The sequence below is a fragment of the Macaca nemestrina genome, chromosome 10, assembly GCF_043159975.1.
Source record: "Macaca nemestrina isolate mMacNem1 chromosome 10, mMacNem.hap1, whole genome shotgun sequence".
In the NCBI taxonomy this organism is placed as follows: Eukaryota; Metazoa; Chordata; class Mammalia; order Primates; family Cercopithecidae; genus Macaca; species Macaca nemestrina.
In genome coordinates, this window is record NC_092134.1 from 97,763,463 (window position 1) to 97,907,641 (window position 144,179).

Below are 144,179 nucleotides of genomic sequence, written 5' to 3' on the forward strand. Positions count from 1 at the left end.
TGTAACTCTGTGAGATGATTTCACAGAACACAAAGAAGTTTCTCAGAAAGCTTCTTTCTCTTTGTTATCGGAGGATATTTCCTTTGGCCCTAGAGTCTTCAAAGGGATCCGAAATATCTGTTCTCAGATTCCGCAGAAATAAGGCTAGCATAGTGATCTACGAAACACAGATGTAACTCTGTGAGATGAATTCACAGAACACTAAGCAGTTTCTCAGAAATCTTCTTTCCAGATTTCATCTGAGGATATTTCTTTTTTTACCATAGCCCTCTGTGGGCTTCCAAATATCACCTTGCCAATTTCACAAGAACTATCTTAGCGAAAGGCTTCTTGAGGGGAAAGCTGTAACTCAGTGAGATGATTTCACAGAACACAAAGAAGTTTTTCAGAAAGCTTCTTTCTTTTTGTTATCGGAGGATAATTCCTTTGGCCCTATAATCTTCAAAGGGATCCGAAATATCTGTTCTCATATTCCACAGAAATAAGGCTAGCAAAGAGATCTACGAAACACAGATGTACCTCTGTGAGATGAATTCACAGAACACTAAGCAGTTTCTCAGAAAGCTTCTTTCCAGATTTCATCTGAGGATATTTCCTTTTTCACCATAGCCCTCTATGGGCTTCCAAATATCACTTTGCAAATTTCACAAGAACTGTCTTAGAGAAAGGCTTGTTCAGGGGAAAGCTGTAACTCTGTGAGATGATTTCACAGAACACAAAGAAGTTTCTCAGAAAGCTTTCTTCTCTTTGTTATCGGAGGATATTTCCTTTGGCCCTATAGTCTTCAAAGGGATCCGAAATATCTGTTCTCAGATTCCACAGAAAGAAGGCTAGCAAAGAGATCCACGAAATACAGATATAACTCTGTGAGATGAATTAACAGAACACTAAGCAGTTTCTCAGAAAGCTTCTTTCCAGATTTCATCTGAGGATATTTCCTTTTTCACCATAGCCCTCTATGGGCTTCCAAATATCACTTTGCCAATTCCACAAGAACTGTCTTAGCGAAAGGCTTCTTGAGGGGAAAGCTGTAACTCAGTGAGATGATTTCACAGAACACAAAGAAGTTTTTCAGAAAGCTTCTTTCTTTTTGTTATCGGAGGATAATTCCTTTGGCCCTATAATCTTCAAAGGGATCCGAAATATCTGTTCTCATATTCCACAGAAATAAGGCTAGCAAAGAGATCTACGAAACACAGATGTACCTCTGTGAGATGAATTCACAGAACACTAAGCAGTTTCTCAGAAAGCTTCTTTCCAGATTTCATCTGAGGATATTTCCTTTTTCACCATAGCCCTCTATGGGCTTCCAAATATCACTTTGCCATTTCCACAAGACCTGTCTCAGCGAAAGGATTCTTGAGGGGAAAGCTGTAACTCTGTGAGATGATTTCACAGAACACAAAGAAGTTTCTCAGAAAGCTTCTTTCTCTTTGTTATCGGAGGATATTTCCTTTGGCCCTATGGTCTTCAAAGGGATCCGAAATATCTGTTCTCAGATTCCACAGAAAGAAGGCTAGCAAAGAGATCCTCGAAATACAGATAAAACACTGTGAGATGAATTCACAGAACACTAAGCAGTTTCTCAGAAAGCTTCTTTCCAGATTTCATCTGAGGATATTTGCTTTTTCACCATAGCCCTCTATGGGCTTCCAAATATCACTTTGCCAATTCCACAAGAACTGTCTTAGCGAAAGGCTTCTTGAGGGGAAAGCTGTAACTCTGTGAGATGATTTCACAGAACACAAAGAAGTTTCTCAGAAAGCTTCTTTCTCTTTGTTATCGGAGGATATTTCCTTTGGCCCTATGGTCTTCAAAGGGATCCGAAATATCTGTTCTCAGATTCCACAGAAAGAAGGCTAGCAAAGAGATCCTCGAAATACAGATAAAACACTGTGAGATGAATTCACAGAACACTAAGCAGTTTCTCAGAAAGCTTCTTTCCAGATTTCATCTGAGGATATTTGCTTTTTCACCATAGCCCTCTATGTGCTTCCAAATATCACTTTGCCAATTCCACAAGAACTGTCTTAGCGAAAGGCTTCTTGAGGGGAAAGCTGTAACTCTGTGAGATGATTTCACAGAACACAAAGAAGTTTCTCAGAAAGCTTCTTTCTCTTTGTTATCGGAGGATATTTCCTTTGGCCCTATGGTCTTCAAAGGGATCCGAAATATCTGTTCTCAGATTCCACAGAAAGAAGGCTAGCAAAGAGATCCTCGAAATACAGATATAACACTGTGAGATGAATTCACAGAACACTAAGCAGTTTCTCAGAAAGCTTCTTTCCAGATTTCATCTGAGGATATTTGCCTTTTCACCACAGCCCTCTATGGGCTTCCAAATACCACTTTGCAAATTCCACAAGAACTGTCTTAGCGAAAGGCTTCTTGAGGGGAAAGCTGTAACTCTCTGAGATGATTGCACAGAACACAAAGAAGTTTCTCAGAAAGCTTCTTTCTCTTTGTTATCGGAGGATATTTCCTTTGGCCCTATAGTCTTCAAAGGGATCCGAAATATCTGTTCTCAGATTCCACAGAAAGAAGGCTAGCAAAGAGATCCACGAAATACAGATGTAACTCTGTGAGATGAATTCACAGAACACTAAGCATTTTCTCAGAAAACTTCTTTCCAGATTTCATCTGTGGATATTTCCTTTTTCACCATAGCCCTCTATGGGCTTCCAAATATCACTTTGCCAATTCCACAAGAACTGTCTTAGCGAAAGGCTTCTTGAGGGGAAAGCTGTAACTCTGTGAGATGATTTCACAGAACACAAACAAGTTTCTCAGAAAGCTTCTTTCTCTTTGTTATCGGAGGATATTTCCTTTGGCCCTATGGTCTTCAAAGGGATCCGAAGTATCTGTTCTCAGATTCCACAGAAAGAAGGCTAGCAAAGAGATCCTCGAAATACAGATATAACTCTGTGAGATGAATTCACAGAACACTAAGCAGTTTCTCAGAAAGCTTCTTTCCAGATTTCATCTGAGGATATTTGACTTTTCACCACAGCCCTCTATGGGCTTCCAAATATCACTTTGCCAATTCCACAAGAACTGTCTTAGCGAAAGGCTTCTTGAGGGGAAAGCTGTAACTCTCTGAGATGATTTCACAGAACACAAAGAAGTTTCTCAGAAAGCTTCTTTCTCTTTGTTATCGGAGGATATTTCCTTTGGCCCTATGGTCTTCAAAGGGATCCGAAATATCTGTTCTCAGATTCCACAGAAAGAAGACTAGCAAAGAGATACACGAAATACCGATGTAACTCTGTGAGATGAATTCACAGAACACTTGGCAGTTTCTCAGAAAGCTTCTTTCCAGATTTCATCTGAGGATATTTCCTTTTTCAGCATAGCCCTCTATGGGCTTCCAAATATCACTTTGCCAATTCCACAAGAACTGTCTTAGCGAAAGGCTTCTTGAGGGGAAAGCTGTAACTCTGTGAGATGATTTCACAGAACACAAAGAAGTTTCTCAGAAAGCTTCTTTCTCTTTGTTATCGGAGGATATTTCCTTTGGCCCTATGGTCTTCAAAGGGATCCGAAATATCTGTTCTCAGATTCCACAGAAAGAAGGCTAGCAAAGAGATCCTCGAAATACAGATATAACACTGTGAGATGAATTCACAGAACACTAAGCAGTTTCTCAGAAAGCTTCTTTCCAGATTTCATCTGAGGATATTTGCCTTTTCACCACAGCCCTCTATGGGCTTCCAAATACCACTTTGCCAATTCCACAAGAACTGTCTTAGCGAAAGGCTTCTTGAGGGGAAAGCTGTAACTCTCTGAGATGATTTCACAGAACACAAAGAAGTTTCTCAGAAAGCTTCTTTCTCTTTGTTATCGGAGGATATTTCCTTTGGTCCTATAATCTTCAAAGGGATCCGAAATATCTGTTCTCAGATTCCACAGAAATAAGGCTAGCAAAGAGATCTACGAAACACAGATGTACCTCTGTGAGATGAATTCACAGAACACTAAGCAGTTTCTCAGAAAGCTTCTTTCCAGATTTCATCTGAGGATATTTCCTTTTTCACCAGAGCCCTCTAAGGGCTTCCAAATATCACTTTGCCAATTCCACAAGAACGGTCTTAGCGAAAGGCTTCTTGAGGGGAAAGCTGTAACTCTGTGAGATGATTTCACAGAACACAAAGAAGTTTCTCAGAAAGCTTCTTTCTCTTTGTTATCGGAAAATATTTCCTTTGGCCCTATGGTCTTCAAAGGGATCCGAAATATCTGTTCTCAGATTCCACAGAAAGAAGGCTAGCAAAGAGATCCTCGAAGTACAGATGTAACACTGTGAGATGAATTCACAGAACACTAAGCAGTTTCTCAGAAAGCTTCTTTCCAGATTTCATCTGAGGATATTTTCCTTTTCACCACAGCCCTCTATGGGCTTCCAAATACCACTTTGCCAATTCCACAAGAACTGTCTTAGCGAAAGGCTTCTTGAGGGGAAAGCTGTAACTCTCTGAGATGATTTCACAGAACACAAAGAAGTTTCTCAGAAAGCTTCTTTCTCTTTGTTATCGGAGGATATTTCCTTTGGCCCTATAGTCTTCAAAGGGATCCGAAATATCTGTTCTCAGATTCCACAGAAAGAAGGCTAGCAAAGAGATCCACGAAATACAGATGTAACTCTGTGAGATGAATTCACAGAACACTAAGCATTTTCTCAGAAAACTTCTTTCCAGATTTCATCTGAGGATATTTCCTTTTTCACCATAGCCCTCTATGGGCTTCCAAATATCACTTTGCCAATTCCACAAGAACTGTCTTAGCGAAAGGCTTCTTGAGGGGAAAGCTGTAACTCTGTGAGATGATTTCACAGAACACAAACAAGTTTCTCAGAAAGCTTCTTTCTCTTTGTTATCGGAGGATATTTCCTTTGGCCCTATGGTCTTCAAAGGGATCCGAAATATCTGTTCTCAGATTCCACAGAAAGAAGACTAGCAAAGAGATACACGAAATACAGATATAACTCTGTGAGATGAATTAACAGAACACTAAGCAGTTTCTCAGAAAGCTTCTTTGCAGATTTCATCTGAGGATATTTCCTTTTTCACCATAGCCCTCTATGGGCTTCCAAATATCACTTTGCCAATTCCACAAGAACTGTCTTAGCGAAAGGCTTCTTGAGGGGAAAGCTGTAACTCTGTGAGATGATTTCACAGAACACAAAGAAGTTTCTCAGAAAGCTTCTTTCTCTTTGTTATCGGAGGATATTTCCTTTGGCCCTAGAGTCTTCAAAGGGATCCGAAATATCTGTTCTCAGATTCCGCAGAAATAAGGCTAGCATAGTGATCTACGAAACACAGATGTAACTCTGTGAGATGAATTCACAGAACACTAAGCAGTTTCTCAGAAAGCTTCTTTCCAGATTTCATCTGAGGATATTTCTTTTTTTACCATAGCCCTCTGTGGGCTTCCAAATATCACCTTGCCAATTTCACAAGAACTATCTTAGCGAAAGGCTTCTTGAGGGGAAAGCTGTAACTCAGTGAGATGATTTCACAGAACACAAAGAAGTTTTTCAGAAAGCTTCTTTCTTTTTGTTATCGGAGGATAATTCCTTTGGCCCTATAATCTTCAAAGGGATCCGAAATATCTGTTCTCATATTCCACAGAAATAAGGCTAGCAAAGAGATCTACGAAACACAGATGTACCTCTGTGAGATGAATTCACAGAACACTAAGCAGTTTCTCAGAAAGCTTCTTTCCAGATTTCATCTGAGGATATTTCCTTTTTCACCATAGCCCTCTATGGGCTTCCAAATATCACTTTGCAAATTTCACAAGAACTGTCTTAGAGAAAGGCTTGTTCAGGGGAAAGCTGTAACTCTGTGAGATGATTTCACAGAACACAAAGAAGTTTCTCAGAAAGCTTTCTTCTCTTTGTTTTCGGAGGATATTTCCTTTGGCCCTATAGTCTTCAAAGGGATCCGAAATATCTGTTCTCAGATTCCACAGAAAGAAGGCTAGCAAAGAGATCCACGAAATACAGATGTAACTCTGTGAGATGAATTCACAGAACACTAACAAGTTTCTCAGAAAGCTTCTTTCCAGATTTCATCTGAGGATATTTCCTTTTTCACCATAGCCCTCTATGTGCTTCCAAATATCACTTTGCCAATTCCACAAGAACTGTCTTAGCGAAAGGCTTCTTGAGGGGAAAGCTGTAACTCTGTGAGATGATTTCACAGAACACAAAGAAGTTTTTCAGAAAGCTTCCTTCTCTTTGTTATCGGAGGATATTTCCTTTGGCCCTATAGTCTTCAAAGGGATCCGAAATATCTGTTCTCAGATTCCACAGAAAGAAGGCTAGCAAAGAGATCCTCGAAGTACAGATGTAACACTGTGAGATGAATTCACAGAACACTAAGCAGTTTCTCAGAAAGCTTCTTTCCAGATTTCATCTGAGGATATTTGCCTTTTCACCACAGCCCTCTATGGGCTTCCAAATACCACTTTGCCAATTCCACAAGAACTGTCTTAGCGAAAGGCTTCTTGAGGGGAAAGCTGTAACTCTCTGAGATGATTTCACAGAACACAAAGAAGTTTCTCAGAAAGCTTCTTTCTCTTTGTTATCGGAGGATATTTCCTTTGGCCCTATAGTCTTCAAAGGGATCCGAAATATCTGTTCTCAGATTCCACAGAAAGAAGGCTAGCAAAGAGATCCACGAAATACAGATGTAACTCTGTGAGATGAATTCACAGAACACTAAGCATTTTCTCAGAAAACTTCTTTCCAGATTTCATCTGAGGATATTTCCTTTTTCACCATAGCCCTCTATGGGCTTCCAAATATCACTTTGCCAATTCCACAAGAACTGTCTTAGCGAAAGGCTTCTTGAGGGGAAAGCTGTAACTCTGTGAGATGATTTCACAGAACACAAACAAGTTTCTCAGAAAGCTTCTTTCTCTTTGTTATCGGAGGATATTTCCTTTGGCCCTATGGTCTTCAAAGGGATCCGAAATATCTGTTCTCAGATTCCACAGAAAGAAGACTAGCAAAGAGATACACGAAATACAGATATAACTCTGTGAGATGAATTAACAGAACACTAAGCAGTTTCTCAGAAAGCTTCTTTGCAGATTTCATCTGAGGATATTTCCTTTTTCACCATAGCCCTCTATGGGCTTCCAAATATCACTTTGCCAATTCCACAAGAACTGTCTTAGCAAAAGGCTTCTTGAGGGGAAAGCTGTAACTCTGTGAGATGATTTCACAGAACACAAAGAAGTTTCTCAGAAAGCTTCTTTCTCTTTGTTATCGGAGGATATTTCCTTTGGCCCTAGAGTCTTCAAAGGGATCCGAAATATCTGTTCTCAGATTCCGCAGAAATAAGGCTAGCATAGTGATCTACGAAACACAGATGCAACTCTGTGAGATGAATTCACAGAACACTAAGCAGTTTCTCAGAAATCTTCTTTCCAGATTTCATCTGAGGATATTTCTTTTTTTACCATAGCCCTCTGTGGGCTTCCAAATATCACCTTGCCAATTTCACAAGAACTATCTTAGCGAAAGGCTTCTTGAGGGGAAAGCTGTAACTCAGTGAGATGATTTCACAGAACACAAAGAAGTTTTTCAGAAAGCTTCTTTCTTTTTGTTATCGGAGGATAATTCCTTTGGCCCTATAATCTTCAAAGGGATCCGAAATATCTGTTCTCATATTCCACAGAAATAAGGCTAGCAAAGAGATCTACGAAACACAGATGTACCTCTGTGAGATGAATTCACAGAACACTAAGCAGTTTCTCAGAAAGCTTCTTTCCAGATTTCATCTGAGGATATTTCCTTTTTCACCATAGCCCTCTATGGGCTTCCAAATATCACTTTGCAAATTTCACAAGAACTGTCTTAGAGAAAGGCTTGTTCAGGGGAAAGCTGTAACTCTGTGAGATGATTTCACAGAACACAAAGAAGTTTCTCAGAAAGCTTCTTTCTCTTTGTTATCGGAGGATATTTCCTTTGGCCCTAGAGTCTTCAAAGGGATCCGAAATATCTGTTCTCAGATTCCGCAGAAATAAGGCTAGCATAGTGATCTACGAAACACAGATGCAACTCTGTGAGATGAATTCACAGAACACTAAGCAGTTTCTCAGAAATCTTCTTTCCAGATTTCATCTGAGGATATTTCTTTTTTTACCATAGCCCTCTGTGGGCTTCCAAATATCACCTTGCCAATTTCACAAGAACTATCTTAGCGAAAGGCTTCTTGAGGGGAAAGCTGTAACTCAGTGAGATGATTTCACAGAACACAAAGAAGTTTTTCAGAAAGCTTCTTTCTTTTTGTTATCGGAGGATAATTCCTTTGGCCCTATAATCTTCAAAGGGATCCGAAATATCTGTTCTCATATTCCACAGAAATAAGGCTAGCAAAGAGATCTACGAAACACAGATGTACCTCTGTGAGATGAATTCACAGAACACTAAGCAGTTTCTCAGAAAGCTTCTTTCCAGATTTCATCTGAGGATATTTCCTTTTTCACCATAGCCCTCTATGGGCTTCCAAATATCACTTTGCAAATTTCACAAGAACTGTCTTAGAGAAAGGCTTGTTCAGGGGAAAGCTGTAACTCTGTGAGATGATTTCACAGAACACAAAGAAGTTTCTCAGAAAGCTTTCTTCTCTTTGTTATCGGAGGATATTTCCTTTGGCCCTATAGTCTTCAAAGGGATCCGAAATATCTGTTCTCAGATTCCACAGAAAGAAGGCTAGCAAAGAGATCCACGAAATACAGATATAACTCTGTGAGATGAATTAACAGAACACTAAGCAGTTTCTCAGAAAGCTTCTTTCCAGATTTCATCTGAGGATATTTCCTTTTTCACCATAGCCCTCTATGGGCTTCCAAATATCACTTTGCCAATTCCACAAGAACTGTCTTAGCGAAAGGCTTCTTGAGGGGAAAGCTGTAACTCAGTGAGATGATTTCACAGAACACAAAGAAGTTTTTCAGAAAGCTTCTTTCTCTTTGTTATCGGAGGATAATTCCTTTGGCCCTATAATCTTCAAAGGGATCCGAAATATCTGTTCTCATATTCCACAGAAATAAGGCTAGCAAAGAGATCTACGAAACACAGATGTACCTCTGTGAGATGAATTCACAGAACACTAAGCAGTTTCTCAGAAAGCTTCTTTCCAGATTTCATCTGAGGATATTTCCTTTTTCACCATATCCCTCTATGGGCTTCCAAATATCACTTTGCCAATTCCACAAGAACTGTCTCAGCGAAAGGCTTCTTGAGGGGAAAGCTGTAACTCTGTGAGATGATTTCACAGAACACAAAGAAGTTTCTCAGAAAGCTTCTTTCTCTTTGTTATCGGAGGATATTTCCTTTGGCCCTATGGTCTTCAAAGGGATCCGAAATATCTGTTCTCAGATTCCACAGAAAGAAGACTAGCAAAGAGATCCTCGAAATACAGATATAACACTGTGAGATGAATTCACAGAACACTAAGCAGTTTCTCAGAAAACTTCTTTCCAGATTTCATCTGAGGATATTTCCTTTTTCACCATAGCCCTCTATGGGCGTCCAAATATCACTTTGCCAATTCCACAAGAACTGTCTTAGCCAAAGGCTTCTTGAGGGGAAAGCTGTAACTCTGTTAGATGACTTCACAGAACACAAACAAGTTTCTCAGAAAGCTTCTTTCTCTTTGTTATCGGAGGATATTTCCTTTGGCCCTATGGTCTTCAAAGGGATCCGAAATATCTGTTCTCAGATTCCACAGAAAGAAGGCTAGCAAAGAGATCCTCGAAATACAGATATAACACTGTGAGATGAATTCACAGAACACTAAGCAGTTTCTCAGAAAGCTTCTTTCCAGATTTCATCTGAGGATATTTGCCTTTTCACCACAGCCCTCTATGGGCTTCCAAATATCACTTTGCCAATTCCACAAGAACTGTCTTAGCGAAAGGCTTCTTGAGGGGAAAGCTGTAACTCTCTGAGATGATTTCACAGAACACAAAGAAGTTTCTCAGAAAGCTTCTTTCTCTTTGTTATCGGAGGATATTTCCTTTGGCCCTATAGTCTTCAAAGGGATCCGAAATATCTGTTCTCAGATTCCACAGAAAGAAGGCTAGCAAAGAGATCCACGAAATACAGATGTAACTCTGTGAGATGAATTCACAGAACACTAAGCATTTTCTCAGAAAACTTCTTTCCAGATTTCATCTGAGGATATTTCCTTTTTCACCATAGCCCTCTATGGGCTTCCAAATATCACTTTGCCAATTCCACAAGAACTGTCTTAGCGAAAGGCTTCTTGAGGGGAAAGCTGTAACTCTGTGAGATGATTTCACAGAACACAAACAAGTTTCTCAGAAAGCTTCTTTCTCTTTGTTATCGGAGGATATTTCCTTTGGCCCTATGGTCTTCAAAGGGATCCGAAATATCTGTTCTCAGATTCCACAGAAAGAAGACTAGCAAAGAGATACACGAAATACAGATATAACTCTGTGAGATGAATTAACAGAACACTAAGCAGTTTCTCAGAAAGCTTCTTTGCAGATTTCATCTGAGGATATTTCCTTTTTCACCATAGCCCTCTATGGGCTTCCAAATATCACTTTGCCAATTCCACAAGAACTGTCTTAGCAAAAGGCTTCTTGAGGGGAAAGCTGTAACTCTGTGAGATGATTTCACAGAACACAAAGAAGTTTCTCAGAAAGCTTCTTTCTCTTTGTTATCGGAGGATATTTCCTTTGGCCCTAGAGTCTTCAAAGGGATCCGAAATATCTGTTCTCAGATTCCGCAGAAATAAGGCTAGCATAGTGATCTACGAAACACAGATGCAACTCTGTGAGATGAATTCACAGAACACTAAGCAGTTTCTCAGAAATCTTCTTTCCAGATTTCATCTGAGGATATTTCTTTTTTTACCATAGCCCTCTGTGGGCTTCCAAATATCACCTTGCCAATTTCACAAGAACTATCTTAGCGAAAGGCTTCTTGAGGGGAAAGCTGTAACTCAGTGAGATGATTTCACAGAACACAAAGAAGTTTTTCAGAAAGCTTCTTTCTTTTTGTTATCGGAGGATAATTCCTTTGGCCCTATAATCTTCAAAGGGATCCGAAATATCTGTTCTCATATTCCACAGAAATAAGGCTAGCAAAGAGATCTACGAAACACAGATGTACCTCTGTGAGATGAATTCACAGAACACTAAGCAGTTTCTCAGAAAGCTTCTTTCCAGATTTCATCTGAGGATATTTCCTTTTTCACCATAGCCCTCTATGGGCTTCCAAATATCACTTTGCAAATTTCACAAGAACTGTCTTAGAGAAAGGCTTGTTCAGGGGAAAGCTGTAACTCTGTGAGATGATTTCACAGAACACAAAGAAGTTTCTCAGAAAGCTTTCTTCTCTTTGTTATCGGAGGATATTTCCTTTGGCCCTATAGTCTTCAAAGGGATCCGAAATATCTGTTCTCAGATTCCACAGAAAGAAGGCTAGCAAAGAGATCCACGAAATACAGATATAACTCTGTGAGATGAATTAACAGAACACTAAGCAGTTTCTCAGAAAGCTTCTTTCCAGATTTCATCTGAGGATATTTCCTTTTTCACCATAGCCCTCTATGGGCTTCCAAATATCACTTTGCCAATTCCACAAGAACTGTCTTAGCGAAAGGCTTCTTGAGGGGAAAGCTGTAACTCAGTGAGATGATTTCACAGAACACAAAGAAGTTTTTCAGAAAGCTTCTTTCTCTTTGTTATCGGAGGATAATTCCTTTGGCCCTATAATCTTCAAAGGGATCCGAAATATCTGTTCTCATATTCCACAGAAATAAGGCTAGCAAAGAGATCTACGAAACACAGATGTACCTCTGTGAGATGAATTCACAGAACACTAAGCAGTTTCTCAGAAAGCTTCTTTCCAGATTTCATCTGAGGATATTTCCTTTTTCACCATATCCCTCTATGGGCTTCCAAATATCACTTTGCCAATTCCACAAGAACTGTCTCAGCGAAAGGCTTCTTGAGGGGAAAGCTGTAACTCTGTGAGATGATTTCACAGAACACAAAGAAGTTTCTCAGAAAGCTTCTTTCTCTTTGTTATCGGAGGATATTTCCTTTGGCCCTATGGTCTTCAAAGGGATCCGAAATATCTGTTCTCAGATTCCACAGAAAGAAGACTAGCAAAGAGATCCTCGAAATACAGATATAACACTGTGAGATGAATTCACAGAACACTAAGCAGTTTCTCAGAAAACTTCTTTCCAGATTTCATCTGAGGATATTTCCTTTTTCACCATAGCCCTCTATGGGCGTCCAAATATCACTTTGCCAATTCCACAAGAACTGTCTTAGCCAAAGGCTTCTTGAGGGGAAAGCTGTAACTCTGTGAGATGACTTCACAGAACACAAACAAGTTTCTCAGAAAGCTTCTTTCTCTTTGTTATCGGAGGATATTTCCTTTGGCCCTATGGTCTTCAAAGGGATCCGAAATATCTGTTCTCAGATTCCACAGAAAGAAGGCTAGCAAAGAGATCCTCGAAATACAGATATAACACTGTGAGATGAATTCACAGAACACTAAGCAGTTTCTCAGAAAGCTTCTTTCCAGATTTCATCTGAGGATATTTGCCTTTTCACCACAGCCCTCTATGGGCTTCCAAATATCACTTTGCCAATTCCACAAGAACTGTCTTAGCGAAAGGCTTCTTGAGGAGAAAGCTGTAACTCTCTGAGATGATTTCACAGAACACAAAGAAGTTTCTCAGAAAGCTTCTTTCTCTTTGTTATCGGAGGATATTTCCTTTGGCCCTATGGTCTTCAAAGGGATCCGAAATATCTGTTCTCAGATTCCACAGAAAAAAGACTAGCAAAGAGATACACGAAATACCGATGTAACGCTGTGAGATGAATTCACAGAACACTTGGCAGTTTCTCAGAAAGCTTCTTTCCAGATTTCATCTGAGGATATTTCCTTTTTCACCATAGCCCTCTATGGGCTTCCAAATATCACTTTGCCAATTCCACAAGAACTGTCTTAGAGAAAGGCTTGTTCAGGGGAAAGCTGTAACTCTGTGAGATGATTTCACAGAACACAAAGAAGTTTTTCAGAAAGCTTCTTTCTCTTTGTTATCGGAGGATATTTCCTTTGGCCCTATAGTCTTCAAAGGGATCCGAAATATCTGTTCTCAGATTCCACAGAAAGAAGGCTAGCAAAGAGATCCACGAAATACAGATGTAACTCTGTGAGATGAATTCACAGAACACTAAGCATTTTCTCAGAAAACTTCTTTCCAGATTTCATCTGAGGATATTTCCTTTTTCACCATAGCCCTCTATGGGCTTCCAAATATCACTTTGCCAATTCCACAAGAACTGTCTTAGCGAAAGGCTTCTTGAGGGGATAGCTGTAACTCTGTGAGATGATTTCACAGAACACAAACAAGTTTCTCAGAAAGCTTCTTTCTCTTTGTTATCGGAGGATATTTCCTTTGGCCATATGGTCTTCAAAGGGATCCGAAATATCTGTTCTCAGATTCCACAGAAAGAAGACTAGCAAAGAGATACACGAAATACAGATATAACTCTGTGAGATGAATTAACAGAACACTAAGCAGTTTCTCAGAAAGCTTCTTTCCAGATTTCATCTGAGGATATTTCCTTTTTCACCATAGCCCTCTATGGGCTTCCAAATATCACTTTGCCAATTCCACAAGAACTGTCTTAGAGAGAGGCTTCTTGAGGGGAAAGCTGTAACTCTGTGAGATGATTTCACAGAACACAAAGAAGTTTCTCAGAAAGCTTCTTTCTCTTTGTTATCGGAGGATATTTCCTTTGGCCCTAGAGTCTTCAAATGGATCCGAATTATCTGTTCTCAGATTCCGCAGAAATAAGGCTAGCAAAGAGATCTACGAAACACAGATGTAACTCTGTGAGATGAATTCACAGAACACTAAGCAGTTTCTCAGAAAGCTTCTTTCCAGATTTCATCTGAGGATATTTCTTTTTTTACCATAGCCCTCTGTGGGCTTCCAAATATCACCTTGCCAATTTCACAAGAACTGTCTTAGCGAAAGGCTTCTTGAGGGGAAAGCTGTAACTCAGTGAGATGATTTCACAGAACACAAAGAAGTTTTTCAGAAAGCTTCTTTCTTTTTGTTATCGGAGGATAATTCCTTTGGCCCAATAATCTTCAAAGGGATCCGAAATATCTGTTCTCATATTCCACAGAAATAAGGCTAGCAAAGAGATCTACGAAACACAGATGTACCTCTGTGAGATGAATTCACAGAACACTAAGCAGTTTCTCAGAAAGCTTCTTTCCAGATTTCATCCGAGGATATTTCCTTTTTCACCATAGCCCTATATGGGCTTCCAAATATCACTTTGCCAATTCCACAAGACCTGTCTCAGCGAAAGGCTTCTTGAGGGGAAAGCTGTAACTCTGTGAGATGATTTCACAGAACACAAAGAAGTTTTTCAGAAAGCTTCTTTCTTTTTGTTATCGGAGGATAATTCCTTTGGCCCTATAATCTTCAAAGGGATCCGAAATATCTGTTCTCATATTCCACAGAAATAAGGCTAGCAAAGAGATCTACGAAACACAGATGTACCTCTGTGAGATGAATTCACAGAACACTAAGCAGTTTCTCAGAAAGCTTCTTTCCAGATTTCATCTGAGGATATTTCCTTTTTCACCATAGCCCTCTATGGGCTTCCAAATATCACTTTGCCAATTCCACAAGAACTGTCTCAGCGAAAGGCTTCTTGAGGGGAAAGCTGTAACTCTGTGAGATGATTTCACAGAACACAAAGAAGTTTCTCAGAAAGCTTCTTTCTCTTTGTTATCGGAGGATATTTCCTTTGGCCCTAGAGTCTTCAAAGGGATCCGAAATATCTGTTCTCAGATTCCGCAGAAATAAGGCTAGCATAGTGATCTACGAAACACAGATGCAACTCTGTGAGATGAATTCACAGAACACTAAGCAGTTTCTCAGAAATCTTCTTTCCAGATTTCATCTGAGGATATTTCTTTTTTTACCATAGCCCTCTGTGGGCTTCCAAATATCACCTTGCCAATTTCACAAGAACTATCTTAGCGAAAGGCTTCTTGAGGGGAAAGCTGTAACTCAGTGAGATGATTTCACAGAACACAAAGAAGTTTTTCAGAAAGCTTCTTTCTTTTTGTTATCGGAGGATAATTCCTTTGGCCCTATAATCTTCAAAGGGATCCGAAATATCTGTTCTCATATTCCACAGAAATAAGGCTAGCAAAGAGATCTACGAAACACAGATGTACCTCTGTGAGATGAATTCACAGAACACTAAGCAGTTTCTCAGAAAGCTTCTTTCCAGATTTCATCTGAGGATATTTCCTTTTTCACCATAGCCCTCTATGGGCTTCCAAATATCACTTTGCAAATTTCACAAGAACTGTCTTAGAGAAAGGCTTGTTCAGGGGAAAGCTGTAACTCTGTGAGATGATTTCACAGAACACAAAGAAGTTTCTCAGAAAGCTTTCTTCTCTTTGTTATCGGAGGATATTTCCTTTGGCCCTATAGTCTTCAAAGGGATCCGAAATATCTGTTCTCAGATTCCACAGAAAGAAGGCTAGCAAAGAGATCCACGAAATACAGATATAACTCTGTGAGATGAATTAACAGAACACTAAGCAGTTTCTCAGAAAGCTTCTTTCCAGATTTCATCTGAGGATATTTCCTTTTTCACCATAGCCCTCTATGGGCTTCCAAATATCACTTTGCCAATTCCACAAGAACTGTCTTAGCGAAAGGCTTCTTGAGGGGAAAGCTGTAACTCAGTGAGATGATTTCACAGAACACAAAGAAGTTTTTCAGAAAGCTTCTTTCTCTTTGTTATCGGAGGATAATTCCTTTGGCCCTATAATCTTCAAAGGGATCCGAAATATCTGTTCTCATATTCCACAGAAATAAGGCTAGCAAAGAGATCTACGAAACACAGATGTACCTCTGTGAGATGAATTCACAGAACACTAAGCAGTTTCTCAGAAAGCTTCTTTCCAGATTTCATCTGAGGATATTTCCTTTTTCACCATATCCCTCTATGGGCTTCCAAATATCACTTTGCCAATTCCACAAGAACTGTCTCAGCGAAAGGCTTCTTGAGGGGAAAGCTGTAACTCTGTGAGATGATTTCACAGAACACAAAGAAGTTTCTCAGAAAGCTTCTTTCTCTTTGTTATCGGAGGATATTTCCTTTGGCCCTATGGTCTTCAAAGGGATCCGAAATATCTGTTCTCAGATTCCACAGAAAGAAGACTAGCAAAGAGATCCTCGAAATACAGATATAACACTGTGAGATGAATTCACAGAACACTAAGCAGTTTCTCAGAAAACTTCTTTCCAGATTTCATCTGAGGATATTTCCTTTTTCACCATAGCCCTCTATGGGCGTCCAAATATCACTTTGCCAATTCCACAAGAACTGTCTTAGCCAAAGGCTTCTTGAGGGGAAAGCTGTAACTCTGTGAGATGACTTCACAGAACACAAACAAGTTTCTCAGAAAGCTTCTTTCTCTTTGTTATCGGAGGATATTTCCTTTGGCCCTATGGTCTTCAAAGGGATCCGAAATATCTGTTCTCAGATTCCACAGAAAGAAGGCTAGCAAAGAGATCCTCGAAATACAGATATAACACTGTGAGATGAATTCACAGAACACTAAGCAGTTTCTCAGAAAGCTTCTTTCCAGATTTCATCTGAGGATATTTGCCTTTTCACCACAGCCCTCTATGGGCTTCCAAATATCACTTTGCCAATTCCACAAGAACTGTCTTAGCGAAAGGCTTCTTGAGGAGAAAGCTGTAACTCTCTGAGATGATTTCACAGAACACAAAGAAGTTTCTCAGAAAGCTTCTTTCTCTTTGTTATCGGAGGATATTTCCTTTGGCCCTATGGTCTTCAAAGGGATCCGAAATATCTGTTCTCAGATTCCACAGAAAAAAGACTAGCAAAGAGATACACGAAATACCGATGTAACGCTGTGAGATGAATTCACAGAACACTTGGCAGTTTCTCAGAAAGCTTCTTTCCAGATTTCATCTGAGGATATTTCCTTTTTCACCATAGCCCTCTATGGGCTTCCAAATATCACTTTGCCAATTCCACAAGAACTGTCTTAGAGAAAGGCTTGTTCAGGGGAAAGCTGTAACTCTGTGAGATGATTTCACAGAACACAAAGAAGTTTTTCAGAAAGCTTCTTTCTCTTTGTTATCGGAGGATATTTCCTTTGGCCCTATAGTCTTCAAAGGGATCCGAAATATCTGTTCTCAGATTCCACAGAAAGAAGGCTAGCAAAGAGATCCACGAAATACAGATGTAACTCTGTGAGATGAATTCACAGAACACTAAGCATTTTCTCAGAAAACTTCTTTCCAGATTTCATCTGAGGATATTTCCTTTTTCACCATAGCCCTCTATGGGCTTCCAAATATCACTTTGCCAATTCCACAAGAACTGTCTTAGCGAAAGGCTTCTTGAGGGGATAGCTGTAACTCTGTGAGATGATTTCACAGAACACAAACAAGTTTCTCAGAAAGCTTCTTTCTCTTTGTTATCGGAGGATATTTCCTTTGGCCATATGGTCTTCAAAGGGATCCGAAATATCTGTTCTCAGATTCCACAGAAAGAAGACTAGCAAAGAGATACACGAAATACAGATATAACTCTGTGAGATGAATTAACAGAACACTAAGCAGTTTCTCAGAAAGCTTCTTTCCAGATTTCATCTGAGGATATTTCCTTTTTCACCATAGCCCTCTATGGGCTTCCAAATATCACTTTGCCAATTCCACAAGAACTGTCTTAGAGAGAGGCTTCTTGAGGGGAAAGCTGTAACTCTGTGAGATGATTTCACAGAACACAAAGAAGTTTCTCAGAAAGCTTCTTTCTCTTTGTTATCGGAGGATATTTCCTTTGGCCCTAGAGTCTTCAAATGGATCCGAATTATCTGTTCTCAGATTCCGCAGAAATAAGGCTAGCAAAGAGATCTACGAAACACAGATGTAACTCTGTGAGATGAATTCACAGAACACTAAGCAGTTTCTCAGAAAGCTTCTTTCCAGATTTCATCTGAGGATATTTCTTTTTTTACCATAGCCCTCTGTGGGCTTCCAAATATCACCTTGCCAATTTCACAAGAACTGTCTTAGCGAAAGGCTTCTTGAGGGGAAAGCTGTAACTCAGTGAGATGATTTCACAGAACACAAAGAAGTTTTTCAGAAAGCTTCTTTCTTTTTGTTATCGGAGGATAATTCCTTTGGCCCAATAATCTTCAAAGGGATCCGAAATATCTGTTCTCATATTCCACAGAAATAAGGCTAGCAAAGAGATCTACGAAACACAGATGTACCTCTGTGAGATGAATTCACAGAACACTAAGCAGTTTCTCAGAAAGCTTCTTTCCAGATTTCATCCGAGGATATTTCCTTTTTCACCATAGCCCTATATGGGCTTCCAAATATCACTTTGCCAATTCCACAAGACCTGTCTCAGCGAAAGGCTTCTTGAGGGGAAAGCTGTAACTCTGTGAGATGATTTCACAGAACACAAAGAAGTTTTTCAGAAAGCTTCTTTCTTTTTGTTATCGGAGGATAATTCCTTTGGCCCTATAATCTTCAAAGGGATCCGAAATATCTGTTCTCATATTCCACAGAAATAAGGCTAGCAAAGAGATCTACGAAACACAGATGTACCTCTGTGAGATGAATTCACAGAACACTAAGCAGTTTCTCAGAAAGCTTCTTTCCAGATTTCATCTGAGGATATTTCCTTTTTCACCATAGCCCTCTATGGGCTTCCAAATATCACTTTGCCAATTCCACAAGAACTGTCTCAGCGAAAGGCTTCTTGAGGGGAAAGCTGTAACTCTGTGAGATGATTTCACAGAACACAAAGAAGTTTCTCAGAAAGCTTCTTTCTCTTTGTTATCGGAGGATATTTCCTTTGGCCCTATGGTCTTCAAAGGGATCCGAAATATCTGTTCTCAGATTCCACAGAAAGAAGACTAGCAAGGAGATCCTCGAAATACAGATATAACACTGTGAGATGAATTCACAGAACACTAAGCAGTTTCTCAGAAAACTTCTTTCCAGATTTCATCTGAGGATATTTCCTTTTTCACCATAGCCCTCTATGGGCGTCCAAATATCACTTTGCCAATTCCACAAGAACTGTCTTAGCCAAAGGCTTCTTGAGGGGAAAGCTGTAACTCTGTGAGATGACTTCACAGAACACAAACAAGTTTCTCAGAAAGCTTCTTTCTCTTTGTTATCAGAGGATATTTCCTTTGGCCCTATGGTCTTCAAAGGGATCCGAAATATCTGTTCTCAGATTCCACAGAAAGAAGGCTAGCAAAGAGATCCTCGAAATACAGATATAACACTGTGAGATGAATTCACAGAACACTAAGCAGTTTCTCAGAAAGCTTCTTTCCAGATTTCATCTGAGGATATTTGCCTTTTCACCACAGCCCTCTATGGGCTTCCAAATATCACTTTGCCAATTCCACAAGAACTGTCTTAGCGAAAGGCTTCTTGAGGAGAAAGCTGTAACTCTCTGAGATGATTTCACAGAACACAAAGAAGTTTCTCAGAAAGCTTCTTTCTCTTTGTTATCGGAGGATATTTCCTTTGGCCCTATGGTCTTCAAAGGGATCCGAAATATCTGTTCTCAGATTCCACAGAAAAAAGACTAGCAAAGAGATACACGAAATACCGATGTAACGCTGTGAGATGAATTCACAGAACACTTGGCAGTTTCTCAGAAAGCTTCTTTCCAGATTTCATCTGAGGATATTTCCTTTTTCACCATAGCCCTCTATGGGCTTCCCAATATCACTTTGCCAATTCCACAAGAACTGTCTTAGAGAAAGGCTTGTTCAGGGGAAAGCTGTAACTCTGTGAGATGATTTCACAGAACACAAAGAAGTTTCTCAGAAAGCTTTCTTCTCTTTGTTATCGGAGGATATTTCCTTTGGCCCTATAGTCTTCAAAGGGATCCGAAATATCTGTTCTCAGATTCCACAGAAAGAAGGCTAGCAAAGAGATCCACGAAATACAGATGTAACTCTGTGAGATGAATTCACAGAACACTAACAAGTTTCTCAGAAAGCTTCTTTCCAGATTTCATCTGAGGATATTTCCTTTTTCACCATAGCCCTCTATGTGCTTCCAAATATCACTTTGCCAATTCCACAAGAACTGTCTTAGCGAAAGGCTTCTTGAGGGGAAAGCTGTAACTCTGTGAGATGATTTCACAGAACACAAAGAAGTTTTTCAGAAAGCTTCTTTCTCTTTGTTATCGGAGGATATTTCCTTTGGCCCTATAGTCTTCAAAGGGATCCGAAATATCTGTTCTCAGATTCCACAGAAAGAAGGCTAGCAAAGAGATCCACGAAATACAGATGTAACTCTGTGAGATGAATTCACAGAACACTAAGCATTTTCTCAGAAAAGTTCTTTCCAGATTTCATCTGAGGATATTTCCTTTTTCACCATAGCCCTCTATGGGCTTCCAAATATCACTTTGCCAATTCCACAAGAACTGTCTTAGCGAAAGGCTTCTTGAGGGGATAGCTGTAACTCTGTGAGATGATTTCACAGAACACAAACAAGTTTCTCAGAAAGCTTCTTTCTCTTTGTTATCGGAGGATATTTCCTTTGGCCATATGGTCTTCAAAGGGATCCGAAATATCTGTTCTCAGATTCCACAGAAAGAAGACTAGCAAAGAGATACACGAAATACAGATATAACTCTGTGAGATGAATTAACAGAACACTAAGCAGTTTCTCAGAAAGCTTCTTTCCAGATTTCATCTGAGGATATTTCCTTTTTCACCATAGCCCTCTATGGGCTTCCAAATATCACTTTGCCAATTCCACAAGAACTGTCTTAGAGAAAGGCTTCTTGAGGGGAAAGCTGTAACTCTGTGAGATGATTTCACAGAACACAAAGAAGTTTCTCAGAAAGCTTCTTTCTCTTTGTTATCGGAGGATATTTCCTTTGGCCCTAGAGTCTTCAAATGGATCCGAATTATCTGTTCTCAGATTCCGCAGAAATAAGGCTAGCAAAGTGATCTACGAAACACAGATGTAACTCTGTGAGATGAATTCACAGAACACTAAGCAGTTTCTCAGAAAGCTTCTTTCCAGATTTCATCTGAGGATATTTCTTTTTTTACCATAGCCCTCTGTGGGCTTCCAAATATCACCTTGCCAATTTCACAAGAACTGTCTTAGCGAAAGGCTTCTTGAGGGGAAAGCTGTAACTCAGTGAGATGATTTCACAGAACACAAAGAAGTTTTTCAGAAAGCTTCTTTCTTTTTGTTATCGGAGGATAATTCCTTTGGCCCTATAATCTTCAAAGGGATCCGAAATATCTGTTCTCATATTCCACAGAAATAAGGCTAGCAAAGAGATCTACGAAACACAGATGTACCTCTGTGAGATGAATTCACAGAACACTAAGCAGTTTCTCAGAAAGCTTCTTTCCAGATTTCATCTGAGGATATTTCCTTTTTCACCATAGCCCTATATGGGCTTCCAAATATCACTTTGCCAATTCCACAAGACCTGTCTCAGCGAAAGGCTTCTTGAGGGGAAAGCTGTAACTCTGTGAGATGATTTCACAGAACACAAAGAAGTTTCTCAGAAAGCTTCTTTCTCTTTGTTATCAGAGGATATTTGCTTTGGCCCTATGTTCTTCAAAGGGATCCGAAATATCTGTTCTCAGATTCCACAGAAAGAAGGCTAGCAAAGAGATCCTCGAAATACAGATATAACACTGTGAAATGAATTCACAGAACACTAAGCAGTTTCTCAGAAAACTTCTTTCCAGATTTCATCTGAGGACATTTGCTTTTTCACCATAGCCCTCTATGGGCTTCCAAATATCACTTTGCCAATTCCACAAGAACTGTCTTAGCGAAAGGCTTCTTGAGGGGAAAGCTGTAACTCTGTGAGATGATTTCACAGAACACAAAGAATTTTCTCAGAAAGCTTCTTTCTCTTTGTTATCGGAGGATATTTCCTTTGGCCCTATAGTCTTCAAAGGGATCCGAAATATCTGTTCTCAGATTCCACAGAAAGAAGGCTAGCAAAGAGATCCACGAAATACAGATGTAACTCTGTGAGATGAATTCACAGAACACTAAGCATTTTCTCAGAAAACTTCTTTCCAGATTTCATCTGAGGATATTTCCTTTTTCACCATAGCCCTCTATGGGCTTCCAAATATCACTTTGTCAATTCCACAAGAACTGTCTTAGCGAAAGGCTTCTTGAGGGGAAAGCTGTAACTCTGTGAGATGATTTCACAGAACACAAAGAAGTTTCTCAGAAAGCTTCTTTCTCTTTGTTATCGGAGGATATTTCCTTTGGCCCTATGGTCTTCAAAGGGATCCGAAATATCTGTTCTCAGATTCCACAGAAAGAAGGCTAGCAAAGAGATCCTCGAAATACAGATATAACACTGTGACATGAATTCACAGAACACTAAGCAGTTTCTCAGAAAGCTTCTTTCCAGATTTCATCTGAGGATATTTGACTTTTCACCACAGCCCTCTATGGGCTTCCAAATATCACTTTGCCAATTCCACAAGAACTGTCTTAGCGAAAGGCTTCTTAAGGGGAAAGCTGTAACTCTCTGAGATGATTTCACAGAACACAAAGAAGTTTCTCAGAAAGCTTCTTTCTCTTTGTTATCGGAGGATATTTCCTTTGGCCCTATGGTCTTCAAAGGGATCCGAAATATCTGTTCTCAGATTCCACAGAAAGAAGACTAGCAAAGAGATACACGAAATACCGATGTAACTCTGTGAGATGAATTCACAGAACACTTGGCAGTTTCTCAGAAAGCCTCTTTCCAGATTTCATCTGAGGATATTTCCTTTTTCACCATAGCCCTCTATGGGCTTCCAAATATCACTTTGCCAATTCCACAAGAACTGTCTTAGAGAAAGGCTTGTTCAGGGGAAAGCTGTAATTCTGTGAGATGATTTCACAGAACACAAAGAAGTTTCTCAGAAAGATTCTTTCTCTTTGTTATCGGAGGATATTTCCTTTGGCCCTATAGTCTTCAAAGGGATCCGAAATATCTGTTCTCAGATTCCACAGAAAGAAGGCTAGCAAAGAGATCCACGAAATACAGATGTAACTCTGTGAGATGAATTCACAGAACACTAACAAGTTTCTCAGAAAGCTTCTTTCCAGATTTCATCTGAGGATATTTCCTTTTTCAAAATAGCCCTCTATGTGCTTCCAAATATCACTTTGCCAATTCCACAAGAACTGTCTTAGCGAAAGGCTTCTTGAGGGGAAAGCTGTAACTCTGTGAGATGATTTCACAGAACACAAAGAAGTTTTTCAGAAAGCTTCTTTCTCTTTGTTATCGGAGGATATTTCCTTTGGCCCTATAGTCTTCAAAGGGATCCGAAATATCTGTTCTCAGATTCCACAGAAAGAAGGCTAGCAAAGAGATCCACGAAATACAGATATAACTCTGTGAGATGAATTAACAGAACACTAAGCAGTTTCTCAGAAAGCTTCTTTCCAGATTTCATCTGAGGATATTTCCTTTTTCACCATAGCCCTCTATGGGCTTCCAAATATCACTTTGCCAATTCCACAAGAACTGTCTTAGCGAAAGGCTTCTTGAGGGGAAAGCTGTAACTCTGTGAGATGATTTCACAGAACACAAAGAAGTTTCTCGGAAATCTTCTTTCTCTTTGTTATCGGAGGATATTTCCTTTGGCCCTATAGTCTTCAAAGGGATCCGAAATATCTGTTCTCAGATTCCGCAGAAATAAGGCTAGCAAAGTGATCTACGAAACACAGATGTAACTCTGTGAGATGAATTCACAGAACACTAAGCAGTTTCTCAGAAAGCTTCTTTCCAGATTTCATCTGAGGATATTTCTTTTTTTACCATAGCCCTCTGTGGGCTTCCAAATATCACCTTGCCAATTTCACAAGAACTGTCTTAGCGAAAGGCTTCTTGAGGGGAAAGCTGTAACTCAGTGAGATGATTTCACAGAACACAAAGAAGTTTTTCAGAAAGCTTCTTTCTTTTTGTTATCGGAGGATAATTCCTTTGGCCCTATAATCTTCAAAGGGATCCGAAATATCTGTTCTCATATTCCACAGAAATAAGGCTAGCAAAGAGATCTACGAAACACAGATGTACCTCTGTGAGATGAATTCAAAGAACACTAAGCAGTTTCTCAGAAAGCTTCTTTCCAGATTTCATCTGAGGATATTTCCTTTTTCACCATAGCCCTCTATGGGCTTCCAAATATCACTTTGCCATTTCCACAAGACCTGTCTCAGCGAAAGGCTTCTTGAGGGGAAAGCTGTAACTCTGTGAGATGATTTCACAGAACACAAAGAAGTTTCTCAGAAAGCTTCTTTCTCTTTGTTATCGGAGGATATTTCCTTTGGCCCTATGGTCTTCAAAGGGATCCGAAATATCTGTTCTCAGATTCCACAGAAAGAAGGCTAGCAAAGAGATCCTCGAAATACAGATAAAACACTGTGAGATGAATTCACAGAACACTAAGCAGTTTCTCAGAAAGCTTCTTTCCAGATTTCATCTGAGGATATTTGCTTTTTCACCATAGCCCTCTATGGGCTTCCAAATATCACTTTGCCAATTCCACAAGAACTGTCTTAGCGAAAGGCTTCTTGAGGGGAAAGCTGTAACTCTGTGAGATGATTTCACAGAACACAAAGAAGTTTCTCAGAAAGATTCTTTCTCTTTGTTATCGGAGGATATTTCCTTTGGCCCTATGGTCTTCAAAGGGATCCGAAATATCTGTTCTCAGATTCCACAGAAAGAAGGCTAGCAAAGAGATCCTCGAAATACAGATAAAACACTGTGAGATGAATTCACAGAACACTAAGCAGTTTCTCAGAAAGCTTCTTTCCAGATTTCATCTGAGGATATTTGCTTTTTCACCATAGCCCTCTATGTGCTTCCAAATATCACTTTGCCAATTCCACAAGAACTGTCTTAGCGAAAGGCTTCTTGAGGGGAAAGCTGTAACTCTGTGAGATGATTTCACAGAACACAAAGAAGTTTCTCAGAAAGCTTCTTTCTCTTTGTTATCGGAGGATATTTCCTTTGGCCCTATGGTCTTCAAAGGGATCCGAAATATCTGTTCTCAGATTCCACAGAAAGAAGGCTAGCAAAGAGATCCTCGAAATACAGATATAACACTGTGAGATGAATTCACAGAACACTAAGCAGTTTCTCAGAAAGCTTCTTTCCAGATTTCATCTGAGGATATTTGACTTTTCACCACAGCGCTCTATTGGCTTCCAAATACCACTTTGCCAATTCCACAAGAACTGTCTTAGCGAAAGGCTTCTTGAGGGGAAAGCTGTAACTCTCTGAGATGATTTCACAGAACACAAAGAAGTTTCTCAGAAAGCTTCTTTCTCTTTGTTATCGGAGGATATTTCCTTTGGCCCTATAGTCTTCAAAGGGATCCGAAATATCTGTTCTCAGATTCCACAGAAAGAAGGCTAGCAAAGAGATCTACGAAATACAGATGTAACTCTGTGAGATGAATTCACAGAACACTAAGCATTTTCTCAGAAAACTTCTTTCCAGATTTCATCTGTGGATATTTCCTTTTTCACCATAGCCCTCTATGGGCTTCCAAATATCACTTTGCCAATTCCACAAGAACTGTCTTAGCGAAAGGCTTCTTGAGGGGAAAGCTGTAACTCTGTGAGATGATTTCACAGAACACAAACAAGTTTCTCAGAAAGCTTCTTTCTCTTTGTTATCGGAGGATATTTCCTTTGGCCCTATGGTCTTCAAAGGGATCCGAAATATCTGTTCTCAGATTCCACAGAAAGAAGACTAGCAAAGAGATACACGAAATACAGATATAACTCTGTGAGATGAATTCACAGAACACTAAGCAGTTTCTCAGAAAGCTTCTTTCCAGATTTCATCTGAGGATATTTCCTTTTTCACCATAGCCCTCTATGGGCTTCCAAATATCACTTTGCCAATTCCACAAGAACTGTCTTAGCGAAAGGCTTCTTGAGGGGAAAGCTGTAACTCTGTGAGATGATTTCACAGAACACAAAGAAGTTTCTCAGAAAGCTTCTTTCTCTTTGTTATCGGAGGATATTTCCTTTGGCCCTATAGTCTTCAAAGGGATCCGAAATATCTGTTCTCAGATTCCACAGAAAGAAGGCTAGCAAAGAGATCCACGAAATTCAGATGTAACTCTGTGAGATGAATCCACAGAACACTAAGCAGTTTCTCAGAAAGCTTCTTTCCAGATTTCATCTGAGGATATTTCCTTTTTCACCATAGCCCTATATGTGCTTCCAAATATCACTTTGCCAATTCCACAAGAACTGTCTTAGCGAAAGGCTTCTTGAGGGGAAAGCTGTAACTGTGTGAGATGATTTCACAGAACACAAAGAAGTTTTTCAGAAAGCTTCTTTCTCTTTGTTATCGGAGGATATTTCCTTTGGCCCTATAGTCTTCAAAGGGATCCGAAATATCTGTTCTCAGATTCCACAGAAAGAAGGCTAGCAAAGAGATCCACGAAATACAGATATAACTCTGAGAGATGAATTAACAGAACACTAAGCAGTTTCTCAGAAAGCTTCTTTCCAGATTTCATCTGAGGATATTTCCTTTTTCACCATAGCCCTCTATGGGCTTCCAAATATCACTTTGCCAATTCCACAAGAACTGTCTTAGCGAAAGGCTTCTTGAGGGGAAAGCTGTAACTCTGTGAGATGATTTCACAGAACACAAAGAAGTTTCTCAGAAAGCTTCTTTCTCTTTGTTAACGGAGGATATTTCCTTTGGCCCTATAGTCTTCAAAAGGATCCGAAATATCTGTTCTCAGATTCCGCAGAAATAAGGCTAGCAAAGTGATCTACGAAACACAGATGTAACTCTGTGAGACGAATTCACAGAACACTAAGCAGTTTCTCAGAAAGCTTCTTTCCAGATTTCATCTGAGGTTATTTCTTTTTTTACCATAGCCCTCTGTGGGCTTCCAAATATCACCTTGCCAATTTCACAAGAACTGTCTTAGCGAAAGGCTTCTTGAGGGGAAAGCTGTAACTCAGTGAGATGATTTCACAGAACACAAAGAAGTTTCTAAGAAAGCTTCTTTCTTTTTGTTATCGGAGGATAATTCCTTTGGCCCTATAATCTTCAAAGGGATCCGAAATATCTGTTCTCATATTCCACAGAAATAAGGCTAGCAAAGAGATCTACGAAACGCAGATGTACCTCTGTGAGATGAATTCACAGAACACTAAGCAGTTTCTCAGAAAGCTTCTTTCCAGATTTCATCTGAGGATATTTCCTTTTTCACCATAGCCCTCTATGGGCTTCCAAATATCACTTTGCCAATTCCACAAGACCTGTCTCAGCGACAGACTTCTTGAGGGGAAAGCTGTAACTCTGTGAGATGATTTCACAGAACACAAAGAAGTTTTTCAGAAAGCTTCTTTCTCTTTGTTATCAGAGGATATTTCCTTTGGCCCTATGGTCTTCAAAGGGATCCGAAATATCTGTTCTCAGATTCCACAGAAAGAAGGCTAGCAAAGAGATCCACGAAATACAGATATAACTCTGTGAGATGAATTAACAGAACACTAAGCAGTTTCTCAGAAAGCTTCTTTCCAGATTTCATCTGAGGATATTTCCTTTTTCACCATAGCCCTCTATGGGCTTCCAAATATCACTTTGCCAATTCCACAAGAAATGTCTCTGAGAAAGGCTTCTTGAGGGGAAAGCTGTAACTCTGTGAGATGATTTCACAGAACACAAAGAAGTTTCTCAGAAAGCTTCTTTCTCTTTTTTATCGGAGGGTATTTCCTTTGGCCCTAGAGTCTTCAAAGGGATCCGAAATATCTGTTCTCAGATTCCGCAGAAATAAGGCTAGCAAAGTGATCTACGAAACACAGATGTAACTCTGTGAGATGAATTCACAGAACACTAAGCAGTTTCTCAGAAAGCTTCTTTCCAGATTTCATCTGAGGATATTTCTTTTTTTACCATAGCCCTCTGTGGGCTTCCAAATATCAGCTTGCCAATTTCACAAGAACTGTCTTAGCGAAAGGCTTCTTGAGGGGAAAGCTGTAACTCAGTGAGATGATTTCACAGAACACAAAGAAGTTTTTCAGAAAGCTTCTTTCTTTTTGTTATCGGAGGATAATTCCTTTGGCCCTATAATCTTCAAAGGGATCCGAAATATCTGTTCTCATATTCCACAGAAATAAGGCTAGCAAAGAGATCTACGAAACGCAGATGTACCTCTGTGAGATGAATTCACAGAAAACTAAGCAGTTTCTCAGAAAGCTTCTTTCCAGATTTCATCTGAGGATATTTCCTTTTTCACCATAGCCCTCTATGGGCTTCCAAATATCACTTTGCCAATTCCACAAGACCTGTCTCAGCGAAAGGCTTCTTGAGGGGAAAGCTGTAACTCTGTGAGATGATTTCACAGAACACAAAGAAGTTTCTCAGAAAGCTTCTTTCTCTTTGTTATCGGAGGATATTTACTTTGGCCCTATGGTCTTCAAAGGGATCCGAAATATCTGTTCTCAGATTCCACAGAAAGAAGGCTATCAAAGAGATACACGAAATACCGATGTAACTCTGTGAAATGAATTCACAGAACACTTGGCAGTTTCTCAGAAAGCTTCTTTCCAGATTTCATCTGAGGATATTTCCTTTTTCACCATAGCCCTCTATGGGCTTCCAAATATCACTTTGCCAATTCCACAAGAACTGTCTTAGCGAAAGGCTTCTTGAGGGGAAAGCTGTAACTCTGTGAAATGATTTCACAGAACACGAAGAAGTTTCTCAGAAAGCTTCTTTCTCTTTGTTATCGGAGGATATTTCCTTTGACCCTAGAGTCTTCAAAGGGATCCGAAATATCTGTTCTCAGATTCCGCAGAAATAAGGCTAGCAAAGTGATCTACGAAACACAGATGTAACTCTGTGAGATGAATTCACAGAACACTAAGCAGTTTCTCAGAAAGCTTCTTTCCAGATTTCATCTGAGGATATTTCTTTTTTCACCATAGCCCTCTGTGGGCTTCCAAATATCACCTTGCCAATTTCACAAGAACTGTCTTAGCGAAAGGCTTCTTGAGGGGAAAGCTGTAACTCTGTGAGATGATTTCACAGAACACAAAGAAGTTTCTCAGAAACTTCTTTCTCTTTGTTATCGGAGGATATTTCCTTTGGCCCTACAGTCTTCAAAGGGATCCGAAATATCTGTTCTCAGATTCCACAGAAAGAAGGCTAGCAAAGAGATCCACGAAATACAGATGTAACCATGTGAGATGAATTCACAGAACGCTAAGCAGTTTCTCAGAAAGCTTCTTTCCAGATTTCATCTGAGGATATTTCCTTTTTCACCATAGCCCTCTATGGGCTTCCAAATATCACTTTGCCAATTCCACAAGAACTGTCTTAGCGAAAGTCTTCTTGAGGGTAAAGCTGTAACTCTGTGAGATGATTTCACAGAACACAAAGAAGTTTCTCAGAAACTTCTTTCTCTTTGTTATCGGACGATATTTCCTTTGGCCCTACAGTCTTCAAAGGGATCCGAAATATCTGTTCTCAGATTCCACAGAAAGAAGGCTAGCAAAGAGATCCACGAAATACAGATGTAACTCTGTGAGATGAATTCACAGAACACTAAGCAGTTTCTCAGAAAGCTTCTTTCCAGATTTCATCTGAGGATATTTCCTTTTTCACCATAGCCCTCTATGGGCTTCCAAATATCACTTTCCCAATTGCACAAGAACTGTCTCAGCGAAAGGCTTCCTGAGGGGAAAGCTGTAACTCTGTGAGATGATTTCACAGAACACACAGAAGTTTCTCAGAAAGCTTCTTTCTCTTTGTTATCGGAGGATATTTCCTTTGGCCCTAGAGTCTTCAAAGGGATCCGAAATATCTCTTCTCCGATTCCACAGAAATAAGGCTAGCAAAGAGATCTACGAAACACAGATGTAACTCTGTGAGATGAATTCACAGAACACTAAGCAGTTTCTCAGAAAGCTTCTTTCCAGATTTCATCTGAGGATATTTCCTTTTTCACCGTAGCCCTCTATCTGTTTCAAAATATCACTTTGCCAATTCCACAAGAACTGTCTTAGCGAAAGGCTTCTTGAGGGGAAAGCTGTAACTCTGTGAGATGATTTCACAGAACACAAAGAAGTTTCTCAGAACGCTTCTTTCTCTTTGTTATCGGAGGATATTTCCTTTGGCCCTATGGTCTTCAAAGGGATCCGAAATATCTGTTCTCAGATTCCACAGAAAGAAGGCTAGCAAAGAGATCCACGAAATACAGATGTAACCATGTGAGATGAATTCACAGAACACTAAGCAGTTTCTCAGAAAGCTTCTTTCCAGATTTCATCTGAGGATATTTCCTTTTTCACCATAGCCCTCTATGGGCTTCCAAATATCACTTTGCCAATTCCACAAGAACTGTCTTAGCGAAAGTCTTCTTGAGGGGAAAGCTGTAACTCTGTGAGATGATTTCACAGAACACAAAGAAGTTTCTCAGAAAGCTTCTTTCTCTTTGTTATCGGAGGATATTTCCTTTGGCCCTATAGTCTTCAAAGGGATCCGAAATATCTGTTCTCATATTCCACAGAAATAAGGCTAGCAAAGAAATTTACGAAACACACATTAAACTATATGAGATGAATTCACAGAACACTAAGCAGTTTCTCAGAAAGCTTCTTTCCCGATTTTATCTGAGGATATTTCCTTTTTCACCATAGCCCTCTATGGGCTTCCAAATATCACTTTGCCAATTCCACAAGAACTGTCTTAGCGAAAGGCTTCTTGAGGGGAAAGCTGTAACTCTGTGAGATGATTTCACAGAACACAAAGAAGTTTCTCAGAAAGCTTCTTTCTCTTTGTTATCGGAGGATATTTCCTTTGGCCCTATAGTCTTCAAAGGGATCCGAAATATCTGTTCTCAGATTCCACAGAAAGAAGGCTAGCAAAGAGATCTACGAAACAAAGATGTAACTCTGTGAGATGAATTCACAGAATACTAAGCATTTTCTCAGAAAGCTTCTTTCCAGATTTCATCTGAGGATATTTCCTTTTTCACCAGAGCCCTCTATGGGCTTCCAAATATCACTTTGCCAATTCCACAAGAACTGTCTTAGCGAAAGGCTTCTTGAGGGGAAAGCTGTAACTCTGTGAGATCATTTCACAGAACACAAAGAAGTTTCTCAGAAAGCTTCTTTCTCTTTGTTATCGGAGGATATTTCCTTTGGCCCTATAGTCTTCAAAGGGATCTGAAATATCTGTTCTCAGATTCCACAGAAATAAGGCTACCAAAGAGATCTACGAAACACACATATAACTCTGTGAGATGAATTCACAGAACACTAAGCAGTTTCTCAGAAAGCTTCTTTCCAGATTTCATCTGAGGATATTTCCTTTTTCACCATAGCCCTCTATGGGCTTCCAAATATCACTTTGCCAATTCCACAAGAACTGTCTTAGCGAAAGGCTTCTTGAGGGGAAAGCTGTAACTCTGTGAGATGATTTCACAGAACACAAAGAAGTTTCTCAGAAAGCTTCTTTCTCTTTGTTATGGGAGGATATTTCCTTTGGCCATATAGTCTTCAAAGGGATCTGAAATATCTGTTCTCAGATTCCACAGAAATAAGGCTACCAAAGAGATCTACGAAACACACATATAACTCTGTGAGATGAATTCACAGAACACTAAGCAGTTTCTCAGAAAGCTTCTTTCCAGATTTCATCTGAGGATATTTCCTTTTTCACCATAGCCCTCTATGGGCTTCCAAATATCACTTTGCCAATTCCACAAGAACTGTCTTAGCGAAAGGCTTCTTGAGGGGAAAGCTGTAACTCTGTGAGATGATTTCACAGAACACAAAGAAGTTTCTCAGAAAGCTTCTTTCTCTTTGTTATCGGAGGATATTTCCTTTCGCCCTATAGTCTTCAAAGGGATCCGAAATATCTGTTCTCAGATTCCACAGAAAGAAGGCTAGCAAAGACATCCACGAAATACAGATGTAACTCTGTGAGATAAATTCACAGAACACTAAGCAGTTTCTCAGAAAACTTCTTTCCAGATTTCATCTTAGGATATTTCCTTTTTCACCCTAGCCCTCTATGGGCTTCCAAATATCACTTTGCCAATTCCACAAGAACTGTCTTAGCGAAAGGCTTCTTCAGGGGAAAGCTGTAACTCTGTGAGATGATTTCACAGAACACAAACAAGTTTCTCAGAAAGCTTCTTTCTCTTTGTTATCGGAGGATATTTCCTTTGGCCCTATAGTCTTCAAAGGGATCCGAAATATCTGTTCTCAGATTCCACAGAAATAAGGCTAGCAAAGAGATCTACGAAACACAGATGTAACTCTGTGAGATGAATTAACAGAACACTAAGCAGTTTCTCAGAAAGCCTCTTTCCCGATTTCATCTGAGGATATTTCCTTTTTCACCATAGCCCTCTAAGGGCTTCCAAATATCACTTTGCCAATTCCACAAGAACTGTCGTAGAGAAAGGCTTCTTGAGGGGAAAGCTGTAACTCTGTGAGATGATTTCACAGAACACAAAGAAGTTTCTCAGAAAGCTTCTTTCTCTTTGTTATCGGAGGATATTTCCTTTGGCCCTCTGGTCTTCAAAGGGATCCGAAATATCTGTTCTCAGATTCCACAGAAAGAAGGCTATCAAAGAGATCTACGAAACAAAGATGTAACTCTGTGAGATGAATTCACAGAACACTAAGCAGTTTCTCAGAAAGCTTCTTTCCAGATTTCATCTGAGGATATTTCCTTTTTCACCATAGCCCTCTATGGGCTTCCAAATATCACTTTGCCAATTCCACAAGAACTGTCTTAGCGAAAGGCTTCTTGAGGGGAAAGCTGTAACTCTGTGAGATGATTTCACAGAACACAAAGAAGTTTCTCAGAAAGCTTCTTTCTCTTTGTTATCGGAGGATATTTCCTTTGGCCCTATAGTCTTCAAAGGGATCTGAAATATCTGTTCTCAGATTCCACAGAAATAAGGCTAGCAAAGAGATCTACGAAACACAGATGTACCTCTGTGAGATGAATTCACACAACACTAAGCAGTTTCTCAGAAAGCTTCTTTCCAGATTTCATCTGAGGATATTTCCTTTTTCACCAGAGCCCTCTAAGGGCTTCCAAATATCACTTTGCCAATTCCACAAGAAGGGTCTCAGCGAAAGGCTTCTTGAGGGGAAAGCTGTAACTCTGTCAGATGATTTCACAGAACACAAAGAAGTTTCGCAGAAAGCTTCTTTCTCTTTGTTATCGGAGGATATTTCCTTTGGCCCTATGGTCTTCAAAGGGATCCGAAATATCTGTTCTCAGATTCCACAGAAAGAAGGCAGCAAAGAGATCCTCGAACTACAGATGTAACACTGTGAGATGAATTCACAGAACACTAAGCAGTTTCTCAGAAAGCTTCTTTCCAGATTTCATCTGAGGTTATTTCCTTTTTCACCATAGCCCTCTATGGGCTTCCAAATATCACTTTGCCAATTACACAAGAACTGTCTTAGCGAAAGTCTTCTTGAGGGGAAAGCTGTAACTCTGTGAGATGATTTCACAGAACACAAAGAAGTTTCTCAGAAACTTCTTTCTCTTTGTTATCGGAGGATATTTCCTTTGGCCCTACAGTCTTCAAAGGGATCCGAAATATCTGTTCTCAGATTCCACAGAAAGAAGGCTAGCAAAGATATCCACGAAATACAGATGTAACCATGTGAGATGAATTCACAGAACGCTAAGCAGTTTCTCAGAAAGCTTCTTTCCAGATTTCATTTGAGGATATTTCCTTTTTCACCATAGCCCTCTATGGGCTTCCAAATATCACTTTGCCAATTCCACAAGAACTGTCTTAGCGAAAGTCTTCTTGAGGGTAAAGCTGTAACTCTGTGAGATGATTTCACAGAACACAAAGAAGTTTCTCAGAAACTTCTTTGTCTTTGTTATCGGACGATATTTCCTTTGGCCCTACAGTCTTCAAAGGGATCCGAAATATCTGTTCTCAGATTCCACAGAAAGAAGGCTAGCAAAGAGATCCACGAAATACAGATGTAACTCTGTGAGATGAATTCACAGAACACTAAGCAGTTTCTCAGAAAGCTTCTTTCAAGATTTCATCTGAGGATATTTCCTTTTTCACCATAGCCCTCTATGGGCTTCCAAATATCACTTTCCCAATTCCACAAGAACTGTCTCAGCGAAAGGCTTCCTGAGGGGAAAGCTGTAACTCTGTGAGATGATTTCACAGAACACAAAGAAGTTTCTCAGAAAGCTTCTTTCTCTTTGTTATCGGAGGATATTTCCTTTGGCCCTAGAGTCTTCAAAGGGATCCTAAATATCTCTTCTCCGATTCCACAGAAATAAGGCTAGCAAAGAGATCTACGAAACACAGATGTAACTCTGTGAGATGAATTCACAGAACACTAAGCAGTTTCTCAGAAAGCTTCTTTCCAGATTTCATCTGAGGATATTTCCTTTTTCACCGTAGCCCTCTATCTGTTTCAAAATATCACTTTGCCAATTCCACAAGAACTGTCTTAGCGAAAGGCTTCTTGAGGGGAAAGCTGTAACTCTGTGAGATGATTTCACAGAACACAAAGAAGTTTCTCAGAAAGCTTCTTTCTCTTTGTTATCGGAGGATATTTCCTTTGGCCCTATAGTCTTCAAAGGGATCCGAAATATCTGTTCTCAGATTCCACAGAAATAAGGCTAGCAAAGAAATTTACGAAACACACATATAACTATGTGAGATGAATTCACAGAACACTAAGCAGTTTCTCAGAAAGCTTCTTTCCAGATTTCATCTGAGGATATTTCCTTTTTCACCATAGCCCTCTATGGGCTTCCAAATATCACTTTGCCAATTCCACAAGAACTGTCTTAGCGAAAGGCTTCTTGAGGGGAAAGCTGTAACTCTGTGAGATGATTTCACAGAACACAAAGAAGTTTCTCAGAAAGCTTCTTTCTCTTTGTTATCGGAGGATATTTCCTTTGGCCCTATGGTCTTCAAAGGGATCCGAAATATCTGTTCTCAGATTCCACAGAAAGAAGGCTAGCAAAGAGATCCACGAAATACAGATGTAACCATGTGAGATGAATTAACAGAACACTAAGCAGTTTCTCAGAAAGCTTCTTTCCAGATTTCATCTGAGGATATTTGCTTTTTCACCATAGCCCTCTATGGGCTTCCAAATATCACTTTGCCAATTCCACAAGAACTGTCTTAGCGAAAGTCTTCTTGAGGGGAAAGCTGTAACTCTGTGAGATGATTTCACAGAACACAAAGAAGTTTCTCAGAAAGCTTCTTTCTCTTTGTTATCGGAGGATATTTCCTTTGGCCCTATAGTCTTCAAAGGGATCCGAAATATCTGTTCTCATATTCCACAGAAATAAGGCTAGCAAAGAAATTTACGAAACACACATATAACTATATGAGATGAATTCACAGAACACTAAGCAGTTTCTCAGAAAGCTTCTTTCCCGATTTTATCTGAGGATATTTCCTTTTTCACCATAGCCCTCTATGGGCTTCCAAATATCACTTTGCCAATTCCACAAGAACTGTCTTAGCGAAAGGCTTCTTGAGGGGAAAGCAGTAACTCTGTGAGATGATTTCACAGAACACAAAGAAGTTTCTCAGAAAGCTTCTTTCTCTTTGTTATCGGAGGATATTTCCTTTGGCCCTATGGTCTTCAAAGGGATCCGAAATATCTGTTCTCAGATTCCACAGAAAGAAGGCTAGCAAAGAGATCCACGAAATACAGATGTAACTCTGTGAGATGAATTCACAGAACACTAAGCATTTTCTCAGAAAACTTCTTTCCAGATTTCATCTGAGGATATTTCCTTTTTCACCATAGCCCTCTATGGGCTTCCAAATATCACTTTGCCAATTCCACAAGAACTGTCTTAGCGAAATCCTTCTTGAGGGGAAAGCTGTAACTCTGTGAGATGATTTCACAGAACACAAACAAGTTTCTCAGAAAGCTTCTTTCTCTTTGTTATCGGAGGATATTTCCTTTGGCCCTATGGTCTTCAAAGGGATCTGAAATATCTGTTCTCAGATTCCACAGAAAGAAGACTAGCAAAGAGATACACGAAATACCGATGTAACTCTGTGAGATGAATTCACAGAACACTTGGCAGTTTCTCAGAAAGCTTCTTTCCAGATTTCATCTGAGGATATTTCCTTTTTAACCATAGCCCTCTATGGGCTTCCAAATATCACTTTGCAAATTCCACAAGAACTGTCTTAGCGAGAGGCTTCTTGAGGGGAAAGCTGTAACTCTGTGAGATGATTTCACAGAACACAAAGAAGTTTCTCAGAAAGCTTCTTTCTCTTTGTTATGGGAGGATATTTCCTTTGGCCATATAGTCTTCAAAGGGATCTGAAATATCTGTTCTCAGATTCCACAGAAATAAGGCTAGCAAAGAGATCTACGAAACACACATATAACTCTGTGAGATGAATTCACAGAACACTAAGCAGTTTCTCAGAAAGCTTCTTTCCAGATTTCATCTGAGGATATTTCCTTTTTCACCATAGCCCTCTATGGGCTTCCAAATATCACTTTGCCAATTCCACAAGAACTGTCTTAGCGAAAGGCTTCTTGAGGGGAAAGCTGTAACTCTGTGAGATGATTTCACAGAACACAAAGAAGTTTCTCAGAAAGCTTCTTTCTCTTTGTTATCGGAGGATATTTCCTTTCGCCCTATAGTCTTCAAAGGGATCCGAAATATCTGTTCTCAGATTCCACAGAAAGAAGGCTAGCAAAGACATCCACGAAATACAGATGTAACTCTGTGAGATAAATTCACAGAACACTAAGCAGTTTCTCAGAAAACTTCTTTCCAGATTTCATCTTAGGATATTTCCTTTTTCACCCTAGCCCTCTATGGGCTTCCAAATATCACTTTGCCAATTCCACAAGAACTGTCTTAGCGAAAGTCTTCTTCAGGGGAAAGCTGTAACTCTGTGAGATGATTTCACAGAACACAAACAAGTTTCTCAGAAAGCTTCTTTCTCTTTGTTATCGGAGGATATTTCCTTTGGCCCTATAGTCTTCAAAGGGATCCGAAATATCTGTTCTCAGATTCCACAGAAATAAGGCTAGCAAAGAGATCTACGAAACACAGATGTAACTCTGTGAGATGAATTAACAGAACACTAAGCAGTTTCTCAGAAAGCCTCTTTCCCGATTTCATCTGAGGATATTTCCTTTTTCACCATAGCCCTCTAAGGGCTTCCAAATATCACTTTGCCAATTCCACAAGAACTGTCGTAGAGAAAGGCTTCTTGAGGGGAAAGCTGTAACTCTGTGAGATGATTTCACAGAACACAAAGAAGTTTCTCAGAAAGCTTCTTTCTCTTTGTTATCGGAGGATATTTCCTTTGGCCCTATGGTCTTCAAAGGGATCCGAAATATCTGTTCTCAGATTCCACAGAAAGAAGGCTATCAAAGAGATCTACGAAACAAAGATGTAACTCTGTGAGATGAATTCACAGAACACTAAGCAGTTTCTCAGAAAGCTTCTTTCCAGATTTCATCTGAGGATATTTCCTTTTTCACCATAGATCTCTATGGGCTTCCAAATATCACTTTGCCAATTCCACAAGAACTCTCTTAGCGAAAGGCTTCTTGAGGGGAAAGCTGTAACTCTGTGAGATGATTTCACAGAACACAAAGAAGTTTCTCAGAAAGCTTCTTTCTCTTTGTTATCGGAGGATATTTCCTTTGGCCCTATAGTCTTCAAAGGGATCTGAAATATCTGTTCTCAGATTCCACAGAAATAAGGCTACCAGAGAGATCTACGAAACACACATATAACTCTGTGAGATGAATTCACAGAACACTAAGCAGTTTCTCAGAAATCTTCTTTCCAGATATCATCTGAGGATATTTCCTTTTTCACCGTAGCCCTCTATGGGCTTCCAAATATCACTTTGCCAATTCCACAAGAACTGTCTTAGCGAAAGGCTTCTTGAGGGGAAAGATGTAACTCTGTGAGATGATGTCACAGAACACAAAGAAGTTTCTCAGAAAGCTTCTTTCTCTTTGTTATGGGAGGATATTTCCTTTGGCCCTATAGTCTTCAAAGGGATCTGAAATATCTGTTCTCAGATTCCACAGAAATAAGGCTACCAAAGAGATCTACGAAACACACATATAACTCGGTGAGATGAATTCACAGAACACTAAGCAGTTTCTCAGAAAGCTTCTTTCCAGATTTCATCTGAGGATATTTCCTTTTTCACCATAGCCCTCTATGGGCTTCCAAATATCACTTTGCCAATTCCACAAGAACTGTCTTAGCGAAAGGCTTCTTGAGGGGAAAGCTGTACCTCTGTGAGATGATTTCACAGAACACAAAGAAGTTTCTCAGAAAGCTTCTTTCTCTTTGTTATCGGAGGATATTTCCTTTGGCCCTATAGTCTTCAATGAGATCCGAAATATCTGTTCTCAGATTCCACAGAAAGAAGGCTAGCAAAGAGATCCACGAAATACAGATATAACTCTGTGAGATGAATTCACAGAACACTAAGCAGTTTCTCAGAAAGCTTCTTTCCAGATTTCATCTGAGGATATTTCCTTTTTCACCATAGCCCTCTATGGGCTTCCAAATATCACTTTGCCAATTCCACAAGAACTGTCTTAGCGAAAGGCTTCTTCAGGGGAAAGCTGTAACTCTGTGAGATGATTTCACAGAACACAAAGAAGTTTCTCAGAAAGCTTCTTTCTTTTTGTTATCGGAGGATATTTCCTTTGGTCCTATAATCTTCAAAGGGATCCGAAATATCTGTTCTCAGATTCCACAGAAATAAGGCTAGCAAAGAGATCTACGAAACACAGATGTACCTCTGTGAGATGAATTCACAGAACACTAAGCAGTTTCTCAGAAAGCTTCTTTCCAGATTTCATCTGAGGATATTTCCTTTTTCACCAGAGCCCTCTAAGGGCTTCCAAATATCACTTTGCCAATTCCACAAGAACGGTCTCAGCGAAAGGCTTCTTGAGGGGAAAGCTGTAACTCTGTGAGATGATTTCACAGAACACAAACAAGTTTCTCAGAAAGCTTCTTTCTCTTTGTTATCGGAGGATATTTCCTTTGGCCCTATAGTCTTCAAAGGGATCCGAAATATCTGTTCTCAGATTCCACAGAAAGAAGGCTAGCAAAGAGATCCACGAAATACAGATGTAACTCTGTGAGATGAATTAACAGAACACTAAGCAGTTTCTCAGAAAGCTTCTTTCCAGATTTCATCTGAGGATATTTCCTTTTTCACCATAGCCCTCTATGGGCTTCCAAATATCACTTTGCCAATTCCACAAGAACTGTCTTAGCGAAAGTCTTCTTGAGGGGAAAGCTGTAACTCTGTGAGATGATTTCACAAAACACAAAGAAGTTTCTCAGAAACTTCTTTCTCTTTGTTATCGGAGGATATTTCCTTTGGCCCTACAGTCTTCAAAGGGATCCGAAATATCTGTTCTCAGATTCCACAGAAAGAAGGCTAGCAAAGAGATCCACGAAATACAGATGTAACCATGTGAGATGAATTCACAGAACACTAAGCAGTTTCTCAGAAAGCTTCTTTCCAGATTTCATCTGAGGATATTTCCTTTTTCACCGTAGCCCTCTATGGGCTTCCAAATATCACTTTCCCAATTCCACAAAAACTGTCTCAGCGAAAGGCTTCCTGAGGGGAAAGCTGTAACTCTGTGAGATGATTTCACAGAACACAAAGAAGTTTCTCAGAAAGCTTCTTTCTCTTTGTTATCGGAGGATATTTCCTTTGGCCCTAGAGTCTTCAAAGGGATCCGAAATATCTCTTCTCCGATTCCACAGAAATAAGGCTAGCAAAGAGATCTACGAAACACAGATGTACCTCTGTGAGATGAATTCACAGAACACTAAGCAGTTTCTCAGAAAGCTTCTTTCCAGATTTCATCTGAGGATATTTCCTTTTTCACCAGAGCCCTCTAAGGGCTTCCAAATATCACATTGCCAATTCCACAAGAACGGTCTCAGCGAAAGGCTTCTTGAGGGGAAAGCTGTAACTCTGTGAGATGATTTCACAGAACACAAAGAAGTTTCTCAGGAAGCTTCTTTCTCTTTGTTATCGGAGGATATTTCCTTTGGCCCCATGGTCTTCAAAGGGATCCGAAATATCTGTTCTCAGATTCCACAGAAAGAAGGCTAGCAAAGAGATCCTCGAAATACAGATGTAACACTGTGAGATGAATTCACAGAACACTAAGCAGTTTCTCAGAAAGCTTCTTTCCAGATTTCATCTGAGGATATTTCCTTTTTCACCATAGCCCTCTATGGGCTTCCAAATATCACTTTGCCAATTCCACAAGAACTGTCTTAGCGAAAGGCTTCTTGAGGGGAAAGCTGTAACTCTGTGAGATGATTTCACAGAACACAAAGAAGTTTCTCAGAAAGCTTCTTTCTCTTTGTTATCGGAGGATATTTCCTTTGGCCCTACAGTCTTCAAAGGGATCCGAAATATCTGTTCTCAGATTCCACAGAAAGAAGGCTAGCAAAGAGATCCACGAAATACAGATGTAACCATGTGAGATGAATTCACAGAACACTAAGCAGTTTCTCAGAAAGCTTCTTTCCAGATTTCATCTGAGGATATTTCCTTTTTCACCATAGCCCTCTATGGGATTCCAAATATCACTTTGCCAATTCCACAAGAACTGTCTTAGCGAAAGGCTTCTTGAGGGGAAAGCTGTAACTCTGTGAGATGATTTCACAGAACACAAAGAAGTTTCTCAGAAAGCTTCTTTCTCTTTGTTATGGGAGGATATTTCCTTTGGCCCTATAGTCTTCAAAGGGATCTGAAATATCTGTTCTCAGATTCCACAGAAATAAGGCTACCAAAGAGATCTACGAAACACACATATAACTCTGTGAGATGAATTCACAGAACACTAAGCAGTTTCTCAGAAAGCTTCTTTCCAGATTTCATCTGAGGATATTTCCTTTTTCACCATAGCCCTCTATGGGCTTCCAAATATCACTTTGCCAATTCCACAAGAACTGTCTTAGCGAAAGGCTTCTTGAGGGGAAAGCTGTACCTCTGTGAGATGATTTCACAGAACACAAAGAAGTTTCTCAGAAAGCTTCTTTCTCTTTGTTATGGGAGGATATTTCCTTTGGCCCTATAGTCTTCAATGAGATCCGAAATATCTGTTCTCAGATTCCACAGAAAGAAGGCTAGCAAAGAGATCCACGAAATACAGATATAACTCTGTGAGATGAATTCACAGAACACTAAGCAGTTTCTCAGAAAGCTTCTTTCCAGATTTCATCTGAGGATATTTCCTTTTTCACCATAGCCCTCTATGGGCTTCCAAATATCACTTTGCCAATTCCACAAGAACTGTCTTAGCGAAAGGCTTCTTCAGGGGAAAGCTGTAACTCTGTGAGATGATTTCACAGAACACAAAGAAGTTTCTCAGAAAGCTTCTTTCTTTTTGTTATCGGAGGATATTTCCTTTGGTCCTATAATCTTCAAAGGGATCCGAAATATCTGTTCTCAGATTCCACAGAAATAAGGCTAGCAAAGAGATCTACGAAACACAGATGTACCTCTGTGAGATGAATTCACAGAACACTAAGCAGTTTCTCAGAAAGCTTCTTTCCAGATTTCATCTGAGGATATTTCCTTTTTCACCAGAGCCCTCTAAGGGCTTCCAAATATCACTTTGCCAATTCCACAAGAACGGTCTCAGCGAAAGGCTTCTTGAGGGGAAAGCTGTAACTCTGTGAGATGATGTCACAGAACACAAAGAAGTTTCTCAGAAAGCTTCTTTCTCTTTGTTATGGGAGGATATTTCCTTTGGCCCTATAGTCTTCAAAGGGATCTGAAATATCTGTTCTCAGATTCCACAGAAATAAGGCTACCAAAGAGATCTACGAAACACACATATAACTCTGTGAGATGAATTCACAGAACACTAAGCAGTTTCTCAGAAAGCTTCTTTCCAGATTTCATCTGAGGATATTTCCTTTTTCACCATAGCCCTCTATGGGCTTCCAAATATCACTTTGCCAATTCCACAAGAACTGTCTTAGCGAAAGGCTTCTTGAGGGGAAAGCTGTACCTCTGTGAGATGATTTCACAGAACACAAAGAAGTTTCTCAGAAAGCTTCTTTCTCTTTGTTATCGGAGGATATTTCCTTTGGCCCTATAGTCTTCAATGAGATCCGAAATATCTGTTCTCAGATTCCACAGAAAGAAGGCTAGCAAAGAGATCCACGAAATACAGATATAACTCTGTGAGATGAATTCACAGAACACTAAGCAGTTTCTCAGAAAGCTTCTTTCCAGATTTCATCTGAGGATATTTCCTTTTTCACCATAGCCCTCTATGGGCTTCCAAATATCACTTTGCCAATTCCACAAGAACTGTCTTAGCGAAAGGCTTCTTCAGGGGAAAGCTGTAACTCTGTGAGATGATTTCACAGAACACAAAGAAGTTTCTCAGAAAGCTTCTTTCTTTTTGTTATCGGAGGATATTTCCTTTGGTCCTATAATCTTCAAAGGGATCCGAAATATCTGTTCTCAGATTCCACAGAAATAAGGCTAGCAAAGAGATCTACGAAACACAGATGTACCTCTGTGAGATGAATTCACAGAACACTAAGCAGTTTCTCAGAAAGCTTCTTTCCAGATTTCATCTGAGGATATTTCCTTTTTCACCAGAGCCCTCTAAGGGCTTCCAAATATCACTTTGCCAATTCCACAAGAACGGTCTCAGCGAAAGGCTTCTTGAGGGGAAAGCTGTAACTCTGTGAGATGATTTCACAGAACACAAACAAGTTTCTCAGAAAGCTTCTTTCTCTTTGTTATCGGAGGATATTTCCTTTGGCCCTATAGTCTTCAAAGGGATCCGAAATATCTGTTCTCAGATTCCACAGAAAGAAGGCTAGCAAAGAGATCCACGAAATACAGATGTAACTCTGTGAGATGAATTAACAGAACACTAAGCAGTTTCTCAGAAAGCTTCTTTCCAGATTTCATCTGAGGATATTTCCTTTTTCACCATAGCCCTCTATGGGCTTCCAAATATCACTTTGCCAATTCCACAAGAACTGTCTTAGCGAAAGTCTTCTTGAGGGGAAAGCTGTAACTCTGTGAGATGATTTCACAAAACACAAAGAAGTTTCTCAGAAACTTCTTTCTCTTTGTTATCGGAGGATATTTCCTTTGGCCCTACAGTCTTCAAAGGGATCCGAAATATCTGTTCTCAGATTCCACAGAAAGAAGGCTAGCAAAGAGATCCACGAAATACAGATGTAACCATGTGAGATGAATTCACAGAACACTAAGCAGTTTCTCAGAAAGCTTCTTTCCAGATTTCATCTGAGGATATTTCCTTTTTCACCATAGCCCTCTATGGGCTTCCAAATATCACTTTGCCAATTCCACAAGAACTGTCTTAGCGAAAGTCTTCTTGAGGGTAAAGCTGTAACTCTGTGAGATGATTTCACACAACACAAAGAAGTTTCTCAGAAACTTCTTTCTCTTTGTTATCGGAGGATATTTCCTTTGGCCCTACAGTCTTCAAAGGGATCCGAAATATCTGATCTCAGATTCCACAGAAAGAAGGCTAGCAAAGAGATCCACGAAATACAGATGTAACTCTGTGAGATGAATTCACAGAACACTAAGCAGTTTCTCAGAAAGCTTCTTTCCAGATTTCATCTGAGCATATTTCCTTTTTCACCGTAGCCCTCTATGGGCTTCCAAATATCACTTTCCCAATTCCACAAAAACTGTCTCAGCGAAAGGCTTCCTGAGGGGAAAGCTGTAACTCTGTGAGATGATTTCACAGAACACAAAGAAGTTTCTCAGAAAGCTTCTTTCTCTTTGTTATCGGAGGATATTTCCTTTGGCCCTAGAGTCTTCAAAGGGATCCGAAATATCTCTTCTCCGATTCCACAGAAATAAGGCTAGCAAAGAGATCTACGAAACACAGATGTACCTCTGTGAGATGAATTCACAGAACACTAAGCAGTTTCTCAGAAAGCTTCTTTCCAGATTTCGTCTGAGGATATTTCCTTTTTCACCAGAGCCCTCTAAGGGCTTCCAAATATCACATTGCCAATTCCACAAGAACGGTCTCAGCGAAAGGCTTCTTGAGGGGAAAGCTGTAACTCTGTGAGATGATTTCACAGAACACAAAGAAGTTTCTCAGGAAGCTTCTTTCTCTTTGTTATCGGAGGATATTTCCTTTGGCCCTATAGTCTTCAATGAGATCCGAAATATCTGTTCTCAGATTCCACAGAAAGAAGGCTAGCAAAGAGATCCACGAAATACAGATATAACTCTGTGAGATGAATTCACAGAACACTAAGCAGTTTCTCAGAAAGCTTCTTTCCAGATTTCATCTGAGGATATTTCCTTTTTCACCATAGCCCTCTATGGGCTTCCAAATATCACTTTGCCAATTCCACAAGAACTGTCTTAGCGAAAGGCTTCTTCAGGGGAAAGCTGTAACTCTGTGAGATGATTTCACAGAACACAAAGAAGTTTCTCAGAAAGCTTCTTTCTTTTTGTTATCGGAGGATATTTCCTTTGGTCCTATAATCTTCAAAGGGATCCGAAATATCTGTTCTCAGATTCCACAGAAATAAGGCTAGCAAAGAGATCTACGAAACACAGATGTACCTCTGTGAGATGAATTCACAGAACACTAAGCAGTTTCTCAGAAAGCTTCTTTCCAGATTTCATCTGAGGATATTTCCTTTTTCACCAGAGCCCTCTAAGGGCTTCCAAATATCACTTTGCCAATTCCACAAGAACGGTCTCAGCGAAAGGCTTCTTGAGGGGAAAGCTGTAACTCTGTGAGATGATTTCACAGAACACAAACAAGTTTCTCAGAAAGCTTCTTTCTCTTTGTTATCGGAGGATATTTCCTTTGGCCCTATAGTCTTCAAAGGGATCCGAAATATCTGTTCTCAGATTCCACAGAAAGAAGGCTAGCAAAGAGATCCACGAAATACAGATGTAACTCTGTGAGATGAATTAACAGAACACTAAGCAGTTTCTCAGAAAGCTTCTTTCCAGATTTCATCTGAGGATATTTCCTTTTTCACCATAGCCCTCTATGGGCTTCCAAATATCACTTTGCCAATTCCACAAGAACTGTCTTAGCGAAAGTCTTCTTGAGGGGAAAGCTGTAACTCTGTGAGATGATTTCACAAAACACAAAGAAGTTTCTCAGAAACTTCTTTCTCTTTGTTATCGGAGGATATTTCCTTTGGCCCTACAGTCTTCAAAGGGATCCGAAATATCTGTTCTCAGATTCCACAGAAAGAAGGCTAGCAAAGAGATCCACGAAATACAGATGTAACCATGTGAGATGAATTCACAGAACACTAAGCAGTTTCTCAGAAAGCTTCTTTCCAGATTTCATCTGAGGATATTTCCTTTTTCACCATAGCCCTCTATGGGCTTCCAAATATCACTTTGCCAATTCCACAAGAACTGTCTTAGCGAAAGTCTTCTTGAGGGTAAAGCTGTAACTCTGTGAGATGATTTCACACAACACAAAGAAGTTTCTCAGAAACTTCTTTCTCTTTGTTATCGGAGGATATTTCCTTTGGCCCTACAGTCTTCAAAGGGATCCGAAATATCTGATCTCAGATTCCACAGAAAGAAGGCTAGCAAAGAGATCCACGAAATACAGATGTAACTCTGTGAGATGAATTCACAGAACACTAAGCAGTTTCTCAGAAAGCTTCTTTCCAGATTTCATCTGAGCATATTTCCTTTTTCACCGTAGCCCTCTATGGGCTTCCAAATATCACTTTCCCAATTCCACAAAAACTGTCTCAGCGAAAGGCTTCCTGAGGGGAAAGCTGTAACTCTGTGAGATGATTTCACAGAACACAAAGAAGTTTCTCAGAAAGCTTCTTTCTCTTTGTTATCGGAGGATATTTCCTTTGGCCCTAGAGTCTTCAAAGGGATCCGAAATATCTCTTCTCCGATTCCACAGAAATAAGGCTAGCAAAGAGATCTACGAAACACAGATGTACCTCTGTGAGATGAATTCACAGAACACTAAGCAGTTTCTCAGAAAGCTTCTTTCCAGATTTCGTCTGAGGATATTTCCTTTTTCACCAGAGCCCTCTAAGGGCTTCCAAATATCACATTGCCAATTCCACAAGAACGGTCTCAGCGAAAGGCTTCTTGAGGGGAAAGCTGTAACTCTGTGAGATGATTTCACAGAACACAAAGAAGTTTCTCAGGAAGCTTCTTTCTCTTTGTTATCGGAGGATATTTCCTTTGGCCCCATGGTCTTCAAAGGGATCCGAAATATCTGTTCTCAGATTCCACAGAAAGAAGGCTAGCAAAGAGATCCTCGAAATACAGATGTAACACTGTGAGATGAATTCACAGAACACTAAGCAGTTTCTCAGAAAGCTTCTTTCCAGATTTCATCTGAGGATATTTCCTTTTTCACCATAGCCCTCTATGGGCTTCCAAATATCACTTTGCCAATTCCACAAGAACTGTCTTAGCGAAAGGCTTCTTGAGGGGAAAGCTGTAACTCTGTGAGATGATTTCACAGAACACAAAGAAGTTTCTCAGAAAGCTTCTTTCTCTTTGTTATCGGAGGATATTTCCTTTGGCCCTACAGTCTTCAAAGGGATCCGAAATATCTGTTCTCAGATTCCACAGAAAGAAGGCTAGCAAAGAGATCCACGAAATACAGATGTAACCATGTGAGATGAATTCACAGAACACTAAGCAGTTTCTCAGAAAGCTTCTTTCCAGATTTCATCTGAGGATATTTCCTTTTTCACCATAGCCCTCTATGGGATTCCAAATATCACTTTGCCAATTCCACAAGAACTGTCTTAGCGAAAGGCTTCTTGAGGGGAAAGCTGTAACTCTGTGAGATGATTTCACAGAACACAAAGAAGTTTCTCAGAAAGCTTCTTTCTCTTTGTTATGGGAGGATATTTCCTTTGGCCCTATAGTCTTCAAAGGGATCTGAAATATCTGTTCTCAGATTCCACAGAAATAAGGCTACCAAAGAGATCTACGAAACACACATATAACTCTGTGAGATGAATTCACAGAACACTAAGCAGTTTCTCAGAAAGCTTCTTTCCAGATTTCATCTGAGGATATTTCCTTTTTCACCATAGCCCTCTATGGGCTTCCAAATATCACTTTGCCAATTCCACAAGAACTGTCTTAGCGAAAGTCTTCTTGAGGGGAAAGCTGTAACTCTGTGAGATGATTTCACAGAACACAAAGAAGTTTCTCAGAAAGCTTCTTTCTCTTTGTTATCGGAGGATATTTCCTTTGGCCCTAGAGTCTTCAAAGGGATCCGAAATATCTCTTCTCCGATTCCACAGAAATAAGGCTAGCAAAGAGATCTACGAAACACAGATGTACCTCTGTGAGATGAATTCACAGAACACTAAGCAGTTTCTCAGAAAGCTTCTTTCCAGATTTCGTCTGAGGATATTTCCTTTTTCACCAGAGCCCTCTAAGGGCTTCCAAATATCACATTGCCAATTCCACAAGAACGGTCTCAGCGAAAGGCTTCTTGAGGGGAAAGCTGTAACTCTGTGAGATGATTTCACAGAACACAAAGAAGTTTCTCAGGAAGCTTCTTTCTCTTTGTTATCGGAGGATATTTCCTTTGGCCCTATAGTCTTCAATGAGATCCGAAATATCTGTTCTCAGATTCCACAGAAAGAAGGCTAGCAAAGAGATCCACGAAATACAGATATAACTCTGTGAGATGAATTCACAGAACACTAAGCAGTTTCTCAGAAAGCTTCTTTCCAGATTTCATCTGAGGATATTTCCTTTTTCACCATAGCCCTCTATGGGCTTCCAAATATCACTTTGCCAATTCCACAAGAACTGTCTTAGCGAAAGGCTTCTTCAGGGGAAAGCTGTAACTCTGTGAGATGATTTCACAGAACACAAAGAAGTTTCTCAGAAAGCTTCTTTCTTTTTGTTATCGGAGGATATTTCCTTTGGTCCTATAATCTTCAAAGGGATCCGAAATATCTGTTCTCAGATTCCACAGAAATAAGGCTAGCAAAGAGATCTACGAAACACAGATGTACCTCTGTGAGATGAATTCACAGAACACTAAGCAGTTTCTCAGAAAGCTTCTTTCCAGATTTCATCTGAGGATATTTCCTTTTTCACCAGAGCCCTCTAAGGGCTTCCAAATATCACTTTGCCAATTCCACAAGAACGGTCTCAGCGAAAGGCTTCTTGAGGGGAAAGCTGTAACTCTGTGAGATGATTTCACAGAACACAAACAAGTTTCTCAGAAAGCTTCTTTCTCTTTGTTATCGGAGGATATTTCCTTTGGCCCTATAGTCTTCAAAGGGATCCGAAATATCTGTTCTCAGATTCCACAGAAAGAAGGCTAGCAAAGAGATCCACGAAATACAGATGTAACTCTGTGAGATGAATTAACAGAACACTAAGCAGTTTCTCAGAAAGCTTCTTTCCAGATTTCATCTGAGGATATTTCCTTTTTCACCATAGCCCTCTATGGGCTTCCAAATATCACTTTGCCAATTCCACAAGAACTGTCTTAGCGAAAGTCTTCTTGAGGGGAAAGCTGTAACTCTGTGAGATGATTTCACAAAACACAAAGAAGTTTCTCAGAAACTTCTTTCTCTTTGTTATCGGAGGATATTTCCTTTGGCCCTACAGTCTTCAAAGGGATCCGAAATATCTGTTCTCAGATTCCACAGAAAGAAGGCTAGCAAAGAGATCCACGAAATACAGATGTAACCATGTGAGATGAATTCACAGAACACTAAGCAGTTTCTCAGAAAGCTTCTTTCCAGATTTCATCTGAGGATATTTCCTTTTTCACCATAGCCCTCTATGGGCTTCCAAATATCACTTTGCCAATTCCACAAGAACTGTCTTAGCGAAAGTCTTCTTGAGGGTAAAGCTGTAACTCTGTGAGATGATTTCACACAACACAAAGAAGTTTCTCAGAAACTTCTTTCTCTTTGTTATCGGAGGATATTTCCTTTGGCCCTACAGTCTTCAAAGGGATCCGAAATATCTGATCTCAGATTCCACAGAAAGAAGGCTAGCAAAGAGATCCACGAAATACAGATGTAACTCTGTGAGATGAATTCACAGAACACTAAGCAGTTTCTCAGAAAGCTTCTTTCCAGATTTCATCTGAGCATATTTCCTTTTTCACCGTAGCCCTCTATGGGCTTCCAAATATCACTTTCCCAATTCCACAAAAACTGTCTCAGCGAAAGGCTTCCTGAGGGGAAAGCTGTAACTCTGTGAGATGATTTCACAGAACACAAAGAAGTTTCTCAGAAAGCTTCTTTCTCTTTGTTATCGGAGGATATTTCCTTTGGCCCTAGAGTCTTCAAAGGGATCCGAAATATCTCTTCTCCGATTCCACAGAAATAAGGCTAGCAAAGAGATCTACGAAACACAGATGTACCTCTGTGAGATGAATTCACAGAACACTAAGCAGTTTCTCAGAAAGCTTCTTTCCAGATTTCGTCTGAGGATATTTCCTTTTTCACCAGAGCCCTCTAAGGGCTTCCAAATATCACATTGCCAATTCCACAAGAACGGTCTCAGCGAAAGGCTTCTTGAGGGGAAAGCTGTAACTCTGTGAGATGATTTCACAGAACACAAAGAAGTTTCTCAGGAAGCTTCTTTCTCTTTGTTATCGGAGGATATTTCCTTTGGCCCCATGGTCTTCAAAGGGATCCGAAATATCTGTTCTCAGATTCCACAGAAAGAAGGCTAGCAAAGAGATCCTCGAAATACAGATGTAACACTGTGAGATGAATTCACAGAACACTAAGCAGTTTCTCAGAAAGCTTCTTTCCAGATTTCATCTGAGGATATTTCCTTTTTCACCATAGCCCTCTATGGGCTTCCAAATATCACTTTGCCAATTCCACAAGAACTGTCTTAGCGAAAGGCTTCTTGAGGGGAAAGCTGTAACTCTGTGAGATGATTTCACAGAACACAAAGAAGTTTCTCAGAAAGCTTCTTTCTCTTTGTTATCGGAGGATATTTCCTTTGGCCCTACAGTCTTCAAAGGGATCCGAAATATCTGTTCTCAGATTCCACAGAAAGAAGGCTAGCAAAGAGATCCACGAAATACAGATGTAACCATGTGAGATGAATTCACAGAACACTAAGCAGTTTCTCAGAAAGCTTCTTTCCAGATTTCATCTGAGGATATTTCCTTTTTCACCATAGCCCTCTATGGGATTCCAAATATCACTTTGCCAATTCCACAAGAACTGTCTTAGCGAAAGGCTTCTTGAGGGGAAAGCTGTAACTCTGTGAGATGATTTCACAGAACACAAAGAAGTTTCTCAGAAAGCTTCTTTCTCTTTGTTATGGGAGGATATTTCCTTTGGCCCTATAGTCTTCAAAGGGATCTGAAATATCTGTTCTCAGATTCCACAGAAATAAGGCTACCAAAGAGATCTACGAAACACACATATAACTCTGTGAGATGAATTCACAGAACACTAAGCAGTTTCTCAGAAAGCTTCTTTCCAGATTTCATCTGAGGATATTTCCTTTTTCACCATAGCCCTCTATGGGCTTCCAAATATCACTTTGCCAATTCCACAAGAACTGTCTTAGCGAAAGTCTTCTTGAAGGGAAAGCTGTAACTCTGTGAGATGATTTCACAAAACACAAAGAAGTTTCTCAGAAACTTCTTTCTCTTTGTTATCGGAGGATATTTCCTTTGGCCCTACAGTCTTCAAAGGGATCCGAAATATCTGTTCTCAGATTCCACAGAAAGAAGGCTAGCAAAGAGATCCACGAAATACAGATGTAACCATGTGAGATGAATTCACAGAACGCTAAGCAGTTTCTCAGAAAGCTTCTTTCCAGATTTCATCTGAGGATATTTCCTTTTTCACCATAGCCCTCTATGGGCTTCCAAATATCACTTTGCCAATTCCACAAGAACTGTCTTAGCGAAAGGCTTCTTGAGGGGAAAGCTGTAACTCTGTGAGATGATTTCACAGAACACAAAGAAGTTTCTCAGAAACTTCTTTCTCTTTGTTATCGGACGATATTTCCTTTGGCCCTACAGTCTTCAAAGGGATCCGAAATATCTGTTCTCAGATTCCACAGAAAGAAGGCTAGCAAAGAGATCCACGAAATACAGATGTAACTCTGTGAGATGAATTCACAGAACACTAAGCAGTTTCTCAGAAAGCTTCTTTCCAGATTTCATCTGAGGATATTTCCTTTTTCACCATAGCCCTCTATGGGCTTCCAAATATCACTTTCCCAATTCCACAAGAACTATCTCAGCGAAAGGCTTCCTGAGGGGAAAGCTGTAACTCTGTGAGATGATTTCACAGAACACAAAGAAGTTTCTCAGAAAGCTTCTTTCTCTTTGTTATCGGAGGATATTTCCTTTGGCCCTAGAGTCTTCAAAGGGATCCGAAATATCTCTTCTCCGATTCCACAGAAATAAGGCTAGCAAAGAGATCTACGAAACACAGATGTAACTCTGTGAGATGAATTCACAGAACCCTAAGCAGTTTCTCAGAAAGCTTCTTTCCAGATTTCATCTGAGGATATTTCCTTTTTCACCATAGCCCTCTATGGGCTTCCAAATATCACTTTGCCAATTCCACAAGAACTGTCTTAGCGAAAGGCTTCTTGAGGGGAAAGCTGTACCTCTGTGAGATGATTTCACAGAACACAAAGAAGTTTCTCAGAAAGCTTCTTTCTCTTTGTTATCGGAGGATATTTCCTTTGGCCCTATAGTCTTCAATGAGATCCGAAATATCTGTTCTCAGATTCCACAGAAAGAAGGCTAGCAAAGAGATCCACGAAATACAGATATAACTCTGTGAGATGAATTCACAGAACACTAAGCAGTTTCTCAGAAAGCTTCTTTCCAGATTTCATCTGAGGATATTTCCTTTTTCACCATAGCCCTCTATGGGATTCCAAATATCACTTTGCCAATTCCACAAGAACTGTCTTAGCGAAAGGCTTCTTCAGGGGAAAGCTGTAACTCTGTGAGATGATTTCACAGAACACAAAGAAGTTTCTCAGAAAGCTTCTTTCTTTTTGTTATCGGAGGATATTTCCTTTGGTCCTATAATCTTCAAAGGGATCCGAAATATCTGTTCTCAGATTCCACAGAAATAAGGCTAGCAAAGAGATCTACGAAACACAGATGTACCTCTGTGAGATGAATTCACAGAACACTAAGCAGTTTCTCAGAAAGCTTCTTTCCAGATTTCATCTGAGGATATTTCCTTTTTCACCAGAGCCCTCTAAGGGCTTCCAAATATCACTTTGCCAATTCCACAAGAACGGTCTCAGCGAAAGGCTTCTTGAGGGGAAAGCTGTAACTCTGTGAGATGATTTCACAGAACACAAACAAGTTTCTCAGAAAGCTTCTTTCTCTTTGTTATCGGAGGATATTTCCTTTGGCCCTATAGTCTTCAAAGGGATCCGAAATATCTGTTCTCAGATTCCACAGAAAGAAGGCTAGCAAAGAGATCCACGAAATACAGATGTAACTCTGTGAGATGAATTAACAGAACACTAAGCAGTTTCTCAGAAAGCTTCTTTCCAGATTTCATCTGAGGATATTTCCTTTTTCACCATAGCCCTCTATGGGCTTCCAAATATCACTTTGCCAATTCCACAAGAACTGTCTTAGCGAAAGTCTTCTTGAGGGGAAAGCTGTAACTCTGTGAGATGATTTCACAAAACACAAAGAAGTTTCTCAGAAACTTCTTTCTCTTTGTTATCGGAGGATATTTCCTTTGGCCCTACAGTCTTCAAAGGGATCCGAAATATCTGTTCTCAGATTCCACAGAAAGAAGGCTAGCAAAGAGATCCACGAAATACAGATGTAACCATGTGAGATGAATTCACAGAACACTAAGCAGTTTCTCAGAAAGCTTCTTTCCAGATTTCATCTGAGGATATTTCCTTTTTCACCATAGCCCTCTATGGGCTTCCAAATATCACTTTGCCAATTCCACAAGAACTGTCTTAGCGAAAGTCTTCTTGAGGGTAAAGCTGTAACTCTGTGAGATGATTTCACACAACACAAAGAAGTTTCTCAGAAACTTCTTTCTCTTTGTTATCGGAGGATATTTCCTTTGGCCCTACAGTCTTCAAAGGGATCCGAAATATCTGATCTCAGATTCCACAGAAAGAAGGCTAGCAAAGAGATCCACGAAATACAGATGTAACTCTGTGAGATGAATTCACAGAACACTAAGCAGTTTCTCAGAAAGCTTCTTTCCAGATTTCATCTGAGGATATTTCCTTTTTCACCGTAGCCCTCTATGGGCTTCCAAATATCACTTTCCCAATTCCACAAAAACTGTCTCAGCGAAAGGCTTCCTGAGGGGAAAGCTGTAACTCTGTGAGATGATTTCACAGAACACAAAGAAGTTTCTCAGAAAGCTTCTTTCTCTTTGTTATCGGAGGATATTTCCTTTGGCCCTAGAGTCTTCAAAGGGATCCGAAATATCTCTTCTCCGATTCCACAGAAATAAGGCTAGCAAAGAGATCTACGAAACACAGATGTACCTCTGTGAGATGAATTCACAGAACACTAAGCAGTTTCTCAGAAAGCTTCTTTCCAGATTTCGTCTGAGGATATTTCCTTTTTCACCAGAGCCCTCTAAGGGCTTCCAAATATCACATTGCCAATTCCACAAGAACGGTCTCAGCGAAAGGCTTCTTGAGGGGAAAGCTGTAACTCTGTGAGATGATTTCACAGAACACAAAGAAGTTTCTCAGGAAGCTTCTTTCTCTTTGTTATCGGAGGATATTTCCTTTGGCCCCATGGTCTTCAAAGGGATCCGAAATATCTGTTCTCAGATTCCACAGAAAGAAGGCTAGCAAAGAGATCCTCGAAATACAGATGTAACACTGTGAGATGAATTCACAGAACACTAAGCAGTTTCTCAGAAAGCTTCTTTCCAGATTTCATCTGAGGATATTTCCTTTTTCACCATAGCCCTCTATGGGCTTCCAAATATCACTTTGCCAATTCCACAAGAACTGTCTTAGCGAAAGGCTTCTTGAGGGGAAAGCTGTAACTCTGTGAGATGATTTCACAGAACACAAAGAAGTTTCTCAGAAAGCTTCTTTCTCTTTGTTATCGGAGGATATTTCCTTTGGCCCTACAGTCTTCAAAGGGATCCGAAATATCTGTTCTCAGATTCCACAGAAAGAAGGCTAGCAAAGAGATCCACGAAATACAGATGTAACCATGTGAGATGAATTCACAGAACACTAAGCAGTTTCTCAGAAAGCTTCTTTCCAGATTTCATCTGAGGATATTTCCTTTTTCACCATAGCCCTCTATGGGATTCCAAATATCACTTTGCCAATTCCACAAGAACTGTCTTAGCGAAAGGCTTCTTGAGGGGAAAGCTGTAACTCTGTGAGATGATTTCACAGAACACAAAGAAGTTTCTCAGAAAGCTTCTTTCTCTTTGTTATGGGAGGATATTTCCTTTGGCCCTATAGTCTTCAAAGGGATCTGAAATATCTGTTCTCAGATTCCACAGAAATAAGGCTACCAAAGAGATCTACGAAACACACATATAACTCTGTGAGATGAATTCACAGAACACTAAGCAGTTTCTCAGAAAGCTTCTTTCCAGATTTCATCTGAGGATATTTCCTTTTTCACCATAGCCCTCTATGGGCTTCCAAATATCACTTTGCCAATTCCACAAGAACTGTCTTAGCGAAAGTCTTCTTGAAGGGAAAGCTGTAACTCTGTGAGATGATTTCACAGAACACAAAGAAGTTTCTCAGAAACTTCTTTCTCTTTGTTATCGGAGGATATTTCCTTTGGCCCTACAGTCTTCAAAGGGATCCGAAATATCTGTTCTCAGATTCCACAGAAAGAAGGCTAGCAAAGAGATCCACGAAATACAGATGTAACCATGTGAGATGAATTCACAGAACGCTAAGCAGTTTCTCAGAAAGCTTCTTTCCAGATTTCATCTGAGGATATTTCCTTTTTCACCATAGCCCTCTATGGGCTTCCAAATATCACTTTGCCAATTCCACAAGAACTGTCTTAGCGAAAGGCTTCTTGAGGGGAAAGCTGTAACTCTGTGAGATGATTTCACAGAACACAAAGAAGTTTCTCAGAAACTTCTTTCTCTTTGTTATCGGACGATATTTCCTTTGGCCCTACAGTCTTCAAAGGGATCCGAAATATCTGTTCTCAGATTCCACAGAAAGAAGGCTAGCAAAGAGATCCACGAAATACAGATGTAACTCTGTGAGATGAATTCACAGAACACTAAGCAGTTTCTCAGAAAGCTTCTTTCCAGATTTCATCTGAGGATATTTCCTTTTTCACCATAGCCCTCTATGGGCTTCCAAATATCACTTTCCCAATTCCACAAGAACTATCTCAGCGAAAGGCTTCCTGAGGGGAAAGCTGTAACTCTGTGAGATGATTTCACAGAACACAAAGAAGTTTCTCAGAAAGCTTCTTTCTCTTTGTTATCGGAGGATATTTCCTTTGGCCCTAGAGTCTTCAAAGGGATCCGAAATATCTCTTCTCCGATTCCACAGAAATAAGGCTAGCAAAGAGATCTACGAAACACAGATGTAACTCTGTGAGATGAATTCACAGAACCCTAAGCAGTTTCTCAGAAAGCTTCTTTCCAGATTTCATCTGAGGATATTTCCTTTTTCACCGTAGCCCTCTATCTGTTTCAAAATATCACTTTGCCAATTCCACAAGAACTGTCTTAGCGAAAGGCTTCTTGAGGGGAATGCTGTAACTCTGTGAGATGATTTCACAGAACACAAAGAAGTTTCTCAGAAAGCTTCTTTCTCTTTGTTATCGGAGGATATTTCCTTTGGCCCTATGGTCTTCAAAGGGATCCGAAATATCTTTTCTCAGATTCCACAGAAAGAAGGCTAGAAAAGAGATCCAAGAAATACAGATGTAACTCTGTGAGATGAATTAACAGAACACTAAGCAGATTCTCAGAAAGCTTCTTTCCAGATTTCATCTGAGGATATTTCCTTTTTCACCATAGCCCTCTATGGGCTTCCAAATATCACTTTGCCAATTCCACAAGAACTGTCTTAGCGAAAGGCTTCTTGAGGGGAAAGCTGTAACTCTGTGAGATGATTTCACAGAACACAAAGAAGTTTCTCAGAAAGCTTCTTTCTCTTTGTTATCGGAGGATATTTCCTTTGGCCCTATAGTCTTCAAAGGGATCCGAAATATCTGTTCTCAGATTCCACAGAAATAAGGCTAGCAAAGAAATTTACGAAACACACATATAACTATGTGAGATGAATTCACAGAACACTAAGCAGTTTCTCAGAAAGCTTCTTTCCAGATTTTATCTGAGGATATTTGCTTTTTCACCATAGCCCTCTATGGGCTTCCAAATATCACTTTGCCAATTCCACAAGAACTGTCTTAGCGAAAGGCTTCTTGAGGGGAAAGCTGTAACTCTGTGAGATGATTTCACAGAACACAAAGAAGTTTCTCTGAAAGCTTCTTTCTCTTTGTTATCGGAGGATATTTCCTTTGGCCCTATAGTCTTCAAAGGGATCCGAAATATCTGTTCTCAGATTCCACAGAAAGAAGGCTAGCAAAGAGATCTACGAAACAAAGATGTAACACTGTGAGATGAATTCACAGAATACTAAGCATTTTCTCAGAAAGCTTCTTTCCAGATTTCATCTGAGGATATTTCCTTTTTCACCAGAGCCCTCTATGGGCTTCCAAATATCACTTTGCCAATTCCACAAGAACTGTCTTAGCGAAAGGCTTCTTGAGGGGAAAGCTGTAACTCTGTGAGATCATTTCACAGAACACAAAGAAGTTTCTCAGAAAGCTTCTTTCTCTTTGTTATCGGAGGATATTTCCTTTGGCCCTATAGTCTTCAAAGGGATCTGAAATATCTGTTCTCAGATTCCACAGAAATAAGGCTACCAAAGAGATCTACGAAACACACATATAACTCTGTGAGATGAATTCACAGAACACTAAGCAGTTTCTCAGAAAGCTTCTTTCCAGATTTCATCTGAGGATATTTCCTTTTTCACCATAGCCCTCTATGGGCTTCCAAATATCACTTTGCCAATTCCACAAGAACTGTCTTAGCGAAAGGCTTCTTGAGGGGAAAGCTGTAACTCTGTGAGATGATTACACAGAACACAAAGAAGTTTCTCAGAAAGCTTCTTTCTCTTTGTTATGGGAGGATATTTCCTTTGGCCATATAGTCTTCAAAGGGATCTGAAATATCTGTTCTCAGATTCCACAGAAATAAGGCTACCAAAGAGATCTACGAAACACATATATAACTCTGTGAGATGAATTCACAGAACACTAAGCAGTTTCTCAGAAAGCTTCTTTCCAGATTTCATCTGAGGATATTTCCTTTTTCACCATAGCCCTCTATGGGCTTCCAAATATCACTTTGCCAATTCCACAAGAACTGTCTTAGCGAAAGTCTTCTTGAGGGGAAAGCTGTAACTCTGTGAGATGATTTCACAGAACACAAAGAAGTTTCTCAGAAAGCTTCTTTCTCTTTGTTATCGGAGGATATTTCCTTTGGCCCTACAGTCTTCAAAGGGATCCGAAATATCTGTTCTCCGATTCCACAGAAAGAAGGCTAGCAAAGAGATCCACGAAATGCAGATGTAACCATGTGAGATGAATTCACAGAACACTAAGCAGTTTCTCAGAAAGCTTCTTTCCAGATTTCATCTGAGGATATTTCCTTTTTCACCATAGCCCTCTATGGGCTTCCAAATATCACTTTCCCAATTCCACAAGAACTGTCTTAGCGAATGTCTTCTTGAGGGGAAAGCTGTAACTCTGTGAGATGATTTCACAGAACACAAAGAAGTTTCTCAGAAAGCTTCTTTCTCTTTGTTATCGGAGGATATTTCCTTTGGCCCTATAGTCTTCAAAGGGATCCGAAATATCTGTTCTCCGATTCCAGAGAAATAAGGCTAGCAAAGAAATTTAGGAAACACACATATAACTATGTGAGATGAATTCACAGAACACTAAGCAGTTTCTCAGAAAGCTTCTTTCCAGATTTCATCTGAGGATATTTCCTTTTTCACCATAGCCCTCTATGGGCTTCCAAATATCACTTTGCCAATTCCACAAGAACTGTCTCTGCGAAAGGCTTCTTGAGGGGAAAGCTGTAACTCTGTGAGATGATTTTACAGAACACAAAGAAGTTTCTCAAAAAGCTTCTTTCTCTTTGTTATCGGAGGATATGTCCTTTCGCCCTATAGTCTTCAAAGGGATCCGAAATATCTGTTCTCAGATTCCACAGAAAGAAGGCTAGCAAAGACATCCACGAAATACAGATGTAACTCTGTGAGATAAATTCACAGAACACTAAGCAGTTTCTCAGAAAACTTCTTTCCAGATTTCATCTTAGGATATTTCCTTTTTCACCATAGCCCTCTATGGGCTTCCAAATATTACTTTGCCAATTGCACAAGAACTGTCTTAGCGAAAGGCTTCTTGAGGGGAAAGATGTAACTCTGTGAGATGATTTCACAGAACACAAAGAAGTTTCTCAGAAAGCTTCTTTCTCTTTGTTATGGGAGGATATTTCCTTTGGCCCTATAGTCTTCAATGAGATCCGAAATATCTGTTCTCAGATTCCACAGAAAGAAGGCTAGCAAAGAGATCCACGAAATACAGATATAACTCTGTGAGATGAATTCACAGAACACTAAGCAGTTTCTCAGAAAGCTTCTTTCCAGATTTCATCTGAGGATATTTCCTTTTTCACCATAGCCCTCTATGGGCTTCCAAATATCACTTTGCCAATTCCACAAGAACTGTCTTAGCGAAAGGCTTCTTGAGGGGAAAGCTGTAACTCTGTGAGATGATTTCACAGAACACAAAGAAGTTTCTCAGAAAGCTTCTTTCTCTTTGTTATCGGAGGATAGTTCCTTTGGCCCTATAGTCTTCAAAGGGATCTGAAATATCTGTTCTCAGATTCCACAGAAATAAGGCTACCAAAGAGATCTACGAAACACACATATAACTCTGTGAGATGAATTCACAGAACACTAAGCAGTTTCTCAGAAAGCTTCTTTCCAGATATCATCTGAGGATATTTCCTTTTTCACCATAGCCCTCTATGGGCTTCCAAATATCACTTTGCCAATTCCACAAGAACTGTCTTAGCGAAAGGCTTCTTGAGGGGAAAGATGTAACTCTGTGAGATGATGTCACAGAACACAAAGAAGTTTCTCAGAAAGCTTCTTTCTCTTTGTTATGGGAGGATATTTCCTTTGGCCCTATAGTCTTCAAAGGGATCTGAAATATCTGTTCTCAGATTCCACAGAAATAAGGCTACCAAAGAGATCTACGAAACACACATATAACTCTGTGAGATGAATTCACAGAACACTAAGCAGTTTCTCAGAAAGCTTCTTTCCAGATTTCATCTGAGGATATTTCCTTTTTCACCATAGCCCTCTATGGGCTTCCAAATATCACTTTGCCAATTCCACAAGAACTGTCTTAGCGAAAGGCTTCTTGAGGGGAAAGCTGTAACTCTGTGAGATGATTTCACAGAACACAAAGAAGTTTCTCAGAAAGCTTCTTTCTCTTTGTTATGGGAGGATATTTCCTTTGGCCCTATAGTCTTCAATGAGATCCGAAATATCTGTTCTCAGATTCCACAGAAAGAAGGCTAGCAAAGAGATCCACGAAATACAGATATAACTCTGTGAGATGAATTCACAGAACACTAAGCAGTTTCTCAGAAAGCTTCTTTCCAGATTTCATCTGAGGATATTTCCTTTTTCACCATAGCCCTCTATGGGCTTCCAAATATCACTTTGCCAATTCCACAAGAACTGTCTTAGCGAAAGGCTTCTTCAGGGGAAAGCTGTAACTCTGTGAGATGATTTCACAGAACACAAAGAAGTTTCTCAGAAAGCTTCTTTCTTTTTGTTATCGGAGGATATTTCCTTTGGTCCTATAATCTTCAAAGGGATCCGAAATATCTGTTCTCAGATTCCACAGAAATAAGGCTAGCAAAGAGATCTACGAAACACAGATGTACCTCTGTGAGATGAATTCACAGAACACTAAGCAATTTCTCAGAAAGCTTCTTTCCAGATTTCATCTGAGGATATTTCCTTTTTCACCAGAGCCCTCTAAGGGCTTCCAAATATCACTTTGCCAATTCCACAAGAACGGTCTCAGCGAAAGGCTTCTTGAGGGGAAAGCTGTAACTCTGTGAGATGATTTCACAGAACACAAACAAGTTTCTCAGAAAGCTTCTTTCTCTTTGTTATCGGAGGATATTTCCTTTGGCCCTATGGTCTTCAAAGGGATCCGAAATATCTGTTCTCAGATTCCACAGAAAGAAGGCTAGCAAAGAGATCCACGAAATACAGATGTAACTCTGTGAGATGAATTAACAGAACACTAAGCAGTTTCTCAGAAAGCTTCTTTCCAGATTTCATCTGAGGATATTTCCTTTTTCACCATAGCCCTCTATGGGCTTCCAAATATCACTTTGCCAATTCCACAAGAACTGTCTTAGCGAAAGGCTTCTTGAGGGGAAAGATGTAACTCTGTGAGATGATTTCACAGAACACAAAGAAGTTTCTCAGAAACTTCTTTCTCTTTGTTATCGGAGGATATTTCCTTTGGCCCTACAGTCTTCAAAGGGATCCGAAATATCTGTTCTCAGATTCCACAGAAAGAAGGCTAGCAAAGAGATCCACGAAATACATATGTAACCATGTGAGATGAATTCACAGAACACTAAGCAGTTTCTCAGAAAGCTTCTTTCCAGATTTCATCTGAGGATATTTCCTTTTTCACCATAGCCCTCTATGGGCTTCCAAATATCACTTTGCCAATTCCACAAGAACTGTCTTAGCGAAAGTCTTCTTGAGGGGAAAGCTGTAACTCTGTGAGATGATTTCACACAACACAAAGAAGTTTCTCAGAAACTTCTTTCTCTTTGTTATCGGAGGATATTTCCTTTGGCCCTACAGTCTTCAAAGGGATCCGAAATATCTGTTCTCAGATTCCACAGAAAGAAGGCTAGCAAAGAGATCCTCGAAATACAGATGTAACACTGTGAGATGAATTCACAGAACGCTAAGCAGTTTCTCAGAAAGCTTCTTACCAGATTTCATCTGAGGATATTTCCTTTTTCACCATAGCCCTCTATGGGCTTCCAAATATCACTTTGCCAATTCCACAAGAACTGTCTTAGCGAAAGGCTTCTTCAGGGGAAAGCTGTAACTCTGTGAGATGATTTCACAGAACACAAAGAAGTTTCTCAGAAAGCTTCTTTCTTTTTGTTATCGGAGGATATTTCCTTTGGTCCTATAATCTTCAAAGGGATCCGAAATATCTGTTCTCAGATTCCACAGAAATAAGGCTAGCAAAGAGATCTACGAAACACAGATGTACCTCTGTGAGATGAATTCACAGAACACTAAGCAATTTCTCAGAAAGCTTCTTTCCAGATTTCATCTGAGGATATTTCCTTTTTCACCAGAGCCCTCTAAGGGCTTCCAAATATCACTTTGCCAATTCCACAAGAACGGTCTCAGCGAAAGGCTTCTTGAGGGGAAAGCTGTAACTCTGTGAGATGATTTCACAGAACACAAACAAGTTTCTCAGAAAGCTTCTTTCTCTTTGTTATCGGAGGATATTTCCTTTGGCCCTATGGTCTTCAAAGGGATCCGAAATATCTGTTCTCAGATTCCACAGAAAGAAGGCTAGCAAAGAGATCCACGAAATACAGATGTAACTCTGTGAGATGAATTAACAGAACACTAAGCAGTTTCTCAGAAAGCTTCTTTCCAGATTTCATCTGAGGATATTTCCTTTTTCACCATAGCCCTCTATGGGCTTCCAAATATCACTTTGCCAATTCCACAAGAACTGTCTTAGCGAAAGGCTTCTTGAGGGGAAAGATGTAACTCTGTGAGATGATTTCACAGAACACAAAGAAGTTTCTCAGAAACTTCTTTCTCTTTGTTATCGGAGGATATTTCCTTTGGCCCTACAGTCTTCAAAGGGATCCGAAATATCTGTTCTCAGATTCCACAGAAAGAAGGCTAGCAAAGAGATCCACGAAATACATATGTAACCATGTGAGATGAATTCACAGAACACTAAGCAGTTTCTCAGAAAGCTTCTTTCCAGATTTCATCTGAGGATATTTCCTTTTTCACCATAGCCCTCTATGGGCTTCCAAATATCACTTTGCCAATTCCACAAGAACTGTCTTAGCGAAAGTCTTCTTGAGGGGAAAGCTGTAACTCTGTGAGATGATTTCACACAACACAAAGAAGTTTCTCAGAAACTTCTTTCTCTTTGTTATCGGAGGATATTTCCTTTGGCCCTACAGTCTTCAAAGGGATCCGAAATATCTGTTCTCAGATTCCACAGAAAGAAGGCTAGCAAAGAGATCCTCGAAATACAGATGTAACACTGTGAGATGAATTCACAGAACGCTAAGCAGTTTCTCAGAAAGCTTCTTACCAGATTTCATCTGAGGATATTTCCTTTTTCACCATAGCCCTCTATGGGCTTCCAAATATCACTTTGCCAATTCCACAAGAACTGTCTTAGCGAAAGTCTTCTTGAGGGGAAAGCTGTAACTCTGTGAGATGATTTCACAGAATACAAAGAAGTTTCTCAGAAACTTCTTTCTCTTTGTTATCGGAGGATATTTCCTTTGGCCCTACAGTCTTCAAAGGGATCCGAAATATCTGTTCTCCGATTCCACAGAAAGAAGGCTAGCAAAGAGATCCACGAAATACAGATGTAACCATGTGAGATGAATTCACAGAACACTAAGCAGTTTCTCAGAAAGCTTCTTTCCAGATTTCATCTGAGGATATTTCCTTTTTCACCATAGCCCTCTATGGGCTTCCAAATATCACTTTCCCAATTCCACAAGAACTGTCTTAGCGAATGTCTTCTTGAGGGGAAAGCTGTAACTCTGTGAGATGATTTCACAGAACACAAAGAAGTTTCTCAGAAAGCTTCTTTCTCTTTGTTATCGGAGGATATTTCCTTTGGCCCTATAATCTTCAAAGGGATCCGAAATATCTGTTCTCAGATTCCACAGAAATAAGGCTAGCAAAGAAATTTACGAAACACACATATAACTATGTGAGATGAATTCACAGAACACTAAGCAGTTTCTCAGAAAGCTTCTTTCCAGATTTCATCTGAGGATATTTCCTTTTTCACCATAGCCCTCTATGGGCTTCCAAATATCACTTTGCCAATTCCACAAGAACTGTCTCTGCGAAAGGCTTCTTGAGGGGAAAGCTGTAACTCTGTGAGATGATTTTACAGAACACAAAGAAGTTTCTCAAAAAGCTTCTTTCTCTTTGTTATCGGAGGATATTTCCTTTCGCCCTATAGTCTTCAAAGGGATCCGAAATATCTGTTCTCAGATTCCACAGAAAGAAGGCTAGCAAAGACATCCACGAAATACAGATGTAACTCTGTGAGATAAATTCACAGAACACTAAGCAGTTTCTCAGAAAACTTCTTTCCAGATTTCATCTTAGGATATTTCCTTTTTCACCCTAGCCCTCTATGGGCTTCCAAATATCACTTTGCCAATTCCACAAGAACTGTCTTAGCGAAAGGCTTCTTGAGGGGAAAGCTGTAACTCTGTGAGATGATTTCACAGAACACAAAGAAGTTTCTCAGAAAGCTTCTTTCTCTTTGTTATCGGAGGATATTTCCTTTGGCCCTATAGTCTTCAAAGGGATCCGAAATATCTGTTCTCAGATTCCACAGAAATAAGGCTAGCAAAGAGATCTACGAAACACAGATGTAACTCTGTGAGATGAATTAACAGAACACTAAGCAGTTTCTCAGAAAGCCTCTTTCCCGATTTCATCTGAGGATATTTCCTTTTTCACCATAGCCCTCTAAGGGCTTCCAAATATCACTTTGCCAATTCCACAAGAACTGTCTTAGAGAAAGGCTTCTTGAGGGGAAAGCTGTAACTCTGTGAGATGATTTCACAGAACACAAAGAAGTTTCTCAGAAAGCTTCTTTCTCTTTGTTATCGGAGGATATTTCCTTTGGCCCTATGGTCTTCAAAGGGATCCGAAATATCTGTTCTCAGATTCCACAGAAAGAAGGCTATCAAAGAGATCTACGAAACAAAGATGTAACTCTGTGAGATGAATTCACAGAACACTAAGCAGTTTCTCAGAAAGCTTCTTTCCAGATTTCATCTGAGGATATTTCCTTTTTCACCATAGCCCTCTATGGGCTTCCAAATATCACTTTGCCAATTCCACAAGAACTGTCTTAGCGAAAGGCTTCTTGAGGGGAAAGCTGTAACTCTGTGAGATGATTTCACAGAACACAAAGAAGTTTCTCAGAAAGCTTCTTTCTCTTTGTTATCGGAGGATATATCCTTTGGCCCTATAGTCTTCAAAGGGATCTGAAATATCTGTTCTCAGATTCCACAGAAATAAGGCTACCAAAGAGATCTACGAAACACACATATAACTCTGTGAGATGAATTCACAGAACACTAAGCAGTTTCTCAGAAAGCTTCTTTCCAGATATCATCTGAGGATATTTCCTTTTTCACCATATCCCTCTATGGACTTCCAAATATCACTTTGCCAATTCCACAAGAACTGTCTTAGCGAAAGGCTTCTTGAGGGGAAAGATGTAACTCTGTGAGATGATGTCACAGAACACAAAGAAGTTTCTCAGAAAGCTTCTTTCTCTTTATTATGGGAGGATATTTCCTTTGGCCCTATAGTCTTCAAAGGGATCTGAAATATCTGTTCTCAGATTCCACAGAAATAAGGCTACCAAAGAGATCTACGAAACACACATATAACTCTGTGAGATGAATTCACTGAACACTAAGCAGTTTCTCAGAAAGCTTCTTTCCAGATTTCATCTGAGGATATTTCCTTTTTCACCATAGCCCTCTATGGGCTTCCAAATATCACTTTGCCAATTCCACAAGAACTGTCTTAGCGAAAGGCTTCTTGAGGGGAAAGCTGTACCTCTGTGAGATGATTTCACAGAACACAAAGAAGTTTCTCAGAAAGCTTCTTTCTCTTTGTTATCGGAGGATATTTCCTTTGGCCCTATAGTCTTCAATGAGATCCGAAATATCTGTTCTCAGATTCCACAGAAAGAAGGCTAGCAAAGAGATCCACGAAATACAGATATAACTCTGTGAGATGAATTCACAGAACACTAAGCAGTTTCTCAGAAAGCTTCTTTCCAGATTTCATCTGAGGATATTTCCTTTTTCACCATAGCCCTCTATGGGCTTCCAAATATCACTTTGCCAATTCCACAAGAACTGTCTTAGCGAAAGGCTTCTTCAGGGGAAAGCTGTAACTCTGTGAGATGATTTCACAGAACACAAAGAAGTTTCTCAGAAAGCTTCTTTCTTTTTGTTATCGGAGGATATTTCCTTTGGTCCTATAATCTTCAAAGGGATCCGAAATATCTGTTCTCAGATTCCACAGAAATAAGGCTAGCAAAGAGATCTACGAAACACAGATGTACCTCTGTGAGATGAATTCACAGAACACTAAGCAGTTTCTCAGAAAGCTTCTTTCCAGATTTCATCTGAGGATATTTCCTTTTTCACCAGAGCCCTCTAAGGGCTTCCAAATATCACTTTGCCAATTCCACAAGAACGGTCTCAGCGAAAGGCTTCTTGAGGGGAAAGCTGTAACTCTGTGAGATGATTTCACAGAACACAAACAAGTTTCTCAGAAAGCTTCTTTCTCTTTGTTATCGGAGGATATTTCCTTTGGCCCTATAGTCTTCAAAGGGATCCGAAATATCTGTTCTCAGATTCCACAGAAAGAAGGCTAGCAAAGAGATCCACGAAATACAGATGTAACTCTGTGAGATGAATTAACAGAACACTAAGCAGTTTCTCAGAAAGCTTCTTTCCAGATTTCATCTGAGGATATTTCCTTTTTCACCATAGCCCTCTATGGGCTTCCAAATATCACTTTGCCAATTCCACAAGAACTGTCTTAGCGAAAGTCTTCTTGAGGTGAAAGCTGTAACTCTGTGAGATGATTTCACAAAACACAAAGAAGTTTCTCAGAAACTTCTTTCTCTTTGTTATCGGAGGATATTTCCTTTGGCCCTACAGTCTTCAAAGGGATCCGAAATATCTGTTCTCAGATTCCACAGAAAGAAGGCTAGCAAAGAGATCCACGAAATACAGATGTAACCATGTGAGATGAATTCACAGAACACTAAGCAGTTTCTCAGAAAGCTTCTTTCCAGATTTCATCTGAGGATATTTCCTTTTTCACCATAGCCCTCTATGGGCTTCCAAATATCACTTTGCCAATTCCACAAGAACTGTCTTAGCGAAAGTCTTCTTGAGGGTAAAGCTATAACTCTGTGAGATGATTTCACACAACACAAAGAAGTTTCTCAGAAACTTCTTTCTCTTTGTTATCGGAGGATATTTCCTTTGGCCCTACAGTCTTCAAAGGGATCCGAAATATCTGATCTCAGATTCCACAGAAAGAAGGCTAGCAAAGAGATCCACGAAATACAGATGTAACTCTGTGAGATGAATTCACAGAACACTAAGCAGTTTCTCAGAAAGCTTCTTTCCAGATTTCATCTGAGGATATTTCCTTTTTCACCGTAGCCCTCTATGGGCTTCCAAATATCACTTTCCCAATTCCACAAGAACTGTCTCAGCGAAAGGCTTCCTGAGGGGAAAGCTGTAACTCTGTGAGATGATTTCACAGAACACAAAGAAGTTTCTCAGAAAGCTTCTTTCTCTTTGTTATCGGAGGATATTTCCTTTGGCCCTAGAGTCTTCAAAGGGATCCGAAATATCTCTTCTCCGATTCCACAGAAATAAGGCTAGCAAAGAGATCTACGAAACACAGATGTACCTCTGTGAGATGAATTCACAGAACACTAAGCAGTTTCTCAGAAGGCTTCTTTCCAGATTTCATCTGAGGATATTTCCTTTTTCACCAGAGCCCTCTAAGGGCTTCCAAATATCACTTTGCCAATTCCACAAGAACGGTCTCAGCGAAAGGCTTCTTGAGGGGAAAGCTGTAACTCTGTGAGATGATTTCACAGAACACAAAGAAGTTTCTCAGAAAGCTTCTTTCTCTTTGTTATCGGAGGATATTTCCTTTGGCCCCATGGTCTTCAAAGGGATCCGAAATATCTGTTCTCAGATTCCACAGAAAGAAGGCTAGCAAAGAGATCCTCGAAATACAGATGTAACACTGTGAGATGAATTCACAGAACACTAAGCAGTTTCTCAGAAAGCTTCTTTCCAGATTTCATCTGAGGATATTTCCTTTTTCACCATAGCCCTCTATGGGCTTCCAAATATCACTTTGCCAATTCCACAAGAACTGTCTTAGCGAAAGGCTTCTTGAGGGGAAAGCTGTAACTCTGTGAGATGATTTCACAGAACACAAAGAAGTTTCTCATAAAGATTCATTCTCTTTGTTATCGGAGGATATTTCCTTTGGCCCTATAGTCTTCAAAGGGATCCGAAATATCTGTTCTCAGATTCCACAGAAAGAAGGCTAGCAAAGAGATCCACGAAATACAGATGTAACCATGTGAGATGAATTCACAGAACACTAAGCAGTTTCTCAGAAAGCTTCTTTCCAGATTTCATCTGAGGATATTTCCTTTTTCACCATAGCCCTCTATGGGATTCCAAATATCACTTTGCCAATTCCACAAGAACTGTCTTAGCGAAAGGCTTCTTGAGGGGAAAGCTGTAACTCTGTGAGATGATTTCACAGAACACAAAGAAGTTTCTCAGAAAGCTTCTTTCTCTTTGTTATGGGAGGATATTTCCTTTGGCCCTATAGTCTTCAAAGGGATCTGAAATATCTGTTCTCAGATTCCACAGAAATAAGGCTACCAAAGAGATCTACGAAACACACATATAACTCTGTGAGATGAATTCACAGAACACTAAGCAGTTTCTCAGAAAGCTTCTTTCCAGATTTCATCTGAGGATATTTCCTTTTTCACCATAGCCCTCTATGGGCTTCCAAATATCACTTTGCCAATTCCACAAGAACTGTCTTAGCGAAAGTCTTCTTGAAGGGAAAGCTGTAACTCTGTGAGATGATTTCACAGAACACAAAGAAGTTTCTCAGAAACTTCTTTCTCTTTGTTATCGGAGGATATTTCCTTTGGCCCTACAGTCTTCAAAGGGATCCGAAATATCTGTTCTCAGATTCCACAGAAAGAAGGCTAGCAAAGAGATCCACGAAATACAGATGTAACCATGTGAGATGAATTCACAGAACGCTAAGCAGTTTCTCAGAAAGCTTCTTTCCAGATTTCATCTGAGGATATTTCCTTTTTCACCATAGCCCTCTATGGGCTTCCAAATATCACTTTGCCAATTCCACAAGAACTGTCTTAGCGAAAGGCTTCTTGAGGGGAAAGCTGTAACTCTGTGAGATGATTTCACAGAACACAAAGAAGTTTCTCAGAAACTTCTTTCTCTTTGTTATCGGACGATATTTCCTTTGGCCCTACAGTCTTCAAAGGGATCCGAAATATCTGTTCTCAGATTCCACAGAAAGAAGGCTAGCAAAGAGATCCACGAAATACAGATGTAACTCTGTGAGATGAATTCACAGAACACTAAGCAGTTTCTCAGAAAGCTTCTTTCCAGATTTCATCTGAGGATATTTCCTTTTTCACCATAGCCCTCTATGGGCTTCCAAATATCACTTTCCCAATTCCACAAGAACTATCTCAGCGAAAGGCTTCCTGAGGGGAAAGCTGTAACTCTGTGAGATGATTTCACAGAACACAAAGAAGTTTCTCAGAAAGCTTCTTTCTCTTTGTTATCGGAGGATATTTCCTTTGGCCCTAGAGTCTTCAAAGGGATCCGAAATATCTCTTCTCCGATTCCACAGAAATAAGGCTAGCAAAGAGATCTACGAAACACAGATGTAACTCTGTGAGATGAATTCACAGAACCCTAAGCAGTTTCTCAGAAAGCTTCTTTCCAGATTTCATCTGAGGATATTTCCTTTTTCACCGTAGCCCTCTATCTGTTTCAAAATATAACTTTGCCAATTCCACAAGAACTGTCTTAGCGAAAGGCTTCTTGAGGGGAATGCTGTAACTCTGTGAGATGATTTCACAGAACACAAAGAAGTTTCTCAGAAAGCTTCTTTCTCTTTGTTATCGGAGGATATTTCCTTTGGCCCTATGGTCTTCAAAGGGATCCGAAATATCTTTTCTCAGATTCCACAGAAAGAAGGCTAGAAAAGAGATCCAAGAAATACAGATGTAACTCTGTGAGATGAATTAACAGAACACTAAGCAGATTCTCAGAAAGCTTCTTTCCAGATTTCATCTGGGGATATTTCCTTTTTCACCATAGCCCTCTATGGGCTTCCAAATATCACTTTGCCAATTCCACAAGAACTGTCTTAGCGAAAGGCTTCTTGAGGGGAAAGCTGTAACTCTGTGAGATGATTTCACAGAACACAAAGAAGTTTCTCAGAAAGCTTCTTTCTCTTTGTTATCGGAGGATATTACCTTTGGCCCTATGGTCTTCAAAGGGATCCGAAATATCTGTTCTCAGATTCCACAGAAAGAAGGCTAGCAAAGAGATCCACGAAATACAGATGTAACCATGTGAGATGAATTCACAGAACACTAAGCAGTTTCTCAGAAAGCTTCTTTCCAGATTTCATCTGAGGATATTTCCTTTTTCACCATAGCCCTCTATGGGCTTCCAAATATCACTTTGCCAATTCCACAAAAACTGTCTTAGCGAAAGTCTTCTTGAGGGGAAAGCTGTAACTCTGTGAGATGATTTCACAGAACACAAAGAAGTTTCTCAGAAAGCTTCTTTCTCTTTGTTATCGGAGGATATTTCCTTTGGCCCTATAGTCTTCAAAGGGATCCGAAATATCTGTTCTCAGATTCCACAGAAATAAGGCTAGCAAAGAAATTTACGAAACACACATATAACTATGTGAGATGAATTCACAGAACACTAAGCAGTTTCTCAGAAAGCTTCTTTCCAGATTTTATCTGAGGATATTTCCTTTTTCACCATAGCCCTCTATGGGCTTCCAAATATCACTTTGCCAATTCCACAAGAACTGTCTTAGCGAAAGGCTTCTTGAGGGGAAAGCTGTAACTCTGTGAGATGATTTCACAGAACACAAAGAAGTTTCTCAGAAAGCTTCTTTCTCTTTGTTATCGGAGGATATTTCCTTTGGCCCTATAGTCTTCAAAGGGATCCGAAATATCTGTTCTCAGATTCCACAGAAAGAAGGCTAGCAAAGAGATCTACGAAACAAAGATGTAACACTGTGAGATGAATTCACAGAATACTAAGCATTTTCTCAGAAAGCTTCTTTCCAGATTTCATCTGAGGATATTTCCTTTTTCACCAGAGCCCTCTATGGGCTTCCCAATATCACTTTGCCAATTCCACAAGAACTGTCTTAGCGAAAGGCTTCTTGAGGGGAAAGCTGTAACTCTGTGAGATGATTTCACAGAACACAAAGAAGTTTCTCAGAAAGCTTCTTTCTCTTTGTTATGGGAGGATATTTCCTTTGGCCCTATAGTCTTCAAAGGGATCTGAAATATCTGTTCTCAGATTCCACAGAAATAAGGCTACCAAAGAGATCTACGAAACACACATATAACTCTGTGAGATGAATTCACAGAACACTAAGCAGTTTCTCAGAAAGCTTCTTTCCAGATTTCATCTGAGGATATTTCCTTTTTCACCATAGCCCTCTATGGGCTTCCAAATATCACTTTGCCAATTCCACAAGAACTGTCTTAGCGAAAGGCTTCTTGAGGGGAAAGCTGTAACTCTGTGAGATGATTTCACAGAACACAAAGAAGTTTCTCAGAAAGCTTCTTTCTCTTTGTTATCGGAGGATATTTCCTTTGGCCCTATAGTCTTCAAAGGGATCCGAAATATCTGTTCTCAGATTCCACAGAAATAAGGCTAGCAAAGAAATTTACGAAACACACATATAACTATGTGAGATGAATTCACAGAACACTAAGCAGTTTCTCAGAAAGCTTCTTTCCAGATTTCATCTGAGGATATTTCCTTTTTCACCATAGCCCTCTATGGGCTTCCAAATATCACTTTGCCAATTCCACAAGAACTGTCTCTGCGAAAGGCTTCTTGAGGGGAAAGCTGTAACTCTGTGAGATGATTTTACAGAACACAAAGAAGTTTCTCAAAAAGCTTCTTTCTCTTTGTTATCGGAGGATATTTCCTTTCGCCCTATAGTCTTCAAAGGGATCCGAAATATCTGTTCTCAGATTCCACAGAAAGAAGGCTAGCAAAGACATCCACGAAATACAGATGTAACTCTGTGAGATAAATTCACAGAACACTAAGCAGTTTCTCAGAAAACTTCTTTCCAGATTTCATCTTAGGATATTTCCTTTTTCACCATAGCCCTCTATGGGCTTCCAAATATCACTTTGCCAATTGCACAAGAACTGTCTTAGCGAAAGGCTTCTTGAGGGGAAAGCTGTAACTCTGTGAGATGATTTCACAGAACACAAAGAAGTTTCTCAGAAAGCTTCTTTCTCTTTGTTATGGGAGGATATTTCCTTTGGCCCTATAGTCTTCAATGAGATCCGAAATATCTGTTCTCAGATTCCACAGAAAGAAGGCTAGCAAAGAGATCCACGAAATACAGATATAACTCTGTGAGATGAATTCACAGAACACTAAGCAGTTTCTCAGAAAGCTTCTTTCCAGATTTCATCTGAGGATATTTCCTTTTTCACCATAGCCCTCTATGGGCTTCCAAATATCACTTTGTCAATTCCACAAGAACTGTCTTAGCGAAAGGCTTCTTCAGGGGAAAGCTGTAACTCTGTGAGATGATTTCACAGAACACAAAGAAGTTTCTCAGAAAGCTTCTTTCTCTTTGTTATCGGAGGATATTTCCTTTGGCCCTATAGTCTTCAAAGGGATCTGAAATATCTGTTCTCAGATTCCACAGAAATAAGGCTACCAAAGAGATCTACGAAACACACATATAACTCTGTGAGATGAATTCACAGAACACTAAGCAGTTTCTCAGAAAGCTTCTTTCCAGATTTCATCTGAGGATATTTCCTTTTTCAGCATAGCCGTCTATGGGCTTCCAAATATCACTTTGCCAATTCCACAAGAACTGTCTTAGCGAAAGGCTTCTTGAGGGGAAAGCTGTAACTCTGTGAGATGATTACACAGAACACAAAGAAGTTTCTCAGAAAGCTTCTTTCTCTTTGTTATCGGAGGATATTTCCTTTGGCCATATAGTCTTCAAAGGGATCTGAAATATCTGTTCTCAGATTCCACAGAAATAAGGCTACCAAAGAGATCTACGAAACACATATATAACTCTGTGAGATGAATTCACAGAACACTAAGCAGTTTCTCAGAAAGCTTCTTTCCAGATTTCATCTGAGGATATTTCCTTTTTCACCATAGCCCTCTATGGGCTTCCAAATATCACTTTGCCAATTCCACAAGAACTGTCTTAGCGAAAGTCTTCTTGAGGGGAAAGCTGTAACTCTGTGAGATGATTTCACAGAACACAAAGAAGTTTCTCAGAAAGCTTCTTTCTCTTTGTTATCGGAGGATATTTCCTTTGGCCCTACAGTCTTCAAAGGGATCCGAAATATCTGTTCTCCGATTCCACAGAAAGAAGGCTAGCAAAGAGATCCACGAAATACAGATGTAACCATGTGAGATGAATTCACAGAACACTAAGCAGTTTCTCAGAAAGCTTCTTTCCAGATTTCATCTGAGGATATTTCCTTTTTCACCATAGCCCTCTATGGGCTTCCAAATATCACTTTCCCAATTCCACAAGAACTGTCTTAGCGAATGTCTTCTTGAGGGGAAAGCTGTAACTCTGTGAGATGATTTCACAGAACACAAAGAAGTTTCTCAGAAAGCTTCTTTCTCTTTGTTATCGGAGGATATTTCCTTTGGCCCTATAGTCTTCAAAGGGATCCGAAATATCTGTTCTCAGATTCCACAGAAATAAGGCTAGCAAAGAAATTGACGAAACACACATATAACTATGTGAGATGAATTCACAGAACACTAAGCAGTTTCTCAGAAAGCTTCTTTCCAGATTTCATCTGAGGATATTTCCTTTTTCACCATAGCCCTCTATGGGCTTCCAAATATCACTTTGCCAATTCCACAAGAACTGTCTCTGCGAAAGGCTTCTTGAGGGGAAAGCTGTAACTCTGTGAGATGATTTTACAGAACACAAAGAAGTTTCTCAAAAAGCTTCTTTCTCTTTGTTATCGGAGGATATTTCCTTTCGCCCTATAGTCTTCAAAGGGATCCGAAATATCTGTTCTCAGATTCCACAGAAAGAAGGCTAGCAAAGACATCCACGAAATACAGATGTAACTCTGTGAGATAAATTCACAGAACACTAAGCAGTTTCTCAGAAAACTTCTTTCCAGATTTCATCTTAGGATATTTCCTTTTTCACCATAGCCCTCTATGGGCTTCCAAATATCACTTTGCCAATTGCACAAGAACTGTCTTAGCGAAAGGCTTCTTGAGGGGAAAGCTGTAACTCTGTGAGATGATTTCACAGAACACAAAGAAGTTTCTCAGAAAGCTTCTTTCTCTTTGTTATGGGAGGATATTTCCTTTGGCCCTATAGTCTTCAATGAGATCCGAAATATCTGTTCTCAGATTCCACAGAAAGAAGGCTAGCAAAGAGATCCACGAAATACAGATATAACTCTGTGAGATGAATTCACAGAACACTAAGCAGTTTCTCAGAAAGCTTCTTTCCAGATTTCAACTGAGGATATTTCCTTTTTCACCATAGCCCTCTATGGGCTTCCAAATATCACTTTGCCAATTCCACAAGAACTGTCTTAGCGAAAGGCTTCTTCAGGGGAAAGCTGTAACTCTGTGAGATGATTTCACAGAACACAAAGAAGTTTCTCAGAAAGCTTCTTTCTCTTTGTTATCGGAGGATATTTCCTTTGGCCCTATAGTCTTCAAAGGGATCTGAAATATCTGTTCTCAGATTCCACAGAAATAAGGCTACCAAAGAGATCTACGAAACACACATATAACTCTGTGAGACGAATTCACAGAACACTAAGCAGTTTCTCAGAAAGCTTCTTTCCAGATATCATCTGAGGATATTTCCTTTTTCACCATAGCCCTCTATGGGCTTCCAAATATCACTTTGCCAATTCCACAAGAACTGTCTTAGCGAAAGGTTTCTTGAGGGGAAAGATGTAACTCTGTGAGATGATGTCACAGAACACAAAGAAGTTTCTCAGAAAGCTTCTTTCTCTTTGTTATGGGAGGATATTTCCTTTGGCCCTATAGTCTTCAAAGGGATCTGAAATATCTGTTCTCAGATTCCACAGAAATAAGGCTACCAAAGAGATCTACGAAACACACATATAACTCTGTGAGATGAATTCACAGAACACTAAGCAGTTTCTCAGAAAGCTTCTTTCCAGATTTCATCTGAGGATATTTCCTTTTTCACCATAGCCCTCTATGGGCTTCCAAATATCACTTTGCCAATTCCACAAGAACTGTCTTAGCGAAAGGCTTCTTGAGGGGAAAGCTGTAACTCTGTGAGATGATTTCACAGAACACAAAGAAGTTTCTCAGAAAGCTTCTTTCTCTTTGTTATGGGAGGATATTTCCTTTGGCCCTATAGTCTTCAATGAGATCCGAAATATCTGTTCTCAGATTCCACAGAAAGAAGGCTAGCAAAGAGATCCACGAAATACAGATATAACTCTGTGAGATGAATTCACAGAACACTAAGCAGTTTCTCAGAAAGCTTCTTTCCAGATTTCATCTGAGGATATTTCCTTTTTCACCATAGCCCTCTATGGGCTTCCAAATATCACTTTGCCAATTCCACAAGAACTGTCTTAGCGAAAGGCTTCTTCAGGGGAAAGCTGTAACTCTGTGAGATGATTTCACAGAACACAAAGAAGTTTCTCAGAAAGCTTCTTTCTTTTTGTTATCGGAGGATATTTCCTTTGGTCCTATAATCTTCAAAGGGATCCGAAATATCTGTTCTCAGATTCCACAGAAATAAGGCTAGCAAAGAGATCTACGAAACACAGATGTACCTCTGTGAGATGAATTCACAGAACACTAAGCAGTTTCTCAGAAAGCTTCTTTCCAGATTTCATCTGAGGATATTTCCTTTTTCACCAGAGCCCTCTAAGGGCTTCCAAATATCACTTTGCCAATTCCACAAGAACGGTCTCAGCGAAAGGCTTCTTGAGGGGAAAGCTGTAACTCTGTGAGATGATTTCACAGAACACAAACAAGTTTCTCAGAAAGCTTCTTTCTCTTTGTTATCGGAGGATATTTCCTTTGGCCCTATGGTCTTCAAAGGGATCCGAAATATCTGTTCTCAGATTCCACAGAAAGAAGGCTAGCAAAGAGATCCACGAAATACAGATGTAACTCTGTGAGATGAATTCACAGAACACTAAGCAGTTTCTCAGAAAGCTTCTTTCCAGATTTCATCTGAGGATATTTCCTTTTTCACCATAGCCCTCTATGGGCTTCCAAATATCACTTTGCCAATTCCACAAGAACTGTCTTAGCGAAAGGCTTCTTCAGGGGAAAGCTGTAACTCTGTGAGATGATTTCACAGAACACAAAGAAGTTTCTCAGAAAGCTTCTTTCTCTTTGTTATCGGAGGATATTTCCTTTGGCCCTATAGTCTTCAAAGGGATCTGAAATATCTGTTCTCAGATTCCACAGAAATAAGGCTACCAAAGAGATCTACGAAACACACATATAACTCTGTGAGATGAATTCACAGAACACTAAGCAGTTTCTCAGAAAGCTTCTTTCCAGATATCATCTGAGGATATTTCCTTTTTCACCATAGCCCTCTATGGGCTTCCAAATATCACTTTGCCAATTCCACAAGAACTGTCTTAGCGAAAGGCTTCTTGAGGGGAAAGATGTAACTCTGTGAGATGATGTCACAGAACACAAAGAAGTTTCTCAGAAAGCTTCTTTCTCTTTGTTATGGGAGGATATTTCCTTTGGCCCTATAGTCTTCAAAGGGATCTGAAATATCTGTTCTCAGATTCCACAGAAATAAGGCTACCAAAGAGATCTACGAAACACACATATAACTCTGTGAGATGAATTCACAGAACACTAAGCAGTTTCTCAGAAAGCTTCTTTCCAGATTTCATCTGAGGATATTTCCTTTTTCACCATAGCCCTCTATGGGCTTCCAAATATCACTTTGCCAATTCCACAAGAACTGTCTTAGCGAAAGGCTTCTTGAGGGGAAAGCTGTAACTCTGTGAGATGATTTCACAGAACACAAAGAAGTTTCTCAGAAAGCTTCTTTCTCTTTGTTATGGGAGGATATTTCCTTTGGCCCTATAGTCTTCAATGAGATCCGAAATATCTGTTCTCAGATTCCACAGAAAGAAGGCTAGCAAAGAGATCCACGAAATACAGATATAACTCTGTGAGATGAATTCACAGAACACTAAGCAGTTTCTCAGAAAGCTTCTTTCCAGATTTCATCTGAGGATATTTCCTTTTTCACCATAGCCCTCTATGGGCTTCCAAATATCACTTTGCCAATTCCACAAGAACTGTCTTAGCGAAAGGCTTCTTCAGGGGAAAGCTGTAACTCTGTGAGATGATTTCACAGAACACAAAGAAGTTTCTCAGAAAGCTTCTTTCTTTTTGTTATCGGAGGATATTTCCTTTGGTCCTATAATCTTCAAAGGGATCCGAAATATCTGTTCTCAGATTCCACAGAAATAAGGCTAGCAAAGAGATCTACGAAACACAGATGTACCTCTGTGAGATGAATTCACAGAACACTAAGCAGTTTCTCAGAAAGCTTCTTTCCAGATTTCATCTGAGGATATTTCCTTTTTCACCAGAGCCCTCTAAGGGCTTCCAAATATCACTTTGCCAATTCCACAAGAACGGTCTCAGCGAAAGGCTTCTTGAGGGGAAAGCTGTAACTCTGTGAGATGATTTCACAGAACACAAACAAGTTTCTCAGAAAGCTTCTTTCTCTTTGTTATCGGAGGATATTTCCTTTGGCCCTATGGTCTTCAAAGGGATCCGAAATATCTGTTCTCAGATTCCACAGAAAGAAGGCTAGCAAAGAGATCCACGAAATACAGATGTAACTCTGTGAGATGAATTAACAGAACACTAAGCAGTTTCTCAGAAAGCTTCTTTCCAGATTTCATCTGAGGATATTTCCTTTTTCACCATAGCCCTCTATGGGCTTCCAAATATCACTTTGCCAATTCCACAAGAACTGTCTTAGCGAAAGGCTTCTTGAGGGGAAAGATGTAACTCTGTGAGATGATGTCACAGAACACAAAGAAGTTTCTCAGAAACTTCTTTCTCTTTGTTATCGTTGGATATTTCCTTTGGCCCTACAGTCTTCAAAGGGATCCGAAATATCTGTTCTCAGATTCCACAGAAAGAAGGCTAGCAAAGAGATCCACGAAATACAGAAGTAACCATGTGAGATGAATTCACAGAACACTAAGCAGTTTCTCAGAAAGCTTCTTTCCAGATTTCATCTGAGGATATTTCCTTTTTCACCATAGCCCTCTATGGGCTTCCAAATATCACTTTGCAAATTCCACAAGAACTGTCTTAGCGAAAGTCTTCTTGAGGGGAAAGCTGTAACTCTGTGAGATGATTTCACACAACACAAAGAAGTTTCTCAGAAACTTCTTTCTCTTTGTTATCGGAGGATATTTCCTTTGGCCCTACAGTCTTCAAGGGATCCGAAATATCTGTTCTCAGATTCCACAGAAAGAAGGCTAGCAAAGAGATCCACGAAATACAGATGTAACTCTGTGAGATGAATTCACAGAACACTAAGCAGTTTCTCAGAAATCTTCTTTCCAGATTTCATCTGAGGATATTTCCTTTTTCACCGTAGCCCTCTATGGGCTTCCAAATATCACTTTCCCAATTCCACAAGAACTGTCTCAGCGAAAGGCTTCCTGAGGGGAAAGCTGTAACTCTGTGAGATGATTTCACAGAACACAAAGAAGTTTCTCAGAAAGCTTCTTTCTCTTTGTTATCGGAGGATATTTCCTTTGGCCCTAGAGTCTTCAAAGGGATCCGAAATATCTCTTCTCCGATTCCACAGAAATAAGGCTAGCAAAGAGATCTACGAAACACAGATGTACCTCTGTGAGATGAATTCACAGAACACTAAGCAGTTTCTCAGAAAGCTTCTTTCCAGATTTCATCTGAGGATATTTCCTTTTTCACCAGAGCCCTCTAAGGGCTTCCAAATATCACTTTGCCAATTCCACAAGAACGGTCTCAGCGAAAGGCTTCTTGAGGGGAAAGCTGTAACTCTGTGAGATGATTTCACAGAACACAAAGAAGTTTCTCAGAAAGCTTCTTTCTCTTTGTTATCGGAGGATATTTCCTTTGGCCCCATGGTCTTCAAAGGGATCCGAAATATCTGTTCTCAGATTCCACAGAAAGAAGGCTAGCAAAGAGATCCTCGAAATACAGATGTAACACTGTGAGATGAATTCACAGAACACTAAGCAGTTTCTCAGAAAGCTTCTTTCCAGATTTCATCTGAGGATATTTCCTTTTTCACCATAGCCCTCTATGGGCTTCCAAATATCACTTTGCCAATTCCACAAGAACTGTCTTAGCGAAAGGCTTCTTGAGGGGAAAGCTGTAACTCTGTGAGATGATTTCACAGAACACAAAGAAGTTTCTCAGAAAGCTTCTTTCTCTTTGTTATCGGAGGATATTTCCTTTGGCCCTACAGTCTTCAAAGGGATCCGAAATATCTGTTCTCAGATTCCACAGAAAGAAGGCTAGCAAAGAGATCCACGAAATACAGATGTAACCATGTGAGATGAATTCACAGAACACTAAGCAGTTTCTTAGAAAGCTTCTTTCCAGATTTCATCTGAGGATATTTCCTTTTTCACCATAGCCCTCTATGGGATTCCAAATATCACTTTGCCAATTCCACAAGAACTGTCTTAGCGAAAGTCTTCTTGAGGGGAAAGCTGTAACTCTGTGAGATGATTTCACAGAACACAAAGAAGTTTCTCAGAAAGCTTCTTTCTCTTTGTTATGGGAGGATATTTCCTTTGGCCCTATAGTCTTCAAAGGGATCCGAAATATCTGTTCTCAGATTCCACAGAAATAAGGCTAGCAAAGAAATTTACGAAACACACATATAACTAAGTGAGATGAATTCACAGAACACTAAGCAGTTTCTCAGAAAGCTTCTTTCCAGATTTTATCTGAGGATATTTCCTTTTTCACCATAGCCCTCTATGGGCTTCCAAATATCACTTTGCCAATTCCACAAGAACTGTCTCAGCGAAAGGCTTCTTGAGGGGAAAGCTGTAACTCTGTGAGATGATTTTACAGAACACAAAGAAGTTTCTCAGAAAGCTTCTTTCTCTTTGTTATGGGAGGATATTTCCTTTGGCCCTATAGTCTTCAAAGGGATCTGAAATATCTGTTCTCAGATTCCACAGAAATAAGGCTACCAAAGAGATCTACGAAACACACATATAACTCTGTGAGATGAATTCACAGAACACTAAGCAGTTTCTCAGAAAGCTTCTTTCCAGATTTCATCTGAGGATATTTCCTTTTTCACCATAGCCCTCTATGGGCTTCCAAATATCACTTTGCCAATTCCACAAGAACTGTCTTAGCGAAAGGCTTCTTGAGGGGAAAGCTGTAACTCTGTGAGATCATTTCACAGAACACAAAGAAGTTTCTCAGAAAGCTTCTTTCTCTTTGTTATGGGAGGATATTTCCTTTGGCCCTATAGTCTTCAATGAGATCCGAAATATCTGTTCTCAGATTCCACAGAAAGAAGGCTAGCAAAGAGATCCAAGAAATACAGATATAACTCTGTGAGATGAATTCACAGAACACTAAGCAGTTTCTCAGAAAGCTTCTTTCCAGATTTCATCTGAGGATAATTCCTTTTTCACCATAGCCCTCTATGGGCTTCCAAATATCACTTTGCCAATTCCACAAGAACTGTCTTAGCGAAAGGCTTCTTCAGGGGAAAGCTGTAACTCTGTGAGATGATTTCACAGAACACAAAGAAGTTTCTCAGAAAGCTTCTTTCTTTTTGTTATCGGAGGATATTTCCTTTGGTCCTATAATCTTCAAAGGGATCCGAAATATCTGTTCTCAGATTCCACAGAAAGAAGGCTAGCAAAGAGATCTACGAAACACAGATGTACCTCTGTGAGATGAATTCAAAGAACACTAAGCAGTTTCTCAGAAAGCTTCTTTCCAGATTTCATCTAAGGATATTTCCTTTTTCACCAGAGCCCTCTAAGGGCTTCCAAATATCACTTTGCCAATTCCACAAGAACGGTCTCAGCGAAAGGCTTCTTGAGGGGAAAGCTGTAACTCTCTGAGATGATTTCACAGAACACAAAGAAGTTTCTCAGAAAGCTTCTTTCTCTTTGTTATCGGAGGATATTTCCTTTGGCCCTATGGTCTTCAAAGGGATCCGAAATATCTGTTCTCAGATTCCACAGAAAGAAGGCTAGCAAAGAGATCCTCGAAATACAGATGTAACACTGTGAGATGAATTCACAGAACGCTAAGCAGTTTCTCAGAAAGCTTCTTTCCAGATTTCATCTGAGGATATTTCCTTTTTCACCATAGCCCTCTATGGGCTTCCAATATCACTTTGCCAATTCCACAAGAACTGTCTTAGCGAAAGGCTTCTTGAGGGGAAAGCTGTAACTCTGTGAGATGATTTCACAGAACACAAAGAAGTTTCTCAGAAAGCTTCTTTCTCTTTGTTATCGGAGGATATTTCCTTTGGCCCTACAGTCTTCAAAGGGATCCGAAATATCTGTTCTCAGATTCCACAGAAAGAAGGCTAGCAAAGAGATCCACGAAATACAGATGTAACCATGTGAGATGAATTCACAGAACACTAAGCAGTTTCTCAGAAAGCTTCTTTCCAGATTTCATCTGAGGATATTTCCTTTTTCACCATAGCCCTCTATGGGCTTCCAAATATCACTTTCCCAATTCCACAAGAACTGTCTTAGCGAATGTCTTCTTGAGGGGAAAGCTGTAACTCTGTGAGATGATTTCACAGAACACAAAGAAGTTTCTCAGAAAGCTTCTTTCTCTTTGTTATCGGAGGATATTTCCTTTGGCCCTATAGTCTTCAAAGGGATCCGAAATATCTGTTCTCAGATTCCACAGAAATAAGGCTAGCAAAGAAATTTACGAAACACACATATAACTATGTGAGATGAATTCACAGAACACTAAGCAGTTTCTCAGAAAGCTTCTTTCCAGATTTTATCTGAGGATATTTCCTTTTTCACCATAGCCCTCTATGGGCTTCCAAATATCACTTTGCCAATTCCACAAGAACTGTCTTAGCGAAAGGCTTCTTGAGGGGAAAGCTGTAGCTCTGTGAGATGATTTTACAGAACACAAAGAAGTTTCTCAGAAAGCTTCTTTCTCTTTGTTATCGGAGGATATTTCCTTTCGCCCTATAGTCTTCAAAGGGATCCGAAATATCTGTTCTCAGATTCCACAGAAAGAAGGCTAGCAAAGAGATCCACGAAATACAGATGTAACTCTGTGAGATAAATTCACAGAACACTAAGCAGTTTCTCAGAAAACTTCTTTCCAGATTTCATCTTAGGATATTTCCTTTTTCACCCTAGCCCTCTATGGGCTTCCAAATATCACTTTGCCAATTCCACAAGAACTGTCTTAGCGAAAGGCTTCTTGAGGGGAAAGCTGTAACTCTGTGAGATGATTTCACAGAACACAAACAAGTTTCTCAGAAAGCTTCTTTCTCTTTGTTATAGGAGGATATTTCCTTTGGCCCTATAGTCTTCAAAGGGATCCGAAATATCTGTTCTCAGATTCCACAGAAATAACGCTAGCAAAGAGATCTACGAAACACAGATGTAACTCTGTGAGATGAATTAACAGAACACTAAGCAGTTTCTCAGAAAGCCTCTTTCCCGATTTCATCTGAGGATATTTCCTTTTTCACCATAGCCCTCTATGGGCTTCCAAATATCACTTTGCCAATTCCACAAGAACTGTCTTAGAGAAAGGCTTCTTTAGGGGAAAGCTGTAACTCTGTGAGATGATTTCACAGAACACAAAGAAGTTTCTCAGAAAGCTTCTTTCTCTTTGTTATCGGAGGATATTTCCTTTGGCCCTATGGTCTTCAAAGGGATCCGAAATATCTGTTCTAAGATTCCACAGAAAGAAGGCTATCAAAGAGATCTATGAAACAAAGATGTAACTCTGTGAGATGAATTAACAGAACACTAAGCAGTTTCTCAGAAAGCTTCTTTCCAGATTTCATCTGAGGATATTTCCTTTTTCACCATAGCCCTCTATGGGCTTCCAAATATCACTTTGCCAATTCCACAAGAACTGTCTTAGCGAAAGGCTTCTTGAGGGGAAAGCTGTAACTCTGTGAGATGATTTCACAGAACACAAACAAGTTTCTCAGAAAGCTTCTTTCCTTTGTTATCGGAGGATATCTCCTTTGGCCCTATAGTCTTCAAAGGGATCTGAAATATCTGTTCTCAGATTCCACAGAAATAAGGCTAACAAAGAGATCTACGAAACACACTTATAACTCTGTGAGATGAATTCACAGAACACTAAGCAGTTTCTCAGAAAGCTTCTTTCCAGATTTCATCTGAGGATATTTCCTTTTTCACCATAGCCCTCTATGGGCTTCCAAATATCACTTTGCCAATTCCACAAGAACTGTCTTAGCGAAAGGCTTCTTGAGGGGAAAGCTGTAACTCTGTGAGATGATTTCACAGAACACAAAGAAGTTTCTCAGAAAGCTTCTTTCTCTTTGTTATGGGAGGATATTTCCTTTGGCCCTATAGTCTTCAATGAGATCCGAAATATCTGTTCTCAGATTCCACAGAAAGAAGGCTAGCAAAGAGATCCATGAAATACAGATATAACTCTGTGAGATGAATTCACAGAACACTAAGCAGTTTCTCAGAAAGCTTCTTTCCAGATTTCATCTGAGGATATTTCCTTTTTCACCATAGCCCTCTATGGGCTTCCAAATATCACTTTGCCAATTCCACAAGAACTGTCTTAGCGAAAGTCTTCTTGAGGGGAAAGCTGTAACTCTGTGAGATGATTTCACAGAACACAAAGAAGTTTCTCAGAAAGCTTCTTTCTTTTTGTTATCGGAGGATATTTCCTTTGGTCCTATAATCTTCAAAGGGATCCGAAATATCTGTTCTCAGATTTCACAGAAATAAGGCTAGCAAAGAGATCTACGAAACACAGATGTACCTCTGTGAGATGAATTTACAGAACACTAAGCAGTTTCTCAGAAAACTTCTTTCCAGATTTCATCTGAGGATATTTCCTTTTTCACCAGAGCCCTCTAAGGGCTTCCAAATATCACTTTGCCAATTCCACAAGAACGGTCTCAGCGAAAGGCTTCTTGAGGGGAAAGCTGTAACTCTGTGAGATGATTTCACAGAACACAAACAAGTTTCTCAGAAAGCTTCTTTCTCTTTGTTATCGGAGGATATTTCCTTTGGCCCTATGGTCTTCAAAGGGATCTGAAATATCTGTTCTCAGATTCTACAGAAAGAAGGCTAGCAAAGAGATCCACGAAATACGGATGTAACTCTGTGAGATGAATTAACAGAACACTAAGCAGTTTTCAGAAAGCTTCTTTCCAGATTTCATATGAGGATATTTCCTTTTTCACCATAGCCCTCTATGGGCTTCCAAATATCACTTTGCCAATTCCACAAGAACTGACTTAGCGAAAGTCTTCTTGAGGGGAAAGCTGTAACTCTGTGAGATGATTTCACAGAACACAAAGAAGTTTCTCAGAAACTTCTTTCTCTTTGTTATCGGAGGATATTTCCTTTGGCCCTACAGTCTTCAAAGGGATCCGAAATATCTGTTCTCAGATTCCACAGAAAGAAGGCTAGCAAAGAGATCCACGAGATACAGATGTAACTCTGTGAGATGAATTCACAGAACACTAAGCAGTTTCTCAGAAAGCTTCTTTCCAGATTTCATCTGAGGATATTTCCTTTTTCACCATAGCCCTCTATGGGCTTCCAAATATCACTTTCCCAATTCCACAAGATCTGTCTCAGCGAAAGGCTTCCTGAGGGGAAAGCAGTAACTCTGTGAGATGATTTCACAGAACACAAAGAAGTTTCTCAGAAAGCTTCTTTCTCTTTGTTATCGCAGGATATTTCCTTTGGCCCTAGAGTCTTCAAAGGGATCCGAAATATCTCTTCTCCGATTCCACAGAAATAAGGCTAGCAAAGAGATCTACGAAACACAGATGTAACTCTGTGAGATGAATTCACAGAACACTAAGCAGTTTCTCAGAAATCTTCTTTCCAGATTTCATCTGAGGATATTTCCTTTTTCACCGTAGCCCTCTATCTGTTTCAAAATATCACTTTGCCAATTCCACAAGAACTGTCTTAGCGAAAGGCTTCTTGAGGGGAAAGCTGTAACTCTGTGAGATGATTTCACAGAACACAAAGAAGTTTCTCAGAAAGCTTCTTTCTCTTTGTTTTCGGAGGATATTTCCTTTGGCCCTATAGTCTTCAAAGGGATCCGAAATATCTGTTCTCAGATTCCACAGAAAGAAGGCTAGCAAAGAGATCCACGAAATACAGATGTAACTCTGTGAGATGAATTCACAGAACACTAAGCAGTTTCTCAGAAAACTTCTTTCCAGAATTCATCTGAGGATATTTCCTTTTTCACCCTAGAACTCTATGGGCTTCCAAATATAACTTTGCCAATTCCACAAGAACTGTCTTAGCGAAAGGCTTCTTGAGGGGAAAGCTGTAACTCTGTGAGATGATTTCACAGAACACAAAGAAGTTTCTCAGAAAGGTTCTTTCTCTTTGTTATCGGAGGATATTTCCTTTGGCCCTATGATCTTCAAAGGGATCCGAAATATCTGTTCTCAGATTCCACAGAAAGAAGGCTAGCAAAGAGATACACGAAATACAGATGTAACTCTGTGAGATGAATTCACAGAACACTAAGCAGTTTCTCAGAAAGCTTCTTTCCAGATTTCATCTGAGGATATTTCCTTTTTCACCATAGCCCTCTATGGGCTTCCAAATATCACTTTGCCAATTCCACAAGAACTGTCTTAGCGAAAGGCTTCTTGAGGGGAAAGCTGTAACTCTCTGAGATGATTTCACAGAACACAAAGAAGTTTCTCAGAAAGCTTCTTTCTCTTTGTTATCGGAGGATATTTCCTTTGGCCCTACAGTCTTCAAAGGGATCCGAAATATCTGTTCTCAGATTCCACAGAAAGAAGGCTAGCAAAGAGATCCACGAAATACAGATGTAACCATGTGAGATGAATTCACAGAACACTAAGCAGTTTCTCAGAAAGCTTCTTTCCAGATTTCATCTGAGGATATTTCCTTTTTCACCATAGCCCTCTATGGGCTTCCAAATATCACTTTGCCAATTCCACAAGAACTGTCTTAGCGAAAGTCTTCTTGAGGGGAAAGCTGTAACTCTGTGAGATGATTTCACAGAACACAAAGAAGTTTCTCAGAAAGCTTCTTTCTCTTTGTTATCGGAGGATATTTCCTTTGGCCTAATAGTCTTCAAAGGGATCCGAAATATCTGTTCTCAGATTCCACAGAAATAAGGCTAGCAAAGAAATTTACGAAACACACATATAACTATGTGAGATGAATTCACAGAACACTAAGCAGTTTCTCAGAAAGCTTCTTTCCAGATTTTATCTGAGGATATTTCCTTTTTCACCATAGCCCTCTATGGGCTTCCAAATATCACTTTGCCAATTCCACAAGAACTGTCTTAGCGAAAGCCTTCTTGAGGGGAAAGCTGTAACTCTGTGAGATGATTTCACAGAACACAAAGAAGTTTCTCAGAAAGCTTCTTTCTCTTTGTTATCGGAGGATATTTCCTTTGGCCCTATAGTCTTCAAAGGGATCCGAAATATCTGTTCTCAGATTCCACAGAAAGAAGGCTAGCAAAGAGATCTACGAAACAAAGATGTAACTCTGTGAGATGAATTCACAGAATACTAAGCAGTTTCTCAGAAAGCTTCTTTCCAGATTTCATCTGAGGATATTTCCTTTTTCACCATAGCCCTCTATGGGCTTCCAAATATCACTTTGCCAATTCCACAAGAACTGTCTTAGCGAAAGGCTTCTTGAGGGGAAAGCTGTAACTCTGTGAGATGATTTCACAGAACACAAAGAAGTTTCTCAGAAAGCTTCTTTCTCTTTGTTATCGGAGGATATTTCCTTTGGCCCTATAGTCTTCAAAGGGATCTGAAATATCTGTTCTCAGATTCCACAGAAATAAGGCTACCAAAGAGATCTACGAAACACACATATAACTCTGTGAGATGAATTCACAGAACACTAAGCAGTTTCTCAGAAAGCTTCTTTCCAGATTTTATCTGAGGATATTTCCTTTTTCACCCTAGCCCTCTATGGGCTTCCAAATATCACTTTGCCAATTCCACAAGAACCGTCTTAGCGAAAGGCTTCTTGAGGGGAAAGCTGTAACTCTGTGAGATGATTTCACAGAACACAAACAAGTTTCTCAGAATGCTTCTTTCTCTTTGTTATCGGAGGATATTTCCTTTGGCCCTATAGTCTTCAAAGGGATCCGAAATATCTGTTCTCAGATTCCACAGAAATAAGGCTAGCAAAGAGATCTACGAAACACAGATGTAACTCTGTGAGATGAATTAACAGAACACTAAACAGTTTCTCAGAAAGCCTCTTTCCCGATTTCATCTGAGGATATTTCCTTTTTCACCATAGACCTCTATGGGCTTCCAAATAACACTTTGCCAATTCCACAAGAACTGTCTTAGAGAAAGGCTTCTTGAGGGGAAAGCTGTAACTCTGTGAGATGATTTCACAGAACACAAAGAAGTTTCTCAGAAAGCTTCTTTCCCTTTGTTATCGGAGGATATTTCCTTTGGCCCTATGGTCTTCAAAGGGATCCGAAATATCTGTTCTCAGATTCCACAGAAAGAAGGCTATCAAAGAGATCTACGAAACAAAGATGTAACTCTGTGAGATGAATTCACAGAACACTAAGCAGTTTCTCAGAAAGCTTCTTTCCAGATTTCATCTGAGGATATTTCCTTTTTCACCATAGCCCTCTATGGGCTTCCAAATATCACTTTGCCAATTCCACAAGAACTGTCTTAGCGAAAGGCTTCTTGAGGGGAAAGCTGTAACTCTGTGAGATGATTTCACAGAACACAAGGAAGTTTCTCAGAAAGCTTCTTTCTCTTTGTTATCGGAGGATATTTCCTTTGGCCCTATAGTCTTCAAAGGGATCTGAAATATCTGTTCTCAGATTCCAGAGAAATAAGGCTACCAAAGAGATCTACGAAACACACATATAACTCTGTGAGATGAATTCACAGAACACTAAGCAGTTTCTCAGAAAGCTTCTTTCCATATTTCATCTGAGGATATTTCCTTTTTCACCATAGCCCTCTATGGGCTTCCAAATATCACTTTGCCAATTCCACAAGAACTGTCTTAGCGAAAGGCTTCTTCAGGGGAAAGCTGTAACTCTGTGAGACGATTTCACAGAACACAAAGAAGTTTCTCAGAAAGCTTCTTTCTCTTTGTTATCGGAGGATATTTCCTTTGGCCCTATAGTCTTCAAAGGGATCTGAAATATCTGTTCTCAGATTCCACAGAAAGAAGGCTACCAAAGAGATCCACGAAATACAGATGTAACCATGTGAGATGAATTCACAGAACACTAAGCAGTTTCTCAGAAAGCTTCTTTCCAGATTTCATCTGAGGATATTTCCTTTTTCACCATAGCCCTCTATGGGCTTCCAAATATCACTTTGCCAATTCCACAAGAACTGTCTTAGCGAAAGGCTTCTTGAGGGGAAAGCTGTAACTCTGTGAGATGATTTCACAGAACACAAAGAAGTTTCTCAGAAAGCTTCTTTCTCTTTGTTATCAGAGGATATTTCCTTTGGCCCTATAGTCATCAAAGGGATCTGAAATATCTGTTCTCAGATTCCACAGAAATAAGGCTACCAAAGAGATCTACGAAACACACATATAACTCTGTGAGATGAATTCACAGAACACTAAGCAGTTTCTCAGAAAGCTTCTTTCCAGATTTCATCTGAGGATATTTCCTTTTCCACCATAGCCCTCTATGGGCTTCCAAATATCACTTTGCCAATTCCACAAGAACTGTCTTAGCGAAAGGCTTCTTGAGGGGAAAGCTGTAACTCTGTGAGATGATTTCACAGAACACAAAGAAGTTTCTCAGAAAGCTTCTTTCTCTTTGTTATCGGAGGATATTTCCTTTGGCCCTATAGTCTTCAAAGGGATCCGAAATATCTGTTCTCAGATTCCACAGAAATAAGGCTAGCAAAGAAATTTACGAAACACACATATAACTATGTGAGATGAATTCACAGAACACTAAGCAGTTTCTCAGAAAGCTTCTTTCCAGATTTTATCTGAGGATATTTCCTTTTTCACCATAGCCCTCTATGGGCTTCCAAATATCACTTTGCCAATTCCACAAGAACTGTCTTAGCGAAAGGCTTCTTGAGGGGAAAGCTGTAACTCTGTGAGATGATTTTACAGAACACAAAGAAGTTTCTCAGAAAGCTTCTTTCTCTTTGTTATCGGAGGATATTTCCTTTCGCCCTATAGTCTTCAAAGGGATCCGAAATATCTGTTCTCAGATTCCACAGAAAGAAGGCTAGCAAAGAGATCAACGAAATACAGATGTAACTCTGTGAGATAAATTCACAGAACACTAAGCAGTTTCTCAGAAAACTTCTTTGCAGATTTCATCTGAGGATATTTCCTTTTTCACCCTAGCCCTCTATGGGCTTCCAAATATCACTTTGCCAATTCCACAAGAACTGTCTTAGCGAAATGCTTCTTGAGGGCAAAGCTGTAACTCTGTGAGATGATTTCACAGAACACAAACAAGTTTCTCAGAAAGCTTCTTTCTCTTTGTTATCGGAGGATATTTCCTTTGGCCCTATAGTCTTCAAAGAGATCCGAAATATCTGTTCTCAGATTCCACAGAAATAAGGCTAGCAAAGAGATCTACGAAACACAGATGTAACTCTGTGAGATGAATTAACAGAACACTAAGCAGTTTCTCAGAAAGCCTCTTTCCCGATTTCATCTGAGGATATTTCCTTTTTCACCATAGCCCTCTATGGGCTTCCAAATATCACTTTGCCAATTCCACAAGAACTGTCTTAGAGAAAGGCTTCTTGAGGGGAAAGCTGTAACTCTGTGAGATGATTTCACAGAACACAAAGAAGTTTCTCAGAAAGCTTCTTTCTCTTTGTTATCGGAGGATATTTCCTTTGGCCCTATGGTCTTCAAAGAGATCCGAAATATCTGTTCTCAGATTCCACAGAAAGAAGGCTATCAAAGAGATCTACGAAACAAAGATGTAACTCTGTGAGATGAATTCACAGAACACTAAGCAGTTTCTCAGAAAGCTTCTTTCCAGATTTCATCTGAGGATATTTCCTTTTTCACCATAGCCCTCTATGGGCTTCCAAATATCACTTTGCCAATTCCACAAGAACTGTCTTAGCGAAAGGCTTCTTGAGGGGAAAGCTGTAACTCTGTGAGATGATTTCACAGAAAACAAAGAAGTTTCTAAGGAAGCTTCTTTCTCTTTGTTATGGGAGGATATTTCCTTTGGCCCTATAGTCTTCAAAGGGATCTGAAATATCTGTTCTCAGATTCCACAGAAATAAGGCTACCAAAGAGATCTACGAAACACACATATAACTCTGTGAGATGAATTCACAGAACACTAAGCAGTTTCTCAGAAAGCTTCTTTCCAGATTTCATCTGAGAATATTTCCTTTTTCACCATAGCCCTCTATGGGCTTCCAAATATCTCTTTGCCAATTGCACAAGAACTGTCTCATCGAAAGGCTTCCTGAGGGGAAAACTGTAACTCTGTGAGATGATTTCACAGAACACAAAGAAGTTTCTCAGAAAGCTTCTTTCTCTTTGTTATCGGAGGATATTTCCTTTGGCCCTAGAGTCTTCAAAGGGATCCGAAATATCTGTTCTCAGATTCCACAGAAATAAGGCTAGCAATGTGATCTACGAAACACAGATGTAACTCTGTGAGAAGAATTCACAGAACACTAAGCAGTTTCTCAGAAAGCTTCTTTCCAGATTTCATCTGAGGATATTTCTTTTTTCACCATAGCCCTCTGTGGGCTTCCAAATATCACCTTGCCAATTTCACAAGAACTGTCTTAGCGAAAGGCTTCTTGAGGGGAAAGCTGTAACTCAGTGAGATGATTTCACAGAACACAAAGAAGTTTCTCAGAAAGCTTCTTTCTTTTTGTTATCGGAGGATAATTCCTTTGGCCCTATAATCTTCAAAGGGATCCGAAATATCTGTTCTCAGATTCCACAGAAATAAGGCTAGCAAAGAGATCTACGAAACACAGATGTACCTCTGTGTGATGAATTCACAGAACACTAAGCAGTTTCTCAGAAAGCTTCTTTCCAGATTTCATCTGAGGATATTTCCTTTTTCACAATAGCCCTCTATGGGCTTCCAAATATCACTTTGCCCATTCCACAAGAACTGTCTCAGCGAAAGGCTTCTTGAAGGGAAAGCTGTAACTCTGTGAGTTGATTTCACAGAACACAAAGAAGTTTCTCAGAAAGCTTCTTTCTCTTTGTTATCAGAGGATATTTCCTTTGGCCCTATGGTCTTCAAAGGGATCCGAAATATCTGTTCTCAGATTCCACAGAAAGAAGGCTAGCAAAGAGATCCTCGAAATACAGATATAACACTGTGAGATGAATTCACAGAACACAAAGCAGTTTCTCAGAAAGCTTCTTTCCAGATTTCATCTGAGGATATTTGCTTTTTCACCATAGCCCTCTATGCGCTTCCAAATATCACTTTGCCAATTCCACAAGAACTGTCTTAGCGAAAGGCTTCTTGAGGGGAAAGCTGTAACTCTGTGAGATGATTTCACAGAACACAAAGAAGTTTCTCAGAAAGCTTCTTTCTCTTTGTTATCGGAGCATATTTCCTTTGGCCCTATAGTCTTCAAAGGGATCCGAAATATCTGTTCTCAGATTCCACAGAAAGAAGGCTAGCAAAGAGATCCACGAAATACAGATGTAACTCTGTGAGATGAATTCACAGAACACTAAGCATTTTCTCAGAAAACTTCTTTCCAGATTTCATCTGAGGATATTTCCTTTTTCACCATAGCCCTCTATGGGCTTCCAAATATCACTTTGCCAATTCCACAAGAACTGTCTTAGCGAAAGGCTTCTTGAGGGGAAAGCTGCAACTCTGTGAGATGATTTCAAAGAACACAAAGAAGTTTCTCAGAAAGCTTCTTTCTCTTTGTTATCGGCGGATATTTCCTTTGGCCCTGTATGCTTCAAAGTGATCCGAAATATCTGTTCTCAGATTCCACAGAAAGAAGGCTAGCAAAGAGATACACGAAATACAGATGTAACTCTGTGATATGAATTAACAGAACACTAAGCAGTTTCTCAGAAAGCTTCTTTCCAGATTTCATCTGAGGATATTTCCTTTTTCACCTTAGCCCTCTATGGTCTTCCAAATATCACTTTGCCAATTCCACAAGAATTGTCTTAGCGAAAGGCTTCTTGAGGGGAAAGCTGTAACTCTGTTAGATGATTTCACAGAACACAAAGAAGATTCTCAGAAATCTTCTTTCTCTTTGTTATCGGAGGATATTTCCTTTGGCCCTATGGTCTTAAAAGGGATCCGAAATATCTGTTCTCAGATTTCACAGAAATAAGGCCAGAAAAGAGATCCAAGAAATACAGATGTAACTCTGTGAGATGAATTCACAGAACACTAAGCAGTTTCTCAGAAAGCTTCTTTCCAGATTTCATCTGAGGATATTTCCTTTTTCACCATAGCCCTCTATGGGCTTCCAAATATCACTTTGCCAATTCCACAAGAACTGTCTTAGCGAAAGGCTTCTTGAGGGGAAAGCTGTAACTCTGTGAGATGATTTCACAGAACACAAAGAAGTTTCTCAGAAAGCTTCTTTCTCTTTGTTATCGGAGGATATTTCCTTTGGCCCTATAGTCTTCAAAGGGATCCGAAATATCTGTTCTCAGATTCCACAGAAATAAGGCTAGCAAAGAGATCTACGAAGTACAGATGTACCTCTGTGAGATGAATTCACAGAACACTAAGCAGTTTCTCAGAAAGCTTCTTTCCAGATTTCATCTGAGGATATTTCCTTTTTCACCATAGCCCTCTATGGGCTTCCAAATATCACTTTGCCAATTCCACAAGAACTGTCTTAGCGAAAGGCTTCTTGAGGGGAAAACTGTAACTCTGTGAGATGATTTCACAGAACACAAAGAAGTTTCTCAGAAAGCTTCTTTCTCTTTGTTATCGGAGGATATTTCCTTTGGCCCTACAGTCTTCAAAGGGATCCGAAATATCTGTTCTCAGATTCCACAGAAAGAAGGCTAGCAAAGAGATCCACGAAATACAGATGTAACCATGTGAGATGAATTCACAGAACACTTGGCAGTTTCTCAGAAAGCTTCTTTCCAGATTTCATCTGAGGATATTTCCTTTTTCACCATAGCCCTCTAAGGGCTTCCAAATATCACTTTGCCAATTCCACAAGAACTGTATTAGCGAAAGGCTTCTTGAGGGGAAAGCTGTAACTCTGTGAGATGATTTCACAGAACACAAAGAAGTTTCTCAGAAAGCTTCTTTCTCTTTGTTATCGGAGGATATTTCCTTTGTCCTTATAGTCTTCAAAGGGATCCTAAATATCTGTTCTCAGATTCCACAGAAAGAAGGCTAGCAAAGAGATCCACGAAATACAGATGTAACTCTGTGAGATGAATTCACAGAACACTAAGCATTTTCTCAGAAAGCTTCTTTCCAGATTTCATCTGAGGATATTTCCTTTTTCACCATAGCCCTCTATGGGCTTCCAAATATCACTTTGCCAATTCCACAAGAACTGTCTTAGCGTAAGGCTTCTTGAGGGGAAAGCTGTAACTCTGTGAGATGATTTCACAGAACACAAATAAGTTTTTCAGAAAGCTTCTTTCTCTTTGTTATCGGAGGATATTTCCTTTGGCCCTATAGCCTTCAAAGAGATCCGAAATATCTGTTCTCAGATTCCACAGAAATAAGGCTACCAAAGAGATCTACGAAACACACATATAACTCTGTGAGATGAAATCACAGAACACTAAGCAGTTTCTCAGAAAGCTTCTTTCCAGATTTCATCTGAGGATATTTCCTTTTTCACCATAGCCCTCTATGGGCTTCCAAATATCACTTTGCCAATTCCACAAGAACTGTCTTAGCGAAAGGCTTCTTGAGGGGAAAGCTGCAACTCTGTGAGATGATTTCAAAGAACACAAAGAAGTTTCTCAGAAAGCTTCTTTCTCTTTGTTATCGGCGGATATTTCCTTTGGCCCTGTATGCTTCAAAGTGATCCGAAATATCTGTTCTCAGATTCCACAGAAAGAAGGCTAGCAAAGAGATACACGAAATACAGATGTAACTCTGTGATATGAATTAACAGAACACTAAGCAGTTTCTCAGAAAGCTTCTTTCCAGATTTCATCTGAGGATATTTCCTTTTTCACCTTAGCCCTCTATGGGCTTCCAAATATCACTTTGCCAATTCCACAAGAATTGTCTTAGCGAAAGGCTTCTTGAGGGGAAAGCTGTAACTCTGTTAGATGATTTCACAGAACACAAAGAAGTTTCTCAGAAAGCTTCTTTCTCTTTGTTATCGGAGGATATTTCCTTTGGCCCTATGGTCTTCAAAGGGATCCGAAATATCTGTTCTCAGATTTCACAGAAATAAGGCCAGAAAAGAGATCCAAGAAATACAGATGTAACTCTGTGAGATGAATTCACAGAACACTAAGCAGTTTCTCAGAAAGCTTCTTTCCAGATTTCATCTGAGGATATTTCCTTTTTCACCATAGCCCTCTATGGGCTTCCAAATATCACTTTGCCAATTCCACAAGAACTGTCTTAGCGAAAGGCTTCTTGAGGGGAAAGCTGTAACTCTGTGAGATGATTTCACAGAACACAAAGAAGTTTCTCAGAAAGCTTCTTTCTCTTTGTTATCGGAGGTTATTTCCTTTGGCCCTATAATCTTCAAAGGGATCCGAAATATCTGTTCTCTGATTCCACAGAAATAAGGCTAGCAAAGAGATCTACGAAGCACAGATGTACCTCTGTGAGATGAATTCACAGAACACTAAACAGTTTCTCAGAAAGCTTCTTTCCAGATTTCATCTGAGGATATTTCCTTTTTCACCATAGCCCTCTATGGGCTTCCAAATATCACTTTGCCAATTCCACAAGAACTGTCTTAGCGAAAGGCTTCTTGAGGGGAAAGCTGTAACTCTGTGCGATGATTTCAGAGAACACAAAGAAGTTTCTCAGAAAGCTTCTTTCTCTTTGTTATCGGAGGATATTTCCTTTGGCCCTATAGTCTTCAAAGGGATCCGAAATATCTGTTCTCAGATTCCACAGAAATAAGGCTAGCAAAGAGATCTACGAAACACAGATGTAACTCTGTGAGATGAATTAACAGAACACTAAGCAGTTTCTCAGAAAGCCTCTTTCCCGATTTCATCTGAGGATATTTCCTTTTTCACCATAGCCCTCTATGGGCTTCCAAATCTCACTTTGCCAATTCCGCAAGAACTGTCTTAGAGAAAGGCTTCTTGAGGGGAAAGCTGTAACTCTGTGAGATGATTTCACAGAACACAAAGAAGTTTCTCAGAAAGCTTCTTTCTCTTTGTTATCGGAAGATATTTCCTTTGGCCCTATGGTCTTCAAAGGGATCCGAAATATCTGTTCTCAGATTCCACAGAAAGAAGGCTAGCAAAGAGATCCTCGAAATACAGATGTAACACTGTGAGATGAATTCACAGAACACTAAGCAGTTTCTCAGAAAGCTTCTTTCCAGATTTCATCTGAGGATATTTCCTTTTTCACCATAGCCCTCTATGGGCTTCCAAATATCACTTTGCCAATTCCACAAGAACTGTCTTAGCGAAAGGCTTCTTGAGGGGAAAGCTGTAACTCTGTGAGATGATTTCACAGAACACAAAGAAGTTTCTCAGAAAGCTTCTTTCTCTTTGTTATCGGAGGATATTTCCTTTGGCCCTACAGTCTTCAAAGGGATCCGAAATATCTGTTCTCAGATTCCACAGAAAGAATGCTGGCAAAGAGATCCAGAAATACAGACGTAACTCTGTGAGATGAATTCACAGAACACTAAGCAGTTTCTCAGAAAGCTTCTTTCCAGATTTCATCTGAGGATATTTCCTTTTTCACCATAGCCCTCTATGGGCTTCCAAATATCACTTTGCCAATTCCACAAGAACTGTCTCAGCGAAAGGTTTCCTGAGGGGAAAACTGTAACTCTGTGAGATGATTTCACAGAACACAAAGAAGTTTCTGAGAAAGCTTCTTTCTCTTTGTTATCGGAGGATATTTCCTTTGGCCCTAGAGTCTTCAAAGGGATCCGAAATATCTGTTCTCAGATTCCGCAGAAATAAGGCTAGCAAAGTGATCTACGAAACACAGATGTAACTCTGTGAGAAGAATTCACAGAACACTAAGCAGTTTCACAGAAAGCTTCTTTACAGATTTCATCTGAGGATATTTCTTTTTTCACCATAGCCCTCTGTGGGCTTCCAAATATCACCTTGCCAATTTCACAAGAACTGTCTTAGCGAAAGGCTTCTTGAGGGGATAGCTGTAACTCAGTGAGATGATTTCACAAACACAAAGAAGTTTCTCAGAAAGCTTCTTTCTTTTTGTTATCGGAGGATAATTCCTTTGGCCCTATAATCTTCAAAGGGATCCGAAATATCTGTTCTCAGATTCCACAGAAATAAGGCTAGCAAAGAGATCTACGAAACACAGATGTACCTCTGTGAGATGAATTCACAGAACACTAAGCAGTTTCTCAGAAAGCTTCTTTCCAGATTTCATCTGAGGATATTTCCTTTTTAACCATAGCCCTCTATGGGCTTCCAAATATCACTTTGCCCATTCCACAAGAACTGTCTCAGCGAAAGGCTTCTTGAGGGGAAAGCTGTAACTCTGTGAGATGATTTCACAGAACACAAAGAAGTTTCTCAGAAAGCTTCTCTCTCTTTGTTATCAGAGGATATTTCCTTTGGCCCTATGGTCTTCAAAGGGATCCGAAATATCTGTTCTCAGATTCCACAGAAAGAAGGCTAGCAAAGAGATCCTCGAAATACAGATATAACACTGTGAGATGAATTCACAGAACACTAAGCAGTTTCTCAGAAAGCTTCTTTCCAGATTTCATCTGAGGATATTTGCTTTTTCACCATAGCCCTCTATGCGCTTCCAAATATCACTTTGCCAATTCCACAAGAACTGTCTTAGCGAAAGGCTTCTTCAGGGGAAAGCTGTAACTCTGTGAGATGATTTCACAGAACACAAAGAAGTTTCTCAGAAAGCTTCTTTCTCTTTGTTATCGGAGGATATTTCCTTTGGCCCTATAGTCTTCAAAGGGATCCGAAATATCTGTTCTCAGATTCCACAGAAAGAAGGCTAGCAAAGTGATCCACGAAATACAGATGTAACTCTGTGAGATGAATTCACAGAACACTAAGCATTTTCTCAGAAAACTTCTTTCCAGATTTCATCTGAGGATATTTCCTTTTTCACCATAGCCCTCTATGGGTTTCCAAATATCACTTTGCCAATTCCACAAGAACTGTCTTAGCGAAAGGCTTCTTGAGGGGAAAGCTGTAACTCTGTGAGATGATTTCACAGAACACAAAGAAGTTTCTCAGAAAGCTTCTTTCTTTTTGTTATCGGAGGATATTTCCTTTGGCCCTATAATCTTCAAAGGGATCCGAAATATCTGTTCTCAGATTCCACAGAAATAAGGCTAGCAAAGAGATCTACGAAACACAGATGTACCTCTGTAAGATGAATTCACAGAACACTAAGCAGTTTCTCAGAAAGCTTCTTTCCAGATTTCATCTGAGGATATTTCCTTTTTCACCAGAGCCCTTTAAGGGCTTCCAAATATCACTTTGCCAATTCCACAAGAACGGTCTCAGCGAAAGGCTTCTTGAGGGGAAAGCTGTAACTCTGTGAGATGATTTCACAGAACACAAAGAAGTTTCTCAGAAAGCTTCCTTCTCTTTGTTATCGGAGGATATTTCCTTTGGCCCTATGGTCTTCAAAGGGATCCGAAATATCTGTTCTCAGATTCCACAGAAAGAAGGCTAGCAAAGAGATCCTCGAAATACAGATGTAACACTGTGAGATGAATTCACAGAACACTAAGAAGTTTCTCAGAAAGCTTCTTTCCAGATTTCATCTGAGGATATTTGCTTTTTCACCATAGCCCTCTATGGGCTTCCAAATATCACTTTGCCAATTCCACAAGAACTCTCTTAGCGAAAGGCTTCTAGAGGGGAAAGCTGTAACTCTGTGAGATGATTTCACAGAACACAAAGTAGTTTCTCAGAAAGCTTCTTTCTCTTTGTTATGGGAGGATATTTCCTTCGGCCCTATAGTCTTCAATGAGATCCGAAATATCTGTTCTCAGATTCCACAGAAAGAAGGCTAGCAAAGAGATACACGAAATACAGATATAACTCTGTGAGATGAATTCACAGAACACTAAGCAGTTTCTCAGAAAGCTTCTTTCCAGATTTCATCTGAGGATATTTCCTTTTTCACCATAGCCCTCTATGGGCTTCCAAATATCACTTTGCCAATTCCACAAGAACTGTCTTAGCGAAAGGCTTCTTCAGGGGAAAGCTGTAACTCTGTGAGATGATTTCACAGAACACAAAGAAGTTTCTCAGAAAGCTTCTTTCTTTTTGTTATCGGAGGATATTTCCTTTGGTCCTATAATCTTCAAAGGGATCCGAAATATCTGTTCTCAGATTCCACAGAAAGAAGGCTAGCAAAGAGATCTACGAAACACAGATGTACCTCTGTGAGATGAATTCACAGAACACTAAGCAGTTTCTCAGAAAGCTTCTTTCCAGATTTCATCTGAGGATATTTCCTTTTTCACCAGAGCCCTCTAAGGGCTTCCAAATATCACTTTGCCAATTCCACAAGATCGGTCTCAGCGAAAGGCTTCTTGAGGGGAAAGCTGTAACTCTGTGAGATGATTTCACAGAACACAAAGAAGTTTCTCAGAAAGCTTCTTTCTCTTTGTTATCGGAAGATATTTCCTTTGGCCCTATGGTCTTCAAAGGGATCCGAAATATCTGTTCTCAGATTCCACAGAAAGAATGCTAGCAAAGAGATCCAGAAATACAGACGTAACTCTGTGAGATGAATTCACAGAACACTAAGCAGTTTCTCAGAAAGCTTCTTTCCAGATTTCATCTGAGGATATTTCCTTTTTCACCATAGCCCTCTATGGGCTTCCAAATATCACTTTGCCAATTCCACAAGAACTGTCTCAGCGAAAGGCTTCCTGAGGGGAAAACTGTAACTCTGTGAGATGATTTCACAGAACAGAAAGAAGTTTCTCAGAAAGCTTCTTTCTCTTTGTTATCGGAGGATATTTCCTTTGGCCCTAGAGTCTTCAAAGGGATCCGAAATATCTGTTCTCAGATTCCGCAGAAATAAGGCTAGCAAAGTGATCTACGAAACACAGATGTAACTCTGTGAGAAGAATTCACAGAACACTAAGCAGTTTCTCAGAAAGCTTCTTTCCAGATTTCATCTGAGGATATTTCTTTTTTCACCATAGCCCTCTGTGGGCTTCCAAATATCACCTTGCCAATTTCACAAGAACTGTCTTAGCGAAAGGCTTCTTGAGGGGATAGCTGTAACTCAGTGAGATGATTTCACAGAACACAAAGAAGTTTCTCAGAAAGCTTCTTTCTTTTTGTTATCGGAGGATAATTCCTTTGGCCCTATAATCTTCAAAGGAATCCGAAATATCTGTTCTCAGATTCCACAGAAAGAAGGCTAGCAAAGAGATCCTCGAAATACAGATGTAACACTGTGAGATGAATTCACAGAACACTAAGCAGTTTCTCAGAAAGCTTCTTTCCAGATTTCATCTGAGGATATTTCCTTTTTCACCGTATCCCTCTATGGGCTTCCAAATATCACTTTGCCCATTCCACAAGAACTGTCTCAGCGAAAGACTTCTTGAGGGGAAAGCTGTAACTCTGTGAGTTGATTTCACAGAACACAAAGAAGTTTCTCAGAAAGCTTCTTTCTCTTTGTTATCAGAGGATATTTCCTTTGGCCCTATGGTCTTCAAAGGGATCCGAAATATCTGTTCTCAGATTCCACAGAAAGAAGGCTAGCAAAGAGATCCTCGAAATACAGATATAACACTGTGAGATGAATTCACAGAACACTAAGCAGTTTCTCAGAAAGCTTCTTTCCAGATTTCATCTGAGGATATTTGCTTTTTCACCATAGCCCTCTATGCGCTTCCAAATATCACTTTGCCAATTCCACAAGAACTGTCTTAGCGAAAGGCTTCTTGAGGGGAAAGCTGTAACTCTGTGAGATGATTTCACAGAACACAAAGAAGTTTCTCAGAAAGCTTCTTTCTCTTTGTTATCGGAGGATATTTCCTTTGGCTCTATAGTCTTCAAAGGGATCCGAAATATCTGTTCTCAGATTCCACAGAAAGAAGGCTAGCGAAGAGATCCACGAAATACAGATGTAACTCTGTGAGATGAATTCACAGAACACTAAGCATTTTCTCAGAAAACTTCCTTCCAGATTTCATCTGAGGATATTTCCTTTTTCACCATAGCCCTCTATGGGCTTCCAAATATCACTTTGCCAATTCCACAAGAACTGTCTTAGCGAAAGGCTTCTTGAGGGGATAGCTGTAACTCTGTGAGATGATTTCACAGAACACAAAGAAGTTTCTCAGAAAGCTTCTTTCTTTTTGTTATCGGAGGATATTTCCTTTGGCCCTATAATCTTCAAAGGGATCCGAAATATCTGTTCTCAGATTCCACAGAAATAAGGCTAGCAAAGAGATCTACGAAACACAGATGTACCTCTGTGAGATGAATTCACAGAACACTAAGAAGTTTCTCAGAAAGCTTCTTTCCAGATTTCATCTGAGGATATTTGCTTTTTCACCATAGCCCTCTATGGGCTTCCAAATATCACTTTGCCAATTCCACAAGAACTCTCTTAGCGAAAGGCTTCTTGAGGGGAAAGCTGTAACTCTGTGAGATGATTTCACAGAACACAAAGAAGTTTCTCAGAAAGCTTCTTTCTCTTTGTTATCGGAGGATATTTCCTTTGGCCCTATGATCTTCAAAGGGATCCGAAATATCTGTTCTCAGATTCCACAGAAAGAAGGCTAGCAAAGAGATCCACGAAATACAGATGTAACTCTGTGAGATGAATTCACAGAACACTAAGCAGTTTCTCAGAAAGCTTCTTTCCAGATTTCATCTGAGGATATTTCCTTTTTCACCATAGCCCTCTATGGGCTTCCAAATATCACTTTGCCAATTCCACAAGAACTGTCTTAGCGAAAGGCTTCTTGAGGGGAAAGCTGTAACTCTGTGAGATGATTTCACAGAACACAAAGAAGTTTCTCAGAAAGCTTCTTTCTCTTTGTTATCGGAGGATATTTCCTTTGGCCCTAGAGTCTTCAAAGGGATCCGAAATATCTGTTCTCAGATTCCACAGAAATAAGGCTAGCAAAGAAAATTACGAAACACACATATAACTCTGTGAGATGAATTCACAGAACACTAAACAGTTTCTCAGAAAGCTTCTTTCCAGATTTTATCTGAGGATATTTCCTTTTTCACCATAGCCCTCTATGGGCTTCCAAATATCACTTTGCCAATTCCACAAGAACTGTCTTAGCGAAAGGCTTCTTGAGGGGAAAGCTGTAACTCTGTGAGATGATTTCACAGAACACAAAGAAGTTTCTCAGAAAGCTTCTCTCTCTTTGTTATCAGAGGATATTTCCTTTGGCCCTATGGTCTTCAAAGGGATCCCAAATATCTGTTCTCAGATTCCACAGAAAGAAGGCTAGCAAAGAGATCCTCGAAATACAGATATAACACTGTGAGATGAATTCACAGAACACTAAGCAGTTTCTCAGAAAGCTTCTTTCCAGATTTCATCTGAGGATATTTGCTTTTTCACCATAGCCCTCTATGCGCTTCCAAATATCACTTTGCCAATTCCACAAGAACTGTCTTAGCGAAAGGCTTCTTCAGGGGAAAGCTGTAACTCTGTGAGATGATTTCACAGAACACAAAGAAGTTTCTCAGAAAGCTTCTTTCTCTTTGTTATCGGAGGATATTTCCTTTGGCCCTATAGTCTTCAAAGGGATCCGAAATATCTGTTCTCAGATTCCACAGAAAGAAGGCTAGCAAAGAGATCCACGAAATACAGATGTAACTCTGTGAGATGAATTCACAGAACACTAAGCATTTTCTCAGAAAACTTCTTTCCAGATTTCATCTGAGGATATTTCCTTTTTCACCATAGCCCTCTATGGGTTTCCAAATATCACTTTGCCAATTCCACAAGAACTGTCTTAGCGAAAGGCTTCTTGAGGGGAAAGCTGTAACTCTGTGAGATGATTTCACAGAACACAAAGAAGTTTCTCAGAAAGCTTCTTTCTTTTTGTTATCGGAGGATATTTCCTTTGGCCCTATAATCTTCAAAGGGATCCGAAATATCTGTTCTCAGATTCCACAGAAATAAGGCTAGCAAAGAGATCTACGAAACACAGATGTACCTCTGTAAGATGAATTCACAGAACACTAAGCAGTTTCTCAGAAAGCTTCTTTCCAGATTTCATCTGAGGATATTTCCTTTTTCACCAGAGCCCTTTAAGGGCTTCCAAATATCACTTTGCCAATTCCACAAGAACGGTCTCAGCGAAAGGCTTCTTGAGGGGAAAGCTGTAACTCTGTGAGATGATTTCACAGAACACAAAGAAGTTTCTCAGAAAGCTTCCTTCTCTTTGTTATCGGAGGATATTTCCTTTGGCCCTATGGTCTTCAAAGGGATCCGAAATATCTGTTCTCAGATTCCACAGAAAGAAGGCTAGCAAAGAGATCCTCGAAATACAGATGTAACACTGTGAGATGAATTCACAGAACACTAAGAAGTTTCTCAGAAAGCTTCTTTCCAGATTTCATCTGAGGATATTTGCTTTTTCACCATAGCCCTCTATGGGCTTCCAAATATCACTTTGCCAATTCCACAAGAACTCTCTTAGCGAAAGGCTTCTTGAGGGGAAAGCTGTAACTCTGTGAGATGATTTCACAGAACACAAAGTAGTTTCTCAGAAAGCTTCTTTCTCTTTGTTATGGGAGGATATTTCCTTCGGCCCTATAGTCTTCAATGAGATCCGAAATATCTGTTCTCAGATTCCACAGAAAGAAGGCTAGCAAAGAGATACACGAAATACAGATATAACTCTGTGAGATGAATTCACAGAACACTAAGCAGTTTCTCAGAAAGCTTCTTTCCAGATTTCATCTGAGGATATTTCCTTTTTCACCATAGCCCTCTATGGGCTTCCAAATATCACTTTGCCAATTCCACAAGAACTGTCTTAGCGAAAGGCTTCTTCAGGGGAAAGCTGTAACTCTGTGAGATGATTTCACAGAACACAAAGAAGTTTCTCAGAAAGCTTCTTTCTTTTTGTTATCGGAGGATATTTCCTTTGGTCCTATAATCTTCAAAGGGATCCGAAATATCTGTTCTCAGATTCCACAGAAAGAAGGCTAGCAAAGAGATCTACGAAACACAGATGTACCTCTGTGAGATGAATTCACAGAACACTAAGCAGTTTCTCAGAAAGCTTCTTTCCAGATTTCATCTGAGGATATTTCCTTTTTCACCAGAGCCCTCTAAGGGCTTCCAAATATCACTTTGCCCATTCCACAAGATCGGTCTCAGCGAAAGGCTTCTTGAGGGGAAAGCTGTAACTCTGTGAGATGATTTCACAGAACACAAAGAAGTTTCTCAGAAAGCTTCTTTCTCTTTGTTATCGGAAGATATTTCCTTTGGCCCTATGGTCTTCAAAGGGATCCGAAATATCTGTTCTCAGATTCCACAGAAAGAATGCTAGCAAAGAGATCCAGAAATACAGACGTAACTCTGTGAGATGAATTCACAGAACACTAAGCAGTTTCTCAGAAAGCTTCTTTCCAGATTTCATCTGAGGATATTTCCTTTTTCACCATAGCCCTCTATGGGCTTCCAAATATCACTTTGCCAATTCCACAAGAACTGTCTCAGCGAAAGGCTTCCTGAGGGGAAAACTGTAACTCTGTGAGATGATTTCACAGAACAGAAAGAAGTTTCTCAGAAAGCTTCTTTCTCTTTGTTATCGGAGGATATTTCCTTTGGCCCTAGAGTCTTCAAAGGGATCCGAAATATCTGTTCTCAGATTCCGCAGAAATAAGGCTAGCAAAGTGATCTACGAAACACAGATGTAACTCTGTGAGAAGAATTCACAGAACACTAAGCAGTTTCTCAGAAAGCTTCTTTCCAGATTTCATCTGAGGATATTTCTTTTTTCACCATAGCCCTCTGTGGGCTTCCAAATATCACCTTGCCAATTTCACAAGAACTGTCTTAGCGAAAGGCTTCTTGAGGGGATAGCTGTAACTCAGTGAGATGATTTCACAGAACACAAAGAAGTTTCTCAGAAAGCTTCTTTCTTTTTGTTATCGGAGGATAATTCCTTTGGCCCTATAATCTTCAAAGGAATCCGAAATATCTGTTCTCAGATTCCACAGAAATAAGGCTAGCAAAGAGATCTACGAAACACAGATGTACCTCTGTGAGATGAATTCACAGAACACTAAGCAGTTTCTCAGAAAGCTTCTTTCCAGATTTCATCTGAGGATATTTCCTTTTTCACCGTATCCCTCTATGGGCTTCCAAATATCACTTTGCCCATTCCACAAGAACTGTCTCAGCGAAAGGCTTCTTGAGGGGAAAGCTGTAACTCTGTGAGTTGATTTCACAGAACACAAAGAAGTTTCTCAGAAAGCTTCTTTCTCTTTGTTATCAGAGGATATTTCCTTTGGCCCTATGGTCTTCAAAGGGATCCGAAATATCTGTTCTCAGATTCCACAGAAAGAAGGCTAGCAAAGAGATCCTTGAAATACAGATATAACACTGTGAGATGAATTCACAGAACACTAAGCAGTTTCTCAGAAAGCTTCTTTCCAGATTTCATCTGAGGATATTTGCTTTTTCACCATAGCCCTCTATGCGCTTCCAAATATCACTTTGCCAATTCCACAAGAACTGTCTTAGCGAAAGGCTTCTTGAGGGGAAAGCTGTAACTCTGTGAGATGATTTCACAGAACACAAAGAAGTTTCTCAGAAAGCTTCTTTCTCTTTGTTATCGGAGGATATTTCCTTTGGCCCTATAGTCTTCAAAGGGATCCGAAATATCTGTTCTTAGATTCCACAGAAAGAAGGCTAGCGAAGAGATCCACGAAATACAGATGTAACTCTGTGAGATGAATTCACAGAACACTAAGCATTTTCTCAGAAAACTTCCTTCCAGATTTCATCTGAGGATATTTCCTTTTTCACCATAGCCCTCTATGGGCTTCCAAATATCACTTTGCCAATTCCACAAGAACTGTCTTAGCGAAAGGCTTCTTGAGGGGATAGCTGTAACTCTGTGAGATGATTTCACAGAACACAAAGAAGTTTCTCAGAAAGCTTCTTTCTTTTTGTTATCGGAGGATATTTCCTTTGGCCCTATAATCTTCAAAGGGATCCGAAATATCTGTTCTCAGATTCCACAGAAATAAGGCTAGCAAAGAGATCTACGAAACACAGATGTACCTCTGTGAGATGAATTCACAGAACACTAAGAAGTTTCTCAGAAAGCTTCTTTCCAGATTTCATCTGAGGATATTTGCTTTTTCACCATAGCCCTCTATGGGCTTCCAAATATCACTTTGCCAATTCCACAAGAACTCTCTTAGCGAAAGGCTTCTTGAGGGGAAAGCTGTAACTCTGTGAGATGATTTCACAGAACACAAAGAAGTTTCTCAGAAAGCTTCTTTCTCTTTGTTATCGGAGGATATTTCCTTTGGCCCTATGATCTTCAAAGGGATCCGAAATATCTGTTCTCAGATTCCACAGAAAGAAGGCTAGCAAAGAGATCCACGAAATACAGATGTAACTCTGTGAGATGAATTCACAGAACACTAAGCAGTTTCTCAGAAAGCTTCTTTCCAGATTTCATCTGAGGATATTTCCTTTTTCACCATAGCCCTCTATGGGCTTCCAAATATAACTTTGCCAATTCCACAAGAACTGTCTTAGCGAAAGGCTTCTTGAGGGTAAAGCTGTAACTCTGTGAGTTGATTTCACAGAACACAAAGAAGTTTCTCAGAAAGCTTCTTTCTCTTTGTTATCGGAGGATATTTCCTTTGGCCCTAGAGTCTTCAAAGGGATCCGAAATATCTGTTCTCAGATTCCAAAGAAATAAGGCTAGCAAAGAAAATTACGAAACACACATATAACTCTGTGAGATGAATTCACAGAACACTAAACAGTTTCTCAGAAAGCTTCTTTCCAGATTTTATCTGAGGATATTTCCTTTTTCACCATAGCCCTCTATGGGCTTCCAAATATCACTTTGCCAATTCCACAAGAACTGTCTTAGCGAAAGGCTTCTTGAGGGGAAAGCTGTAACTCTGTGAGATGATTTCACAGAACACAAAGAAGTTTCTCAGAAAGCTTCTCTCTCTTTGTTATCAGAGGATATTTCCTTTGGCCCTATGGTCTTCAAAGGGATCCGAAATATCTGTTCTCAGATTCCACAGAAAGAAGGCTAGCAAAGAGATCCTCGAAATACAGATATAACACTGTGAGATGAATTCACAGAACACTAAGCAGTTTCTCAGAAAGCTTCTTTCCAGATTTCATCTGAGGATATTTGCTTTTTCACCATAGCCCTCTATGCGCTTCCAAATATCACTTTGCCAATTCCACAAGAACTGTCTTAGCGAAAGGCTTCTTCAGGGGAAAGCTGTAACTCTGTGAGATGATTTCACAGAACACAAAGAAGTTTCTCAGAAAGCTTCTTTCTCTTTGTTATCGGAGGATATTTCCTTTGGCCCTATAGTCTTCAAAGGGATCCGAAATATCTGTTCTCAGATTCCACAGAAAGAAGGCTAGCAAAGAGATCCACGAAATACAGATGTAACTCTGTGAGATGAATTCACAGAACACTAAGCATTTTCTCAGAAAACTTCTTTCCAGATTTCATCTGAGGATATTTCCTTTTTCACCATAGCCCTCTATGGGTTTCCAAATATCACTTTGCCAATTCCACAAGAACTGTCTTAGCGAAAGGCTTCTTGAGGGGAAAGCTGTAACTCTGTGAGATGATTTCACAGAACACAAAGAAGTTTCTCAGAAAGCTTCTTTCTTTTTGTTATCGGAGGATATTTCCTTTGGCCCTATAATCTTCAAAGGGATCCGAAATATCTGTTCTCAGATTCCACAGAAATAAGGCTAGCAAAGAGATCTACGAAACACAGATGTACCTCTGTGAGATGAATTCACAGAACACTAAGCAGTTTCTCAGAAAGCTTCTTTCCAGATTTCATCTGAGGATATTTCCTTTTTCACCATAGCCCTCTAAGGGCTTCCAAATATCACTTTGCCAATTCCACAAGAACGGTCTCAGCGAAAGGCTTCTTGAGGGGAAAGCTGTAACTCTGTTAGATGATTTCACAGAACACAAAGAAGTTTCTCAGAAAGCTTCCTTCTCTTTGTTATCGGAGGATATTTCCTTTGGCCCTATGGTCTTCAAAGGGATCCGAAATATCTGTTCTCAGATTCCACAGAAAGAAGGCTAGCAAAGAGATCCTCGAAATACAGATGTAACACTGTGAGATGAATTCACAGAACACTAAGAAGTTTCTCAGAAAGCTTCTTTCCAGATTTCATCTGAGGATATTTGCTTTTTCACCATAGCCCTCTATGGGCTTCCAAATATCACTTTGCCAATTCCACAAGAACTCTCTTAGCGAAAGGCTTCTTGAGGGGAAAGCTGTAACTCTGTGAGATGATTTCACAGAACACAAAGAAGTTTCTCACAAAGCTTCTTTCTCTTTGTTATGGGAGGATATTTCCTTCGGCCCTATAGTCTTCAAAGAGATCCGAAATATCTGTTCTCAGATTCCACAGAAAGAAGGCTAGCAAAGAGATACACGAAATACAGATATAACTCTGTGAGATGAATTCACAGAACACTAAGCAGTTTCTCAGAAAGCTTCTTTCCAGATTTCATCTGAGGATATTTCCTTTTTCACCATAGCCCTCTATGGGCTTCCAAATATCACTTTGCCAATTCCACAAGAACTGTCTTAGCGAAAGGCTTCTTCAGGGGAAAGCTGTAACTCTTGGAGATGATTTCACAGAACACAAAGAAGATTCTCAGAAAGCTTCTTTCTTTTTGTTATCGGAGGATATTTCCTTTGGTCCTATAATCTTCAAAGGGATCCGAAATATCTGTTCTCAGATTCCACAGAAAGAAGGCTAGCAAAGAGATCTACGAAACACAGATGTACCTCTGTGAGATGAATTCACAGAACACTAAGCAGTTTCTCAGAAAGCTTCTTTCCAGATTTCATCTGAGGATATTTCCTTTTTCACCAGAGCCCTCTAAGGGCTTCCAAATATCACTTTGCCAATTCCACAAGAACGGTCTCAGCGAAAGGCTTCTTGAGGGGAAAGCTGTAACTCTGTGAGATGATTTCACAGAACACAAAGAAGTTTCTCAGAAAGCTTCTTTCTCTTTGTTATCGGAAGATATTTCCTTTGGCCCTATGGTCTTCAAAGGGATCCGAAATATCTGTTCTCAGATTCCACAGAAAGAATGCTAGCAAAGAGATCCAGAAATACAGACGTAACTCTGTGAGATGAATTCACAGAACACTAAGCAGTTTCTCAGAAAGCTTCTTTCCAGATTTCATCTGAGGATATTTCCTTTTTCACCATAGCCCTCTATGGGCTTCCAAATATCACTTTGCCAATTCCACAAGAACTGTCTCAGCGAAAGGCTTCCTGAGGGGAAAACTGTAACTCTGTGAGATGATTTCACAGAACACAAAGAAGTTTCTCAGAAAGCTTCTTTCTCTTTGTTATCGGAGGATATTTCCTTTGGCCCTAGAGTCTTCAAAGGGATCCGAAATATCTGTTCTCAGATTCCGCAGAAATAAGGCTAGCAAAGTGATCTACGAAACACAGATGTAACTCTGTGAGAAGAATTCACAGAACACTAAGCAGATTCTCAGAAAGCTTCTTTCCAGATTTCATCTGAGGATATTTCTTTTTTCACCATAGCCCTCTGTGGGCTTCCAAATATCACCTTGCCAATTCCACAAGAACTGTCTTAGCGAAAGGCTTCTTGAGGGGATAGCTGTAACTCAGTGAGATGATTTCACAGAACACAAAGAAGTTTCTCAGAAAGCTTCTTTCTTTTTGTTATCGGAGGATAATTCCTTTGGCCCTATAATCTTCAAAGGAATCCGAAATATCTGTTCTCAGATTCCACAGAAATGAGGCTAGCAAAGAGATCTACGAAACACAGATGTACCTCTGTGAGATGAATTCACAGAACACTAAGCAGTTTCTCAGAAAGCTTCTTTCCAGATTTCATCTGAGGATATTTCCTTTTTCACCGTATCCCTCTATGGGCTTCCAAATATCACTTTGCCCATTCCACAAGAATTGTCTCAGCGAAAGGCTTCTTGAGGGGAAAGCTGTAACTCTGTGAGTTGATTTCACAGAACACAAAGAAGTTTCTCAGAAAGCTTCTTTCTCTTTGTTATCAGAGGATATTTCCTTTGGCCCTATAGTCTTCAAAGGGATCCGAAATATCTGTTCTCAGATTCCACAGAAAGAAGGCTAGCAAAGAGATCCACGAAATACAGATGTAACTCTGTGAGATGAATTCACAGAACACTAAGCATTTTCTCAGAAAACTTCCTTCCAGATTTCATCTGAGGATATTTCCTTTTTCACCATAGCCCTCTATGGGCTTCCAAATATCACTTTGCCAATTCCACAAGAACTGTCTTAGCGAAAGGCTTCTTGAGGGGAAAGCTGTAACTCTGTGTGATGATTTCACAGAACACAAAGAAGTTTCTCAGAAAGCTTCTTTCTCTTTGTTATCGGAGGATATTTCCTTTGGCCCTATAATCTTCAAAGGGATCCGAAATATCTGTTCTCAGATTCCACAGAAATAAGGCTAGCAAAGAGATCTACGAAACACAGATGTACCTCTGTGAGATGAATTCACAGAACACTAAGCAGTTTCTCAGAAAGCTTCTTTCCAGATTTCATCTGAGGATATTTCCTTTTTCACCAGAGCCCTCTAAGGGCTTCCAAATATCACTTTGCCAATTCCACAAGAACGGTCTCAGCGAAAGGATTCTTGAGGGGAAAGCTGTAACTCTGTGAGATGATTTCACAGAACACAAAGAAGTTTCTCAGAAAGCTTCTTTCTCTTTGTTATCGGAGGATATTTCCTTTGGCCCTATGATCTTCAAAGGGATCCGAAATATCTGTTCTCAGATTCCACAGAAAGAAGGCTAGCAAAGAGATCCACGAAATACAGATGTAACTCTGTGAGATGAATTCACAGAACACTAAGCAGTTTCTCAGAAAGCTTCTTTCCAGATTTCATCTGAGGATATTTCCTTTTTCACCATAGCCCTCTATGGGCTTCCAAATATCACTTTGCCAATTCCACAAGAACTGTCTTAGCGAAAGGCTTCTTGAGGGGAAAGCTGTAACTCTGTGAGATGATTTCACAGAACACAAAGAAGTTTCTCAGAAAGCTTCTTTCTCTTTGTTATCGGAGGATATTTCCTTTGGCCCTAGAGTCTTCAAAGGGATCCGAAATATCTGTTCTCAGATTCCACAGAAATAAGGCTAGCAAAGAAAATTACGAAACACACATATAATTCTGTGAGATGAATTCACAGAACACTAAACAGTTTCTCAGAAAGCTTCTTTCCAGATTTTATCTGAGGATATTTCCTTTTTCACCATAGCCCTCTATGGGCTTCCAAATATCACTTTGCCAATTCCACAAGAACTGACTTAGCGAAAGGCTTCTTGAGGGGAAAGCTGTAACTCTGTGAGATGATTTCACAGAACACAAAGAAGTTTCTCAGAAAGCTTCTTTCTCTTTGTTATCGGAGGATATTTCCTTTGGCCCTATAGTCTTCAAAGGGATCCGAAATATCTGTTCTCAGATTCCACAGAAATAAGGCTAGCAAAGAGATCTACGAAACACAGATGTAACTCTGTGAGATGAATTAACAGAACACTAAGCAGTTTCTCAGAAAGCCTCTTTCCCGATTTCATCTGAGGATATTTCCTTTTTCACCATAGCCCTCTATGGGCTTCCAAATCTCACTTTGCCAATTCCACAAGAACTGTCTTAGAGAAAGGCTTCTTGAGGGGAAAGCTGTAACTCTGTGAGATGATTTCACAGAACACAAAGAAGTTTCTCAGAAAGCTTCTTTCTCTTTGTTATCGGAAGATATTTCCTTTGGCCCTATGGTCTTCAAAGGGATCCGAAATATCTGTTCTCAGATTCCACAGAAAGAAGGCTAGCAAAGAGATCCTCGAAATACAGATGTAACACTGTGAGATGAATTCACAGAACACTAAGAAGTTTCTCAGAAAGCTTCTTTCCAGATTTCATCTGAGGATATTTCCTTTTTCACCATAGCCCTCTATGGGCTTCCAAATATCACTTTGCCAATTCCACAAGAACTGTGTTAGCGAAAGGCTTCTTGAGGGGAAAGCTGTAACTCTGTGAGATGATTTCACAGAACACAAAGAAGTTTCTCAGAAAGCTTCTTTCTCTTTGTTATCGGAGGATATTTCCTTTGGCCCTACAGTCTTCAAAGGGATCCGAAATATCTGTTCTCAGATTCCACAGAAAGAATGCTGGCAAAGAGATCCAGAAATACAGACGTAACTCTGTGAGATGAATTCACAGAACACTAAGCAGTTTCTCAGAAAGCTTCTTTCCAGATTTCATCTGAGGATATTTCCTTTTTCACCATAGCCCTCTATGGGCTTCCAAATATCACTTTGCCAATTCCACAAGAACTGTCTCAGCGAAAGGCTTCCTGAGGGGAAAACTGTAACTCTGTGAGATGATTTCACAGAACACAAAGAAGTTTCTGAGAAAGCTTCTTTCTCTTTGTTATCGGAGGATATTTCCTTTGGCCCTAGAGTCTTCAAAGGGATCCGAAATATCTGTTCTCAGATTCCGCAGAAATAAGGCTAGCAAAGTGATCTACGAAACACAGATGTAACTCTGTGAGAAGAATTCACAGAACACTAAGCAGTTTCTCAGAAAGCTTCTTTACAGATTTCATCTGAGGATATTTCTTTTTTCACCATAGCCCTCTGTGGGCTTCCAAATATCACCTTGCCAATTTCACAAGAACTGTCTTAGCGAAAGGCTTCTTGAGGGGATAGCTGTAACTCAGTGAGATGATTTCACAAACACAAAGAAGTTTCTCAGAAAGCTTCTTTCTTTTTGTTATCGGAGGATAATTCCTTTGGCCCTATAATCTTCAAAGGGATCCGAAATATCTGTTCTCAGATTCCACAGAAATAAGGCTAGCAAAGAGATCTACGAAACACAGATGTACCTCTGTGAGATGAATTCACAGAACACTAAGCAGTTTCTCAGAAAGCTTCTTTCCAGATTTCATCTGAGGATATTTCCTTTTTCACCGTATCCCTCTATGGGCTTCCAAATATCACTTTGCCCATTCCACAAGAACTGTCTCAGCGAAAGGCTTCTTGAGGGGAAAGCTGTAACTCTGTGAGTTGATTTCACAGAACACAAAGAAGTTTCTCAGAAAGCTTCTCTCTCTTTGTTATCAGAGGATATTTCCTTTGGCCCTATGGTCTTCAAAGGGATCCGAAATATCTGTTCTCAGATTCCACAGAAAGAAGGCTAGCAAAGAGATCCTCGAAATACAGATATAACACTGTGAGATGAATTCACAGAACACTAAGCAGTTTCTCAGAAAGCTTCTTTCCAGATTTCATCTGAGGATATTTGCTTTTTCACCATAGCCCTCTATGCGCTTCCAAATATCACTTTGCCAATTCCACAAGAACTGTCTTAGCGAAAGGCTTCTTGAGGGGAAAGCTGTAACTCTGTGAGATGATTTCACAGAACACAAAGAAGTTTCTCAGAAAGCTTCTTTCTCTTTGTTATCGGAGGATATTTCCTTTGGCCCTATAGTCTTCAAAGGGATCCGAAATATCTGTTCTCAGATTCCACAGAAAGAAGGCTAGCAAAGAGATCCACGAAATACAGATGTAACTCTGTGAGATGAATTCACAGAACGCTAAGCATTTTCTCAGAAAACTTCTTTCCAGATTTCATCTGAGGATATTTCCTTTTTCACCATAGCCCTCTATGGGTTTCCAAATATCACTTTGCCAATTCCACAAGAACTGTCTTAGCGAAAGGCTTCTTGAGGGGAAAGCTGTAACTCTGTGAGATGATTTCACAGAACACAAAGAAGTTTCTCAGAAAGCTTCTTTCTTTTTGTTATCGGAGGATATTTCCTTTGGCCCTATAATCTTCAAAGGGATCCGAAATATCTGTTCTCAGATTCCACAGAAATAAGGCTAGCAAAGAGATCTACGAAACACAGATGTACCTCTGTGAGATGAATTCACAGAACACTAAGCAGTTTCTCAGAAAGCTTCTTTCCAGATTTCATCTGAGGATATTTCCTTTTTCACCAGAGCCCTCTAAGGGCTTCCAAATATCACTTTGCCAATTCCACAAGAACGGTCTCAGCGAAAGGCTTCTTGAGGGGAAAGCTGTAACTCTGTGAGATGATTTCACAGAACACAAAGAAGTTTCTCAGAAAGCTTCCTTCTCTTTGTTATCGGAGGATATTTCCTTTGGCCCTATTGTCTTCAAAGGGATCCGAAATATCTGTTCTCAGATTCCACAGAAAGAAGGCTAGCAAAGAGATCCTCGAAATACAGATGTAACACTGTGAGATGAATTCACAGAACACTAAGAAGTTTCTCAGAAAGCTTCTTTCCAGATTTCATCTGAGGATATTTGCTTTTTCACCATAGCCCTCTATGGGCTTCCAAATATCACTTTGCCAATTCCACAAGAACTGTCTTAGCGAAAGGCTTCTTGAGGGGAAAGCTGTAACTCTGTGAGATGATTTCACAGAACACAAAGAAGTTTCTCAGAAAGCTTCTTTCTCTTTGTTATGGGAGGATATTTCCTTCGGCCCTATAGTCTTCAATGAGATCCGAAATATCTGTTCTCAGATTCCACAGAAAGAAGGCTAGCAAAGAGATACACGAAATACAGATATAACTCTGTGAGATGAATTCACAGAACACTAAGCAGTTTCTCAGAAAGCTTCTTTCCAGATTTCATCTGAGGATATTTCCTTTTTCACCATAGCCCTCTATGGGCTTCCAAATATCACTTTGCCAATTCCACAAGAACTGTCTTAGCGAAAGGCTTCTTCAGGGGAAAGCTGTAACTCTGGGAGATGATTTCACAGAACACAAAGAAGTTTCTCAGAAAGCTTCTTTCTTTTTGTTATCGGAGGATATTTCCTTTGGTCCTATAATCTTCAAAGGGATCCGAAATATCTGTTCTCAGATTCCACAGAAAGAAGGCTAGCAAAGAGATCTACGAAACACAGATGTACCTCTGTGAGATGAATTCACAGAACACTAAGCAGTTTCTCAGAAAGCTTCTTTCCAGATTTCATCTGATTATATTTCCTTTTTCACCAGAGCCCTCTAAGGGCTTCCAAATATCACTTTGCCAATTCCACAAGAACGGTCTCAGCGAAAGGCTTCTTGAGGGGAAAGCTGTAACTCTGTGAGATGATTTCACAGAACACAAAGAAGTTTCTCAGAAAGCTTCTTTCTCTTTGTTATCGGAAGATATTTCCTTTGGCCCTATGGTCTTCAAAGGGATCCGAAATATCTGTTCTCAGATTCCACAGAAAGAATGCTAGCAAAGAGATCCAGAAATACAGACGTAACTCTGTGAGATGAATTCACAGAACACTAAGCAGTTTCTCAGAAAGCTTCTTTCCAGATTTCATCTGAGGATATTTCCTTTTTCACCATAGCCCTCTATGGGCTTCCAAATATCACTTTGCCAATTCCACAAGAACTGTCTCAGCGAAAGGCTTCCTGAGGGGAAAACTGTAACTCTGTGAGATGATTTCACAGAACACAAAGAAGTTTCTCAGAAAGCTTCTTTCTCTTTGTTATCGGAGGATATTTCCTTTGGCCCTAGAGTCTTCAAAGGGATCCGAAATATCTGTTCTCAGATTCCGCAGAAATAAGGCTAGCAAAGTGATCTACGAAACACAGATGTAACTCTGTGAGAAGAATTCACAGAACACTAAGCAGATTCTCAGAAAGCTTCTTTCCAGATTTCATCTGAGGATATTTCTTTTTTCACCATAGCCCTCTGTGGGCTTCCAAATATCACCTTGCCAATTCCACAAGAACTGTCTTAGCGAAAGGCTTCTTGAGGGGATAGCTGTAACTCAGTGAGATGATTTCACAGAACACAAAGAAGTTTCTCAGAAAGCTTCTTTCTTTTTTTATCGGAGGATAATTCCTTTGGCCCTATAATCTTCAAAGGAATCCGAAATATCTGTTCTCAGATTCCACAGAAATGAGGCTAGCAAAGAGATCTACGAAACACAGATGTACCTCTGTGAGATGAATTCACAGAACACTAAGCAGTTTCTCAGAAAGCTTCTTTCCAGATTTCATCTGAGGATATTTCCTTTTTCACCGTATCCCTCTATGGGCTTCCAAATATCACTTTGCCCATTCCACAAGAATTGTCTCAGCGAAAGGCTTCTTGAGGGGAAAGCTGTAACTCTGTGAGTTGATTTCACAGAACACAAAGAAGTTTCTCAGAAAGCTTCTTTCTCTTTGTTATCAGAGGATATTTCCTTTGGCCCTATAGTCTTCAAAGGGATCCGAAATATCTGTTCTCAGATTCCACAGAAAGAAGGCTAGCAAAGAGATCCACGAAATACAGATGTAACTCTGTGAGATGAATTCACAGAACACTAAGCATTTTCTCAGAAAACTTCCTTCCAGATTTCATCTGAGGATATTTCCTTTTTCACCATAGCCCTCTATGGGCTTCCAAATATCACTTTGCCAATTCCACAAGAACTGTCTTAGCGAAAGGCTTCTTGAGGGGAAAGCTGTAACTCTGTGAGATGATTTCACAGAACACAAAGAAGTTTCTCAGAAAGCTTCTTTCTTTTTGTTATCGGAGGATATTTCCTTTGGCCCTATAATCTTCAAAGGGATCCGAAATATCTGTTCTCAGATTCCACAGAAAGAAGGCTAGCAAAGAGATCTACGAAACACAGATGTACCTCTGTGAGATGAATTCACAGAACACTAAGCAGTTTCTCAGAAAGCTTCTTTCCAGATTTCATCTGAGGATATTTCCTTTTTCACCAGAGCCCTCTAAGGGCTTCCAAATATCACTTTGCCAATTCCACAAGAACGGTCTCAGCGAAAGGATTCTTGAGGGGAAAGCTGTAACTCTGTGAGATGATTTCACAGAACACAAAGAAGTTTCTCAGAAAGATTCCTTCTCTTTGTTATCGGAGGATATTTCCTTTGGCCCTATGGTCTTCAAAGGGATCCGAAATATCTGTTCTCAGATTCCACAGAAAGAAGGCTAGCAAAGAGATCCTCGAAATACAGATGTAACACTGTGAGATGAATTCACAGAACACTAAGAAGTTTCTCAGAAAGCTTCTTTCCAGATTTCATCTGAGGATATTTGCTTTTTCACCATAGCCCTCTATGGGCTTCCAAATATCACTTTGCCAATTCCACAAGAACTCTCTTAGCGAAAGGCTTCTTGAGGGGAAAGCTGTAACTCTGTGAGATGATTTCACAGAACACAAAGAAGTTTCTCAGAAAGCTTCTTTCTCTTTGTTATCGGAGGATATTTCCTTTGGCCCTATGATCTTCAAAGGGATCCGAAATATCTGTTCTCAGATTCCACAGAAAGAAGGCTAGCAAAGAGATCCACGAAATACAGATGTAACTCTGTGAGATGAATTCACAGAACACTAAGCAGTTTCTCAGAAAGCTTCTTTCCAGATTTCATCTGAGGATATTTCCTTTTTCACCATAGCCCTCTATGGGCTTCCAAATATCACTTTGCCAATTCCACAAGAACTGTCTTAGCGAAAGGCTTCTTGAGGGGAAAGCTGTAACTCTGTGAGATGATTTCACAGAATACAAAGAAGTTTCTCAGAAAGCTTCTTTCTCTTTGTTATCGGAGGATATTTCCTTTGGCCCTAGAGTCTTCAAAGGGATCCGAAATATCTGTTCTCAGATTCCACAGAAATAAGGCTAGCAAAGAAAATTACGAAACACACATATAACTCTGTGAGATGAATTCACAGAACACTAAACAGTTTCTCAGAAAGCTTCTTTCCAGATTTTATCTGAGGATATTTCCTTTTTCACCATAGCCCTCTATGGGCTTCCAAATATCACTTTGCCAATTCCACAAGAACTGTCTTAGCGAAAGGCTTCTTGAGGGGAAAGCTGTAACTCTGGGAGATGATTTCACAGAACACAAAGAAGTTTCTCAGAAAGCTTCTTTCTCTTTGTTATCGGAGGATATTTCCTTTGGCCCTATAGTCTTCAAAGGGATCCGAAATATCTGTTCTCAGATTCCACAGAAATAAGGCTAGCAAAGAGATCTACGAAACACAGATGTAACTCTGTGAGATGAATTAACAGAACACTAAGCAGTTTCTCAGAAAGCCTCTTTCCCGATTTCATCTGAGGATATTTCCTTTTTCACCATAGCCCTCTATGGGCTTCCAAATCTCACTTTGCCAATTCCACAAGAACTGTCTTAGAGAAAGGCTTCTTGAGGGGAAAGCTGTAACTCTGTGAGATGATTTCACAGAACACAAAGAAGTTTCTCAGAAAGCTTCTTTCTCTTTGTTATCGGAAGATATTTCCTTTGGCCCTATGGTCTTCAAAGGGATCCGAAATATCTGTTCTCAGATTCCACAGAAAGAAGGCTAGCAAAGAGATCCTCGAAATACAGATGTAACACTGTGAGATGAATTCACAGAACACTAAGAAGTTTCTCAGAAAGCTTCTTTCCAGATTTCATCTGAGGATATTTCCTTTTTCACCATAGCCCTCTATGGGCTTCCAAATATCACTTTGCCAATTCCACAAGAACTGTGTTAGCGAAAGGCTTCTTGAGGGGAAAGCTGTAACTCTGTGAGATGATTTCACAGAACACAAAGAAGTTTCTCAGAAAGCTTCTTTCTCTTTGTTATCGGAGGATATTTCCTTTGGCCCTACAGTCTTCAAAGGGATCCGAAATATCTGTTCTCAGATTCCACAGAAAGAATGCTGGCAAAGAGATCCAGAAATACAGACGTAACTCTGTGAGATGAATTCACAGAACACTAAGCAGTTTCTCAGAAAGCTTCTTTCCAGATTTCATCTGAGGATATTTCCTTTTTCACCATAGCCCTCTATGGGCTTCCAAATATCACTTTGCCAATTCCACAAGAACTGTCTCAGCGAAAGGCTTCCTGAGGGGAAAACTGTAACTCTGTGAGATGATTTCACAGAACACAAAGAAGTTTCTGAGAAAGCTTCTTTCTCTTTGTTATCGGAGGATATTTCCTTTGGCCCTAGAGTCTTCAAAGGGATCCGAAATATCTGTTCTCAGATTCCGCAGAAATAAGGCTAGCAAAGTGATCTACGAAACACAGATGTAACTCTGTGAGAAGAATTCACAGAACACTAAGCAGTTTCTCAGAAAGCTTCTTTACAGATTTCATCTGAGGATATTTCTTTTTTCACCATAGCCCTCTGTGGGCTTCCAAATATCACCTTGCCAATTTCACAAGAACTGTCTTAGCGAAAGGCTTCTTGAGGGGATAGCTGTAACTCAGTGAGATGATTTCACAAACACAAAGAAGTTTCTCAGAAAGCTTCTTTCTTTTTGTTATCGGAGGATAATTCCTTTGGCCCTATAATCTTCAAAGGGATCCGAAATATCTGTTCTCAGATTCCACAGAAATAAGGCTAGCAAAGAGATCTACGAAACACAGATGTACCTCTGTGAGATGAATTCACAGAACACTAAGCAGTTTCTCAGAAAGCTTCTTTCCAGATTTCATCTGAGGATATTTCCTTTTTCACCGTATCCCTCTATGGGCTTCCAAATATCACTTTGCCCATTCCACAAGAACTGTCTCAGCGAAAGGCTTCTTGAGGGGAAAGCTGTAACTCTGTGAGTTGATTTCACAGAACACAAAGAAGTTTCTCAGAAAGCTTCTCTCTCTTTGTTATCAGAGGATATTTCCTTTGGCCCTATGGTCTTCAAAGGGATCCGAAATATCTGTTCTCAGATTCCACAGAAAGAAGGCTAGCAAAGAGATCCTCGAAATACAGATATAACACTGTGAGATGAATTCACAGAACACTAAGCAGTTTCTCAGAAAGCTTCTTTCCAGATTTCATCTGAGGATATTTGCTTTTTCACCATAGCCCTCTATGCGCTTCCAAATATCACTTTGCCAATTCCACAAGAACTGTCTTAGCGAAAGGCTTCTTGAGGGGAAAGCTGTAACTCTGTGAGATGATTTCACAGAACACAAAGAAGTTTCTCAGAAAGCTTCTTTCTTTTTGTTATCGGAGGATATTTCCTTTGGCCCTATAATCTTCAAAGGGATCCGAAATATCTGTTCTCAGATTCCACAGAAATAAGGCTAGCAAAGAGATCTACGAAACACAGATGTACCTCTGTGAGATGAATTCACAGAACACTAAGCAGTTTCTCAGAAAGCTTCTTTCCAGATTTCATCTGAGGATATTTCCTTTTTCACCAGAGCCCTCTAAGGGCTTCCAAATTTCACTTTGCCAATTCCACAAGAACGGTCTCAGCGAAAGGCTTCTTGAGGGGAAAGCTGTAACTCTGTGAGATGATTTCACAGAACACAAAGAAGTTTCTCAGAAAGCTTCCTTCTCTTTGTTATCGGAGGATATTTCCTTTGGCCCTATGGTCTTCAAAGGGATCCGAAATATCTGTTCTCAGATTCCACAGAAAGAAGGCTAGCAAAGAGATCCTCGAAATACAGATGTAACACTGTGAGATGAATTCACAGAACACTAAGAAGTTTCTCAGAAAGCTTTTTTCCAGATTTCATCTGAGGATATTTGCTTTTTCACCATAGCCCTCTATGGGCTTCCAAATATCACTTTGCCAATTCCACAAGAACTGTCTTACCGAAAGGCTTCTTGAGGGGAAAGCTGTAACTCTGTGAGATGATTTCACAGAACACAAAGAAGTTTCTCAGAAAGCTTCTTTCTCTTTGTTATGGGAGGATATTTCCTTCGGCCCTATAGTCTTCAATGAGATCCGAAATATCTGTTCTCAGATTCCACAGAAAGAAGGCTAGCAAAGAGATCCACGAAATACAGATATAACTCTGTGAGATGAATTCACAGAACACTAAGCAGTTTCTCAGAAAGCTTCTTTCCAGATTTCATCTGAGGATATTTCCTTTTTCACCATAGCCCTCTATGGGCTTCCAAATATCACTTTGCCAATTCCACAAGAACTGTCTTAGCGAAAGGCTTCTTCAGGGGAAAGCTGTAACTCTGTGAGATGATTTCACAGAACACAAAGAAGTTTCTCAGAAAGCTTCTTTCTTTTTGTTATCGGAGGATATTTCCTTTGGTCCTATAATCTTCAAAGGGATCCGAAATATCTGTTCTCAGATTCCACAGAAAGAAGGCTAGCAAAGAGATCTACGAAACACAGATGTACCTCTGTGAGATGAATTCACAGAACACTAAGCAGTTTCTCAGAAAGCTTCTTTCCAGATTTCATCTGAGGATATTTCCTTTTTCACCAGAGCCCTCTAAGGGCTTCCAAATATCACTTTGCCAATTCCACAAGATCGGTCTCAGCAAAAGGCTTCTTGAGGGGAAAGCTGTAACTCTGTGAGATGATTTCACAGAACACAAAGAAGTTTCTCAGAAAGCTTCTTTCTCTTTGTTATCGGAAGATATTTCCTTTGGCCGTATGGTCTTCAAAGGGATCCGAAATATCTGTTCTCAGATTCCACAGAAAGAATGCTAGCAAAGAGATCCAGAAATACAGACGTAACTCTGTGGGATGAATTCACAGAACACTAAGCAGTTTCTCAGAAAGCTTCTTTCCAGATTTCATCTGAGGATATTTCCTTTTTCACCATAGCCCTCTATGGGCTTCCAAATATCACTTTGCCTATTCCACAAGAACTGTCTCAGCGAAAGGCTTCCTGAGGGGAAAACTGTAACTCTGTGAGATGATTTCACAGAACACAAAGAAGTTTCTCAGAAAGCTTCTTTCTCTTTGTTATCGGAGGATATTTCCTTTGACCCTAGAGTCTTCAAAGGGATCCGAAATATCTGTTCTCAGATTCCGCAGAAATAAGGCTAGCAAAGTGATCTACGAAACACAGATGTAACTCTGTGAGAAGAATTCACAGAACACTAAGCAGTTTCTCAGAAAGCTTCTTTCCAGATTTCATCTGAGGATATTTCTTTTTTCACCATAGCCCTCTGTGGGCTTCCAAATATCACCTTGCCAATTTCACAAGAACTGTCTTAGCGAAAGGCTTCTTGAAGGGATAGCTGTAACTCAGTGAGATGATTTCACAGAACACAAAGAAGTTTCTCAGAAAGCTTCTTTCTCTTTGTTATCGGAAGATATTTCCTTTGGCCCTATGGTCTTCAAAGGGATCCGAAATATCTGTTCTCAGATTCCACAGAAAGAAGGCTAGCAAAGAGATCCTCGAAATACAGATGTAACACTGTGAGATGAATTCACAGAACACTAAGAAGTTTCTCAGAAAGCTTCTTTCCAGATTTCATCTGAGGATATTTCCTTTTTCACCATAGCCCTCTATGGGCTTCCAAATATCACTTTGCCAATTCCACAAGAACTGTGTTAGCGAAAGGCTTCTTGAGGGGAAAGCTGTAACTCTGTGAGATGATTTCACAGAACACAAAGAAGTTTCTCAGAAAGCTTCTTTCTCTTTGTTATCGGAGGATATTTCCTTTGGCCCTACAGTCTTCAAAGGGATCCGAAATATCTGTTCTCAGATTCCACAGAAAGAATGCTGGCAAAGAGATCCAGAAATACAGACGTAACTCTGTGAGATGAATTCACAGAACACTAAGCAGTTTCTCAGAAAGCTTCTTTCCAGATTTCATCTGAGGATATTTCCTTTTTCACCATAGCCCTCTATGGGCTTCCAAATATCACTTTGCCAATTCCACAAGAACTGTCTCAGCGAAAGGCTTCCTGAGGGGAAAACTGTAACTCTGTGAGATGATTTCACAGAACACAAAGAAGTTTCTGAGAAAGCTTCTTTCTCTTTGTTATCGGAGGATATTTCCTTTGGCCCTAGAGTCTTCAAAGGGATCCGAAATATCTGTTCTCAGATTCCGCAGAAATAAGGCTAGCAAAGTGATCTACGAAACACAGATGTAACTCTGTGAGAAGAATTCACAGAACACTAAGCAGTTTCTCAGAAAGCTTCTTTACAGATTTCATCTGAGGATATTTCTTTTTTCACCATAGCCCTCTGTGGGCTTCCAAATATCACCTTGCCAATTCCACAAGAACTGTCTTAGCGAAAGGCTTCTTGAGGGGATAGCTGTAACTCAGTGAGATGATTTCACAGAACACAAAGAAGTTTCTCAGAAAGCTTCTTTCTTTTTGTTATCGGAGGATAATTCCTTTGGCCCTATAATCTTCAAAGGAATCCGAAATATCTGTTCTCAGATTCCACAGAAATGAGGCTAGCAAAGAGATCTACGAAACACAGATGTACCTCTGTGAGATGAATTCACAGAACACTAAGCAGTTTCTCAGAAAGCTTCTTTCCAGATTTCATCTGAGGATATTTCCTTTTTCACCGTATCCCTCTATGGGCTTCCAAATATCACTTTGCCCATTCCACAAGAATTGTCTCAGCGAAAGGCTTCTTGAGGGGAAAGCTGTAACTCTGTGAGTTGATTTCACAGAACACAAAGAAGTTTCTCAGAAAGCTTCTTTCTCTTTGTTATCAGAGGATATTTCCTTTGGCCCTATAGTCTTCAAAGGGATCCGAAATATCTGTTCTCAGATTCCACAGAAAGAAGGCTAGCAAAGAGATCCACGAAATACAGATGTAACTCTGTGAGATGAATTCACAGAACACTAAGCATTTTCTCAGAAAACTTCCTTCCAGATTTCATCTGAGGATATTTCCTTTTTCACCATAGCCCTCTATGGGCTTCCAAATATCACTTTGCCAATTCCACAAGAACTGTCTTAGCGAAAGGCTTCTTGAGGGGAAAGCTGTAACTCTGTGAGATGATTTCACAGAACACAAAGAAGTTTCTCAGAAAGCTTCTTTCTTTTTGTTATCGGAGGATATTTCCTTTGGCCCTATAATCTTCAAAGGGATCCGAAATATCTGTTCTCAGATTCCACAGAAATAAGGCTAGCAAAGAGATCTACGAAACACAGATGTACCTCTGTGAGATGAATTCACAGAACACTAAGCAGTTTCTCAGAAAGCTTCTTTCCAGATTTCATCTGAGGATATTTCCTTTTTCACCAGAGCCCTCTAAGGGCTTCCAAATATCACTTTGCCAATTCCACAAGAACGGTCTCAGCGAAAGGATTCTTGAGGGGAAAGCTGTAACTCTGTGAGATGATTTCACAGAACACAAAGAAGTTTCTCAGAAAGATTCCTTCTCTTTGTTATCGGAGGATATTTCCTTTGGCCCTATGGTCTTCAAAGGGATCCGAAATATCTGTTCTCAGATTCCACAGAAAGAAGGCTAGCAAAGAGATCCTCGAAATACAGATGTAACACTGTGAGATGAATTCACAGAACACTAAGAAGTTTCTCAGAAAGCTTCTTTCCAGATTTCATCTGAGGATATTTGCTTTTTCACCATAGCCCTCTATGGGCTTCCAAATATCACTTTGCCAATTCCACAAGAACTCTCTTAGCGAAAGGCTTCTTGAGGGGAAAGCTGTAACTCTGTGAGATGATTTCACAGAACACAAAGAAGTTTCTCAGAAAGCTTCTTTCTCTTTGTTATCGGAGGATATTTCCTTTGGCCCTATGATCTTCAAAGGGATCCGAAATATCTGTTCTCAGATTCCACAGAAAGAAGGCTAGCAAAGAGATCCACGAAATACAGATGTAACTCTGTGAGATGAATTCACAGAACACTAAGCAGTTTCTCAGAAAGCTTCTTTCCAGATTTCATCTGAGGATATTTCCTTTTTCACCATAGCCCTCTATGGGCTTCCAAATATCACTTTGCCAATTCCACAAGAACTGTCTTAGCGAAAGGCTTCTTGAGGGGAAAGCTGTAACTCTGTGAGATGATTTCACAGAATACAAAGAAGTTTCTCAGAAAGCTTCTTTCTCTTTGTTATCGGAGGATATTTCCTTTGGCCCTAGAGTCTTCAAAGGGATCCGAAATATCTGTTCTCAGATTCCACAGAAATAAGGCTAGCAAAGAAAATTACGAAACACACATATAACTCTGTGAGATGAATTCACAGAACACTAAACAGTTTCTCAGAAAGCTTCTTTCCAGATTTTATCTGAGGATATTTCCTTTTTCACCATAGCCCTCTATGGGCTTCCAAATATCACTTTGCCAATTCCACAAGAACTGTCTTAGCGAAAGGCTTCTTGAGGGGAAAGCTGTAACTCTGGGAGATGATTTCACAGAACACAAAGAAGTTTCTCAGAAAGCTTCTTTCTCTTTGTTATCGGAGGATATTTCCTTTGGCCCTATAGTCTTCAAAGGGATCCGAAATATCTGTTCTCAGATTCCACAGAAATAAGGCTAGCAAAGAGATCTACGAAACACAGATGTAACTCTGTGAGATGAATTAACAGAACACTAAGCAGTTTCTCAGAAAGCCTCTTTCCCGATTTCATCTGAGGATATTTCCTTTTTCACCATAGCCCTCTATGGGCTTCCAAATCTCACTTTGCCAATTCCACAAGAACTGTCTTAGAGAAAGGCTTCTTGAGGGGAAAGCTGTAACTCTGTGAGATGATTTCACAGAACACAAAGAAGTTTCTCAGAAAGCTTCTTTCTCTTTGTTATCGGAAGATATTTCCTTTGGCCCTATGGTCTTCAAAGGGATCCGAAATATCTGTTCTCAGATTCCACAGAAAGAAGGCTAGCAAAGAGATCCTCGAAATACAGATGTAACACTGTGAGATGAATTCACAGAACACTAAGAAGTTTCTCAGAAAGCTTCTTTCCAGATTTCATCTGAGGATATTTCCTTTTTCACCATAGCCCTCTATGGGCTTCCAAATATCACTTTGCCAATTCCACAAGAACTGTGTTAGCGAAAGGCTTCTTGAGGGGAAAGCTGTAACTCTGTGAGATGATTTCACAGAACACAAAGAAGTTTCTCAGAAAGCTTCTTTCTCTTTGTTATCGGAGGATATTTCCTTTGGCCCTACAGTCTTCAAAGGGATCCGAAATATCTGTTCTCAGATTCCACAGAAAGAATGCTGGCAAAGAGATCCAGAAATACAGACGTAACTCTGTGAGATGAATTCACAGAACACTAAGCAGTTTCTCAGAAAGCTTCTTTCCAGATTTCATCTGAGGATATTTCCTTTTTCACCATAGCCCTCTATGGGCTTCCAAATATCACTTTGCCAATTCCACAAGAACTGTCTCAGCGAAAGGCTTCCTGAGGGGAAAACTGTAACTCTGTGAGATGATTTCACAGAACACAAAGAAGTTTCTGAGAAAGCTTCTTTCTCTTTGTTATCGGAGGATATTTCCTTTGGCCCTAGAGTCTTCAAAGGGATCCGAAATATCTGTTCTCAGATTCCGCAGAAATAAGGCTAGCAAAGTGATCTACGAAACACAGATGTAACTCTGTGAGAAGAATTCACAGAACACTAAGCAGTTTCTCAGAAAGCTTCTTTACAGATTTCATCTGAGGATATTTCTTTTTTCACCATAGCCCTCTGTGGGCTTCCAAATATCACCTTGCCAATTTCACAAGAACTGTCTTAGCGAAAGGCTTCTTGAGGGGATAGCTGTAACTCAGTGAGATGATTTCACAAACACAAAGAAGTTTCTCAGAAAGCTTCTTTCTTTTTGTTATCGGAGGATAATTCCTTTGGCCCTATAATCTTCAAAGGGATCCGAAATATCTGTTCTCAGATTCCACAGAAATAAGGCTAGCAAAGAGATCTACGAAACACAGATGTACCTCTGTGAGATGAATTCACAGAACACTAAGCAGTTTCTCAGAAAGCTTCTTTCCAGATTTCATCTGAGGATATTTCCTTTTTCACCGTATCCCTCTATGGGCTTCCAAATATCACTTTGCCCATTCCACAAGAACTGTCTCAGCGAAAGGCTTCTTGAGGGGAAAGCTGTAACTCTGTGAGTTGATTTCACAGAACACAAAGAAGTTTCTCAGAAAGCTTCTCTCTCTTTGTTATCAGAGGATATTTCCTTTGGCCCTATGGTCTTCAAAGGGATCCGAAATATCTGTTCTCAGATTCCACAGAAAGAAGGCTAGCAAAGAGATCCTCGAAATACAGATATAACACTGTGAGATGAATTCACAGAACACTAAGCAGTTTCTCAGAAAGCTTCTTTCCAGATTTCATCTGAGGATATTTGCTTTTTCACCATAGCCCTCTATGCGCTTCCAAATATCACTTTGCCAATTCCACAAGAACTGTCTTAGCGAAAGGCTTCTTGAGGGGAAAGCTGTAACTCTGTGAGATGATTTCACAGAACACAAAGAAGTTTCTCAGAAAGCTTCTTTCTTTTTGTTATCGGAGGATATTTCCTTTGGCCCTATAATCTTCAAAGGGATCCGAAATATCTGTTCTCAGATTCCACAGAAATAAGGCTAGCAAAGAGATCTACGAAACACAGATGTACCTCTGTGAGATGAATTCACAGAACACTAAGCAGTTTCTCAGAAAGCTTCTTTCCAGATTTCATCTGAGGATATTTCCTTTTTCACCAGAGCCCTCTAAGGGCTTCCAAATTTCACTTTGCCAATTCCACAAGAACGGTCTCAGCGAAAGGCTTCTTGAGGGGAAAGCTGTAACTCTGTGAGATGATTTCACAGAACACAAAGAAGTTTCTCAGAAAGCTTCCTTCTCTTTGTTATCGGAGGATATTTCCTTTGGCCCTATGGTCTTCAAAGGGATCCGAAATATCTGTTCTCAGATTCCACAGAAAGAAGGCTAGCAAAGAGATCCTCGAAATACAGATGTAACACTGTGAGATGAATTCACAGAACACTAAGAAGTTTCTCAGAAAGCTTCTTTCCAGATTTCATCTGAGGATATTTGCTTTTTCACCATAGCCCTCTATGGGCTTCCAAATATCACTTTGCCAATTCCACAAGAACTGTCTTACCGAAAGGCTTCTTGAGGGGAAAGCTGTAACTCTGTGAGATGATTTCACAGAACACAAAGAAGTTTCTCAGAAAGCTTCTTTCTCTTTGTTATGGGAGGATATTTCCTTCGGCCCTATAGTCTTCAATGAGATCCGAAATATCTGTTCTCAGATTCCACAGAAAGAAGGCTAGCAAAGAGATCCACGAAATACAGATATAACTCTGTGAGATGAATTCACAGAACACTAAGCAGTTTCTCAGAAAGCTTCTTTCCAGATTTCATCTGAGGATATTTCCTTTTTCACCATAGCCCTCTATGGGCTTCCAAATATCACTTTGCCAATTCCACAAGAACTGTCTTAGCGAAAGGCTTCTTCAGGGGAAAGCTGTAACTCTGTGAGATGATTTCACAGAACACAAAGAAGTTTCTCAGAAAGCTTCTTTCTTTTTGTTATCGGAGGATATTTCCTTTGGTCCTATAATCTTCAAAGGGATCCGAAATATCTGTTCTCAGATTCCACAGAAAGAAGGCTAGCAAAGAGATCTACGAAACACAGATGTACCTCTGTGAGATGAATTCACAGAACACTAAGCAGTTTCTCAGAAAGCTTCTTTCCAGATTTCATCTGAGGATATTTCCTTTTTCACCAGAGCCCTCTAAGGGCTTCCAAATATCACTTTGCCAATTCCACAAGATCGGTCTCAGCAAAAGGCTTCTTGAGGGGAAAGCTGTAACTCTGTGAGATGATTTCACAGAACACAAAGAAGTTTCTCAGAAAGCTTCTTTCTCTTTGTTATCGGAAGATATTTCCTTTGGCCCTATGGTCTTCAAAGGGATCCGAAATATCTGTTCTCAGATTCCACAGAAAGAATGCTAGCAAAGAGATCCAGAAATACAGACGTAACTCTGTGGGATGAATTCACAGAACACTAAGCAGTTTCTCAGAAAGCTTCTTTCCAGATTTCATCTGAGGATATTTCCTTTTTCACCATAGCCCTCTATGGGCTTCCAAATATCACTTTGCCTATTCCACAAGAACTGTCTCAGCGAAAGGCTTCCTGAGGGGAAAACTGTAACTCTGTGAGATGATTTCACAGAACACAAAGAAGTTTCTCAGAAAGCTTCTTTCTCTTTGTTATCGGAGGATATTTCCTTTGACCCTAGAGTCTTCAAAGGGATCCGAAATATCTGTTCTCAGATTCCGCAGAAATAAGGCTAGCAAAGTGATCTACGAAACACAGATGTAACTCTGTGAGAAGAATTCACAGAACACTAAGCAGTTTCTCAGAAAGCTTCTTTCCAGATTTCATCTGAGGATATTTCTTTTTTCACCATAGCCCTCTGTGGGCTTCCAAATATCACCTTGCCAATTTCACAAGAACTGTCTTAGCGAAAGGCTTCTTGAAGGGATAGCTGTAACTCAGTGAGATGATTTCACAGAACACAAAGAAGTTTCTCAGAAAGCTTCTTTCTCTTTGTTATCGGAAGATATTTCCTTTGGCCCTATGGTCTTCAAAGGGATCCGAAATATCTGTTCTCAGATTCCACAGAAAGAAGGCTAGCAAAGAGATCCTCGAAATACAGATGTAACACTGTGAGATGAATTCACAGAACACTAAGAAGTTTCTCAGAAAGCTTCTTTCCAGATTTCATCTGAGGATATTTCCTTTTTCACCATAGCCCTCTATGGGCTTCCAAATATCACTTTGCCAATTCCACAAGAACTGTGTTAGCGAAAGGCTTCTTGAGGGGAAAGCTGTAACTCTGTGAGATGATTTCACAGAACACAAAGAAGTTTCTCAGAAAGCTTCTTTCTCTTTGTTATCGGAGGATATTTCCTTTGGCCCTACAGTCTTCAAAGGGATCCGAAATATCTGTTCTCAGATTCCACAGAAAGAATGCTGGCAAAGAGATCCAGAAATACAGACGTAACTCTGTGAGATGAATTCACAGAACACTAAGCAGTTTCTCAGAAAGCTTCTTTCCAGATTTCATCTGAGGATATTTCCTTTTTCACCATAGCCCTCTATGGGCTTCCAAATATCACTTTGCCAATTCCACAAGAACTGTCTCAGCGAAAGGCTTCCTGAGGGGAAAACTGTAACTCTGTGAGATGATTTCACAGAACACAAAGAAGTTTCTGAGAAAGCTTCTTTCTCTTTGTTATCGGAGGATATTTCCTTTGGCCCTAGAGTCTTCAAAGGGATCCGAAATATCTGTTCTCAGATTCCGCAGAAATAAGGCTAGCAAAGTGATCTACGAAACACAGATGTAACTCTGTGAGAAGAATTCACAGAACACTAAGCAGTTTCTCAGAAAGCTTCTTTACAGATTTCATCTGAGGATATTTCTTTTTTCACCATAGCCCTCTGTGGGCTTCCAAATATCACCTTGCCAATTTCACAAGAACTGTCTTAGCGAAAGGCTTCTTGAGGGGATAGCTGTAACTCAGTGAGATGATTTCACAAACACAAAGAAGTTTCTCAGAAAGCTTCTTTCTTTTTGTTATCGGAGGATAATTCCTTTGGCCCTATAATCTTCAAAGGGATCCGAAATATCTGTTCTCAGATTCCACAGAAATAAGGCTAGCAAAGAGATCTACGAAACACAGATGTACCTCTGTGAGATGAATTCACAGAACACTAAGCAGTTTCTCAGAAAGCTTCTTTCCAGATTTCATCTGAGGATATTTCCTTTTTCACCGTATCCCTCTATGGGCTTCCAAATATCACTTTGCCCATTCCACAAGAACTGTCTCAGCGAAAGGCTTCTTGAGGGGAAAGCTGTAACTCTGTGAGTTGATTTCACAGAACACAAAGAAGTTTCTCAGAAAGCTTCTCTCTCTTTGTTATCAGAGGATATTTCCTTTGGCCCTATGGTCTTCAAAGGGATCCGAAATATCTGTTCTCAGATTCCACAGAAAGAAGGCTAGCAAAGAGATCCTCGAAATACAGATATAACACTGTGAGATGAATTCACAGAACACTAAGCAGTTTCTCAGAAAGCTTCTTTCCAGATTTCATCTGAGGATATTTGCTTTTTCACCATAGCCCTCTATGCGCTTCCAAATATCACTTTGCCAATTCCACAAGAACTGTCTTAGCGAAAGGCTTCTTGAGGGGAAAGCTGTAACTCTGTGAGATGATTTCACAGAACACAAAGAAGTTTCTCAGAAAGCTTCTTTCTTTTTGTTATCGGAGGATATTTCCTTTGGCCCTATAATCTTCAAAGGGATCCGAAATATCTGTTCTCAGATTCCACAGAAATAAGGCTAGCAAAGAGATCTACGAAACACAGATGTACCTCTGTGAGATGAATTCACAGAACACTAAGCAGTTTCTCAGAAAGCTTCTTTCCAGATTTCATCTGAGGATATTTCCTTTTTCACCAGAGCCCTCTAAGGGCTTCCAAATATCACTTTGCCAATTCCACAAGAACGGTCTCAGCGAAAGGCTTCTTGAGGGGAAAGCTGTAACTCTGTGAGATGATTTCACAGAACACAAAGAAGTTTCTCAGAAAGCTTCCTTCTCTTTGTTATCGGAGGATATTTCCTTTGGCCCTATGGTCTTCAAAGGGATCCGAAATATCTGTTCTCAGATTCCACAGAAAGAAGGCTAGCAAAGAGATCCTCGAAATACAGATGTAACACTGTGAGATGAATTCACAGAACACTAAGAAGTTTCTCAGAAAGCTTCTTTCCAGATTTCATCTGAGGATATTTGCTTTTTCACCATAGCCCTCTATGGGCTTCCAAATATCACTTTGCCAATTCCACAAGAACTGTCTTACCGAAAGGCTTCTTGAGGGGAAAGCTGTAACTCTGTGAGATGATTTCACAGAACACAAAGAAGTTTCTCAGAAAGCTTCTTTCTCTTTGTTATGGGAGGATATTTCCTTCGGCCCTATAGTCTTCAATGAGATCCGAAATATCTGTTCTCAGATTCCACAGAAAGAAGGCTAGCAAAGAGATCCACGAAATACAGATATAACTCTGTGAGATGAATTCACAGAACACTAAGCAGTTTCTCAGAAAGCTTCTTTCCAGATTTCATCTGAGGATATTTCCTTTTTCACCAGAGCCCTCTAAGGGCTTCCAAATATCACTTTGCCAATTCCACAAGATCGGTCTCAGCAAAAGGCTTCTTGAGGGGAAAGCTGTAACTCTGTGAGATGATTTCACAGAACACAAAGAAGTTTCTCAGAAAGCTTCTTTCTCTTTGTTATCGGAAGATATTTCCTTTGGCCCTATGGTCTTCAAAGGGATCCGAAATATCTGTTCTCAGATTCCACAGAAAGAATGCTAGCAAAGAGATCCAGAAATACAGACGTAACTCTGTGGGATGAATTCACAGAACACTAAGCAGTTTCTCAGAAAGCTTCTTTCCAGATTTCATCTGAGGATATTTCCTTTTTCACCATAGCCCTCTATGGGCTTCCAAATATCACTTTGCCTATTCCACAAGAACTGTCTCAGCGAAAGGCTTCCTGAGGGGAAAACTGTAACTCTGTGAGATGATTTCACAGAACACAAAGAAGTTTCTCAGAAAGCTTCTTTCTCTTTGTTATCGGAGGATATTTCCTTTGACCCTAGAGTCTTCAAAGGGATCCGAAATATCTGTTCTCAGATTCCGCAGAAATAAGGCTAGCAAAGTGATCTACGAAACACAGATGTAACTCTGTGAGAAGAATTCACAGAACACTAAGCAGTTTCTCAGAAAGCTTCTTTCCAGATTTCATCTGAGGATATTTCTTTTTTCACCATAGCCCTCTGTGGGCTTCCAAATATCACCTTGCCAATTTCACAAGAACTGTCTTAGCGAAAGGCTTCTTGAAGGGATAGCTGTAACTCAGTGAGATGATTTCACAGAACACAAAGAAGTTTCTCAGAAAGCTTCTTTCTCTTTGTTATCGGAAGATATTTCCTTTGGCCCTATGGTCTTCAAAGGGATCCGAAATATCTGTTCTCAGATTCCACAGAAAGAAGGCTAGCAAAGAGATCCTCGAAATACAGATGTAACACTGTGAGATGAATTCACAGAACACTAAGAAGTTTCTCAGAAAGCTTCTTTCCAGATTTCATCTGAGGATATTTCCTTTTTCACCATAGCCCTCTATGGGCTTCCAAATATCACTTTGCCAATTCCACAAGAACTGTGTTAGCGAAAGGCTTCTTGAGGGGAAAGCTGTAACTCTGTGAGATGATTTCACAGAACACAAAGAAGTTTCTCAGAAAGCTTCTTTCTCTTTGTTATCGGAGGATATTTCCTTTGGCCCTACAGTCTTCAAAGGGATCCGAAATATCTGTTCTCAGATTCCACAGAAAGAATGCTGGCAAAGAGATCCAGAAATACAGACGTAACTCTGTGAGATGAATTCACAGAACACTAAGCAGTTTCTCAGAAAGCTTCTTTCCAGATTTCATCTGAGGATATTTCCTTTTTCACCATAGCCCTCTATGGGCTTCCAAATATCACTTTGCCAATTCCACAAGAACTGTCTCAGCGAAAGGCTTCCTGAGGGGAAAACTGTAACTCTGTGAGATGATTTCACAGAACACAAAGAAGTTTCTGAGAAAGCTTCTTTCTCTTTGTTATCGGAGGATATTTCCTTTGGCCCTAGAGTCTTCAAAGGGATCCGAAATATCTGTTCTCAGATTCCGCAGAAATAAGGCTAGCAAAGTGATCTACGAAACACAGATGTAACTCTGTGAGAAGAATTCACAGAACACTAAGCAGTTTCTCAGAAAGCTTCTTTACAGATTTCATCTGAGGATATTTCTTTTTTCACCATAGCCCTCTGTGGGCTTCCAAATATCACCTTGCCAATTTCACAAGAACTGTCTTAGCGAAAGGCTTCTTGAGGGGATAGCTGTAACTCAGTGAGATGATTTCACAAACACAAAGAAGTTTCTCAGAAAGCTTCTTTCTTTTTGTTATCGGAGGATAATTCCTTTGGCCCTATAATCTTCAAAGGGATCCGAAATATCTGTTCTCAGATTCCACAGAAATAAGGCTAGCAAAGAGATCTACGAAACACAGATGTACCTCTGTGAGATGAATTCACAGAACACTAAGCAGTTTCTCAGAAAGCTTCTTTCCAGATTTCATCTGAGGATATTTCCTTTTTCACCGTATCCCTCTATGGGCTTCCAAATATCACTTTGCCCATTCCACAAGAACTGTCTCAGCGAAAGGCTTCTTGAGGGGAAAGCTGTAACTCTGTGAGTTGATTTCACAGAACACAAAGAAGTTTCTCAGAAAGCTTCTCTCTCTTTGTTATCAGAGGATATTTCCTTTGGCCCTATGGTCTTCAAAGGGATCCGAAATATCTGTTCTCAGATTCCACAGAAAGAAGGCTAGCAAAGAGATCCTCGAAATACAGATATAACACTGTGAGATGAATTCACAGAACACTAAGCAGTTTCTCAGAAAGCTTCTTTCCAGATTTCATCTGAGGATATTTGCTTTTTCACCATAGCCCTCTATGCGCTTCCAAATATCACTTTGCCAATTCCACAAGAACTGTCTTAGCGAAAGGCTTCTTGAGGGGAAAGCTGTAACTCTGTGAGATGATTTCACAGAACACAAAGAAGTTTCTCAGAAAGCTTCTTTCTTTTTGTTATCGGAGGATATTTCCTTTGGCCCTATAATCTTCAAAGGGATCCGAAATATCTGTTCTCAGATTCCACAGAAATAAGGCTAGCAAAGAGATCTACGAAACACAGATGTACCTCTGTGAGATGAATTCACAGAACACTAAGCAGTTTCTCAGAAAGCTTCTTTCCAGATTTCATCTGAGGATATTTCCTTTTTCACCAGAGCCCTCTAAGGGCTTCCAAATATCACTTTGCCAATTCCACAAGAACGGTCTCAGCGAAAGGCTTCTTGAGGGGAAAGCTGTAACTCTGTGAGATGATTTCACAGAACACAAAGAAGTTTCTCAGAAAGCTTCCTTCTCTTTGTTATCGGAGGATATTTCCTTTGGCCCTATGGTCTTCAAAGGGATCCGAAATATCTGTTCTCAGATTCCACAGAAAGAAGGCTAGCAAAGAGATCCTCGAAATACAGATGTAACACTGTGAGATGAATTCACAGAACACTAAGAAGTTTCTCAGAAAGCTTCTTTCCAGATTTCATCTGAGGATATTTGCTTTTTCACCATAGCCCTCTATGGGCTTCCAAATATCACTTTGCCAATTCCACAAGAACTGTCTTACCGAAAGGCTTCTTGAGGGGAAAGCTGTAACTCTGTGAGATGATTTCACAGAACACAAAGAAGTTTCTCAGAAAGCTTCTTTCTCTTTGTTATGGGAGGATATTTCCTTCGGCCCTATAGTCTTCAATGAGATCCGAAATATCTGTTCTCAGATTCCACAGAAAGAAGGCTAGCAAAGAGATCCACGAAATACAGATATAACTCTGTGAGATGAATTCACAGAACACTAAGCAGTTTCTCAGAAAGCTTCTTTCCAGATTTCATCTGAGGATATTTCCTTTTTCACCATAGCCCTCTATGGGCTTCCAAATATCACTTTGCCAATTCCACAAGAACTGTCTTAGCGAAAGGCTTCTTCAGGGGAAAGCTGTAACTCTGTGAGATGATTTCACAGAACACAAAGAAGTTTCTCAGAAAGCTTCTTTCTTTTTGTTATCGGAGGATATTTCCTTTGGTCCTATAATCTTCAAAGGGATCCGAAATATCTGTTCTCAGATTCCACAGAAAGAAGGCTAGCAAAGAGATCTACGAAACACAGATGTACCTCTGTGAGATGAATTCACAGAACACTAAGCAGTTTCTCAGAAAGCTTCTTTCCAGATTTCATCTGAGGATATTTCCTTTTTCACCAGAGCCCTCTAAGGGCTTCCAAATATCACTTTGCCAATTCCACAAGATCGGTCTCAGCAAAAGGCTTCTTGAGGGGAAAGCTGTAACTCTGTGAGATGATTTCACAGAACACAAAGAAGTTTCTCAGAAAGCTTCTTTCTCTTTGTTATCGGAAGATATTTCCTTTGGCCCTATGGTCTTCAAAGGGATCCGAAATATCTGTTCTCAGATTCCACAGAAAGAATGCTAGCAAAGAGATCCAGAAATACAGACGTAACTCTGTGGGATGAATTCACAGAACACTAAGCAGTTTCTCAGAAAGCTTCTTTCCAGATTTCATCTGAGGATATTTCCTTTTTCACCATAGCCCTCTATGGGCTTCCAAATATCACTTTGCCAATTCCACAAGAACTGTCTCAGCGAAAGGCTTCCTGAGGGGAAAACTGTAACTCTGTGAGATGATTTCACAGAACACAAAGAAGTTTCTCAGAAAGCTTCTTTCTCTTTGTTATCGGAGGATATTTCCTTTGACCCTAGAGTCTTCAAAGGGATCCGAAATATCTGTTCTCAGATTCCGCAGAAATAAGGCTAGCAAAGTGATCTACGAAACACAGATGTAACTCTGTGAGAAGAATTCACAGAACACTAAGCAGTTTCTCAGAAAGCTTCTTTCCAGATTTCATCTGAGGATATTTCTTTTTTCACCATAGCCCTCTGTGGGCTTCCAAATATCACCTTGCCAATTTCACAAGAACTGTCTTAGCGAAAGGCTTCTTGAAGGGATAGCTGTAACTCAGTGAGATGATTTCACAGAACACAAAGAAGTTTCTCAGAAAGCTTCTTTCTTTTTGTTATCGGAGGATAATTCCTTTGGCCCTATAATCTTCAAAGGAATCCGAAATATCTGTTCTCAGATTCCACAGAAATAAGGCTAGCAAAGATATCTACGAAACACAGATGTACCTCTGTGAGATGAATTCACAGAACACTAAGCAGTTTCTCAGAAAGCTTCTTTCCAGATTTCATCTGAGGATATTTCCTTTTTCACCGTATCCCTCTATGGGCTTCCAAATATCACTTTGCCCATTCCACAAGAACTGTCTCAGCGAAAGGCTTCTTGAGGGGAAAGCTGTAACTCTGTGAGTTGATTTCACAGAACACAAAGAAGTTTCTCAGAAAGCTTCTTTCTCTTTGTTATCAGAGGATATTTCCTTTGGCCCTATGGTCTTCAAAGGGATCCGAAATATCTGTTCTCAGATTCCACAGAAAGAAGGCTAGCAAAGAGATCCTTGAAATACAGATATAACACTGTGAGATGAATTCACAGAACACTAAGCAGTTTCTCAGAAAGCTTCTTTCCAGATTTCATCTGAGGATATTTGCTTTTTCACCATAGCCCTCTATGCGCTTCCAAATATCACTTTGCCAATTCCACAAGAACTGTCTTAGCGAAAGGCTTCTTGAGGGGAAAGCTGTAACTCTGTGAGATGATTTCACAGAACACAAAGAAGTTTCTCAGAAAGCTTCTTTCTCTTTGTTATCGGAGGATATTTCCTTTGGCCCTATAGTCTTCAAAGGGATCCGAAATATCTGTTCTCAGATTCCACAGAAAGAAGGCTAGCAAAGAGATCCACGAAATACAGATGTAACTCTGTGAGATGAATTCACAGAACACTAAGCATTTTCTCAGAAAACTTCCTTCCAGATTTCATCTGAGGATATTTCCTTTTTCACCATAGCCCTCTATGGGCTTCCAAATATCACTTTGCCAATTCCACAAGAACTGTCTTAGCGAAAGGCTTCTTGAGGGGAAAGCTGTAACTCTGTGAGATGATTTCACAGAACACAAAGAAGTTTCTCAGAAAGCTTCTTTCTTTTTGTTATCGGAGGATATTTCCTTTGGCCCTATAATCTTCAAAGGGATCCGAAATATCTGTTCTCAGATTCCACAGAAATAAGGCTAGCAAAGAGATCTACGAAACACAGATGTACCTCTGTGAGATGAATTCACAGAACACTAAGCAGTTTCTCAGAAAGCTTCTTTCCAGATTTCATCTGAGGATATTTCCTTTTTCACCAGAGCCCTCTAAGGGCTTCCAAATATCACTTTGCCAATTCCACAAGAACGGTCTCAGCGAAAGGATTCTTGAGGGGAAAGCTGTAACTCTGTGAGATGATTTCACAGAACACAAAGAAGTTTCTCAGAAAGCTTCCTTCTCTTTGTTATCGGAGGATATTTCCTTTGGCCCTATGGTCTTCAAAGGGATCCGAAATATCTGTTCTCAGATTCCACAGAAAGAAGGCTAGCAAAGAGATCCTCGAAATACCGATGTAACACTGTGAGATGAATTCACAGAACACTAAGAAGTTTCTCAGAAAGCTTCTTTCCAGATTTCATCTGAGGATATTTGCTTTTTCACCATAGCCCTCTATGGGCTTCCAAATATCACTTTGCCAATTCCACAAGAACTCTCTTAGCGAAAGGCTTCTTGAGGGGAAAGCTGTAACTCTGTGAGATGATTTCACAGAACACAAAGAAGTTTCTCAGAAAGCTTCTTTCTCTTTGTTATCGGAGGATATTTCCTTTGGCCCTATGATCTTCAAAGGGATCCGAAATATCTGTTCTCAGATTCCACAGAAAGAAGGCTAGCAAAGAGATCCACGAAATACAGATGTAACTCTGTGAGATGAATTCACAGAACACTAAGCAGTTGCTCAGAAAGCTTCTTTCCAGATTTCATCTGAGGATATTTCCTTTTTCACCATAGCCCTCTATGGGCTTCCAAATATCACTTTGCCAATTCCACAAGAACTGTCTTAGCGAAAGGCTTCTTGAGGGGAAAGCTGTAACTCTGTGAGATGATTTCACAGAACACAAAGAAGTTTCTCAGAAAGCTTCTTTCTCTTTGTTATCGGAGGATATTTCCTTTGGCCCTAGAGTCTTCAAAGGGATCCGAAATATCTGTTCTCAGATTCCACAGAAAGAAGGCTATCAAAGAGATCTACGAAACAAAGATGTAACTCTGTGAGATGAATTCACAGAACACTAAGCAGTTTCTCAGAAAGCTTCTTTCCAGATTTCATCTGAGGATATTTCCTTTTTCAACATAGCCCTCTATGGGCTTCCAAATATCACTTTGCCAATTCCACAAGAACTGTCTTAGCGAAAGGCTTCTTGAGGGGAAAGCTGTAACTCTGTGAGATGATTTCACAGAACACAAAGAAGTTTCTCAGAAAGCTTCTTTCTCTTTGTTATCGGAGGATATTTCCTTTGGCCCTATGATCTTCAAAGGGATCCGAAATATCTGTTCTCAGATTCCCCAGAAAGAAGGCTAGCAAAGAGATCCACGAAATACAGATGTAACTCTGTGAGATGAATTCACAGAACACTAAGCAGTTTCTCAGAAAGCTTCTTTCCAGATTTCATCTGAGGATATTTCCTTTTTCACCATAGCCCTCTATGGGCTTCCAAATATCACTTTGCCAATTCCACAAGAACTGTCTTAGCGAAAGGCTTCTTGAGGGTAAAGCTGTAACTCTGTGAGATCATTTCACAGAACACAAAGAAGTTTCTCAGAAATCTTCTTTCTCTTTGTTATCGGAGGATATTTCCTTTGGCCCTAGAGTCTTCAAAGGGATCCGAAATATCTGTTCTCATATTCCATAGAAAGAAGGCTAGCAAAGAGATCCACGAAATACAGATGTAACTCCGTGAGATGAATTCACAGAACACTAAGCAGTTTCTCAGAAAGCTTCTTTCCAGATTTCATTTGAGGATATTTCCTTTTTCACCATAGCCCTCTATCGGCTTCCAAATATCACTTTGCCAATTCCACAAGAACTGTCTTAGCGAAAGGCTTCCTGAGGGGAAAGCTGTAACTCTGTGAGATGATTTCACAGAACACAAAGAAGTTGCTCAGAAATCTTCTTTCTCTTTGTTATCGGAGGATATTTCCTTTGGCCCTACAGTCTTCAAAGGGATCCGAAATATCTGTTCTCAGATTCCACAGAAATAAGGCTAGCAAAGAGATCTACGAAACACAGATGTAACTCTGTGAGATGAATTCACAGTACACTAAGCAGTTTCTCAGAAAGCTTCTTTCCAGATTTCATCTGAGGATATTTCCTTTTTCACCATAGCCCTCTATGGGCTTCCAAATATCACTTTGCCAATTCCACAAGAACTGTCTTAGCGAAAGGCTTCTTGAGGGGAAAGCTGTAACTCTGTGAGATGATTTCACATAACACAAAGAAGTTTCTCAGAAAGCTTCTTTCTTTTTGTTATCGGAGGATATTTCCTTTGGCCCTATAATCTTCAAAGGGATCCGAAATATCTGTTCTCAGATTCCACAGAAATAAGGCTAGCAAAGAGATCTACGAAACACAGATGTACCTCTGTGAGATGAATTCACAGAACACTAAGCAGTTTCTCAGAAAGCTTCTTTCCAGATTTCATCTGAGGATATTTCCTTTTTCACCAGAGCCCTCTAAGGGCTTCCAAATATCACTTTGCCAATTCCACAAGAACGGTCTCAGCGAAAGGATTCTTGAGGGGAAAGCTGTAACTCTGTGAGATGATTTCACAGAACACAAAGAAGTTTCTCAGAAAGCTTCCTTCTCTTTGTTATCGGAGGATATTTCCTTTGGCCCTATGGTCTTCAAAGGGATCCGAAATATCTGTTCTCAGATTCCACAGAAAGAAGGCTAGCAAAGAGATCCTCGAAATACAGATGTAACACTGTGAGATGAATTCACAGAACACTAAGAAGTTTCTCAGAAAGCTTCTTTCCAGATTTCATCTGAGGATATTTGCTTTTTCACCATAGCCCTCTATGGGCTTCCAAATATCACTTTGCCAATTCCACAAGAACTCTCTTAGCGAAAGGCTTCTTGAGGGGAAAGCTGTAACTCTGTGAGATGATTTCACAGAACACAAAGAAGTTTCTCAGAAAGCTTCTTTCTCTTTGTTATCGGAGGATATTTCCTTTGGCCCTATGATCTTCAAAGGGATCCGAAATATCTGTTCTCAGATTCCACAGAAAGAAGGCTAGCAAAGAGATCCACGAAATACAGATGTAACTCTGTGAGATGAATTCACAGAACACTAAGCAGTTTCTCAGAAAGCTTCTTTCCAGATTTCATCTGAGGATATTTCCTTTTTCACCATAGCCCTCTATGGGCTTCCAAATATCACTTTGCCAATTCCACAAGAACTGTCTTAGCGAAAGGCTTCTTGAGGGTAAAGCTGTAACTCTGTGAGATCATTTCACAGAACACAAAGAAGTTTCTCAGAAATCTTCTTTCTCTTTGTTATCGGAGGATATTTCCTTTGGCCCTAGAGTCTTCAAAGGGATCCGAAATATCTGTTCTCAGATTCCACAGAAATAAGGCTAGCAAAGAAAATTACGAAACACACATATAACTCTGTGAGATTAATTCACAGAACACTAAACAGTTTCTCAGAAAGCTTCTTTCCAGATTTTATCTGAGGATATTTCCTTTTTCACCATAGCCCTCTATGGGCTTCCAAATATCACTTTGCCAATTCCACAAGAACTGTCTTAGCGAAAGGCTTCTTCAGGGGAAAGCTGTAACTCTGTGAGATGATTTCACAGAACACAAAGAAGTTTCTCAGAAAGCTTCTTTCTCTTTGTTATCGGAGGATATTTCCTTTGGCCCTATAGTCTTCAAAGGGATCCGAAATATCTGTTCTCAGATTCCACAGAAAGAAGGCTAGCAAAGAGATCCCCGAAACACAGATGTAACTCTGTGAGATGAATTCACAGAACACTAAGAAGTTTCTCAGAAAGCTTCTTTCCAGATTTCATCTGAGAATATTTCCTTTTTCACCATAGCCCTCTATGGGCTTCCAAATATCACTTTGCCAATTCCACAAGAACTGTCTTAGCGAAAGGCTTCTTGAAGGGAAAGCTGTAACTCTGTGAGATGATTTCACAGAACCCAAAGAAGTTTCTCAGAAAGCTTCTTTCTCTTTGTTATCGGAGGATATTTCCTTTGGCCCTATGGTCTTCAAAGGGATCCGAAATATCTGTTCTCAGATTCCACAGAAAGAAGGCTAGCAAAGAGATCTACGAAACACAGATGTAACTCTGTGAGATGAATTCACACAACACTAAGCAGTTTCTCAGAAAGCTTCTTTCCAGATTTCATCTGAGGATATTTCCTTTTTCACCATAGCCCTCTATGGGCTTCCAAATATCACTTTGCCAATTCCACAAGAACTGTCTTAGCGAAAGGCTTCTTGAGGGGAAAGCTGTAACTCTGTGAGATGATTTCACAGAACACAAAGAAGTTTCTCAGAAAGCTTCTTTCTCTTTGTTATAGGACGATATTTCCTTTGGCCCTATAGTCTTCAAAGGGATCTGAAATATCTGTTCTCAGATTCCACAGAAATAAGGCTAGCAAAGAGATCTACGAAACACAGATGTAACTCTGTGAGATGAATTCACAGAACACTAACCAGTTTCTCAGAAAGCTTCTTTCCAGATTTCATCTGAGGATATTTGCTTTTTCACCATAGCCCTCTATGGGCTTCCAAATATCACTTTGCCAATTGCACAAGAACTGTCTTAGCGAAAGGCTTCTTCAGGGGAAAGCTGTAACTCTGTGAGATGATTTCACAGAACACAAACAAGTTTCTCAGAAAGCTTCTTTCTCTTTGTTATCGGAGGATATTTCCTTTGGCCATATAGTCTTCAAAGGGATCCGAAATATCTGTTCTCAGATTCCACAGAAAGAAGGCTACCAAAGAGATCCAAGAAACACAGATGTAACTCTGTGAGATGAATTCACAGAACACTAAGCAGTTTCTCAGAAAGCTTCTTTCCAGATTTCATCTGAGGATATTTCCTTTTTCACCATAGCCCTCTATGGGCTTCCAAATATCACTTTGCCAATTCCACAAGAACTGTCTTAGCGAAAGGCTTCTTGAAGCGAAAGCTGTAACTCTGTGAGATGATTTCACAGAACACAAAGAAGTTTCTCAGAAAGCTTCTTTCTCTTTGTTATCGGAGGATATTTCCTTTGGCCCTATAGTCTTCAAAGGGATCCGAAATATCTGTTCTCAGATTCCACAGAAAGAAGGCTAGCAAAGAGATCCACGAAACACAGACGTAACTCTGTGAGATGAATTCACAGAACACTAAGCAGTTTCTCAGAAAGCTTCTTTCCAGATTTCATCTGAGGATATTTCCTTTTTCACCATAGCCCTCTATGGGCTTCCAAATATCACTTTGCCAATTCCACAAGAACTGTCTTAGCGAAAGGCTTCTTGAAGGGAAAGCTGTAACTCTGTGAGATGATTTCACAGAACACAAAGAAGTTTCTCAGAAAGCTTCTTTCTCTTTTTTATCGGAGGATATTTCCTTTGGCCCTATAGTCTTCAAAGGGATCCGAAATATCTGTTCTCATATTCCATAGAAAGAAGGCTAGCAAAGAGATCCACGAAATACAGATGTAACTCCGTGAGATGAATTCACAGAACACTAAGCAGTTTCTCAGAAAGCTTCTTTCCAGATTTCATTTGAGGATATTTCCTTTTTCACCATAGCCCTCTATGGGCTTCCAAATATCACTTTGCCAATTCCACAAGAACTGTCTTAGCGAAAGGCTTCCTGAGGGGAAAGCTGTAACTCTGTGAGATGATTTCACAGAACACAAAGAAGTTTCTCAGAAAGCTTCTTTCTCTTTGTTATCGGAGGATATTTCCTTTGGCCCTACAGTCTTCAAAGGGATCCGAAATATCTGTTCTCAGATTCCACAGAAATAAGGCTAGCAAAGAGATTTACGAAACACAGATGTAACTCTGTGAGATGAATTCACAGTACACTAAGCAGTTTCTCAGAAAGCTTCTTTCCAGATTTCATCTGAGGATATTTCCTTTTTCACCATAGCCCTCTATGGGCTTCCAAATATCACTTTGCCAATTCCACAAGAACTGTCTTAGCGAAAGGCTTCTTGAGGGGAAAGCTGTAACTCTGTGAGATGATTTCACAGAACACAAAGAAGTTTCTCAGAAAGCTTCTTTCTCTTTGTTATCGGAGGATATTTCCTTTGGCCCTATAGTCTTCAAAGGGATCCGAAATATCTGTTCTCAGATTCCACAGAAAGAAGGCTAGCAAAGAGATCTACGAAACACAGTTGTAACTCTGTGAGATGAATTCACAGAACACTAAGCAGTTTCTCAGAAAGCTTCTTTCCAGATTTCATCTGAGGATACTTCCTTTTTCACCATAGCCCTAAATGGGCTTCCATATATCACTTTGCCAATTCCAAAAGAACTGTCTTAGCGAAAGGCTTCTTCAGGGGAAAGCTGTAACTCTATGAGATGATTTCACAGAACACAAAGAAGTTTCTCAGAAATCTTCTTTCTCTTTGTTATCGGAGGATATTTCCTTTGGCCCTATGGTCTTCAAAGGGATCCGAAATATCTGTTCTCAGATTCCACAGAAAGAAGGCTAGCAAAGAGATCCACGAAATACAGATGTAACTCTGTGAGATGAATTCACAGAACACTGAGCAGTTTCTCAGAAAGCTTCTTTCCAGATTTCATCTGAGGATATTTCCTTTTTCACCAAAGTCCTCTATGGGCTTCCAAATATCACTTTGCCAATTCCACAAGAACTGTCTTAGCGAAAGGCTTCTTGAGGGTAAAGCTGTAACTCTGTGAGATGATTTCACAGAACACAAAGAAATTTCTCAGAAAGCTTCTTTCTCATTGTTATCGGAGGATATTTCCTTTGGCCCTATAGTCTTCAAAGGGATCCGAAATATCAGTTCTCAGATTCCACAGAAAGAAGGCTAGCAAAGAGATCTACGAAACACAGATGTAACTCTGTGAGATGAATTCACGGAACACTAAGCAGTTTCTCAGAAAGCTTCTTTCCAGATTTCATCTGAGGATATTTCCTTTTTCACCATAGCCCTCTATGGGCTTCCAAATATCACTTTGCCAATTCCACAAGAACTGTCTTAGCGAAAGGCTTCTTGAGGGGAAAGCTGTAACTCTGTGAGATGATTTCACAGAACACAAGGAAGTTTCTCAGAAAGCTTCTTTCTCTTTGTTATCGGAGGATATTTCCTTTGGCCCTATAGTCTTCAAAGGGATCCGAAATATCTGTTCTCAGATTCCACAGAAGGAAGGCTAGCAAAGAGATCTACGAAACACAGATGTAACTCTGTGCGATGAATTCACAGAACACTAAGCAGTTTCTCAGAAAGCTTCTTTCCAGATTTCCTCTGAGGATATTTCCTTTTTCACCATAGCCCTCAAAGGGCTTCCAAATATCACTTTGCCAATTCCACAAGAACTGTCTTAGCGAAAGGCTTCTTGAGGGGAAATCTGTAACTCTGTGAGATGATATCACAGAACACAAAGAAGTTTCTCAGAAAGCTTCTTTCTCTTTGTTATCGGAGGATATTTCCTTTGGCCCTATAGTCTTCAAAGGGATCCGAAATATCTGTTCTCAGATTCCACAGAAAGAAGGCTAGCAAAGAGATCCACGAAATACAGATGTA